Source organism: Notolepis coatsorum, assembly GCF_963971535.1.
Source record: "Notolepis coatsorum genome assembly, chromosome: 11".
Classification (NCBI taxonomy): domain Eukaryota; kingdom Metazoa; phylum Chordata; class Actinopteri; order Aulopiformes; family Paralepididae; genus Notolepis; species Notolepis coatsorum.
In genome coordinates, this window is record NC_140175.1 from 21,167,721 (window position 1) to 21,278,137 (window position 110,417).

Genomic DNA, 110,417 nt, shown 5'->3' on the forward strand with positions numbered 1-110,417 from the left:
CAAAGAAGTTAAAGGCCAACCTCCAGCTTAAACCCTACTGATCAATTATGGGTAGTTTACATCATTGGTATATCATTTCATTATTTATTTTTTTCCATTTGACACCGGAAATGCCACTCTGAAAGAGTTAAAAAGGTCCATGCAAGGGGAGCTCCAGTAGCTCACCACGTACCGCGAGTGCTATTTCAGCGCCGTGGACAACCGTGCTCGTCACGGATCTGGGGCTGAGCGAGTTCGAATCCCGGACTGCAGCCGTGCCTTTCCCAGAGTGTCTTCCCCCCCATCTGAACCCTTTCAGCCTGCTTCTGTCGGTCGAACTTGACCAAGTATAAATGCGATAAACGTATAAAAGAGCCAGGGAAATGGCCAAAGTTTAAAAAAAAAAAAGGTCCATGCACGAATAACATGCACGCGCGAATCAAAAAAGCTTATCAAACGCCGACGTCACAACAGGACACAGGTGCATATTAATGAGCTGAATCTAATGTTGCTTTTCCACTCAAATAAAGTACTCAGTTTGTCTCCGTGTGGGGAGGCGGGGCTGCTGGTGATCAGCATGAGAGCTCCAGAAATGTCACGTGAAAAACTGCAGACCACTGATTGGTCAGAAGAGAGACGCGTCACTGTCTGGAGAGTCTGAACGAAAACAGAACGCCGCCATCTTTAATGTCTCGCGTAGGATGTCTTATGTATATTTGCAGCACGAAACAAGTGCAATAAAAAAGGATAGAGTCACTGTGTATTCTGCCTAATTTATTGATGAAACAAAACCGACATCAACACAATTTGCCACCGAGCGGAGAGTTTATTCTGACAAAAAGATCGCTGATTAGTTATGCTTGTTGTTGGGGTTAGGGACGAGTGGTAACGTTAGTTAGCCTAATGCTAACGTTAGCAGATAGACACGAGAGGCTAGGTAACGTTAAAGCTTGTAGAATAGACACAATGAGGTAACGTTAGCGTTAGCATAATAGACACAACGAGAGTCTGGTTAATGTTGTTATTGATTGAATGAAAACTGTGTTTTACTCTGGCTTGCCAAGCTCATCATAGCCCCTTTCGTGACTGATGCACCGAGTGAATCCACAGTCACTTGCTCCTTAATAGGAAACCAACCTAGATTTACCATGAAGGACTGGTTCTGGCCGAACCGTTCGTTATACAAGTATCACAGAGACATTTCAAATGTACTCACAGTTGCACGAGGGTTTCGGACAGAGATACGGGATGGTTTGAAAGCTCTGCGTTGCTAATAAACATTTTAAATATTTTTTATAAACTGCTCAAAACGGCATTATTTCCGGCGTTGGCTGCCTGGTGTGATCACAGCGCATGCGCATCATGCACCCAACGCCGGAAATAATGCTCCGCCTCCTTGCTACTGCCTGTGACTCACAGAGCCCCCTGGTGACCAACACCTGTTGTGACGACATTACACACGCACGTTATGAACCATTGATTAAAATATGCATGTGCGTGGTGATTGTGTTGGGCAGACAAAATGTTTTGATAAAAACGCTAAAACTGGGTCAATTTCAATACTTTTTTTTCCAATTCTTCATGAAAGTCACTGTTGGCCTAGTCCACATTGTTTATTGAACAAAAATACAACGTGGAGGTTGACCTTTAAGTGTAAACAACACAAAGAAGTTAAGTGTAAAAAACAAATAAGTTCAGTGTAAACAACACAAAGAAGTTAGGTGTAAACAACACAAAGACGTTAAGTGTAAACAACACAAATAAGTTAGGTGTAAACAACACAAAGAAGTTAGGTGTAAACAACACAAAGACGTTAAGTGTAAACAACAGAAATAAGTTAGGTGTAAACAACACAAAGAAGTTAAGTGTAAAAAACAAATAAGTACAGTGTAAACAACACAAAGAAGTTAGGTGTAAACAACACAAAGACGTTAAGTGTAAACAACACAAATAAGTTAGGTGTAAACAACACAAAGACGTTAAGTGTAAACAACACAAATAAGTTAGGTGTAAACAACACAAATAAGTTAGGTGTAAACAACACAAAGAAGTTAGGTGTAAACAACACAAAGACGTTAAGTGTAAACAACACAAAGAAGTTAAGTGTAAATAACACAAAGAAGTTAAGTGAAAACAACACAGTGACATCTATGTTTTCACCCACATGGAAAAGGATTACAAGAAACATATAGACTAGTTCTGCCTTGAGAAAGATATCAATCTCATCTCATATATGTTTTTAATTATATGTTTGATGATAAGGTTGGTTGGTCCACTCTGGCCCTCTCAACCAACCACCAAGGCACTAAGCTGCCTCCTTATATCACAACATTGTTGGAATGGAATTGTAGAACCTATGGCTACATTCACACTGCAAGCCTTGGTGCTGCTCAATTCTGATTTGTTGCTCAGATCTGATGTTTTTGTTTGGCTGTTATTTTTTTTATTTTTTTATGTGACCAAGATCAGATTCCAGTGTGAACTGGTCACTGCTCCTGAACTGACCCACATGCGCAAATGAACAATAAAGAAGATGTAAGAAATTGTGACAAATCACAATTTCTATCCCCAGGCCATCAGGATGCTCAACGAACAATAACACTATGTAACAACCATCAAATGCACTCACAGCACACACATCCACACGCACACACTCACTTTAAACATACAACTCACTGCAGCACCCACTTTAACCACTTTAGTACACCTAAGCACACTTTATATTTATCTGTAAGGAATTTGCACTACAACCCATACCTCATTACCCCTTACTGTAAATTATATTGTACCTAAATTGTACCTCATCCCACTTCTGCTTTGCACTGTATAGTATATTGTATGGTAACTCAGTTACTTCTACTCTACATAGAGCATTGTATATATGTATATACTGAACATTTTTGTCTTCGTACTTGACTTCTATTTTTTACTTGCTATACTATCTTTGCCTAGCACTGTGCACAGTCTCTGGAGCGAAACAGAAAGAAGCATTTTGTATAAAAGTATTCTGTACTTCTGTATGACAACTAATAAAGAAACTTGAACTTGAACTTGAACTTGAGTGAACGTCACATGAAAGTCACATGACTGTTCAGACTGAGGTCGCATTGCAAAAGATCTAAAGACTGAGATTCTATATGGAATGACCTCCAAGACTCTCTAAAGACTGAGATTCTATATGGAATGACCTCCAAGACTCTCTAAAGACTGAGATTCTATATGGAATGACCTTCAAGATGCTCTAAAGACTGAGAATCTCTCCTCTGTTACAGAGTTTAGGACCTTGATCTCTAACCACGTCTATCAAGTTGTAACAGTTTTAGTTGATTTTTTTGTTTGTCCTCATTCTTACTTGACATTTCAAACCGTTATTTAAACTTGAAAGGCAACTGAGGTTTCCCTCATTTACAGTCACGCCAAGTGACTACATACTGTCACAGTCTCTGCCTGGCTCCTCCCTCCTTTCCTATCTCTCTCTCTCTCTCTCTCTCTCTCTCTCTCTCTCTCTCTCTCTCTCGTTAGTCAGGTATGGAGTTCAGGTGTGCTGCTGTCAGCGGAGCAGCTGATTGACGTCTGTGGGCCAATTACGTCAGTGATATAACCCTGCCTCAGATGTCAATGTCATGATGCTGCCAGATCGTACCTTTGTGTTTCCAAGTTAGTCGTGTTATTCTGCTCTTGTATAGTTATCTAGTCCATTGTTCTCTGACTGTTATGGTTTGTGAGCGACCCCAAATGCACCACACAAGACGGGTATCAGAGTTAGCCAAAATATGGTGTGATTTATTCAAACAAAAAAAACAAGGATCACCAACAATGTAGCGGGCACAAAGCCAAAGGGAACGCCCAGAGCGAGAGGCACTTAAAAACAGGAAGTCCAAAAAAACTCAAAGTCCTCCTTTAAGGAAAAGTCCTAACCACAACACGTCCCCTTTAACACTTTCAGCGCCAGAGGTCGCTGTGGGCCGTGTGGCAAGAATGCCAGCGCTTTAATGAATGGGGATACATGCCGGTGTTTGCAGGGCTAAAACTATATTAAATATCATAGCTATGGATATAAAACGATTGCCCATTTGACATCGTGTATCTATCGTTTAATTTGTGAAAAATAAATAATTTTTTCATCCATACATTCCCGTTTTATACCGTGGTGAATATGAGTATAGTTTTAGAGTAATTCTGTGTAATCCCAGGAAACGCCGCTATGCAGCGTTTAGTGCATTTCACTAGAAACTGTGGCATTCCTCGCCTGGATCAACAATCAATCTGAAATCAACACTATATTATCGGTATTATGTTTCATCATGCATGCTTCTATGCCACGCCGGGTTTTCTTTTTACCCCCTTGATGCCACCATCCACTCCCAATGCGTTAATATCGCCTAATCTATGTTTTAAATTATGGCTATGTGTCTAATCTGCCCGTCGCTTATCAAAGACTCATTTTCCAGTCAACATTGGCAAGGCAGATTGTATTTTTATCGCTTCATTTCCGTTTGATAGCATTTTGAAAATCACCCGTTTTCCGGGGAAAAACAACCCATTCTATGATAATCGCCTTTTACTGGAATATTCCACAACGTTGTCATTTGTCGGCCTATTTATGAATAGTTTTCAAATAAATGCTAGATGATCGATAGTATATGTGTGCGCACGCACGTTCGTGCCGCGCGCTGATAATAGCTGCTCTCATTTCCTGATCGCTTTTACAGTCAAAACAGCTATATCACATATCACATAAAAGCTTATATCTCTGTGAAAACGAGTCTGATTATCCTAACACTGATAACATAGAATCCTTACCTGAGGTCAGACGGTATCCAAATGGTTTATTCCAATTTCCGATCGCCATTCGAAAAAATCGATAAATGTATTGATCCATCGTGTGTACAGTATAACCCATATTCGCCGTGGCTCAGAGGCTCCAGAATGAACTCTGGTAGACCCCGGCTGCATCAGTGAGAAGTAAAATGTGGAGTCAGAAATCCGTTCTCCCATTCACTTTCATTGAGTCCATTCCAAAAGGGTGATTTACCATCTGGGAGACGATAGGGGGCGCTTTTTTCACATCTGATCGCCGGCGGTCCCTGGATCTCGAACGGTAGGCTTGCGTGATGCAATATGATTTCAGATCGCTAATAAAAAAAAATAAAAAAAAACACCCGAGAATAGCCGTGACGTGGCATTCAACGGTCGGGTCGTAAACCCGAGAAAAGCTGTGAGTGGCGCTCTAAGTGTTAAGGGCAAACGTAAACAAACCTGTAGGCGATAAAAACAGAGTCCAGTAAATAACGAATGTTCAGGTAGTCCAAGAACTCACCAGGCAAATTGCCAACAGGTGTGTGATAACGCCTGCTTGGCTCGTCCCCGTTGGGAAGAGCGCACAGCCGGCCCAGCCATAACACTGACCGTGCCTAACCCTTTGTTGTCCTCCTTTCCCCGCAGTCCTACCTGGCTCTTCACCCTGATCTCTGGCTCTCGATAAATGTGTTCTGACCTCCGCCTGCCTGACAACTCTCCTTGCCTTTTCCCGGAACGTATGAGGACCTGTACCCATTTTGACCCTTGCCTGGCAGACTACCCTGTAACCTGTGTATCGACCCCTGCCTGTCTGACTATCCTGTCCAGACCTCTGCCTGGAGACCTGTCTATACTATCTTATTAAATATACCCATACCGGGTTTTAACAAGACCTGTCTGCCGTTTCTCATTGTCTGCATATTGGGTTCAATACGCCTAGTCGTGACACATACAGAGTTAAGCTAAAAAAGGCATATAAAACCACACAGAATATAAAATCATAACAATAAGACAAGTAAGGATAACAATCAATTAAAACATGTACAACTTGATTGTCAAAGGTTGGAGATGAAGGTTTTAAACTCTGAAACAGAGGGGAGCATCTCAAGCTTTAACACCTCTCATTAACATGCACGCCGTGCCCCCAGGTGGAACAGACGAAAGTCATGATGGTACTTTGCGAGGGTCTAGCGGCTCGGGCTGCATTTTTCGCTGAACATATAAATGACAGAATTAAAGATCTACAGTATGTGTTGCCGTTCGAAAGCCACCTCACTCGACCAAATCCGACCAAGTCCGTCAGATGACCATCCCGGACTCCCGGCGCTCCAGAACTGCCAATCATCCGCCGATTGCGAAAATGATTGGTCAGTGTTGTAGCCAATGAGTGTAGCTTTCCAATTATGCAAATAAGGGATATACTGTAGGTGAAAGTTGACAAGCGAAAACCAGAAGTCAATTAGACTTTAAATGAATGGCCGAGGTCGTGGATGAGGAAATGGAATTCTGGAGAGCTTTTTTTTTTTTATATATATCTTTTTTTCTACTTTTTCTCCCCATTTTCTATTTTTCTCCCTTTCCCAATTTCGTATTGTCCAATTCTACCCTCCCCTGTCTCGAACGCTGTTAGGCCATGCCTCCCACAAGCCGGCTGCAATGTGGACGAAGCCTTGCATCACGTATCCCCTCCGGTACTCGAGGAGGCAGCCGTCACATCTTTTCACCTGCACAGCGTGATCTCTCATCGGCGAGGGTCTGCGTGGGAGGGACACGCCGCCCCCGTCGCTTCCTGATTCTACTGCGCAGGCGCACCAACCGACCTGTAGGAGTCGCTGTACACAACGTCCGATCCCCACCCACCAGCTTCCCACCCCCTAATACTGCCAATTGTATTAGTATGAATGACCAGCCAAGCTGGTAGCAACGCCGAGAGCTGGGCTCGAACCCAGCATCTCCTGCGTTGGTGGCGAGCGCCTTGCCCACTGCGCCACCTAGCCGCCTTACCCGGATCTCTCTCAAAGAGCCATTTCTGAACGTATTTTTATAAAAATTGGACCTGTACTACATAAGACTTCAGGCTATGGATCCGTGGTATTTTCCAGCTTATACCTATACCTACCTTTTTTATTGCAACTGCTACAGAAAAATGTGAGTACACAAGTTCAAGTTCAACTCAAGTTCAGACCTCTATTTCATTAGCACTAAAAGTGATTTTCCTTCAGAATGTTATCTTTCAAAAGAGATCAGGCTTATGCATGTGCTATAAGCATAAAGTATAAAGATAAGCTTTGCAAAAAGGTATGCAGTCCTCAAGTTCAAGTAAAGAAATTGCCCCTTATCTGGGTGCCTGTTAATTAAGAGGTTTTAAGGACTGTTGGAGTTCAATACATGAGCTGAAGGGGCATCATATGGAAATGCAGAGTTTGACATGTTGTTGTGATTTGAAATGCTGTTATTCAAGACAGTTTTTTCTCTGTATGTAACTCTGTGAATGAGGGAAACCTCAGCATCTCGAGTATAAATATAAGTTTGAATGACTGGTTGGCTGACCATATAGCAGATTCTTCAAAGTATACCTATACATCTTGTCCACGTGGGCAATACATCTCAGTCTGTCATCACATCCAGTCCCCAGATATGTGTATCTCTGGACAACCTCAACACTTTTACCATTAATAATTGTTCGAAGACTATAAATATGTTTGTTGATTAGTTGATTTAATTGTTTATTAGTTGATTTAACTAATATACTAACAAGGTTTTGGCTAACAACCAGCCCTAATGCTGTATATACCATATATATATATTTATTCTTTCTGTATATATATATATCCACATCAGTCTGTACATACCGGCACATAATCCTTTTTACATAATCTGCAGATACTATACCTATATCTGTACATATCCCTTACCTACTCTTACTAGTTACGCTGCTGACCAGTATGAGTTACTACCATAGTGTCTTTATACCCCTATCACTGTACATATTAATACTACAACTCTGTATACATCTGATTAGCACTATTATTACTCAGTAGTACTAATTTATGTATTTTGTATCCAGTTTAATCACCTGTACATTGTATATTACTATTGCACTTTACTGTTACATTTGCACTCTGGTTGGATGCCACACTTCTTTTTATTGTACTGTATTTGTGAGGTATAATGACAATATATTTGAATCCAAAGTAATCTAATATATTTGTTGATTAGTTGATTTAATTGACAAACCTTACCAGAGATGTGCTCATCGTTTTTCAGGAAATAACTCATTCAGCATGGGGGGAAAAACTCCCTAGAAAATTACTAATATGAAATGACTAATAGAAAATGACTAAATGACTAACAGCCCTAGAACCCAGTGATCATGCTTGGTGAGAATGGTCTGGGAGGGTATTGTCTCTGGAACAGCCCTCTGCTGCCACCGTGTGGGTGGTTGGAATATCAGCCTGCATATTACTGGCTGCTGGTATTATTAAAAGACAGGTCCTGAGAGCAGCTGAAAGGAAGTATAGAAAGTCACGCCTCACTGCTGACATCGACACATATCACAACCTCTTGTTAACATTCTCCAAAACCATTACTAATGCCAAAGCTTCTTTCTTTCACCATAGGATCGAGGCCTCTGCCAAGAATCTTCGCAAACTGCATGCTACCATGTCCTCCCTCCTCACTCCCCCCCCACCCCCCCCTCCATCATCTTTCTCTGCCGAAGACTTTGCGATCTTCTTTGAGGAAAAAGTGGAGAACATCCGCAGCTCCTTCTCCCAACCCCCACCCATTCCAAATGCTGAATCGAGAACCTCATCCTTCACTCTGTCATCTTTCTCTCCCATTACAGAAGCCGAGACCCTGACACTGGTAACGTCGAACCGTCCGACTACATGCCAGCTGGACCGGCTACCTTCCCCACTCCTCCAGACCATAGCACCAGACATCCTCCCATTCCTAACTGCAACCATCAACTCCTCACTCAACTCGGGGGTGGTCCCCACCTCCCTAAAACAAGCCAGAGTCACGCCCCTCATAAAAAAACCATCCCTGAACCCTACCGTCATAGGCAACTACCGTCCTGTCTCTCTTCTCTCCTTCCTTTCTAAAACACTTGAACGTGCTGTATCCAACCAACTTACTGCTTATCTCTTACAGAATGACCTCCTAGACCCTAATCAGTCAGGCTTCAGAACTGGTCACTCCACAGAGACAGCCCTCATTGCGGTCACAGAGGCACTTCACTTAGCAAAAGCGAAAGGCCTCTCATCTGTCCTGATTCTCCTAGATCTATCTGCAGCCTTCGACACAGTCAACCACCAGATCCTCCTCGCGGCCCTCGCAGGAATGGGAGTGGCTGGCTCTGCGCTGACATGGTTGTCATCATACCTCAATGACCGCTCCTACCAAGTGTCATGGAGAGGGACCCTGTCGGCCACCCGCCCCTTGCGGACGGGTGTCCCCCAGGGCTCGGTTTTAGGACCCCTTCTCTTCTCCCTCTACACTAAATCACTGGGTAACATTATCATGTCTCATGGCTTCTCCTACCACTGTTATGCCGACGATACTCAACTCTTCCTCTCCTTCCCTCCCTCAGATATCCACGTCTCTGAGCGGATCTCGGCCTGTCTGTCCGACATCTCCGCCTGGATGACGACCAACCACCTCAAACTGAACCTAAGCAAAACAGAATTGCTCCACCTGCCGGCCAAATCCTCCCCCCTGACCGACCTTTCCATCACAGTCGAGAATGCAGCTGTGACCGCGTCCCCGACCGCCAAGAACCTTGGTGTTGTCCTCGACGACCAGTTGAACTTCTCTGCTCACATCGCAGCGACAACCAGAACCTGCCGATTCCTCCTGAGCAACGTCAGAAGGATCCGCCCCTTCCTGACAAAAGAATCCACCCAACTCCTCGTCCAATCAACAGTCATCTCCCGCCTCGACTACTGCAACGCACTGCTCGCTGGCCTCCCGGCCACTGCCACTAAGCCTCTTCAACTCATTCAGAACGCAGCGGCCCGCCTGATCTCAAACCTACCGAAGTCGGCCCATGTCACCCCACTTCTTAGGGACCTGCACTGGCTCCCCATTGCTGCACGAATCCGCTTCAAGGCCCTCGACCTAGCATACCATGCGGCAAATGGAACTGCTCCCGCCTACCTCCGGTCAATGGTCTCTAACTACACACCCTCAAGACCCCTACGCTCTGCTTCTTCTGGCCGCCTCAGACCTACTCCTATCCAAGCTCCGGGAGGGTCATCAAAGAGAAGTCGCCTATTCTCAGTCCTTGCCCCACAATGGTGGAATGAACTACCCATCCCAGTTAGGACAGCCGAAACACGTCCAATCTTTCGCCGTCGACTAAAGACGCACTTCTTCAACCATTATCTGAATTAAAAAAAATTTAAAAAATTATCTAACCCTAACTAACCATACTGTCATGCACTTGTCCTAATAAACTAACCTACACTGTAGCACTCAACACTTTGACGAACATTGTTACTCAGCTGATAGAGTTGTGCCCTTCCTGATGGCTTGTCGTACAGAACTTGTAAGTCGCTTTGGATAAAAGCGTCAGCTAAATGACTAAATGTAAATGTAAATGTAAATGTGAACTGGATTGATTGATTGATTGATTGATTGATTGATTGATTGATTGATTGATTGTAAACTTTTATTAACAGATTGCAGAATGGGTACAGTACAGTACAGCTCAATACACACAATTGTTAAGGGGATGCAGACCAGAGAAAGACTTTCGTCTTGTTTACATCAGGGTCCCCCATTTTCAATTCATAATGACATTTATTTATTTTTATTTTTTATTTATTATTTATAAATATATATAATATATATATATATATAAATATTTATTTATTTTATTTATGACATACACAACATACAGATATACAGATATAAAAATCGAATCTAATCATATAATCTAATCATGACATTTATGACATACAGATATACAGTATACTGTTACATTTATGACATACAAGATATGCAAATATACAGTACTGTTACACAGAGATCCTAGTATATACATACGAGGGGGAGGGAACTGTACATTAGGAGGGGGTGGGGTGGGTGGGTGGGAGGGCCACAGTGGGCTTCTCAGCTGATAAAGGGTCAGATAAGCATTTAAAGCAGAGTGTGACATTTAGAGCTAAAAAGCATTCACTTTCTTTTGTCATAGAAAAGGATTTCAAAATTGATTTACCTGTATTTTCTTACTGGGAACGTCTGACCACTAAGGGCGGGATCCACAAAGAATGCATTGCACGGTGCTAATTGCACCCTTACTTACAATTCATTATGAATTGAAAATGGGGGACCCTGATGTAAACAAGATGAAAGTCTTTCTCTGGTCCATTCTTTGTGGATCCCGCCCTAAGTGTGTCTGACTCTTAACAACCAAAACCTGCACGGATTACAACGTATGACGTATATCATGATTCATGCCTAATTAATTCATCTCTATATATCTGTTGAACTTGGCAATGGTATTTTGGGACCATTATGGGTCACGTATAGTGTGTAGTTCGCAGCGGCCCGCCTGATCTCAAACCTACCGAAGTCGGCCCATGTCACCCCACTTCTTAGGGACCTGCACTGGCTCCCCATTGCTGCACGAATCCGCTTCAAGGCCCTCGACCTAGCATACCGTGCGGCAAAGGGAACCGCTCCCGCCTACCTCCGGTCAATGGTCTCTAACTACACACCCTCAAGACCCCTACGCTCTGCATCTTCTGGCCGCCTCAGACCTACTCCTATCCAAGCTCCGGGAGGGTCATCAAAGAGAAGTCGCCTATTCTCAGTCCTTGCCCCACAATGGTGGAATGAACTACCCACCCCAGTTAGGACAGCCGAATCACGTCCAATCTTTCGCCGTCGACTAAAGACGCACTTCTTCAACCATTATCTGAATTAAAAAAAAAAAAAAAAAAAAAAAAAATCTAACCCTAACTAACCGTACTGTCATGCACTTGTCCTAATAAACTAACCTACACTGTAGCACTCAACACTTTGATGAACATTGTTGCTCAGCTGATAGAGTTGTGCCCTTCCTGATGGCTTGTCGTACAGAACTTGTAAGTCGCTTTGGATAAAAGCGTCAGCTAAATGACTAAATGTAAATGTAAATGTAAATGTAGTTCATAGTAGGCCTACAAGTATTTGTAGGCATGTTAGACTTTTTTTCTTTCAGTAGGTTTCTTCATTGAGCGCTTATCCTTATCATTAGGGTACAAGTATCTTGTGTTGTATTATACAAATATGATGTAATATAAGCAAGGGTTGGTTTCAACATGGGGGGGCACTTTAAACTGGGGGTCTGGGGGGTCCTCCCCCAGGAAATGTTGAGCGTCAAACACTTCACTTCCTGCATTCTGGTGAACTTTTATGAGAGGCACGTCTGCAACTGCAAGGTTCAGATGGTAGGTCCTGTAGTAGGGGTGTTTGTCTGATGGTACAGTCCTGTAGGGGTGTTTGTCTGATGGTACGGTCCTGTAGGGGTGTCTGACTGATGGTACGGTCCTGTAGGGGTGTTTGTCTGATGGTACGGTCCTGTAGGGGTGTTTGTCTGATGGTACGGTCCTGTAGGGGTGTTTGTCTGATGGTACGGTCCTGTAGGGGTGTTTGTCTGATGGTACGGTCCTGTAGGGGTGTCTGACATTGTTAATACATAGTTACAGGTAAGAAGGATATATAAATGTTTTGACCCCCTTATTATATACCTGTTTTGGGGAGGGGGTTGTCTTTCATATTAGCTATATTTTTCAGGGGAACAAATGTATCTCTTCTCAATATTGAGGGTCCCCTGCAACCCCCCCCCCCCCCTAAATCTACACCTATGGATATAGGTGCTGTTGCACTGACACTGTAGACTCAGAATGTTACTATTAATACTTTTACATACAAAATTAAATACATTTATGGTAGGCTATACTAATAAAAGGTATGAACCAAAAATAAAGCCAATCTCCCTCTAAAATCACCCAAATAAATGGTAAATGGTGCATTTATATAGCACTTTTATCAAAAGCTCTTTACAATTTTGTTCCTCACATTCACCCATTCATTCACACATTCACACACCGACGGTGGAGGCGACCATGCAAGGTGCCAACCGGGAACCTTCAGATTACTCATTAGATGAGTGCTCTACCTCCTGAGCCACTGTCCCCGCGACCCAAGGTGATGTCATTGTGTCCACTTGTCTTCCAAGCATTGTCAGAATAAGTCAGCTCCATGATTTTTATGCGTAGCCTACATGTTTAAAGTGGATTTCCTCTTTAAAGGAACATTCCAACATTTGGGGAAATACACTTATTTGCCATATTCCCCAGAGTCAGACAAGAAGGTTGATATCAGTTTCATCTCTGTGAGTCCAGTAGCCCCAGAGAGAGGTCCAGGTGCATGCTAGCCTAGCTTAGCACAAGGACTGGAAGCAGTAGGGAGCAGATAGCCTAGCTTAGCACAAGGACTGGAAGCAGTAGGGAGCAGCTAGCCCAGTTTAGCACAAGGACTGGAAGCAGTAGGGAGCAGCTAGCCTAGCTCAACACAATGACTGGAATCAGTAGGGCAGCTAGCCTAGCTTAGCACAAGTACTGGAAGCAGTAGGGAGCAGCTAGCCTAGCTTAGCACAAGTACTGGAAGCAGTAGGGAGCAGCTAGCCCAGCTTAGCACAAGGACTGGAATCAGTAGGGAGCAGCTAGTCTAGCTCCATCAAAAGGGAAGAAATACAACTTCCAACAACTCCAAAATTGATGCACAGACATGTTATATGTTTATATCAATCGTCTGACTCTGGGGAAGATATTAGATACATGTATTTCCCAAAATGTTGGAGAATTTCTTTAATACCTTACATTATTCACCCACTACGGTAACTCACTCTTTATAGATATTTTCTGATTCTGTCTATAGCAAAGTTATCTTGGAAATTAAATTATTTTCAACCAGTTCAGTTCAAACAAACAAACATATTGCAATTCAACAGAAGCAAACCTAATTTGCATGACATGAATTCTCAAGGTAATCATCATGTTCTTGAAGTGTCATAGTTGAGCCGGATATCCCTTAATGATGTAATAGTCCTATACTACCATCATCTAATTCCTGTGTCTCTCTAGAAACATGACAGAAGGACATAAATATTCCACATGGAGAAACAGTAGCCTGTGGTTACAATGGCATTCTTTGTGGATGTTCCCAGAACAAAGCTGTGTCTTCTTGGGGCTTGACATGTCTGTCATGACTCACTCACTAATTGAGATGCAGACAAATTCATTCCCTGATTACTGCAATAAAAACACAACAGGAAAAACACACTGGTTTGTCGTGCAAGTGTCTCCGTTTTGCCAGGATCAAAGTGATGTTGCAAATACACATATAGCGTGGCTAACAATCATTATTAGATTAAAATGTATTGTAATCATACAGCAAGTACAGTACAATGGAAAAAAAAGTTTGGCATCCCATCAGAGTGCAAATGTAACAGTAAAGTGCAATAGTAATATACAATGTACAGGTGATTCAACTGGGTATAAGATATATAAATTAGTACTACTGAGTAATAGTGCTAATCAGATGTATGTACAGAGTTGTAGTATTAAGTACAGTGATCGGGTATAAAGACACTATGGTAGTAAGTCATACTGGCCAGCAGTGTAACTAGTAAGACTATATATGTGCTTTTGTTTGTGTTTTTATTATTTATCTTGATTTTATTCTGTTTGTATTGCTAACCCTTTTTCACACAGGATTTTAACCTGTACCTTCTGGCAGGGGGACTGCCAATGGAAATGAGCCTTTTGGCTAAAATTGGGTGCATTTACGTTTTTTAAATGTTTTATTAATGTACGCTGTCCCCCTTGAACAAATAAAGTAAACCTAATGTAAGGGATATGTACAGATATAGATATAGTATCTATCTACAGACATGCAAAAAGGAGTATATGCAGGTATGTACAGACAGATGTGGATATATATATATACAGTAAGTATAAATATATATATATATATCCACATCTGTCTGTACATACCTGCTATACTCCTTTTTACATGTCTGTAGATAGATACTATATCTATATCTAGAATGTACTATTATGACATCATACTGTGACAGCACAAATGTTCTAGAATGTTCTGCCATTCATTCCTTATGGACCAAAATGTCCTGTTTAAAGTCGATTTTGTAGCCAAACGGTGCGGTGAAACTTGCCAAAAAGTAATAGCAACTCAAGTTGGACCAAGCCGGTCGTTTTGATACCTTACACGTGTTAGCGGACGAAAATCGGCGGAATAAATAATAAATAAATAGTATAGATTACAATAGTGTGGTTCACCCACACTAATAATAATAATAATAATAATAATAATAATAATGATAATAATAATAATAATAATAATAATAATAATAATAATAATAATAATAATAATAATAATAATAATAATAATAATAATAATAATAATATATATACGGTAAGTATAAATATATATATATATATATATATATATATATATATATATATATATATATATATATATATATATATATATATATATATATATATATATATATATATATATATATATATATATATGGTATATACAGCATTATTGTACATGCTACAGAGTTATATGGGTTAAATGCAGGTGTATAAGTAGGTATATAGAAGGATTATATGCGCATGTGTATAAGTAAGTATATACTGTAGAAGGGTTATATGCACATGTATAAGTAGGTATATAGAAGGGTTATAAATTATGCATAATATATATATGCAGTAATATATAAATGTACATGCTACCATACAGAGCGTATGCGTAGACTATAGTTTGAGGTAGGTAGTTGTGATTATTATGATGAATGAATGAATAAATAAATAATAGAATATAGTTTATTATTCAAGTGTGCTGTTGACCCCCAGTAGGACTGCTGTTGTTGATTCTACTTATTCTACTCTAGTATGATGAATTGAAAATGGGGGACCCTGATGTAAACAAGACGAAAGTCTTTCTCTGGTCTGCATCCCCTTAACAATTGTGTGTATATTGAGCTGTACTGTATTGTACCCATTCTGCAATCTGTTAATAAAAATGTCAATCAATCAATCTACTAATAGTCATGGAATATTATACATGTATATATCTATTACAGCACAATCATGGGCTATATATCCTGCAGACAGCTTGAGTAGATGCACAGTGACAGAGAGAGAGCTGGGGGAAGCACAGCTGATTGGCTGGAGGATGGAGGATGCTCTGACGGGGCGTAGGGTGAGTCTCCTGCGCAGGCGCACTTCCCTTCCTCTATCCCTCTCACTGTGACTGACCTCCTCCCGGTTTGTGCAGAGCGCAACTTGGATGACTGGTTGGAGCCTTCATATCACACACACACACACATACACAGTTACACACACACACACCCACCCAACAACACACATGAGGGATGGCCGCGATCTTTGGAAGGATACTCATCGGCATTTACGTGGAGATCAAGCGGAGCGATGGTAGGTGGACAGAGGACTAGAGGTGTCTCTAGATGAGGAGGACAGACAATCATTGAGGCGCTGGCTGTTGTTGCTAGCTAGCAAAGCTATACATCATCATCTTTGTTGCTGCTGGATGCTCTGTTGGATAATCTGCTAATTCATTTCCCTATATAAAAAAACCCTCTGCTTAATACTATTATGTGCATTTTCCTCCGTGTCGGAGTGAAAACGGTTGGAACGATTGGAGGATGACGGTTGGGTTGGTTCAGGTTGCTATGTGCAAAACATGGGTTGCTATGTGTTGATGTATGAGAAATACAGTATATATCAACAAAAATGTAACACGTTGTTATCTTAAGTCGCAGTGGAACAGTAATCATATGCTTTACCGGTGTTTTACCTACTGGTATGGAGTGTATTGTAACTGCACAGGATTTAAAAAAAAAAGTGGTTACCACTTACCAGTGGTTACAGGCAGCCATGTTGGAAGAAGGAACTAGAAGGAAATGTCATCTCAGGGTAAACACAGGTGTGATTAATAATGTTACTTATGTTATGGGCCTGTTCCATTTAGGTGTGTCACAGCTGTTCCAGTGTGACTCAGACAGCCTATGATGGCAGGGCCTTTGGCTCTGCCTCTGGCACGCCTGAAGGGAATAGAACCATAATTAATGTTACGCCCGTATTTACCCTGCTATATGATCTCCAATGGGCCTATTTCTACCATGCTGTCAATCAAGTAGACAACATGACGTATAGATCCTAATTCTGTGGATCCACCTGTGTGGCTGTCAGGTGTTGCTTTATCAGTGGCCATGTCTGATGTTCCCTCAAGTCTTCAAGAGCGACACAATCTGACAGAAGCTACTAACCCTATACCTCAGGAGCGACACAATCTGACAGAAGCTACTAACTCTACTACCTTCAGGAGCGACACAATCTGACAGAAGCTACTAACCCTACTACCCTCAGGAGCGACACAATCTGACAGAATCTACTAACCCTACTACCCTCAGGAGCGACACAATCTGACAGAAGCTACTAGCCCTACTACCTTCAGGAGCTACACAATCTGACAGAATCTACTAACCCTACTACCCTCAGGAGCGACACAATCTGACAGAAGCTACTAACCCTACTACCCTCAGGAGCGACACAATCTGACAGAAGCTACTAACCCTAGTACCCTCAGGAGCTACACAATCGGACAGAATCTACGGTGGTGTAGTGGTTAACACTGTCGCCTCACAGCAAGAAGGTCCAGGGTTTGATTCCCGCTTGGGGACCAGGTTTCCATGATGCCAGTTACCCAGGTGGGGGTATCTCCCAGGCCTTTCTGTGTGGAGTTTGCATGTTCTCCCCGTGCTCGCAAGGGTTTCCCCCCCCGATAAGATAAACCCAATGGAAAAACATGCACAACAACAGATCGCTAACGCTGTGGTGTCCTTGACGAAGACGGACAGGAGCACTTGGATTGGTCCCCTGGCGCGGCTCACGTTGACGCCTGTCTGCTCCCGGCTGCCCTTGGGGGGGAAGGACGACGGGATGGGTTAATCGCAGAGACGAATCGCATCCTACAGAGACAATGCATGCGTGTGTGTTCCGGTGTGTGTGTGTGTGTGTTGAGGATAATTGCATGCCAATTAAAGACCTCTGAGCAGGTCCTGCATTATTATTATTATTATTATTACCCTCAGGAGCTACACAATCTGACAGAATCTACTAACCCTACCACCCACACTATTCAGTAGGGTCAGAAATAATAATAATAATAATTATTAATTTAATTTATATAGCGCTTCTCAATGACCCGAAGTCGCTGACGGTAGTCGGTGCAAAGTAAAAACAAAGAAACAAAAACAAAGAAACAAAAACAAAGACACAACAAAGAAACAAAAACAAAAGGAACATGAGACCATGGGGGGAACAGGGAAGACAGCATGAGATAGCACAAAAAGACAGAGCGGCAGGAGACAGACATCAATCAGGTTGGAGGGGGGGGGGGGGGGGGGGGGGGTTGAAGGCAAGGGAGAACAGGTGGGTTTTGAGGCGAGCTTTGAAGGTGGAGAGTAGGGGAGTCTCTGATGGACTGAGGGAGGGAGTTCCAGAGTCGGGGTGCAGTGCGAGAGAAGGCCCGATCACCAAAGTTTTTGAGTTTGGATGTCGGGACAGTGAGGGAGGCAGTGGAGGAGGACCGGAGGGAACGGGTGGGGCGGTAGGGAAGAAGGAGATCAGTCAGTTCCCACTGTGCAGTAGGGAAATTACCTTCTTGTCCCGCCCCCTTGCCACGTAAAATAAATCACATCACACGGTATTAGTGTCAACAGCAGCGATATGCAGCATCTTAACTTGTTTAGGCGTTACACTGTTTGTGATGAACAGACAAAAGTGAACGCCGGTTAATCTATTTACACTTGAAAGGCGCATTGTCCGCGCTGGGGTTAGAACCGACAGCTTTGATTGATTGATTCAGTCGTTGATCACCGTCAGTCAAGTCATGCCTTTTTATTGAAATTTTTTGGAAGTAAAGTATAATTATAATTCCTGAGAGTGACCGTGCTAAAACATACTCAGTAAAACCTGGAAGACAGTAGATGATGTCCGGCGAGTTTAAGATTACTGAAGGGATACCTTCATATGATTACTCAACGACAACGATCCAAAAGTTAAGTCTACTGAACCTCCGTATTGTAAAGACCAGACAGCAGGGTTTTCAGACGGGGAACGTGAGATGACACCCGATTGGTCTGTGCAGACTGTGCTGAAAGAAAATAATAAAAAATACAGATTTCATTGTATAGCCTTTGTTATCATCATCATTGTGAGTCAGTAGAGAATGTTAACACTTGTGATATACAGGTCAGAAGAAGTAAAAAGAGACTGTTCTTTCATCCTAACCCTCCCTGATTTAGATTAAGATTAAACTGGATTTGAAGTCTTTATTGCAACGTAGTCATGCAGCGAACAGACACGCGTGATGGGCGACACATAGGAACACAGACATTTCTTTCTCTTTTTTTGGGTCGCCGATGTAATTCAGTCTCTGCGGCGCTTGACCCATCCCGTCCTCCTGCCGCCCAAGGGCAGCCGGGAGCAGACATGGGTTGCGGCGTGGGCCGCGCCCGGCGGGGACCAATCCAAGTGCTCCTGTCCGTCTTCGTCAGGGACGCGACAGCGTTAGCGATCTGTTTCTGCGTGTTTTTCCATTGGGTTTATCTCTTTCTGGAGGGGAAGGAAACCCTTGCGAGCACGGGAAGAACATGCACACTCCACACAGAAAGACCAGGGAGATAGATAGATACCCCACCTGGGTACCTGGCAACCTGGTCCCCAAGCGGGAATCGAACCCAGTACCTTCTTGCTGTGAGGCGACAGTGTTGACCTCTACACCTTCTATGAAAAATCTACCCAAATCCTTTCATCATCATCATCATCATCACAGACATTCTGGATCATGCCTATTGCCCATCCCAGCATAACTCTAGACCTTTTTCAATGAAATGTTGTTGCTAAGGAACCGCTTGGGCCCAAGTTAATTTCCTGTCAGCTGGTGTGTTAGAAAACCCTGCAACAGGGAACACTCATGGTCATGGGCTCATTTAGAATGTCTAGGGCTACGTTCACACTGCAGGCAAAAATGGCCCAAATCTGACTTCATTGCTCATAGTGACTCAGATCAGATACAGTGTGAGCAGCACAAATCACATGGAATCTGATCTTTTCAATTCTGATATGGGCCACTTTCATTATGTAGTCCTAAATCACATATAAGTCAGATTTTTTTGCAATGCAACCTCAGTCTGAACAGTCATGTGACTGTCACTCTAGATTGACATTTGTCACAATTCTTTTACGTCCATCTTCTTTATTGTTAATTTACAATTACATTTACATTTAGTAATTTAGCTGACGCTTTTATCCAAAGCGACTTACAAGTTTTGTACAACAAGACAGCAGGAAGGGTACAACTCTATCAATGTAACAATGTTCATCAAAGTGTTGAGTGCTACAGTGTAGGTTAGTTTATTAGGACAAGTGCATGACAGTAAGGTTAGTTAGGGTTAGAGTTATATATTATATATATATATATATATTTTTTTTTTAAAGGGGAACTATTTTACTATTTCTTTCACTATTTGGGCACTTTTACACAATTCCTGTGAGTCTATGGAACACCTCTGTAAGGTTTTTTTTCTTCAAAAAAAGTCATTGTTTTGTATTTCTAATCAAGTACTCAAAAACAAAACATTTCTACCTCAAGATCTTAAGCCGTTTTGAGGCTTGGCTCCAACCACTGTGTGGCCTGGTGCCAACTGCCACATCAACTGCCACATTATTATGCAGCTGAGAAATCTCTGACATCACAGATATGCACATTTTCAGATGACTCAGTTCAGTGAGGGTGAATATTGTGAGGAGAATTGGAAGAATGCGCCAATATGAGAATTAGAGACATAGATCCTATTAATATAAGTCCACATAGCTAGGAAACAATGCTAAACACTGAAAAATGCCATTTATAAAATAGTTCCCCTTTAATTTCAGATAATCATTGAAGAAGTGCGTCTTTAGTCGACGGCGAAAGATTGGAGCGTGACCAGTTCACACTGGAATATGATATTGGCCACCATCTTAAAAATAATGTGAACAGCCAAACAAAATCTGAGCAATAAATCATAATTGAGCACTTTATGGCTTGCAGTGTGAACGTAGCCTTTGAGATTCAGAAGTTAGGGCCTGCGTCCACTTAGCTCACAAAAACGCTGGCAGTGCGCCGGTAGTACTGGGGGTGGAGCGCTGCAGCGCGAGCCTCTGAATATGCGCCCAGCGCATCGCTCTGTAAAGTTCAGAAAGTTACTTTAAAACGCTGTGTGGGGCCGCACAAAAAAGGTGAAATGTGCTGAAAAAAGAAGCTGACTGCAGCGCATTTCCTTATAGGCGGCCGTGCGGCCGCATACGCTCCGTCCCCATTGGAATACATTGAAAAAAGACGCTTGCGCCAAGAAATATGAGGCAGGTGGATCCGCGCCCTTAGTCACCATGTCTCATTTGATACTGACGTCAGTGTCCAGAGTCCCAGGGAGAAGCTGTCCTATTCTCACCAGAGCATGGAGACCTGTAGACCATCACCCTCTGACCCCTGTTAGCTCTCTCCTGTCACCACTGTCTCACTCCTAGATCTAGTCAGGGTTATTTGTGTAGCCCGGTGTCGACAGGCTCAACGGGTTTCACAAGTTCACATCACAGTGGAACAACCTTACCCTGCTGACTCCTCTCTGATCTCTCATCTCTCCTCTCATCTCTCCTCTCATCTCTCCTCTCATCTCTCTCCTCATCTCTCTCCTCTCATCTCATCTCTCCTCTCATCTCTCTCCTCTCCTCTCATCTCTCATCTCTCATGTCTCTCCTCTCATCTCTCTCATCTCTCATCTCTCTCCTCTCATCTCTCATCTCTCTCTCCTCATATCTCCTCTCTCCTCTCATCTCTCATGTCTCTCCTCTCATCTCTCCATCTATCTCCTCTCATCTCTCTCATCTCTATCTCTCTCTCTCATCCCTCTCATCTCTCTCCTCTCTATCTCTCTCTCATCTCTCTCCTCTCATCTCTCCTCTAATTTCTATCTCCTCATCTCTCTCTCCTCATCTCCTATCATCTCTCCTCTCATCTCATCTCTCTCCTCATCTCTCCTCTCATCTTTCTCTCCTCTCATCTCTCTCTATCTCTCTCTCCTCTCATCTCTCTCTTCTCTCTCATCTCTCTCTCCTCTCATCTCTCTCCTCTCATCTCTCTCTCCTCTCATCTCTCCTCATCTCTCCTCTCATCTTTCTCTCCTCATCTCTCTCTCCTCTCATCTCTCTCTCCTCATCTCTCTCTCCTCTCATCTCTCTCCTCTCATCTCTCTCTCCTCTCATCTCTCTCTCCTCTCATCTCTCTCTCCTCTCATCTATCTCTCTCATCTCTCTCCTCTCATCTCTCCTCTCATCTCTATATCCTCATCTCTCTCCTCATCGCTCCTCTCATCTCTCTCTCTCATCTCTCTCTCCTCTCATCTCTCTCCTCTCCCTCTCCTCTTTCTCTCTCCTCTCCTCTCCTCTCTCCTCTCCTCTCTCATCTCTTCTCTCTCATCTCTCTCCTCATCTCTCCTCATCTCCCATCACGACAGGACGAATACACCAGGCGATGGTCACGTCGCTGAATGAAGACAACGACAGCGTGACGGTGGAGTGGATCGAGAGCGGAGACACCAAAGGGAAAGAGGTATGAGACTGACGCTTTAGGGAAGCAGTCCTCTGGTAATCCGGAGGTTGGCGGTTTGATTCCCGACTCCTCCCGGGCAGCGTGTCACAGTGTCCTTGAGCAAGACCGCTCCTGATGAGCAGGTCGGCACCTTGCATGGTGGCCTCTGCCCTCGGTGAGTGAGTGGGTAAACACGTTAGGAACAAATTGTAAAGCGCTTTGGATAAAAGCTGCTATATAAATGCACCATTTAGGGCGGCTAGGTGGTGCAGTGGGCAAGGCGCTCACCACCAATGCAGGAGGCGCTGGGTTCGAGGCCAGCTCTCCACATTGCTATCAGCTTGGCCGGTCGTTCATACTAAGACAATTGGCAGTATTAGGGGGTGGGAAGCTGATGGGTGGGGATCGGACGTTGTGGACAGCGACTCCTACAGGTCGGTTGGTGCGCCTGCGCAGCAGAATCAGGAAGTGACGGGGGCGGCGTCCCTCCAAAGCGCAGACCCCCGCCGCTGAGAGATCACGCTGTGCAGGTGAAAAGATGCGACGGCTGCCTCCTCGTGTACCGGAGGGGACACGTGATGCAAGGCTCCGTCCACATTGCAGCCGGCTTGTGGGAGGCGTAGTCTAACAACGTTCGAGACAGGGGAGGGTAGAATTGGATAATACGAAATTGGGATGGGAGAAAAATAGAAAATGGGAGAAAAAAGTAGATAAAAAAAATAAAATGCACCATTTACCATTTATGCTGATTGGCTGATACTAATTGGCTGGTACAGCGCTGTCTGTCAGTACCAGCTCCGTTGCGCTTTTTTTTGTTTTGTTGCAGTTCTTAGTGTTTATATTTGAACCAATCACATTCACACCAGAACCCCGGCCGACACCCCCTGACCTGCCGTCTGGATCACTTTATACCTGCAATTTTTTTCATCTTTATAAAATGAGGCGCCGATCATCTTGAATTGGTGGTTCTCAACGAGGGGTCCGAGGGTGGAATAGCTTCACTGTTTCATTCACTAGAAGTGACTAATGAGAGAATACACTGTAACATACTTCAGTGTCACCTCCCCACCTACAGTAGAGATGGGTGTGGAATTCTGGTCAATAAACAACAACAAGTCATATCTAACAATAAATAAGTACCTCAGCTTCACTGGAGATGGGGGGGATGGGCACATAAGCCTGGGAAAGAGACGGGTTCCCATAACAAACACCTAATTGTTTACTTTGAAATGTGGAGCAGGTGTTATACGTTTAGTCTGGAAGGTGTGGTCCACGTGGGGGGATGGGCACATTAGCGGAAAGAGGTGGGAAGAGGAGACATCTAATTGTTCAGTCTGAAAGGGTGTGTGTGTGTGTGTGTGTGTGTGTGTGTGCGCGCTTGCCCCCCCCCCCCCCCACGTTAACATATGGTTTTGTTTTTACTTATTAATAATGTACATGAAATAATCCAACAAGCGAGCTAGCTGGCTGCTGTCGTTGTTAACGGATAGATATTTGCGAGTCAGTCACCTGCTGGTCCTGTACTCGTTTGATGTGTGCGTTTGATGTGTTTCACCAGATCGACCTGGAGAGCATCTTCGCTCTGAACACAGACGTGGCTCCAGAGGAGGAGATCGCCCCGAGTCCAGAGACACCCCCTCCCCCCCCCTGCTCCTCCTCCACCACCACCACCACCGCCGCCAAGGTCATCAAGGCTCCCAAGGTCTGAAGGGTGTTGACATGGCTTCCTTTTAATTCTAAAGAATACACAAGCTGACCTTTTCTTAGAGGAAAATACTTTAAACGTTCGCTTTTGTGTCTCATTTCTTTTTGGTGAAAGGGTTAACATTTACATTTTACATTTAGTCATTTAGCTGACGGCCTGACACTTTTAGCGAGAGCGACTTACAAGTTCTGTACGACGAGTCATCAGGAAGGGCACAACTCTTATCAGCTGAGTAACAATGTTCATCAAAGTGTTGAGTGCTACAGTGTAATAACTTTAATAATAATAATAACTTTATTTGTATAGCACTTTTCATACAGAAGTTGCAGTTCAAAGTGCTTCACAACAGTAAAAAAAAAAAAAAAAAAAAAAATATTTAAAAAAAAGAATAAAAAAATAAAATACAAAAAAAACAACAGTAAAAAATACAGGCATAAGTGAGCATAAAAAAGATAGAGAGGTAGCAAGGTAAGGTAAATCACAGTGTTTCACATTAGGATCTAGCATCCCAATAAGCTCTCTGTTTACAGTTTCATTCAGTAATATACAAATAATAAAAATAGTTTAAAATGATTCAGTTTAAAAATAGTTAAAAAATTATAAAATAGAACGGACATACAACAGGGTATTTAACATACAACAGAGCAGTGCATCAGTAAGAAGTAAAAAGTGTGGGGTGCTCCAGTAGCACACCATGTACCGCGCTGCGTCGCGGAATACCGTGCTGCGTCACGGACCTGGTTGACTCCGAGTTCGATTCCCGGACTCGCCGTCATTTGCCGAATGTCTTCCCCTGCTCTCTCTCCCGTTTCACCCTACATCTGTCGGTCATGCTTGACCAGAAAAAGCGATAAACGCAAAAAAAATGAAGTTTAAATAAAAAAGTTAAAAGTGTGATAAAATAGTTCTCTTAAAATTACAGTGCATACAGTAGGAGGTAGTGAGATAAAATTAGCATAGAACCGACACATGCATTTGATAGGAAGCGTATAAAAGTAGGCAGGGTAAGAATAGTGCAGGTAAGTACAATTTGTGTCAGGATGTCCCTGATGTTTCATTTAAATGCCTGAGCAAAGAAATAGGTTTTAAGCTGTCTTTTGAAGATGTCTAGTGAGTTGGCTTCCCTGATATTTTGGGGTAGTTTGTTCCATAGTTTTGGGGCATAGTTGATAAAGGCTGCATTACCGATCCTCTTTTGACTGTTTCTGGGAGCCTCTAGTAGTCCAGCAGCTGATGATCGCAGTGTTCTTGCTGGCGTGTAATTTATTAGAGTGTTGGCGATGTAGCTAGGTCCCTGTCCATTTAGAGCTTTGTATGTAAGGAGAAGGACCTTAAAGTCAATTCTAAACAGGAAGCCAGTGTAAAGCAGCTAAGACTGGACTAATGTGCTCTCTCCTTTTGGTTCTAGTTAGCAGTCGGGCTGCAGAGTTTTGGATTAGCTGAAGCCTCTCTGTGGTTTTCTTAGGGAGACCCGTGAAAAGTGCATTATAGTAGTCTAACCGGCTAGATATGAATGCATGAATTAGCTTCTCAGCATCGTTTTGATTAATAAATGGTCATACTTTTGCTATATTTCTGAGATGGAAGAACGATGTTTTCATCACTTTGTTTGTGATCCAAGGGGTTAGTGTAGGTTAGTTTATTAGGACAAGTGCATGACAGTAAGGTTAGTTAGGGTTAGATATAGATATATCTATATATATATAATTTTTTGAATGACTTCAGATAATGGTTGAAGAAGTGCGTCTTTAGTCGACGGCGAAAGATTGGACGGGTTTCGGCTGTCCTAACTGGGGTGGGCAGTTCATTCCACCATTGTGGGGCAAGGACTGAGAAAAGGCGGCTTCTCCTTGATGACCCTCCCGGAGCTCGGATAGTAGTGAAAGTGGTAGTGAAAGGGTTAACCTTCTGTAGTGTGGTAGTGAAAGGGTTCAGGTCTGTCATTCTCTCATGTCTATGAACCAGATAGACTGAGGTGGTCATGAATGACCAGGTTTCTCCTAGCTCTACTCCATTATGGACCAGGTTTCTCCTAGCGCTGCTCCATTATAGACCAGGTTTCTCCTAGCGCTGCTCCATTATGGACCAGGTTTCTCCTAGCGCTACTCCTCCATTATGGACCAGGTTTCTCCTAGCGCTCCTCCATTATGGACCAGGTTTCTCCTAGCACTCCTCCATTATGGACCAGGTTTCTCCTAGCGCTGCTCCATTATGGACCAGGTTTCTCCTAGCGCTCCTCCATTATGGACCAGGTTTCTCCTAGCGCTACTCCATTATGGACCAGGTTTCTCCTAGCGCTACTCCATTATGGACCAGGTTTCTCCTAGCGCTGCTCCATAGCGCTGCTCCATTATGGCAAAAATCGTAAACACCATTATTTTGATTGATTTTGAAATCACGATTACTACCCATTGCAGCTGTGACACACCTAAATGGAATAGGCCCATAATTAATGTTCTTAATTACAACTGTGTTTGTCAGAATGGCCACCTTGACAAGGTGCCTATAGAGGCCTTGAACAGGATGGTCGGGAAGAAAGGTAATCGATTCAAAGCAGATCAACTGAGAAGGAAGACGCAAAGACACGGAGAAGGGGGGCAGAGAGGAGACGAGAGGGGACACGGTGATCCAAGGGAGGATAAGTACAATACACACACAATACAGGTTAATGTATACATGAGAAGGACTGATGCAATGAGAAGATGGTAAAGTACATACGAGATCATTATAATTAAGTTATATATATAAAAAAAAAAAAAGGACATGAAGATTCAAGACACATTAGACTGATATACATATGATAATTATACCGAAAGTTATAAAAAAAATTAAAAAAAAGGGACATGGGGATTCGGGAGATGTATTGAGACGGACATGAAAGAACCACAGGATTACACGTGACACATAATACAATTAGACGGGAACATGAAAGTGACTAATGCAGAGCTTATGACCGGGAGCTCGGAGCAGGTCGCACACAGAACGAGTTGGACATATATAGTGCGCACTTTTTAGCCACTAGGGGGAGCCCTCTCACTAGGAGAGCCACTACTCCCCACCCACCAGCGGGGGAAAGAGGGGTACGAGTGAGACCCTCAACTGCCATGGAAGTTCCAAGTGTTAATGTTGATGTTAATGTTTATTATGGTTATATGTATGTAAATCAGACGGAGATAGCAGAGGCTACAACCACAAATATAATTTTATGTGACATGGGTAGAACGGGAAAACAATTGGAAAAGAAATATGACACAAGTTAAGGGTATAAAAATGATGTTGTTAAATGTGAATGGTATGAATAATCCGATCAAGAGGAGTAAGGTGATGACGAAACTTAAGAAAGAGGAGGCGCATGTCATCTTCTTACAAGAAACGCATCTAATATCACAAGAACACGAAAAGCTGAAGAGATTTGGGTATGAAAATCTGTTCTATAGTTCTTTTAAACAGAACCTTAGAAGAGGAGTAGCTATATTAATTAAGAACACAGTGAAGTTTGAAATGATCAGGGAAATAAGGGATAAAGAGGGGAGGTATGTAATGGTCAAGGGGAAAATGGAAGGTCAAATGGTAACACTAGTGAATGTGTATGCTCCACCAGACAGTGAGAAATATCTATTTGAAACAATCTTTGATATCATAGCGTTGGAAGGGGAAGGGGTCCTGATCTGTACAGGTGATTTCAATGTAGTACTGAACTATGACATAGACACGACAAGCACAAAGAAATGGAGGACAAACATTAGCAAATATATGAATATACAAATGGCAGAATTAGGAATCATGGACATATGGAGAGCAATGCACACACTAGATAGAGAATACACACATTATTCACATCCACACAAGGCCATAATTACTACAATTCCAAAAGAAGGGAAAGATAGAGAACTGTGTAGCAGTTTCAGACCTGTGTCCATACTTAATGTAGATTACAAGATGTATACATCAATAATATCCAAAAGATTTGAGACATTTATGACAGATATTATAGACAAAGACCAGACCGGATTCATAAAAGGAAGACAGACACAGGATAACATAAGGAAGACAGTGCAGGTGGTAGAGGAGATACAAAAGGAAGGAGGAAGTGCAGTATTAGTTAGCCTAGATGCAGAAAAAGCCTTCGACAGTGTAAGCTGGATATTTCTATATAAAGTATTGGAGAAATTTGGATTAGACAAAAACGCTATGAAAACAATTAGGGCATTATATCAAGAACCGACGGCTAGGATTAAAGGGGAACTCCAACATTTTGGGAAATTAGCTTATTTAACATCTTCCCTGGAGTTAGACAAGAAGATACATACCTTTTTTGTCTCTGTGCGTGCATTTTAGCTTTGGGAATAGACGCTCCGTTAGCATAGCTTAGCTTCATCACTGGAAGTGGGGGAGGGTTAGAGCCTTACAGTGCCTTACAGTGTATTGCAAGGTCTGACATTGACCAAACTTGATATGCATGACCTTGGTGGGCTCTAGGTCAACTCCTGAAAAGGGGGTCAATGTCAGACCTTGCAATCAAAAGTTAGGGGCGCACTGAAATTATGGCAAGGGTTATTAGCCCCCTAACTTTTGATTGCAAAGTCTGACATTGACCCCCTTTTCAGGAGTTGACCTAGAGCCCACCAAGGTCATGCATATCAAGTTTGGTCAATGTCAGACCTTGCAATACACTGTAAGGCACTGTAAGGCTCTAACCCTCCCCCACTTCCAGTGATGAAGCTAAGCTATGCTAACGGAGCGTCTATTCCCAAAGCTAAAATGCACGCACAGAGACAAAAAAGGTATGTATCTTCTTGTCTAACTCCAGGGAAGATGTTAAATAAGCTAATTTCCCAAAATGTTCGAGTTCCCCTTTAAGGTAAATGGTAGTTTGATGGATTAAACTAGAGAGAGCTACCAGACAGGGTTGTTGTCTTTCGCTGACGCTCTTCGATGTATTCATCGAACCACTGGCTCAACTAATTAGACAGACCAAAGACATCAAAGGGGTGGAGATAAGGGGAACAGAACATAAATTGGGACTGTTCGCAGACGACGTGATAGTGTATATGAGACAACCAGACACAAGCTTTCCGACACTGATGGATTTACTGACAGAATATGGATACTACTCAGGATATAGACTCAACGTGACGAAGACACAGACTTTAGCACTGAACTACACGCCAACGATAGAGATCAAAGACAAATACAAAATTAAATGGGACATGGACAGGATCAAGTACCTAGGGGTGAACATTACAAGAGGGATGGAGGGGTTATATGATGCAAACTATACACAGATCAATCAGAAAACCAAAGAGACCTAGAAAGATGGACAGTAATGCCCCTAGATTTCAGCTCAAGGATCGAAATCATTAACACTTTGAGAGCCCACCACGTGTTATCAGCCCGCCCCCTGAATGCCCACCACGACAATTAGCGTGTGATTTTTTTTATTAGCGCTCTGAATTCATATTTCATCAACGGAGTCTCCCGTTGGTAAACTAGCCCCTCAGATGTGAAAAAACCGCCCCCTATCGTCTCCCAGATGGTAATGCACCCTTTTGGAATGGACTCAATGAAAATGGATGAGAAAAGAAAAATTCGGAATCCACATTTTACTTCTCAGGCATGTACCCCGAGCCGATCGGAGTCATTGTGGACCATCAGAACAGCGTGGAATATGTGTTTACAGTATGTAGCGTTGGATCAATAAAAGCGATCGATTTTTGGAATGGCGATCAGGAATTGGAATGATCTTTTTAGATAACATCTGATCTCAGGTAAGGAATCTATTTGACCAGTCTTAGGATAATCAGACCTGTTTTCACGGAGATATAAGCTTTTCCCCTATGTGTGTGTGGCTGTGCGAGCGATCAGGATCTAAGAGAATCGATTTTCAGCTTGCATACGTACACATAATACTATCGATAATCTAGCGTTTATTTGAAAACGATTCATAAATAGGCCGAAAAATGACAACATTCTAGAATATTCCAGTACAGGGCGTTTATCACAGAATCTTTTTATTTTCCTTGAAAACGAGGGCTTTTCAAAATGCTATGAAACGGAAATGAACCGATAAAAAAACAATCCGCTTCGACAATGTTTTTTTTTATTTTTTATTATATCTTTTCCCCCCTCCTTTTTCCGATTTTTCTTCCATCCCACTGTTAGTCGTTATGCCAATTCCCAACCCCCTTCCTGGTTGTTGTGCACTTTCCCCTACTGTTGGTCCGAGAGGCCGGAGACTGTCACATGTTTTCCTCCCGACGCATGTGCAGCCAGCCGGCAGCCAGCCTGGCCGCGCAGATTCTCACTGGGAGAGTGTAACGTGTGGGAGGCCGCACTACCTCTCCAGATCCTACCCTCGCTGAGCAGGCGCCCCGACCAAACTGTAGGGGTCGCTGTCCACAACGCCCAGGACCCACCCGGCAGATTTCCCCACCCCCTAATACTGCCAATTGTATTAGTGTGAACGGCCAGCCAAGCTGGTGACATCGCCGGGAGCTGGATTCGAACACGCGAACCCAGCGTCTCCAGCATTGGTGACGAACACAATCTCCGCTACGCCACCTGACCGCCCCGCTTCGACAATGTTGACTGGATAATGAGTCATTGATAAGCGACGGGCAGATTAGACACATAGCCATAATTTAAAACATAGATTAGGCGTTATTAACACTAACATTGAAGTGGATGCTGGGCATTCAAGCACTAAATCGTGCACCCCCCCTGCTGGCGCTGAAAGTGTTAAGATGAACATATTACCAAGGTTACTATACCTATTTCAGTCTCTACCTATATTAATACCACAAAAACAATTCAGGGAATGGGACAGACAGATATCAAGATTCATTTGGGGGGGGGGGGAAGGCCAAGGATCAGATATGTGACTACAACTACCAAAGGAAAAAGGAGGAATGGCAGTACCCAGTTTAGAAAGCTATTACTATGCAGCACAGCTTAGAACAGTAGCATGCTGGTGCAATGTGAATTATGAAGCCAAATGGAAAGATACTTTTTTTCTATAGGCTTGCCGTGGTAGTCAGTGATACTGGTGTCATTCTGTGTTCAGGCATCCAGAGTAAATTAATTGCCTAGTGCCCCTTTAACAACCTATAGGCTTGCTAAGTTTCAGTTTCACTTCTAGAAAGGATTTAACTTCACGTGAAGCCGAGACTGAAGACTACTAGAGAACAATTACTAGAGAACAATTACACAACAATGGCAGAGGATTATTGGGATTTAAACACAATAGCAGTTCAACTGGAGAACAGCTCAGATGATCAGTCCGAAAAAGTATGTTTCTTTTTTTTATTTGATCAGCGTAAGTCCGGCGGGGGAGAATGTTGTTGTTGTTTGTTGGCGACGTGTGTGTGTGTGTGTGTTGGTGATGCGCGGCGTGTGTGTGTGTTGGCGATGCGCCGCGTGTGTGTGTGTTGGCGATGCGCCGCGTGTGTGTGTGTTGGCGATGCGTGGCGTGTGTGTGTGTTGGCGACGCGCGGCGTGTGTGTGTGTTGGCGATGCGTGGCGTGTGTGTGTGTTGGCGATGCAGGCTGCAGCTGTTCTTCTAATGTAAATGTGCCTTTCTCCGTGCACTTTTGCCCGCTCTGAAGTCGGACTCTGTGTGCCCGGCCACGCTCGCTGTTCTCGCACGGACCTTGCGAGTGCCTGCATGCGCGACTGGTGTGTTTGCGCTGTCACGTATTCATCGCATGGCTGCACGTACCGCACCGTGACGGCCGTACCGTAAATTCGCGGGACGAATACACGTACCGTTACACCCCTATTCTAGAACATTTGTGATGTCACAGTATGATGTCATGTGATGTCACAGATTTATGTCATAATAGAACATTCTAGAACATTTGTGTATCTATTCAACAATTCTCTCAGAAGATATTGCGCATTTTGAAACAGGACTGAAGATATCAACTGTTAAACAACATGGATTGAAACCTGCATTTCTCAAACAAGATGTCGTTTAGCCGTGGAAATGTGAGTGTCCACTAGGGCTGAGCCCAAACGTTCGAACGTTCGAACGTTCGAACCTTCATTCGTTATGTTGGCATTCGAATTCTAAATCAACATTCAAATTTTTTATAAAGATTTTTTTTTATTTAATTTTTTTCATTCTGTTTAAACCAATGGGGTTTTTCTTCACAGTTGCAGATAAAGATTAGGCTACACCAATATAGTATTAAAAGAAACGGATGAGTTATATTCATTAGAAAGTTGATTTAATTGATTTAGTTGGGCTGGGGCTTCTCCCTGGGCTGGGTCTGGGGTTGGAAAGTTGATTTAATAAAAGAAAAAATTCTCATTTAACACTTTGAGAGCCACTCACGGCTAATCTCGTGTTTACGATAGTTACGTTGAAAGCCACTCACGAGATTTCTCGGAATTATTATTATTTTTTTTTTAGCGATCTGAAATCATATTGCATCACGCAAGCCTACCCTAGCCTACCCAAGGGCCGCCGGCGATCAGATGTGAAAAAAGCGCCCCCTATCGTCTCCCAGATGGTAAATCACCCTTTTGGAATGGACTCAATGAAAATGGATGGGGGGAAAAAAATATTCCAGTCCACATTTTCCAGTCCACTGATGCAGCCGGAGTTACCAGAGTTAATTCTGGATCCTCTGAGCCCCGCGGATCATGAGTTCTACTGTATACACGTTAGATCTATACACTTATCGATTTTTTCGAATGGTGATCAGTAATTGGAATATACCATTTGGATACCATCTGATGTCAGGTAAGGAATCTATGTTATCAGTGTTAGGATAGTCAGACTCGTTTTCAAGGAGATATAAGCTTTTTTGTGATATATATGTGCTCTATCTGTTTCACTGTAAAATCCATGAGGAAATGAAATCAGCTATTATCAGCGCGCGGCTCGAACGTGCGTGCGTGCACGTATACTATTGATCATCTAGCGTTTATTTGAAAACGATTCATAAATAGGCCGACAAATATCAACGTTCTGGAATATTCCAGTAAAAGGCGATTATCACAGAATGGGCTGTTTTTCACCTGAAAACGGGTGCTTTTCAAAATGCTCTCAAACGGAAATGAAGCGATAAAAAACCAATCTGCCTTGACAACACTGACTGGAAAATGATTCTTTGATAAGCGACGGGCAGATTAGACACATAGCCATAATTTAAAACATAGATTAGGCGATATTAACGTTAACATTGGGAGTGGACCGTGGCATTCAAGGGGGTAAAAAGGAAAACACGGCGTGGTGCTCAAAGTGTTAATCAGATTAATCACTTTATTCAAATTGAGGATTTCGTTAAAAAAAGAAGAAAAAAAAACGAGTCAACTTTTTTTTAAATTAAAAATGAAGGTTCGACGTCCGTTCGAAAAACCCTGACGAAGTTCGAATCCCAAAAACAGGCTACGGGGACAGCCTTACCAAACATTATTTATATTATTCAAATGGAACTCAAACATGTTCCGTTGTGATGTCACAGTATGATGTCATAATAGAACATTCTAGAACATTTGTGATGTCACAATATGATGTCATAATCAAACATTAGAACATTTGTGATGTCACAGTATGATGTTGTCTATCTATTCAACAATTCTCTCAGAAGATATTGCGCATTTTGAAACGGGACTGAAGATATCAACTGTTAAACAACATAGATTGAAGCCTGCATTTCTCAAACAAGATGTCGTTTAGCCGTGAAAATGTGAGTGTCATTCGAATTCTAAATCAACATTAGAATTTTTTATAAAGAAAAAAACATTTTTTGGGTTTTCTTCACAGTTGCAGATAAAGATTAGGCTACACCATTATAGTAATAAAAGAAACTGATGAGTTATATTTATTAGAAAGTTGATTTAAGGGCGGCTAGGTGGTGTAGTGGGCAAGACGCTCGCCATCAACGCTGGAGACGCTGGGTTCGAATCCAGCTCTCGGAGTTGCTATCAGCTTGGCTGGTCGTTCATACTAACACAATTGGCAGTGTTAGGGGTGGGAAAGCTGATGGGTGGGTCCTGGGCCTTGTGGACAGCGACCCCTACAGTTTGGTCGGGGCGCCTGCACAGCGAGGGTAGGATCTGGAGGGAGATAGTGCGACCTTCCACACGTTACACTCTCCCAGTGAGAATCTGCGCTGCCAGGCTGGCTGCCGGCTGGCTGCACATGTGTCGGAGGAAAGCATGTGACAGTCTCCGGCCTCCCGGACCAACAGTAGGGGGGAGTGCGCAACAACCAGGAAGGGGGTTGGGAATTGGCATAACGACTAACAGTGGGATGGGAGAAAAATCGGAAAAATCATAGTATCATAGACGTTATTGTAAGACCTTTTGAGGTTGTACTAATCTTTTGTTTTTAGTTTTTTTTTATATTCAGTTATAGTCTAAACGTTAAAAGGTAGCCAGCCAGCACAGCCCGTATTAGCTAGCTACAGTTGCTAGGTAGCTAACGCTAGCCAACAGCTGCAAAAGCGAACGCCAATGATGGTATCAGCCGCTGATATTATGAGCTGTATTTTTATTTTTATTTTTTTTTCTCCCATCCCAATGTTAGTCGTTATGCCAATTCCCAATCCCCTTCCTGGTCGCTGCGCACCTACCCCCTACGGTCGGTCTGGGAGAGTGGAGGCTATCACATGCTTCCTCCGACACACGTGTAGCCAATCAACCGCTTCTTTTCACCTGGCAGCGCGGACTCTCACTGAGAGGGTGTAACGTGTGGAAGGATCACACAACCCCCCTTAAGGCCCTCCCATAGTCGAGCAGACTGTACACAGAGCAGACTCCGCGGAGGTCCGCGCGGACTCAAAGGGAGTCAAAGCAGACCCACAGCAGAGTGCAAAGTGCGAAGCTCCTATTTTCTGACGCGCGGACGTCCGCTGAGATCAAAAGCTCAAAGAGTCCGCACGGACCTCCGCGGAGTCTGCTCTGTGTACAGTCTGCTCGACTATGGGAGGGCCTTTAGATCCTTTCCTCGCTGAGCAGGCGCCCCGACCGAACTATGGGAGTCGCTGTTTACAACGACCAGGACACACCCACCAGCTTTCCCACCCCTAATACTTCCAATTGTGTTAGTATGAACGGCCAGCCAAGCTGGTAGCAATACAGAGAGCTGGGCTCGAACCCAGCATCTCCTGCACTAGTGGCGAGCGCCTTGCCCACTGCGCCACTTAGCCGCCCTATGAGCTGTATTTTATTCGTATTACTTGTTTTATCATGTCTATTTTATTATCTATTCTATTTTATTATTTGTATTTTTGCACAATCGAAGGCGGGCATGGCCACCTTCATTTCACTACATGTCTTGTAGTATGTATGTCTATATTACTACCTACTATGCTAATATGTCTGCACTCAAGACTGTAGCACTGAAGTTCAACACTGTTTGACGAACCCTTCCCTTCCTGCTGAATTGTTGTACATAACTTGTAAGTCGCTTTTGGAAAAAAGCATCAGCTAAATGACTAAATGTAAATGTAAATTGCACCACCATGGCTGCAGGGTTTGAATCTGTTTTTATTGATTTATTCATTATTATCAATTTATTTCTTGTTTTCTTTTTTCTTTTTACTTCTTTCAGGTCCGACGAACAATAACACAGCCTAACCCCATCCGGGAGAACAAAGGTGCGTTTGACCGCCCCGCTGTTCAAGCAACATTTCATGTATACACGAGGAGACATAATACCAATAATCTAGCGTTGATTTCAGGATGATTAGATAATCAGCTGAAAAATGTCAACGTGATAACTGGATTACACTAAAATGCCCTTTTCTCGTCTTCCTGGAATGACTCTGAATCACTCAAACTATACTCATATTTAAAACGGAAATGTACGGATGAAAAAACAATCTGTTTTTTGCATGTTGACCAGAAGCAATTCACTGAGAGTCGACGGCGTTATTAGATCCATAGCTATAATATAAAATATAGTTTTAGGACTCGCAAGTTTGGCATTCTAAAACTATATCCATTGAACAGCGCACTGGCGCTGAAGGCCATCAGCGCCCCCCTGCTGCTGGCGTCCAATGTGTTAATGATTGTGTTACTGCTGTTGTGTGGTTACACTGTATTCATGATTGTCTTACTGTTGTTGTGTGTTAGACAGTATTAATGATTGTGTTACTGTTGTTGTGTGTTGTGTTGTACAGCTGCAGCTGTAGGGACCACCAGGGCTCGACCCAGCCAGCAGATCCAGGCTCTGGAACCTCCCCCCCCGGCCATAACCCCCCAGCCCACACAGCAACAAACCCTGCTCCAACAGCAGAATGGTAACCACACACACACACACACCACACACCACACAAACACACACACAGGTGCTGGTCCAGCAGGATGATAATGAACATGTACACACAGTCCATCTCGCTGAATAATGCAGCCACAGCAGAGCCCTGGTCCTTCCGGTGCAGGTGAGTAAAGTATCTATACTGTGATGCACTCCTGGGGTCGTTCCCAGGATCAATAGCTCCATCAGCCGTCTTATCTGTGGCTCCTCGCTGGTGGAGGGAGGACACGCTGCTGTCTGAGCGCTGCAGACAGAGCGACTAGAGTGATGTCGTGCTCTCACACAGCTGTGTGATGGTGGATGGGGGGAGGGGGGTGAAAGGCTCTTTCATATTTTGCCCACTGGCTCGGCTTGACTTTTAGACACATCTGCTGGTCTGTTAATGAGAGAGTAATTGGGAGGTCAAACGTTCTGCTGTGTGATGTGATCAAACGGGAGCTCCGCCCACAATGATATTGAGAACGCAGTTTCGGCTCCTTCCTTTTTTCGTGCCACTTCCCTCACAAAAAGCCAAAGTCCCAGACGACACCTTCAACTGGTAAAACAAACAGCCACTCAGATTGTAGCCGACCCCTGTTCCACACAATGGCGTTTGTTGGTTGATGTTTTTTGTTGGAGAAATTACTGTCAAAATGGCGTCTGCGTTTTTCATTCAAATGGTTGCTCCCCTTAAATAGGAGCCAACAACGAGATTCTTGCATCTAAATGTTGCCCCGAGTCTCGACTACAACCCTGTGAAATCTGATTCTTCTTTTCGCATGGGACTTTTACGTTTTTTTTTAACCAAAATGAATGAATGGGTGCGCCATCACCTATTAGGAATTCAATGCGGCCAAAACGGCGGAAATGTTCTCTCTGCTATTTACAATCATCTCGTTCTCGCACTGCTATTTACAATCATCTCTTGAGGTTCAAAAGCCTGTTTTCCATGATGGATTATAATGGATTATAGCAGGTCAAGTAATTACAAGAAGTAAATTCGCCACTGAAAACTAACATTTTGATTTTTTTGATGTTGTAGAGTCTACAACATCAAAAATGTAGACCATTTCACAGAGGTGGAATATGCTATTAAAATAAATATCGGCTCTACCAGCGATTAAAAATAAATAAATAATTATATATATATATATATCAATCAAGAGGTTTATTTGTCACATACATACCAGGGCATACAGTGAAATGCGGGTGGTCTTGCACGCATTGATTGTGCAAAATACAATAATAAAATAGAATAAAATAGGCATAGAAAAAATTAAATAGATGAGACACAAGATATGCATGGTAAAAAAAAGACATGCTAGGTTCCTGAGAAACTGGTTCTTATATACACTACTATGCAATATACAATTTACAAAGTTAACTCTTACTGTATCTAAACTATACAGTACCTCCTTCTTTTAAAGTGTTTTTAAAGATTCTATTTTTTAAAGTGACATTTTGTTTAAAGTGATTTTTTTTAGCGGTTGCCGCATGAGTGGTGTGTGTGTGTGTCTGTGTGTGCTCATGTGTATTTGTGAGTGGAGAGTTCAGTGTTCAGTGTTCTGATGGCCTGGGGGAAGAAGCTGAGTCTGAGTCTCTCTGTTCTTGCAGCGTGTGATCGTAGGCGCTTGCCTGACCGCAGCAGCTTGAACAGGCTGTTGTTGGGGTGGTGGGGGTCTTTCATAATTCTGCAGGCTCTGGATTTGCACCTCCTGTTATATAAGTCCTGCAGGGGTGGTATAGTGCAATACCCGTAGTATGCTCAGCTGAGCGCATATATATATTTGACCTAATAGTGAGGCTGCATGGCTTTTCACAGCGGCTGCTGCAAAGTCCAGATGCTGTTGTCTGTAGTTCGTCATTTCAAAATGACAATAAGAAAGAAGTGATTACAGTAATATTTTTTTTCAGGCGTCCCGTTTTCACACCAGGGGGACCGCAAACGGGGCCCCGACCCTGACGTTGGGAAACCAAACCCCCGCAGGAGTCAATGTTTTGGTTGCTGTGGATGTTTGTGGAATGACACTTGAAGTGTCTCCATTCTCTCAGAATGAATGATGTCATTGTTTATTGATTAAACTCTCTGTGGTCGTGTTTCTCCGCCCCCCCCCCTCCCCTCCCCTCCCCCCCCCCCCTGCCCCTCCCCCCTGCAGCCAGGAAGAAATCCAACTGTGTGAAGGAGGTGGAGAAGCTGCAGGAGAAGCGAGAGAGGAGGCGGATCCAACAGCAGGAGCTCAGAGAGAAGAAGGCATCGGTGGGGGCGGGCATGTGTAAACGCCCACACACACACACACACACACACACACACACACACACACACACACACACACACACACACACACACACACACACACAGCTGCGACAGCAATAACAGAAAAAGCTACTACTGTCATCACCCTCCTTTAGACCTCTCTGTTAATTTATTTGTTTTATTAACCCTTTCACTGCCAGGGGGGCAGGTGGCGCACGGAGATTACGTTCGTCACCAACACCGGGAGACACTGGATTCGCCTGTTCGAATCCAGCTCCCGGCGTTGCTATCAGCTTGGCTGGCCTCTCACACTGATACAATTGGCTGTATCAGAGGGTGGGAAAGCTGAAGGGTGGGTCCTGGGCGTTGTGGACAGCGACCCCTACAGTTCGGTCGGGGCGCCTGCTCAGCAAGGGTTGGAACTAAGGAGAGATAGTGTGGCCGACCACACGCTACACTCTCCCCGGTGAGAACCTGCGCGGCCAGGTTGGCCTGCCGGCAGGCTGCACATGCGTCGGAGGAAAGCATGTGACAGTCTCCGGTCTCCCGGACCAACAGTAGGGGAAAGTATGCAACAACCAGGAAGGGTGGGATGGGAGAAAAATCGGGAAAAAGAGGGGAAGAAAGATAATAAATTAACCATTTCACTGCCACACGACAGCCGGTTAACCCTTTCACTGTGACAATACAGAAGGTTAGCCCTTTACTATCACACAACCGACGGCGATGCTCCATCATTAGCATCATTAGCTCCGCATTTGCGGAGCTAATGATGCTAATGATGGAGCATCGCCGTCGGTTGTGTGATAGTAAAGGGCTAACCTTCTGTCGTGTGGCAGTGAAAGGGTTAAGATCTACATTATCTTTTGCATAGCAGCAGCTATTCTTCCTGGGGTCCAATAACTTACATGGTGACAACACAACAATATACATTACATTCACACTCAATTTACAAGTTAGTCGTTTAAGCTGATGCTTTTATCCAAAGAGATTTACAGATTGTGAACAACAAGTCAGCAGGAGGGGCACATCTCTGGCAGCTAAGTGGTATTGTTCGTCAAATAGTGTGGACATAGTGTTACACTCTGAGTCCATAGTAGTATAGACATAATTTAGCATGATTTCTTTCTTCGGATATTGTTTGAATGAAGACTGACACTCAACACCATACATTGATAAAACACGTAAAAAAAAAAAACTATAAATAACACACGTAGACAAAACAAACACACTGCAATTAGACAAAGCAAATAGACTGAATCCACCATGATCTCTAATGAATATGTGGCCAATATCAGTTTCCAGTGTGGGCTGGTCATGCTCCTGAACTGTGCAGTGGAGGCCAAATTAAAAACAAACCAGACCTGTATCTGATTTAGGACCAGATATGAAAGTGGCCCAAATCTGAATTGAAAAAGATTAGATTCCATTGTGATTTGTGCTGTTCACACTGTTCTGATCTTCACAGTGTCCTTCACAGTAACTGTTCTGAGGTCAGTTTTTTACTCACGGTAGTGTTCTGTGTTCCAGGAGGTGGACGCCACGATACCCAACTATGAGATCATGTGTATGATCCAAGACTTCAGAGCCAGTCTGGACTACAGGCCGCTGACCACCTCTGACCTGGTACGTCTGGTTTCTACCCCGGTCTGTCCACAACCCTACATCCACCCTGAAACAGAGTTTACATCTCCCTATTTCACTGGTCCTGGACAGTTATGGCAATATCTATCACACTTACTGGAGTTGGTCCATTGACAGTGAATTAGTGGCTGACCTTGTGGGCTCATAGAATAGAATAGAATAGAAGTACTTTATTGATCCTGAGGGAACTACAGTACTACAGATCGCTCACAATAAACATTTAGGTAGAATAGAAATACAGTCAAGAATATACATTCTAAAATATGTATATACATTCTAAAATATACAGCCAAAATATACAGTAATGTACAGTAGGGGTGTAACAGTACATGTATTCGTCCCGCGAATTTACGGTACGTGGCTCACGTATATACATACCACTAGGTGAACATTTTACAAATCTATGCTCAATATCTTTACTTTACACTGGCTTACTAACAGTCTTAACACAGAAGGTCATTGATTTAACGTCGCATATCAAGCTTGGATTGCCACATTTAGATGATTAATAAAAACCTTGAAGCTTGTAAAGGCATGAACAAGCCGACGGAACAAATGAACGTGCACTCTGCACTCGGCTGTTTCTCCCCTCCTCTCCTCCCCTTACCTACAGGTGTCACTGAAAGAAAACCAACCATGAATGATACAGTATGTTTGTAACACAGCATAATATACAATAGGCTGAAAATGTTCATCGTTTTCTTGTTCACGTAATAATGTTAACCAATGGAAAGACACACACGTGCACGTGCACACACACACCAACTTTCTTCTGCGCTACTTTCCAGCTGATCCGAGAAAAAAAAAACACGCAAACGTTCTTCTGGACTGGTCCTTTGAGCTCCTCTCCAGTCGAGCTGCTACGGTGTTTAAATCCAAAATAGTGATAAATCAATCCTCTCATTGTTGTGTAACATGGCATCTCTTCTCTAGTCTTTCTCTGCGTCACGTGAAGTAAAATCTACTCTAGAAGTGAAAGTGAAACTATACAACGGTGGGGGGTGGGGGCAGTCTAGGCAATTAATTTACTCAAGTGGATTCCTGAACACAGAATGACACTGTTATCACTGACTGACTACCGCAGCAAGCCTAGGTGGAACTAAGTATAACTTAATAAAAAATAATTATATATATAATTATTATTATAATAATTATTATAAATATGTAATAATCATAAATATTGTTTTCCTGCGTACCGAAATCGTACCGAACCGTGACCCCAAAACCGAGGTACGTATGGAAAACCGTGTCTTCCGTGTACCGTTACACCCCTAATGTACAGTCAAAATGTAGATGTAAAAAGTCCAGGAAGATATGGAAGAATTTGTACTGTTACAAGTCAAGTCAAGTCAAGTCAAGAGTTTTATTTGTCACGGCATACAAGTATACAATGAAATGCGGGTGGTCTTGCCCGCAACGATGTGCAATACAGTGGTACAACATATAATAGAATCCAATAAAAACAACATTGTGCAATAAACAGGTAACAGGTAACATGGTGTGACATCTCGGTATCTGTACATAAAAAATATTTACAGAGCATATAGGACATGCTAGGTAGCTTTGGTAGTGCAATACACTGTTACTGTTGTTATACTAATTTAAAGTGGCCTTTCCTTTTGGCCATAAGTGGGTGTGTGCGGCATGAGTGTGTGCCCGCTCATGTTAAAGTGTTAAAGTGGCTGCTAGTGTGTGAGCGTGCACAGCGTGCGTGTCGTGTGTGTGCTTGTGTGTGGATAGTTCAGTGTTCTGTGGCACTCAATGTTCATTGTTCAAGGCTCTGATGGCCTGGGGGAAGAAGCTGAGCCTAAGCCTCTCTGTCCTAGTAGCTGGGGTTCGCAGGCGTCTGCCTGACCTCAGCAGCTGGAACAGGCTGTTATTGGGGTGGTGGGGGTCTTTCATTATTCTGCAGGCTTTGGATTTGCACCTCTTGTTGTATAGAACCTGCAGGGGAGGTAGTGCCATACCCGTGGTACGCTCGGCTGAGCGCACCACTCTCTGTAGGGCCTTCTTGTCCTGTGCCGTGCTGTTTCCATACCAGGCAGTGATGTTTCCGGTCAAGATGCTCTCTACAGCTCCTGAGTAGAAGGACTGGAGTATCTTCCCCGATACTCTGAACTTCCTTAACTGTCTCAGGTGGTAGAGGCGCTGCTTCGCCTTCTTTACTACTGTGTCTATGTGTGTTGTCCATGTCATATCCTCTGAGATGTGGACCCCCAGGTACTTAAAGCTGCTCACCCTGTCCACGGTAGCCCCGTTAATCATCAGTGGTGTGTGTGTCTCCTGCTGTCCTCTCCTATAATCCACGATCAGCTCCTTGGTTTTACCAATGTTCAGGAGCAGGCTGTTGTCCTGGCACCAGCGTTCCAGTACCTCAACCTCCTCCCGGTAGGCCTTCTCGTCGTTGTCCGAGATCAGCCCCACCACCACCGTGTCGTCTGCGAACTTCACTATGGAGTTGGAGCTGAACTTGGCCACACAGTCGTGTGTGTATAGTGAGTACAGCAGGGGGCTCAGAACACAGCCCTGGGGGGACCCGATGCTCAGGGTGATGGTGTTGGAGGTCTGACCCCCCACCCTGACCGCCTGGGGTCTCTCACTCAGAAAGTCCAGTACCCAGGCGCTCAGGGCGGAGCTCAGACCCAGCCCGATCAGCTTGTCCACCAGTCTGGTGGGGACTATGGTGTTGAACGCTGAGCTGTAGTCAATGAACAACAGTCTCACATAGCCCCCCTTCTGACGGTCCAGGTGAGAGAGGGTGCTGTGCAGTACTTGGGAGACCGCATCGTCAGTGGACCTGTTTGGCCTGTATGCAAATTGCATAGGGTCCATATCGCTGGGGAGGGAGGCACAAATGTGGTCCTTGACCAGCCTCTCGAAACATTTCATGGCCACAGAGGTGAGTGCCACCGGTCTGTAGTCATTGAGACCTGCTGGGGAGGGTTTCTTTGGTACCGGGATAATGGTAGACATCTTGAAGCAGGCAGGGACCACTGACTCCTTCAGGGATCGATTAAATATGGTGGTGAACACAGGGGCTAGCTGGTTAGCACAGGACTTGAGTATGCGTCCTGTTATTCCATCTGGGCCAGCCGCCCAGATGGAACTCTGTGCTCACAGTGAGGACTGAGGCGTTATATCGTCTCATGGCTGTTGGAATGAAGAACTTCCTGTGACGTTCTTGGGAGTCTGAACGTGCTGAACGTGCTAAATAGAGATTTAGTTTGAGCTATTGGATCCAGATTAATTTAGTTTATACAATGGCATGCAAATTTCTCGATTCTGATTGGCTGAAACAGTCTAGTTAGACATGGTTATTTCTTATATAACCCACGCTCGTGATCCCAGAACCCGCCCACAACCGAATTACAATCACTCCGCCAGTTCGACTTTTTCACAGGAAAAGCCAAGATGGCGGACAATAATCTTTTTACGAATGGATGTGTTGAAAGCATCATAACGACTCATTCCAAAACGATTTTGTCACGGCGAATGTGTTAGTTTCTTACACAATGTTGGATTATGTGCTGACACTGACAGCGGCCTCTTTGTGTAGCGTGCTCATCAGGATGACATTCTTGTTCTTCTTGGGCAAATATGACACAAGACGACCGTGTGTGTCGTGAAAGCAGACTTCGATGTGAGTGCCTGTCTGTCTCCCCCTGGTGGACACCAGTGTAGGGGGAAGCTGAGGCTTGTTCTTCCTCACTGACCCCACCATGGTGAGCTTTCTTTTCAGCAGCTCCTGACCAAGCCCATGTGATTGACACCTCAGGGCCTGGATTGTACACATCAGTGGTAGGCGGCGCTCCACCCGCCTGTCCCAAACGTTCCCAAGCGCCAGTTTGTCGTCTCGCCAGCGGAAAGGGTTGTGTCATTCTGTCATCAAATCTCGTGAGAGGACATGGAACTGTTGCAGGGACATAGTTGACCAGAATATAGGCCTCCCTGACTCTGCATCGCACAGATAACGGTACATTTTGTATCGGAAAGTGTGGTTCACGTGGGAGGATGGGCACATAAGCCTGGGAAAGAGACGGGTTCCCATAACAAACACCTAATTGTTTACTTTGAAATGTGGAGCTGGGCCCTGTTTCATGTACGTGGTTCAACTAAGTCGATCAACATGTCCATTATCCAGCTTCAGTTAACCCGATGTTCAAAGCCGGGATTTTCCTGTTTCACAAAGGAGGATTCAGTCTCGTTAACTCAAGCCAGACTTGAGAGTCAGGCTCAAGTCAGGCTAGATGCGCGCTCCCGTTTTAGGTGGAAAGCCAGCACGTATCGATGGCAGAGACCCTGATTCTCAACGGCATTGATTGATTAATTGATTTAAGACTTTATTGACAGATTGCAATAGGCTCAATCGCCTCGCCGACAAGTTAAATGCGTTATCTATAGGCTAATTCTAAGTCCCTCATTACCTCAATCAATCAGATTATATTTCTTTAAACTTGCCTGCTGGATTGAATAATCAAATGAGATCTTGCTAGCGAAAATAACTAGTTAACTGTTATACAGAATTACGAGACGGCTTTCTTGCCCATTGATTGATGTATAGTCAATGTTTAACTTATCTCTACTGTGGTCCAACGGGTTGTTCTTTTGACTTCCACACGGACGACCCGGGTTCAAGACCGGGGTCCTTCTTTTTGCAATATAGGAATAATTCAATTTGGTGCACGTTGAGAGCTATATAAAGAATGACATCCTCAATGCATGTAGATTTATAATATTTTAACTTAAAACCAGGCTACTTTGGCGTATAATCATTAATATTATATTCAAAAAAATCATATTGGAAACACGGGGATTTGAACCCGGATCGCTAGGTTGGGAGACATGAGCGCTACCGCTGGGCCACTGTGCCAGATGGGATAGATTCATTGTTTATACATTAATGAACGAGAGACCCGTGTTTAGAATATCCCTTATTTTGAATGAAGTTTTATTTCTTTATCCTCATTCATTCATGTGACGTCAACGGCTCATTCAATTTCTCAAATCCGTCAAACAGCGCATCTCATCAGACATCTTAATCCCAGTTACAATTAAAATAACCACATCATGTGTACGTCGCATGAGCGAGCGCCACCGTCGCCACGGTATATATAACGTGCATTATTTAGGACAAAGTGAATTTAATATCAGCATTTTGGGTCTATTTTACATTTCAAAAGCCCCCTCTGGAAGAATGGAGCACAAAAACGTAATTCAGAATGGTATAATGCAGATCGTAGACTGTGGGAATAGTTTCAGGAAACGGGCTGTCACTTCTTTGCGGGGGCGTGGCGATAGTTCAGGCTAACTTGAACTTGAACTCTGCTTTCGACCAGGCTCAAACTTTTGGATATGTTGTCATGGTGATTTGGAAAATCCAGGTACATGAAATCGGAAAGTCCGGCTAACCCAGTTATCCAGCTAAAGTTATCCGGCTAACTCAGTTATCCAGGTACAAGAAACGTTAGGTTATGACTATAACCAAGTTCTGTTAGTTAGGGGCGATGCTTGGCATCGCCTTCTGCACTATCTCGCGTACGTGCACGCGTACTGAATAAACCACAAATGTACCTCTAATACCAGTATTAGTCTGACCACACCCCTCATCAGCTTACCTTCATAAGCAGGTGTGTGGTCACCTGCTCTCCTCCTTCCCAAGCTTTCACCACAAGGTGAGGACAAGGGCTGCAGCGGCGTCCGATGCCAAGCATCGCCCCTAACTAACAGAACTTGGTTATAGTCATAACCTAACGTTCTGTATCGTTAGTGGCTTAGCTTGGCATCGCCTTCTGCACAAGGGAGGCCAAGCGGAGCCACTTGGCTGACAAATACACCCCGCTGACAGCCCCCCAACCATCAGAACAGGGAGGGCCGAGCCCCCCCGACCCCCCCTAATGGAGGGTAGCCCCCCTATTAGGGACGTCACGGGAGGGCGACGGACCCGACCGTGCGAAGAGGCACTCAAGCAACTCAACGCACAGGGTGAGCAGACCGTGGCTTGACCCACGACTACACACACGCACAACCCGCATGCCACCCGGGAACGAACGGAGGAACAACCTCGTTACTGCCCCCAGAATCACGGGGTCAAGGGCAAACCCAACCCCGTGGCAAGGCCGTAGCAGCGGAGCACGAAGGAAGACCCAGACCCACCAAAAGGACTGGACTCCCTGGAATGGGGGCCCGGAGAAGTCCATGATGCCAGCATCAAGACCCCACCAGGTGGGCACGTAGTGCCCCGCCCCCCACATCGCCAGCGTATTCGGACAAAGGCCCCTCAGTTACTGCACCTGGTATTCCCAGGCGGAACCAACCAGGCCAGTAAGCCGAGCGGGCCCCGTCCCCCCAATAGTACACCGCCTGGCACACTGACCCTGCAGAATAGGCAGTCAGCATGGCCGTAAGCACACAAAAAAGGTTAACCAACGGAAGCAGGCAGCGCACCGGGGAAAAACCAGGCAACAGGCTGTTAACCCTAGCCTGGAGACTGCGGACGAGACAGGCGCCAGAGGGGACAGCTGAACACAGCCGCCCCGGCGGAAGGAGCGTAAGCTGGCGGTGTTGCATGACCAAGCCTCCATTTAACAACCCCCACCCAGAGGGGTCGAGGCAGAGAAGGCTGACACGATTGGCAGACGTCATGAACGTGCAGGGGCACCCTCAACCGGTGAACCCGGGAGTTGACACTGCTCCAACACACCAGGGAATCAACCACCTCGGTGTTACCCAATGCGGTGGTTGTTCCTATAACCCCTCAAGAAAAAACTCCAAAACACACCTGCGGGTATACACCGGCTATACCGCAGTACAAGTGTTTCAGTTTCCAAAAAGGGTTAACCCAGGCCTACGGGTCGCAAACATCACTTCGGACCGGGCCTGGCGGTACGGGAAGCACAGGGTCACCAGAGGAGGTCAAAAAACCACCCCCACAGGCCCCTCTTCGCCATGCGTGAGAGAGGAGCGAAAAACAATGGAGAACCAGCCCCTAAGCACACCGTACCTGGTATTCCCCGGCGGTCTCCCAACCAAGTACTAACCAGGACCAACCTGTGTAGCGGCCGAGATCCGACGAGATCGAGCGCGTACAGAATGGCATGGCTGTAAGCCATGACGACAGTGCTGAGTAAAAACATACCCAACCAGGGTCTCCATAGCGCTTAACCCTGTGACACCCAGACCGACCTGGCATTTTTCCCCCTGAAAAAAGCCCAAGTCCCTCAGGGTACCAGAACAGCAGATCTGCATCCCCGGCGGACAACGGGTTCAACTGATCTGGACCAGCGTGACCAGAACCAGTCCCGTGCCCTAACCACGCCGACATGCCCCAGGAAAAGGGCAGATATGCGTGTTGATCTTAACATGAAAAGAAGGCGCCACCCAGACGTCGGGACGAACCGCGCCTGGTGGCCCACCCCAAGGGCGTGAGACCCCACTACATATGTTCAGATCCATCCCGTCATCATCCCCCAGACATGAACGAGGATCCGTCGACAACCCACCCAGGTCATGGGATGTGGTCGCCGGAAGAGGAAAAACCCCCATCTCAGTTGCTTTATAAAAACGCTGTTTCAACCACAAGCAACTAAGGCGTGCCAGTCAATCGCCTGTTTACAGCGAGCTAGCACTATACGTGCGTCGGGACACACCCCCATCAATGAACAGGCTATTTAGACCTGCCATTGAATCCCCAAGGCGCCCAGGGGAACGACAAGAGGGGTGTGACACTCCCTAACTCCAACACTTCTGGAATAGAAAGAAGGAAGCATCAACAGTATGTATCCCAGTCTACACAGCCGGGGTAAAAAATGTTCACATTTTTACATCCCACCACCCTCCCATAGGAAAGAGACGGGGATCCCCAGAGAGACTTCCCACGCGAGCTGTACAGATTGAAAAGAATATATTGCACCTTGAGCCATGTAAAAAACTGGTTTTAGGGCCTCCGGGGAAGAGGCACCGAACCCATACACACTCAATAAACGAATTGAATCGAATATACATACAATAGAAAAGGACCCTTCTAGAGGGTCCACTCACTTTGACAATCTGAGGAGGAAGGCTCTGTACTCTGATGGAGGCTTCCTCACATGGATCACATGGAAGAAGGAGTCCGAACTCACAGAAGGCCTGAGTAGGCGCTTGGTGAGGAGGAGCCCTGACCACCCCCCCTGAAAACAGATCCATCACATGGACCTGAACAGCACACGGAAGTCCTACCAACAGAGACGCGCACGGTGACGTACTCTATGGCGGGGGAATTCCTGCGGTGCACACGCCCAATATACCAGGCCGTGGGACCAGGAACTCCCCCCCCCGTAACGTGCCGAACCGCCACGTGACGGGAACCTTGAAGGACAGGGGGTGTACCCCTGACCGACAGAACAACGGGGAGAGGAAAGGTTACCAGTTCACCCCTTTACGACCCCACACCCATGATACGACGTAACGACAAAACGAGAATATGACACAGTCATAGTCAACCCTATGAAGCGTTTCACAGCTCCACACAGCGCACGAGCTAACCTGCTATCTGATTTTTACTAAGGAAAAACACAGAATAGAGAGGGCTCTAAGAACCCCGGTCCAACATACACATGTGCTTCTGTGGTCAGTACAACCCAGTTGTAGGTCACATGACACACACAACCCATCATCATCACAATGAGAGAATACATCATTCTTGATTAGTATCGACCACAGGCCTTGCTAAGCACACATGACAGCCACCAAAACCAATTTCCCTTTAGGAAATAAGTTTCTCCAGCAGATTTAGCACAACCTCAGCAATCAAGCTGAGAGTTACATCGTATCCCTACCACACAAAAGACACAATTAATGCACAACATGTCTGATAGGAGGTGATAAAGTCCCCAGGGAACCGGGGGGGGAAAAACACAATCCTCCTATTTTACCCTCAATACGGCCAGTTAAAACAGGAAAACCTGTTAATGTGTGAACTCACTGTCCATTGTCATTACAGTCTGAGAAAGAACATTCTTTTACTCACTCGTCACCAAGCATAGCTTCATAGGTTAGTTGCCTTAGTAGTGAGTACACGGTACACATAAACACCATGATGTTTCTCACACAACAACCAGATCAATACATCACGACCTGCACAGAGAAGCTACTGCCAGTGACAAAAACAGCTCACACACAACCCGCAACGTATCTCAAATGCATTGCAACAACACACGTTTTGGGAAAAAACACCGTCATTCACAATACATTTAGCAAGGTAAAACCAGAAGACGTGTTATGAGGGTCTGGCCAACCCCGTACCTGCCCGGAACGCAGATCAGCGAAGTGCAGTCATAAGCCACCGTAGAACACAGCCCTCTTTGTTGACGCAATCCCCGTCTAGGCTCAGGCAGGGTTGACGAACATCCCCTGTCAAAGATGACGTCGTGGTCAAGAGTGTAAAACATGTTAAAAATCAAAGCACGTTCAACAGAATAGCATCAAGCTAACGGCTGCTCCAACCGTTCGGGTGCTATCGCTTCCGCTCGCGAGACGCCGATCTACGACGCACGCGATCAGGAGCGAGCTCCCGGCGGCGCGCGAGAAGCCTAAGCTACCCCGCGCCAGGCCACCGACCGGCTAACCGTAAGCTATGAACATGTAAACAATGACATAACACTCACCCAGACAGGCCGCCGTTCTGAACCCTCCTCACTTTTTAAGAGAAAAGAGAAAACAAGACGTCAACACCGCTTCACAACGGTGACAATAACACGTCCGGCGGAATCAGCACAGTACCAACTGGCCTGTATAGCTGACTTTGAACATGAATCTGCCGCTATCGCACATTACATGCACATATCCCCTCGTGAAGGAATACTCTCATTTGGATATGAAAGATGGGGTCTTAACACGGTGACAGAGAGAATCCACTCGTCCAGAACACACAGGGATCACCAGTGTCAATGGTCGCGGCCCACTAGTTAAAACTATAATGGTCGCCAGACCAAGGCCTTCTGTCGCCTAGACGGCTAAACAAAGGACCCTAGCCTGGGGCCGGTTTCCATAAACTTTGTCTAGTAGCCCCCATAGCACTAACAGACAAGTGGAGCCCGCCAGCAAACACTACTCACCCAACCTGGAACGCACCGCTCCTCACAACAGCGGCATGTCCGACAGTTCAGCTGTGGCCTGACAGGTTTCACCCCAACAAACACAGCAAGGAACTGCAGTTGAGAAGCATGCAGCGGCGTGCTCCCAATACGAAAACCGGTGGAGGGTTTGTAGAATGATCATCATCTTCTAGACACTCCAGTACGAAGACAATATCGCCGTATTTTCTCGAAAATAGTGAGAGAGAAAATAAAGATATGATGTCAACGTATCCTTGTTTCCCAAGCTGTTCCTAATCCAATTTCTTCCATCATGGTGTCAAGTGTGGGGATCTACCGAGGCACCTCTTCCTTGTGGTGAAAGCGAGAAGGAGGAGAGCAGGTGACCACACACCTGCTTATGAAGGTAAGCTGATGAGGGGTGTGGTCAGACTAATACTGGTATTAGAGGTACATTTGTGGTTTATTCAGTACGCGTGCACGTACGCGAGATAGTGCAGAAGGCGATGCCAAGCTAAGCCACTAACGATACAGAACAGGGCCCAGGTGTTATACGTTTAGCCTGGAAGGTGTGGTCCACGTGGGGGGATGGGCACATTAGCGGAAAGAGGTGGGAAGAGGAGACATCTAATTGTTCAGTCTGAAAGGGGTTCGTGTGTGTGTGTGTAGGTGTAGGTGTGTGTGTGTGTGTGTGTGTGTGTGTGTGTGTGTGTGTGTGTGTGTGTGTGTGTATATTAGGTAATAATAATAAATCTTATTTGGGGGGGGGGCGCCTTTCACGACACCCAAGGTCACCTTACAGATCATAAAAACAAAGCAAGACAGTTAGGCCATGTGCAGACAGAGACGAGTTTGGGTGTATCCAAGTCAAAATTAAAAACAAAACTAACAACAGGAAGTATAAAACAGAGTGAAGTTAAAAAACAAAACAAACAAACAACAGGGGGTAAAGAACAGTGACACAGGTTACAGTGAATATGCAAGTTTAAACAGATGGGTTTTTGGTTGGGATTTAAATGCGTGTGTGTGTGTGTGTGGTGGTGGTTGTGTACTATCTGATGGATGAACACAATCTAGGGTCACTTTCCTATGGCAGTCATTTTTGACCGGGAACAGCACAGGTGTTACAAAGTTGACTAAACCACAAGTTCAATGAAAGTGGTGATCAGCAATTGTATATGTTGTTCTAATGCCTAGTGTGGAGGATATCATAAGGCCTTGAGACAATCAAATTTAAAACACAATATTTATGATTGATGAACACGACAGAAAGGTACATCCAGTCTCTACATTTGCACATCTGGCATCATGATGAATCATTTAATCTATTTATAGCACATTGTTGACCATTATAGAAATTAAAGTGAAATTCAATTTTCAATTCAGCATTTCAAATAAAATGCTCTTGTGATGGATCACGGCCTATGTGGGTTTGGTTTTAGTTTATTTCTGTGTGCTATGGATGTATTTAGGTGTTTTCTCTGGTGAGCTGTCAATCACCAGGCAGACACACCAGTTATTTTTGGTTTTCTCTTGTGAGCTGTCAATCACCAGACATCAGTTAATTCTTCTTCTTCTTCTTATTGAGGTTTAACGGCGGCCGACCACTTGTTAGGGTATGTGCCGCCATCTACTGGTATCCTTTACCTCCTACAAAACCCAATTCCCCTCACCTTCTTGGAGTGCAACTAACGCTGCTACTTCCCAATTGAGCCCCCCTCTGCGAGACACTCCTTGCCCCCTGCTGCCTGACTCTGTACACCTTGGTCACCCGCTGCCCCCTTATTCAATTCCCTAACCACCTCCTCCAATGTCAGACCTTCCATACCCAGATGTTGAACCGCTATCCTAACAATCATCTTTGTTCTATCTGTTCTACCCTCAATCTTTGCCGCAGTATTAATTACCCCTGCCACGAAGCCCACAATACTCAATTTCTCCTCCCACACCCTCTCTCTATCCTCCTGCCCTACCCTTTCTGCCAACTGCCCTTCTACAAACCCCTGCACCCTAACTTGACTTCCTTGTCCCACCCTCCTAGCCGCCTCTGCATACGACAACTTACCCTCCCTTCTAACACTCTGAACCACTACCTCCCTCTTCATCACCTCACACCCCCTAAACGCTACACTATGCTCCCCTCCACAACTACAACACCATAGCTTCACTCCCTCTCCACACTTCCCATAGTCATGCTCCCCGCCACACCTAGCACACCTCTGTCCCTTCCTACATGAAACTGCTATATGACCAAATTCCTGGCACCTGTAACATCTCAGAGGACTCTGAACAAATTCCCTAACCCTATACACCCCACTCCCTACATACACCTTACTTGGAACAACCTCACCTTCAAACTTAATCACAACCATCTCCGTCACTACCCTATCTGCCCCCCTCTTCATCCTTTCTGCACCATTAACTTTCCCATTACGCACATCTCTCCCCAACTCTTCCACCAGCTGCTCTACGCTAACCTCCACCGAAACCCCAGCTATCACCCCCTTACATCCCCCCTCCCCACCAGTTAATTGCCATGTGGCAGGGCAGGTGTGTGGGCTTGATTGGCACCTGATTGGTGTCAGGTGTGCAGTGCCTTTAAGTAGGCTTGGTTTCCTGTGTTCAGATGTTTGTTCATTTCGTGTTTGCCCTCAGTAGTAGAGGAGTGTCTCATGTACCGTACATGTTTCTAGGATTGCCTCTTTCTGTAGTGTTTTTGGTTTCCTGGTTAATTTCAACTGCTAGGCAGTGGTGGTTATTTGGGGTTTCCCCCCATTTCCATCTGTGTTTTGTGTTTTCTATAGCTTTTAGTTGTATTTATTTCAGTGTCCTTGTATTCCACCCCGCCCTATCTCATCGTTCTGTGAGTTCAGTGGTTACCCCTCTGGGGTAACTTTAAGATTCCCCTGTTTTGTGTGTGTCTGCGTGTGTTTCCTATATCCCCCCCAATCCTGACAGCTCTATGATGTTCTCATAAATTATGGTCTACTCTACATCATACTGTGGGCCCATGAACAGATGTCATTTATTAAAAAAATAAATAAAATGTTTGCCTGATTTTCTATGCTTTTCTCCCCATCCCAATTTAGTCGTTATGCCAATCCGCTACGCCACCCGACCTCCTAAATATGTCATTTTAAGGCAACATTTATTGATAATGCCATGGGTAATGCCTGCAGGATTTACCTGTACAGTATATGTGGCATTTTTCAACGCTGCAAGAATCATGCATAGTCTTCCTTTAATGTTTCAGATAGAGGAGCATAGGATATGCGTCTGTGTGCGAGCACGGCCCCTCAATAAAAAGGGTAAGTGTGACATTTATCACTCAATTCACGTTTTTTATTCGTTGCAATATCAATAAACATGGACCCGGCTTCCTGTACAGAGCCACGTAATAGCTATCGTAAGCTTTTTGAATAGAAAGGCCATATTTGTCGCTCTTCATCTCCTGTCAGAGTTGACGATGAGGGACCTGGACGTCATCACCGTCCCCAGCAAGGACGTGGTGATGGTCCACGAGCCGAAGCAGAAGGTGGACCTGACACGCTACCTGGAGAACCAGACCTTCCGCTTTGACTACACCTTCGATGAGAGCACCACCAACGATCTGGTCTACAGGTACAGTGTGTTTGAACGATAACTGTAACGATGAATATCCGGGTTTCCCCGACTTATTCATTGATATTTAAATAAGAATATCTTAAAGTAGAATGATCAGGAGACCATTTCTAACGTTCAATATGATCGTTTATTACAGTATGGATCCATACGAGATTACATGGCCCACATATAAGCCCATTACCGAATAGTCAAAGGTTGTTAGTTCTATAGAATTTAGGTCTAACGCGTAAAGGGAGAATGAGCGAGAAAATAATTGAAGTGAGCTTCACAAAGAAAAGAGCCGCAACAGTCATTACATTTAGGAATGCATGAGTCAACAAAGAGTTTAACTTTCTTTGACACTGGGCGGCTAGGTGGCGCAGTGGGCAAGGCGCTCGCCACCAACGCAGGAGATGCTGGGTTCGAGCCCAGCTCTCTGCGTTGCTACCAGCTTGGCTGTTCGTTCATACTAATACAATTGGCAGTATTAGGGGGTGGGAAGCTGGTGGGTGGGGATCGGATGTTGTGGACAGCGACTCCTACAGGTCGGTTGGTGCGCCTGCGCAGTAGAATCAGGAAGCGACGGGGGCGGCGTGTCCCTCCCAAAATGAATATTCCAATTGTCTGATCGCGATTTCCAGTATTAATGTCCATCGGGTCCCTGACATGAAATGGCACAAAATATGCATCAAGTGTTCCAAGTTGCTCGAATGAAGCATTTCACTTGCCCGGGTCCAAATTCTCCACCCGGACCATATCAAATGTAACACACAGTGTGAAATAAGGTTTCAAAGGGTAGGCGATACTGCCACCTAGCAGGATATCCCGGCATTGCACTCTCGAGTTCTCAGAATGAGTTCCAATGATAACACAAGGTCCGTGAGAGTGTATAGAATATTAAAATAAAGGGTGGCTACGTGGCGTAGTGGGCAAGGCGCTCGCCACGATTGACGGAGACGCTGGGCTTGCCTGTTCGAGCCCAGCGCTCCACATTGCTTTCAGTTTAGCTGGTCGTTCATACTAATACACATTGGCCGTATTAGGGGGTGGGAAACTGATGGGTGGGGATTGGGCGTTGTGGACAGCGACTCCTACAGGTCGGTTGGTGCGCCTGCGCAGTAGAATCAGGAAGTGTCGGGGGCAGCGTGAGCCTCCCACGCGTTACTCCTCGCCACTGAGAGATCGAGCTGCGCAGGTGAAAAGATGCGACTGCTGTTACCTCAAGTACCGGAGGGGACTTGTGCTATGTATGACTTAGTCCACATTGCAGCCGGCTTGTGGGAGGCAAGAAACAGCGTTCGTGACAGGGGAGGGTTGAATAGGATGATACGAAATTGGGATGGGAGAAAATATAGAAAATGGGAGAAAAAGTGGATAAAAAATAAATAAATATTAAAATAAAAAAAACTATGACTGATCGAAAACCCGACTTTTCTCTGGTTTTGGTGCTCAACCGCTGGCGAGATAACCCGACTTTATTCGTGATTGGCGCCGAGTTAAGATAAGAAAGCAGGATGCCAGATGGTTACCAAGATGAGAATCATTGGTGCGAAACCTCTTTACTGCCTAAGGCCTTGTCCAGACGACGACGATTTTGGGTGTATCCGCCAAAGTATTTTATCGTATGCACGTTTCGTCCAGACGGAACCGCGTTCTGGGAGCCTGAATACGCTATTTTCTGAGAACGGGTCCCAGAGTGAACAAATCTGAAGACGCAATAAATCAATCAATCAACGCCACCCTTGCGTTCCTGTCTTTACAAGCCAGTACGCGTCTTTCCTGAACCGATGACTCGCACCCACCTCTCCCTTAACCCGCATGTGCATTATTAACATAGCTACAACACACAGTAACGTTAATACAATTACATGCATCATTGTTTACAATGAACGGGTGGGGGCTAGTGACGCTAGTCGAAAGGACTGGACACAGGGACAAGTTAAACATCAATTAATTTAATACAACAGGTAGTTCGAGCTGCGCTGTCGTGCCTACGACCGCACCATATTATATATGGCTTTGACTCGCTCGCTCTCTCCTGCCGATTAAAATCAGCAGCTCTTCCTCCTCATCATTGATTGCCTGTAGCTGCATTTGCGCATGTGAGCCGCGGTGTCTCTCTCCTCTCCTTTGGAAACTAGCTCAAAAGCACAGAACCGGGCGACACAAGTTGTTCCGCTAGCGGAAACAACAAAAACACTTCCGGTCAGGGGGTTTAAAAATAAAAGAGCGACGTCTAAAACAGGAAAGGCGTTTATTTTGTGCATTTGTGGCAGCGATGCAGCGTTTTCAGTGGTTTCGCTTGGACGCACATATTTCTTGAGACGATTTCGTGTTTACGGGAAACTTTTTTTTAAATGAAAACGAAAAAGATCGGTTCCGTCTTCGTCTGGACAAGGCCTTAAATCCCCTCTCTCTCTGTCCATGGCCTGACCACTTAACCGAAACTTAACAGACCGTTGAGGGAGGGACACTATTTAACAGACAAAGCATAATGTAAAATAAAAAGGCATTACACACAATGTATAAATTATTATAGATATGATATAAAACATATACATTTACATTTAGTCATTTAGCTGACGCTTTTATCCAAAGCGACTTACAAGTTCTGTACGACAAGCCATCAGGAAGAGCACAACTCTATCAGCTGAGTAACAATGTTCATCAAAGTGTTGAGTGCTACAGTGTAGGTTAGTTTATTAGGACAAGTGCATGACAGTATGGTTAGTTAGGGTTAGATTTTTTTTATACTAATGATATTGTCAGATGTGTAGAAATAACATACTAACAATAACTCACTATAGCGCAACAAATGTCTTATCATACAGCTAATGAATGCTCGCTTGTTTCCAGGTTCACGGCTCGACCGCTGGTTGAGACTATCTTTGAGAGGGGCATGGCCACGTGCTTCGCATACGGGCAAACAGGAAGTGGAAAGACGCATGTGAGTGTTACGTGAAATGTCCCGACATAACATCAAAACTCAATCGTTTATTGACAATTGTTTTACTGTTAACCTCTAGTTACGGCAAAACATTTTGTTTTTGTTCATATCGACATCTTTTAACACACAACACACAGAGGGTAATTCATGAAATGCTGAGTTATAGCCCTACACGTCAATTCCACTAGACGTTGCCATTTCTTGCCTGTATATGCTATTATCACGAAATCAAATCTATATCATAGGTATTATGTTCCATCATGAAAGGGGGGGGGGGGTCATTTCTGATTATTTGATTGTCAGTAACGGCATTCGTATTGAACACTAAAAACGGTTATCAGCCCGATCGGTATGAAGGCATTGCAGGATCAAGCTAAAATTTACGTCAGATCGTTCTTACCTGTGATCGGGAGTATTCCAAAAATAATATGGTTTGGTTTGATCGCCATCTGGTACATCCAATGTCCATTTGGCCCACGGCATAATCCACCCAACATATGGATCAGGGATATTTGACGCTCGTCAATGGAACCGGGACAACCGTTCGCCTCGGCCGACAAGGAAAAATGAAACCCGAGACATTTGGCCGTCCCACAGGCGAAGATACAATGTTACTTAAGTCGTTTTTGTCGTTTTTGGCACTGAACGACTTAGGCCCAGAAACGACTTAAGTAGTTTTTGGCACTCAAGCAGTTAAACTATCACTGCCAATAACACACATATTATTATTATTAATATTATTAAACAGATAATTACATTGATACAGTATGTCACAACAGACAACAATGATACATAACTTTGATAAGATAATCAAACAAGCGAGTCGCAGCAGGCTAACGTTATTTCCAGCAACAAAAGCATTAATTCCAAAAGTTACATTGTTTATGCTTGAAATGTCTGAGCTTCCACATTAACGTATGGTTTGGTTTTTACTTAATAGCGAACATTACATAATCCAACAAGCGCGCTAGCTGGCTGCTGTCATTGATAGCAGCTAACGCTAGCGGACCAGGTTCGCATATTTCCGGGAACAAAAGCATTCATTCTGAACGTTACATTATTGATGCTTTAAATATGTGAACCTTTTTTCGAGAACTCATAGCTTACAATTCTAACAGACAATAAATTCAGAAATCTGGGGGAAATGTCTACTTTAGCTAGTTTTGAAGCTAAACGTCTTATTTAGGTGCAATTCCTTATATTCGCTGGCATCTCTTTTCAGACGATGGGAGGAGACTTCTCTGGGAAGAACCAGGACTGCAGTAAAGGAATCTACGCACTGGCCGGTCGGTATCTCTTTTACATTTACATTTAGCTGGCTGGTCGGTATCTTTTTTACATTTACATTTATCTGGCTGGTCGGTATCTCTTTTACATTTACATTTATCTGGCTGTATCTCTTTTACATTTACATTTATCTGGCTGGTCGGTATCTCTTTTTACATTTACATTTAGTAATTTATCTGGCTGGTCGGTATCTCTTTTACATTTACATTTAGTAATTTAGCTGGCTGGTCGGTATCTCTTTTACATTTACATTTAGTCGTTTAGCTTACGCTTTTATCCAAAGCCACTCAAGTTTCAAGTTCAAGTTTCAAGTTTGTAAGTAAAAAAAGTAAGTAAAAAGTAAGTAAAAAAATAAATAAAAAATAAGTAAAGATGAGTAAACAGTGAGGTACAATGCAGAAAATGAGGTACAAAACTTTTTCTGTACTTGTAAGTCAGCAGGAAGGGAAGGGTACAACTCTGGCAGCCAAAATAACCTGTGAGACTCAGTTAAAACATTTAGGCTATGGGATTTGACCAGTTCAACACGTTTACTGTTGTTTTACTTTAATCATCCGCTTCAGTAGCTAAAGCAGTTAAACGTACTATGTACTCGCCTCTTCACTAGTCCGTAGGATGTCACTTCCAGAGGCTACGTTATGTTGTACCCTGAGCGTTGATGCCATTAGTCTTTACTGATTATTTTCTCTTGTTCCTCTTCCTCCTGCAGCCAATGACGTGTTTCTTATGCTAAAGAAACCAAATTATAAGAAACTAGACCTCCAGGTCTTTGCCACATTCTTTGAGATTTACAGCGGGAAGGTAAGGTGTCTCCTTATAATATTGTATTGTAATATTTGTAACGTATAATATAACTGATGGGGCATAATCTGCACAGACCCGTTTGAACGACTTAAAATTAGAAAAACTAAGAACTGTATTTTCCCATTATGACACAGTGATGATATTTAAGAGGTTCAGTGTCTCGTCAGTTTGACTGCAGCCCCGGTCTCGACCCACCGCTGTGTTTGCAGGTGTTTGACCTGCTGAACCGCAAGGCCAAGCTGAGGGTCCTGGAGGACGGCAAGCAGCAGGTCCAGGTGGTGGGTCTGCAGGAGAAGGACGTCAAGTGCACAGAGGACGTCCTCAAACTTATCGAGATTGGAAACAGCTGCAGGTACACCGTGGAGGAGGAGGAGGAGGAGAAAATAGACTGTCTGGGATGTAATTATAGCTATAAGCTGGAGCGAGAGAGCTTTATGTAGGAGTCTGATGTCGAAGGGATGAAGGAGGAGTCAGTGTGGTTATGACATCACTGCTGGTGCTTGTGTTGGTCGACTGGCGTCATATTTAATATAAGTACAAACTAGATGTCTACTGATTGTCAGTTTGCAAATTTACCACCGTCTTCACAGAGTTCAAAGAGTCGCAGCCCTGCAAGCAAGTTTTCCTCCTGACGGGAACGGTTTAAAGTATTGAAATGAGGACAGGTTTGTTTACTGATCCAAGGATGAGTACTTAAGACCCGGATGGATCGGCACTGATACTAAGGTCGCTTTCACACAGGGGCTGTTTGGTCCTGACTTTCGGACCAGAATTCGATAGTCCGGTTTTTCGGGTTTGTGTGAATGCGTGTCGAACTCGGTTCGCGGACCAAACAGGCGAACTCTGGTCAGCCTGAAAACGTCAGTCTCGGTTCGGCTTCATCGAACCAAACACGAACCAAATATAGGAAGTGATTATTATTACCACTGCTCGCAGCACTCACTGCAAAACAAGCACACTGCATCTAATCTCTCTATCTATCTATATATCTATATATCTAACTGTGCATCTTGGGAAGAAGGAAGAAAAAACGCGGCTTATTATTATTACCGAGGCGCACGGCATTGGATCAATGCCACGTCAATACTATTACCTTACCACTGCTCGCAGCATTCATTCACTGCAAAACAAGCACACTGCATCTATATCTATCTATCTATCTATCTATCTATCTATCTATCTATCTATCTATCTATCTATCTATCTATCTATCTATCTATCTTGGGAAGAAGGAAGAAAAAACGCGGCTTATTATATTATTAATAAAACAGCTACTTGTGGGCACTCATAAAAACACCGTGGTCTACAAGTTGTTTAGCGAGAGGATGGTGGTAATGTGCTTCAATAGAACAATGGATCAATGCCATGTCAAAACTCGCTCCGCTGATCTGGAGGACGCGCAGTCCACACACAGACACACACATGCGCGCGCACACACGGGCTCGCAGCCACGCACACATTTCCACTGTCCAATAGACGAGCGCCCTTTTCGACCGCGTGACATTGTTCAGAAGGTTTGGTCCGCCTCACAGATTTCTATGTGAACGCAGGCGAACCAAATGAAGAATGCAACAATGTTGCAACTTCACCCCCAGAACCGCACAGAGTCCACCAAAACTATATGTGAAAGCGACCTAATACTGCAAATTCTTTGTTTAGATTATTTTTTTTTCTTTTTTTTTAATATTCTTTTTTTGGCGTTTTATCGCTTTATTACTACTGGGCAGTCCAGTAGGGAGAGACAGAGGAGAAATGGGGTGAGTGGGGGGAAGACATTCGGGAAATAACGACGGATTCGGGAATCGAACCCGGATCGCCCGTGTCGCGCCCTAGATTAGTTTATTTGACAATTATTAAAATACATGTTACAACAAGTCATGCATCCTAATATTATCAATGATGGCCACTAAAGGTCACATACTTATTTCCATTGAGGTCCTTGGTCACAGCAGCACATAGTATTTACATAAACATTATTATCATCAGCCTACAGTATATTGCTAAAAGTACAATTGAAATGTAAAATACAACATTGTTAATAGAATATGTATAAAATGTACAGATCTCATCTCATACCTCCCTCCACTCTTTGTCTCCTGAGTTACTCTGGGACATTTCATAGGAGTCATTTCCTAAAGTTCACCTTAAAACTACACAGGTTCAAGCCCTGTTTGACAGTTAAAGGCAACTCATGCCACTCTCCTGTGTGAGAGCACTGTCCCATCTTTGTTCTCCACCTTGGAGGATGCAGGTTTGCTGTGGCTGTGTGATTCTCTAACACTAGGACAACAGTTGCTAAAATATTTGGGGGCCCTGTGATTGATTATTATGTGCACCATGTTGAGCCTAAACTGGGCTACTCTGGCCTCAACTGATAGCCAGTTGAGCTCCTGAAAACGATTCAAACATGATCACCAGAGCCTGGGTCCATCACAACCCCGATCAGCTCCTCCCAACATGATCACCAGGGCCTGGGTCCATCACAACCCCGATCAGCTCCTCCCAACATGATCACCAGGGCCTGGGTCCATCACAACCCACGATCAGCTCCTCCCAACATGATCACCAGGGCCTGGGTCCATCACAACCATGATCAGCTCCTCCCAACATGATCACCAGGGCCTGGGTCCATCACAACCATGATCAGCTCCTCCCAACATGATCACCAGAGCCTGGGTCCATCACAACCCCGATCAGCTCCTCCCAACATAATGGTAAAATTTGTTAGCGCTTTTATCCAAAGCGCTTTACAATTTGTTCCTCATAGGGCGGCTACGTGGCGTAGTGGGCAAGGCACAGGCGAGCCCAGCGCTCCACATTGCTTTCAGTTTAGCTGGTCGTTCGTACTAATACACATTGGCCGTATTAGGGGGTGGGAAACTGATGGGTGGGGATCGGGCGTTGTGGACAGCGACTCCTACAGGTCGGTTGGTGCGCCTGCGCAGTAGAATCAGGAAGTGTCGGGGGCAGCGTGAGCCTCCCACGCGTTACTCCTCGCCACTGAGAGATCGAGCTGCGCAGGTGAAAAGATGCGACTGCTGTTACCTCAAGTACCGGAGGGGACTTGTGCTATGTATGACTTAGTCCACATTGCAGCCGGCTTGTGGGAGGCAAGAAACGGCGTTCGGGGCAGGGGAGGGTTGAATTGGATGATACGAAATTGGGATGGGAGAAAATATAGAAAATGGGAGAAAAAGTGGATAAAAAAAAAACAATTTGTTCCTCACATTTTACCCATTCACTCACACATTCACACACCGACGGCGGAGGCAACCATGCAAGGTGCCAACCTTCTCATCAGGAGCAATTAGGGGTTAATTAGGGGAATCGAACTGGGAACCTCTGGAATACCAGACGACTGCTCTACCTACCGTCGCCCCTCCCAAGATGATGCCTAGGTCCATCACAACCCTGATCAGCTTATTCTGTGACACCTGCAGTTTCTTCTTGAATGAAACTGACAGCCAGGCTACACCAGCATAATTCAAAGCAGAGATACTTACTACCAGTGTAGCTCTCACTACCAGTGTAGCTCTTAACACTTTCCGTGCCACGGGTCCGGTGCCCCGGAACCCCGTTGAATGCCAACGCCCACTTCAATGATAGAGCTCTCATATTTGCGAACGCATAAACTATATTTTAAATTATGGCTATGTGTATAATCTGGCCGTCGCTTATCAATGACTTGTTTGCAAACGGATTGTTTTTTAATCGGTTCATTTCCGTTTTATACCATTTTGAAAAACTCGTTTTTTTAAAGTTTCAGGAAAATATAAAGATTCTGTGATAATCGCCCGTTACTGGAATACACAAAAAACGTTGTCATTTTTCGGCCTATTTATGAATCGTTTTCAAATAAACGCTAGATTATCGATAGTATAGGTGTACTTATGCACGCTATAGAAGCGGGCTGAAAAACGATTATCCATTTCCTGATCAGCACACACACACACATAGGGCCCACGTTGCTATCTCTGTGAAAAAAGCTCTGATTATCCTAAGACTGGTCAAATAGATTCCTTACCTCAGATCAGATGTTCTCCAAAAAGATTATTCCAATTCCTGATCGCCATTCCAAATATCAATCGCGTGGGTGGTCGAAACACCGATTCCACGCTGTTCTGATGGTCCACAATGAATCCGATCGGCTCGAGTTACATGTCTGAGAAGTAAAATGTGGAAGCAGGATTTTTTTTTCATGCGTTTCATTCAATCCAATCCAAAGGGGTGCAGTACCACATGGAGAGACGATAGGGGGCGGTATTTTCCCAATGGAGCTCAGAGAGAGTTCCAGTGGTAAACGGGAGGCTAGATTGATGAAATATGAATGGAAATCGCTAATAAAAAGAAAACTATTAAAAACGAGATCTCTCGTCGGCTGGCACTGAAAGTGTTAATACCAGTGTAGCACAGACCTCTGAGAACAGCCACGCCGTGTCGCCGCTCGTTCTGTAAAGGAGTGGAAAAAGCAGAAAGGAGTGATTCGGCCGCTTGTCGTCTGACCGCTCCTCTCCCGTCCCCTGCCTCCTCCTCCCGCAGGACGTCTGGCCAGACCTCGGCCAACGCCCACTCGTCCCGCAGCCACGCCGTGTTCCAGATCATCCTGCGGCGGAGGGGGAAGATGCACGGCAAGTTCTCCCTCATCGACCTGGCGGGGAACGAGCGGGGAGCCGACACGTCCAGCGCAGACCGACAGACCCGCCTGGAGGGAGCCGAGATCAACAAGAGCCTGCTGGCGCTCAAGGTACCTCCAGGCGAGGGACCTGCCCGCTGCTGTTTAGTCTAGATTCCAATTTATTGTCTTCATAACAGCACAAGTACAGTACAGTCCAACGAAAGGTTTGGCATCCAACCAGAGTGCAAATGTAACAGTAAAGTGTAATAGTAATGTACATACAAACTGGCATCGTTTGTACCTCGGTTCCTCAAGCAAACGTTGTAATTGAATTTAATGAGAACATTAGCATTTAACAAATAGATTAATTACGCAGCGTCACCGTGAGGTATTGCAGAGGATCTTTTTCAGCTCCTTGGTTGGCTGCACATTAATTAAAGCCCCGGTTGAAACCATTACCGCATAAATGAGACTCCTAGCGAGACGGACCAACCGTTACAGGAGACGTTTAGCTAAAACCTTCCGCTGATGTTTGTTACTCTAGAAGAGGGTCAGTTTAGTTCTAGTTCGGTCCTTAACCCTTTCACTGCCACACTACCAAAGGGTTAACCCTTTCACAACCACAATACAGAAGGTTAACCCTTTCACTACCACACTACAGAAGGTTAACCCTTTCACTACCACACTACCGACGGTTAACAGTCTGTAGTGTGGTAGTGAAAGATGAACCTTCTGTAGTGTGGTAGTGAAAGGTTAACCTGTAGTGTGGTAGTGAAAGGTTAACCTTCTGTAGTGTGGTAGTCACAGTGAAAGGTTAACCTTCTGTAGTGTGGCAGTGAAAGGTTAACCTTCTGTAGTGTGGTAGTGAAAGGTTAACCTTCTGTAGTGTGGTAGTGAAAGGTTAACATTCTGTAGTGTGGTAGTGAAAGGTTAACCTTCTGTAGTGTGGTAGTGAAAGGTTAACCTTCTGTAGTGTGGTAGTGAAAGGGTTAACCTTCTGTAGTGTGGTAGTGAAAGGTTAACCTTCTGTAGTGTGGTAGTGAAAGGTTAACCCTCTATAGTGTGGTAGTGAAAGGTTAACCTTCTGTAGTGGCAGTGAAAGGGTTAAGGTGTGTCAAAAATGTTACTTTATGTTTTGTCAAAAATAAAGAGATGAGACTGAACTGACGCAAGTGATATGAGCAGCGTGTGATCTCTCATTCCCATTTCTTCATCTTTGACAAAACATAAAGTAAAATCTTTTATATGACTTGTGTCAATTCAGTGATGGAGGATCAAGAATACAGCTCTTGGTCTTCAGGTTTCACTCTCTGGACAAAGTATCGTCTCTGTTGAAACACTGATCGTTGATTAGTTGTGTTAAAAAAATAAAATGCTTCTCCTGCTCTCTTTACAGGAGTGCATTCGAGCTCTGGGCCGAAACAAGCCACACACGCCCTTCAGAGCCAGCAAGCTCACCCAGGTGCTGAGAGACTCCTTCATCGGAGAGAACTCCAGAACGTGCATGGTAAGATTACTGACAACTAGGGATGCTCGATATTGGCTTTTTTTTTACCGATATCCGATATACAGATATTGTCCAACTCTTAATTTCCGATACCGATATCAACCGATACCGATATATGCAGGGTCCCCCCCCCCCCCCAAAAAACACAACATTATGCATACTTTTCACAATAAATAAAATAAGAATTTGTTCTTACTTGCTTGCCTGGGTAAATAAAGGTTAAATAAATGTAAAATAATTTTTTTAATTTTTTATTTTTTTATACAGATATTTTCCGATATTACATTTTAATGCCAATATCGGCCGATAATATCAGACATCCCTACTGACAACAACTCCAGAACGTGCATGGTAACTACTGACAACAACTCCAGAACGTGCATTATAAGTAAGACTACTGACACAGATAATACTGACGGCAAAATCTAATTTGCAACAAGAAGCAAAGGGGTTCATGAGAAATGTTGTCTAGGCTATCAAGCAGCTATTGTTTCGGCAATGGTCTCATTTGTTTACTGTAATTATACCAAGGTATTGCAACTAATCTGATGATGATGATATGAAATTCTCCTTGTAGTGGCTTTAAAATAGATTCTTAGTTGCCTAATTAATCAGTTGATTTAAATAAATAAATCTGTCAAATCATGCAAAGTCATGCAATAATACTGAAGGAGCACTTAAAATCGAGTGCTCATGTGTCTCAGAAATGTGCTCATCAAAAGTAACGTCTTATCATCTAAACTCTAAAGTCATCAAAGAATTCATCAAAGTGATTGGCTGACGGAGAGCCGTGCTGTAACCATGTGACTCTATCCTCCCTAGATCTCCACCATCTCCCCTGGCATGGCCTCCTGTGAGAACACGCTGAACACGCTGAGATACGCCAACAGGTGAGACGCTGCAACGACCCCCCCCCCCCCCCTATCATCCTGCTCTCTGATGATTCCCCCTCAACCTGTGTTACCTACCATGCTTCTAACCTTCTTGTTGGACTACAGTGTAGTATGTAAACAACACCTTGTTTAAAGCCACAATCCGGGATTTATTTTTACATTATAAATATACAGTGTATATTCATATATTTTATTTGGAAGAGTTTGACTTGTATATGAAAAATATGCTTTTTTATGTTATTTATTTATTTAATAAGCGATTTCTTAGCCCATCAGAAATCAAAATACTAGTCTGTTTTACAAAAAGTTATGTAAATCATGTTTAGCCATCAGTGCTGTCAGTCAAAAACGCAGACAATAAATGTCTGCGTAAAAGAAAATCCAATAAATCACTAATGTTAACAAATCCACTAGTGGGCCATAATCACGGACTGGGCCTTTAGAGGAGTACACTGTGGTTCACAGTAGTGACCTCAACAAGACTCTCTCTCCTCCCTGTTAACTGCCAACATGGATGTTGAGGTGAAGTCAGTCTAACTGGTCAAAGTAACTGACCAGAGTCAGTTACACACAACTACACATTCAATATTGTTCCCAACTTTTGATCCACTCTTCTCTTGTTGCTGATTTGTGTGTTTTGTCTTCTGTATCCTGTGCGTGTCTCCCTCCCTCCTTATCTCCAGAGTGAAGGAGTTTGGGATCAGTCCCTCAGACATTCCCTTCACCCAGAGCGGTGGTGGTGGGGGCCGTTCGGAGCTCTCTCCTACCTACGAGTACGATGACTTTACCAGCTCCCCTACCAGGTCTCTCCCCCGCCCGCGCCCTGCCTGATCATCTATATCCCATCCCATACCCACCTTCCTGTTGTCTAGCACGTTACCCATCAGCCACCACCATATCCACCTTCCTGTTGTCTAGCACGTTACCCATCAGCCACTGCTGTTATGTTGTCTAGCACTACGTTACCCATCAGCCACCACCTTCCTGTTGTCTAGCACTACGTTACCCATCAGCCACCACCTTCCTGTTGTCAATTCTAGATTGACATTCATCACAATTCTGTGCTGGCAAGAGCAACTCCGTGAATACAGACATGTAAGACGGCTGTGTGATGGAGTCAGTCAGTGGAGGGACAGTGAGGTGTTTATTGTTTGAGGTGATACTTCTGTACAAGCAAAAGCATTTGCACATGCGGGTCAGTTCAGTAGCGTGACCAGTTCACACTGGAATCTGATCTTGGCCACATTTAAAAAATAATGTGAACACCCAATCTGAGCAATACATCAGAATTGAGCACTAAGGCTTGCAGTGTGAACGCAGCCAAGCTTAAATATGCAAATGAAGGCAACGTGGCTAATCATATTCTGATCATTACCATGCCTGATCCCAGGTCAGTGGAAGAAGGGATAACTTCTACCCCCCTCTTCCCTCCTTATTTTTGCTTGTATTAACCCTTTCACTGCCGCACACTACCAAACAGTTAACCCTTTCACTGCGACAATACACAAAAGGTTAACCCTTTCACTGCCACACAACAGCAGGTTAACCCTTTCACTGCCACAGTACAGAAGGTTAACCCTTTACTATCACACTACCAACGGGTAACCGTCATGACAACGTTGGTTTCCATTTTAGTGAGACGACTTCCCGCATGATCCCATGTGGCCGTCCTCCCAGGTGCTTGTTTTCCACTCAGCCTGCACGGAGCCTGGATTGCTCGCCATTGCCCGCTTGCATGATTATTGTTTTAACCTCGTATTTCTGTCCTAATACAGTCATCCCTGCTCTTTGCCTATTTCCCTCGGCACGCAGAGGCATCTCCAGGGTATCCGCGGTTTACTAAAACATATTCAATTCATAATTCTCATTCATTTAAGGCCTTAAAAGGTATTAAAAAGTCTTACTGCATCCAACTTTTTTTCGCTAGTATAGTCGTGAAATCGGTATTACATTTAGCTCCTAAGTGGTATTAGTGGAGAGAGCGGTCGTCTGGTAATAATCGGAAGGTTCCCGGTTTGACTCCCGCTCCTCCCGGTGGAGTGGTTTCAAAGTGTCCTTGAGTAAGACACTTAACCCCTAATTGCTCCCCCGGTGAGCAGGTTGGCACCTTGCACGGTTGCCTTCACTGTCGGTGTGTGAATGACTGGGTGAATGTGAGGAACAAAATTGTAAAGCGATTTGGATAAAAGCTGCTATATAAATGCACCATTTACCATTTATAAAAAATTTAAAGTCTTAAACTGAACTTGTTGAAACCTGCAGACACCCTTTAGACACCCTTTAGACACCCTTTAGATACCCTTTAGATACCCTTTAGATACCCTTTAGATACCCTGCAGACACCCTGCAGATACCCTGCAGATACCCGGCAGATACCCTGCAGACACCCTGCAGACACCCTGCAGACACCCTGCAGACACCCTGCAGACACCCTGCAGACACCCTGCAGATACCCAGCAGATACCCTGCAGACACCCCGTCCCTCGGCACGCAGAAGCATTTCGCTCCGCAGGTTGCCGTGTTTTGCATGGCGTCGCCAGCCGCTTCTCAAAAGGCTGTTGAGACGAGCCTCAGCGATGGTTATTTCACTCCCCTGGCGTGGTGTGTGTGTTTTCAGGGTGAAGGAGCTATCGACGGACCTTGGAGCGATGGCTGTTCGTCAGGCGGGACTCAATGTCACCCAGCTGGAGGTGCTGGAGGCTCAGTGGGGGGTGGGCAGCTCCCCGCAGAGAGACGACCTCAAACTACTCTGTGAACAGAACGTAAGACACACCACACATGTTCCTCTTGTCGCATTGTTTGTGTTCAACTTTACATCTAACGTTAAACATATATGACAGCATGTACAATAATGCTGTATATATATTTACTCTTGGTGTATATATATTAGGGCTGACCCCTATTAGTCGACTAATCGGTCGAAAGGAGCCATAGTCGACTGCCAACCTCCTAGTTGAATAAAAAAAAATTAAAAAAAAAAATTTATAAATTCTTTTTTTCTTTTTTTATTATTATCATTATTTCCAAAAGAAAAGAGGCCTAGAAGCGTTGCTAACGCTAATGTCACGCATACCAGAGGCTAACTGCCTATGAAAACAGGCACAGAGGCACTGAAAGAGGATTTCACCCATCTAATGAACACACAGACTAGACAAATATCAAGATGTATCCATCAGTGGACCAATTGCATGCTTTTGCAGAGGACAAGAAGCCTTCAGTCTACTCCTTCAGACATTAAGCACCCCCCACAGCCCAAATGGAATGAATTTTTTATTTTTTTTTATTAAAATATATTATACTTTTGTTTTAAATTTTTTATTTTGTATTGGTAGTCGACCAATAGTCGACTAACGGCAAATTTTGGCCTATTATAGTCGACCATCCAAATCCTTAGTCGGGGACAGCCCTAATATATATATATCCACGTCTACATACCTGAATATAATCCTTCTATATACCTACTTATAGACCTGCATAACTGTATGATGGCATGTACAATAATTCTGTATTTACCATACGTATATATATATATATTTACTCTTACCGTGTATATATCTATTCACATCTGTCTGTACATACCTGCATATAATCCTTTTTACATATCTGTAAAAAAAAAAAAAGATACTAGATCTATATCTGTACATATCCCTTACTAGTTACGCTGGCCAGTATGATTACTACCATAGTGTCTTTATACCTTTATCACTGTACATATTAATACTACAACTCTGTACATACATCTGATTAGCACTATTACTCAGTAGTACAATTTTTTTTTCTTTTTATATATTTTTTTTATTATTATTTTTTAAACATAAACATAACAACATAAAATTAGATATACAAGCATTAATTAACAGTACACCAATTTAAATCACCATTTGAATAAATGTATTATACGAGAAATATACCTAATACTTGCTATCTAATACCCAGTAGTACTAATTTATATATTGTATACCCAGTTTAATCACCTGTACATTGTATATTACATTTGCACTCTGGTTGGATGCCAAACTTCTTTTCTTTGTACTGTACTTGTGCTGTATGATGACGATACATTAGAATGGAATCTAATCTCGGCATTCAAAGACGGTGGTTCTCAAACTTTTTCATGGTCAGCAGCACCTCTGAGAACATAGATCCCAGGGGCCCGGTCTGTTAAGTTACTTTTAGACATGATTTCCCAAATTGAAGAACAGTCTGTACTGGGTGATGATAATAGAAAGAAACCTATGACCAGTCCTCATATACGTGCTCACATTGTGCTAACCTCTATTGAATGAAATAATGCTAAAATTAACTTCTCATTTCATTGCGGTCCCCTTGGAGCCTCCTTGTGGAGCTCTTTTAAAAATCTGTAGCCAGTGACTGGTGCTGCTCACCCTCTCTCTCAAATCCAAAGGTGCTTTAGTTTATTGGCATGAATGTCACATTTTAAAGCAGTAAAGCAAAGCGGTTTACAACATGTTATCATGTCAACACAAAACATACATTCATTCACAAAACATTCATAAGATAATGATGATGAAAAAGAACTCTCTCTCTCCATAGGAAGAGGAGGTGTCCCCTCAGCTCTTTACCTTCCACGAGGCCGTGTCTCAGATGGTGGAGATGGAGGAGCAGGTGTTGGAGGACCACAGGGCTGTGTTCCAGGTACTGTTGAGTTTCACTCCTCTTAACACTTTCAGCGCCAATCACGTAAAAAGTCGGGTTATCTCGCCAACGGTTGAGCGCCAAAACCAGAGAAAAGTCTGGTTTTCGATTGTTTTCATAGTTTTTTTTTTTTTTTTTCTATTTTAATATTCTATACCAGTGGTTCTCAAACTATGGGTCGCGACCCCAATTGGGGAAAAAAAAAAGCCCTAATGGCAAAAAAAATGCCACCCAGTCTTAAACAGGTGCTTGACGACACAGTCCGCATTGTTAATGCAGTGAAAACTAGCGCAACTAGTCGCATATTCAAAATGTTGTGTGATGAAATGGGCTCAGCGAATAACCAGCTGCTTTACCACACTGAAGTGAGGTGGCTATCTCGAGGCAGAGTATTACATCGCCTTTTTGAACTCAGAAGAAGCGCAGATTTTCCTTGCAGACAGAAACAACCCATTGGCAGATAAAATGTTGCCGATAGTAAATGGCTGGCACAACTGGCATATCTAGCCGACATCTTTGACCGGCTCAATACGTTGAATCTGGGACTACAAGGTCAGGACACAAACCTGTTTGGATTTACAGCTCAAATGGAAAGCTGGATTAAAAAACTCCGTTTTTGTGGCACTCCAAGATCATCAGCGGAGATTTTGGGGTGTTTACTCTGCTTGATTGCTTTTTGGAGGAACATAATGTAGCACAAAATGTTTTTAAGCCCATCATCTGTAGCCACATAGAAGGGCTCATTGATCAATTTAGGAATTATTTCCCCGAAAGAAAGAGCACGGACAATTTGAACAACTGTTCTTCAGAGTGTGTTCTTCAGAGTGTGTTCTTCAGAGTGTGTTCTTCAGAGTGTGTTCTTCAGAGTGTGTGTTCTTCAGGGTGTGTGTTCTTCAGAGTGTGTGTTCTTCAGGGTGTGTGTTCTTCAGAGTGTGTGTTCTTCAGAGTGTGTTCTTCAGTGTGTGTGTTCTTCAGTGTGTGTTCTTCAGAGTGTGTGTTCTTCAGAGTGTGTGTTCTTCAGAGTGTGTTCTTCAGAGTGTGTGTTCTTCACATTATGAGTAAAAGTAAACCGTATACACAAGGCACCCTAACTGGCATGATATACGCTGGGGTGGAAATGTATAGGGGGCACTGTTTCGCCACAAATCAGAGGTTGGGTCTTTATGTTGTAGTTTCTTTGTAACATTCACACAAACGGAGAGAGGTTTTTTAACACTTTGTTCCCCTGCAGGAGTCGATCCGCTGGATGGACGATGAGAAGGTCCTGTTGGAGATGACAGAAGAGGTGGACTACGACGTAGACTCGTACGCCACGCAGCTAGAACAGATCCTGGACCAGAAGATAGAGATTCTCACGGAGCTTCGAGGTACAGTAGGCAGAGAAACAACGACAAAGGTCAAAGGTTGGATATCGCACCCAAATGTAGTAGTAGTAGTAGTCATTTTATTTATTCAGTCATCACACACAATACAATATGCACAATCATTCAAAAAATCTTGATTTGGCAGTGACGGAAAAGGTACCAGGCTGAAGCATAATGCTTATACATGCCTGTTCTATATTCTTAACTCGGAACAGTATTCAAAAGAAAAATAACAAAAAAAAGAATTAACATTTGTAATCTTCAAAAATAGCTATACAAATTATTGTTTTTATTTTTTTTATTTTTATTTTTAAACCAAAAGCGAATTACTCATTCTTAAATGTATATCAGCATTGTTCCACAAGTTAACCCAAACAATAGAAATACATTTCATTTTAATCCATTTCTTAGCTTTTTGAACAGTACATTTACAAATGTATCTCAAATCATATTTTCTTTCATGTATTGAAAAGAACCTTTGCACACCGTCCGGGAGTAACTTTGCTTTAGCTCTGTACATTATTTGCATAATTTTATAATAAACCAAATAATTAAATTTCATAACATGAGACTTTATAAAACAGTGGATTTGTGTGTTCATAGTAACCAGCAAAAAAGGAAGGTAGTGGAGACATTGATCATCTTTAGAAAAATATTTAATAGAAAAAGAAATCACTAACGTGTCTTCTTCAGAGTCACTCTGAAGAAGACACACTCTCTACAAAAAAAAATTATAATCTTTTTTTTTGTATCATTCTTTCCAAAAGCAAAGAGGCCTAGACGCGTGGCTAACGCGAATGGCGCGCATACCATCGAGGCTAACTGCCTAAGAAAACGGGCAGAGGCACTGAAAGAGGATTTCACCCGTCTAATGAACACACTAGACAAATATCTAGATGTATCCGTCAGTGGACCAATTGCATGCTTTCGCAGAGGACAAGAAGCTTTCAGTCAACTCCTTCAGACATTAAGCACCCCCCACAGCCCAAATTCGGGGGGGTAGTCGACTACCAGTTGACTATGGGCAAATTTTGGCCAATCAAAGTCGACTATACAAATCCTTAGTCGGGGACAGGCCTACTATTTAGTGTGTACATTTACATTTAGTCATTTAGCTGACGCTTTTATCCAAAGCGACTTACAAGTTCTGTACGACAATAGCTGTCAACATTGGCAGGAGAAAAAACGTGCACATTTTAGCCCCGCCCCCTCCCACCCGGCCCCGCCCCCTCCCAATGGAGCTGCCTCGTCGCTGCCATCTGCTGGTCAAAACCTGTATTAAGGAAATTCACTGTATTATTTTACAGATTACTTTTGTTTTCCTACTTTAAGTGTAAATGCTATAAAAATACAGTAAATTACCTTTTATCAAAATATTAACCATTAAATAAAGGTTGTAATCTGTAAATGTATTTGATTTCACTGTAATTTGACAGTATTTGGAAACCATTGATGCCAGACATTTTCGTTTTCTTGCAGCTTTTTTTCTTACAGTGTACAGTCAGTGAATCCTAAATCTCCACTAGGCAACCATTTAGGCTTAAAAAAAATAATGGTTTGTTTCCGGTTGCCGACAGACCCTGCCGATTTAGGTGCGACCCAATATATTTTATGAGTTTTTAAAAATATATATATAATATATATATAAAAAAATAACAAATAAAAATAAATTGAAAAAACTTGCCAATTCCGTGAACCGTGAACAGGGCGTGAAGAAGGTTGAAATACAGTACAATCCCGGGAAAAACGGGACTGTTGACAGACAAGTCATCAGGAAGGGTACAACTCTATCAGCTGAGTAACAATGTTCATCAAAGTGTTGCGTGTTACAGTGTAGGTTAGTTTATTAGGACAGGTGCATGACAGTAAGGTTAGTTAGGGTTAGTTAGGTGTGTAAATGTGATCCTTGATGAATGAATGAATGCAGTATGGTAGGTCCTGTAGTATTAATTAAGTTAAGTTAATTAGTTAAACCAAACTTGCATGTTCTCTCCTCTTCCTGCAGACAAAGTCAAGTCCTTCCGTTCTTCACTCCAGGAAGAGGAGCAAGCCAGCAAACAGATCAACCCCAAGAGGCCACGTGCACTATAGGCACACATTTTACACACGTGACGTCACACAACACATACTAGGGATGGGAGAAACTCACACAATTGCTATTAGATAGTCACTGGGAACTATTAGAATAATCCCCCCCCCCCCCCCCCTCACATTAACTTATGATTTCGTTTTTACTTAATAGCGTGAGAACTTTAGATAATCAAACAAGCGAGCTAGCTGGCTGCTGGCATTGCTAACAGCTAGATATTTGAGAGTAACATCTCCGGTCTCTCTTTCTTCATCTTTCTTTGCTGTTCTCCCAGCTGTTAACAGACTGTTATGCTACCTGGCTAGCTAGCTACCTGTACCCAGCATGCCGTTCAGCAGTGTAACAGTTAGGGATGTCCCGATCCGATCACGTGATTTTCCGAAGATCGGGATCGACAAAAAAAATAGAAAAATTTAATTTTTCTTTTTTTATTCAACAAACATGACCATGTTCACGTCTTAAACTCATACTGAGGCCTTAGTTTTGGTTTTAAATTGCATATCATCATTCATTTATTTATTGTCACACAGAGCAGAAGAATTTTGCCAAAACAAACCAATAGTATCCAGCTGCAGAACGGCAGACCAGTCACACTCTCGGACCCAAACGCATTTCCTTTGATTTAATTATACATCAAATGATTTATGTCAAGGATTGCAATGCCTCGCTTGAATGAAGTTCAAGTTCAAATTGGGATAAAAAAATTTAAATAAAAATATTTTAAATTTTTTTTGGTCGGATCGGGAAAGATCGGTATCGGTAGATACTCAAAATCACATGATCGGGATCGGATCGGGAGCAAAAAGATTTGATCGGGACATCCCTAGTAACAGTTAATTGAGTCCCCTCTCAATAGGTGCTGGTAAAAACAAGGGAAAATATATATTTGATTTAAAAAAAAAGAAAAAAATTATTTAACAACCATTAGAATATTTGAAAATCGATGCCCATCCTTAACACACACATTTTACTGGAATGAATGAATGGATGAATGAATGACTTTTATTTATATAGCACCCTTCACAGCACGAATGCACAGGGTGCTTACACTACAGCTTAACACTTTGAATGCCATCCACGAGTTTTCTTGTGTTTACCCCCCGCGGGTTGAATGCCCACACGAGAATATTCGTTTTTTTTATTTTATTCGCGATCTGAAATCATATTCCCCTACCGTTGGAGATCCAGGCACCCCCGGCGCTCAGATGTGAAAAAAACGCCCCTATCGTCTCCCAGATGGTAAATCACCCTTTTGGATTGGACTCAATGAAAATGAATGGGGGAAAAAAACCCGCACTCCACATTTGACTTCTCACTCATGTAACCGGGGTCTACCAGAGTTCACTCTGGAGCCTCGGAGCCGCGGAGAATATGTGTTTTACTGTGATCAATCAAATGAGCGATTTTTCCGAATGGCGATCGGGAATTGGAATAAACCATTTGGATACCATCTGATCACAGGTAAGGAATCTATGTTATCAGTATTAGGATAATCAGACTCGTTTTCACAGAGATATAAGCTTTTATGTGATTATGGTGATAGGCTGTTTGACTCTGCTCGCGGTCAGGAAATAGGAGACTCGATTTTAGGCTCGCCGCAAGAGCGTGCGTGCGTACACATATACTATCGATCATCTAGCGTTTATTTGAAAACTATTCATAAATAGGCCGAAAAATGACAACGTTCTAGAATATTCCAGTAAAAGGCGATTATCATAGAATGTGTTGTTTTTTCCGTGAAATCGAGTGATTTTCAAAATGCTAGAAAAATGGAAATGAAGCGATAAAAAAACAATCTGCCATGACAATGTTGACTGGAAAATGAGTCTTTGATAAGCGACGGGCAGATTAGACACATAGCTATAATTTAAAACATAGATTAGGCGATATTAACGTTAACATTGGAGTGGATGTGGGCATTCAAGGGGGTAAAAAGGAAAACACGGCTGGCTCCCAAAGTGTTAATATAAAAAACGCAACAAAACAAAATCAGAAATAAATGACAACAACAACAACAGACAGCAGTTAAAAAACAGTGAAACCAGATATATAAAAAAAAAGTAGAATAAAAGAATTTGGATAAAATCATGAGCCACTAATTAAAAAACAAAACTATAGGAACAGTGAGGACAAGAAAGAGTGCCTATGTATGACCAAAGGCCTGTCTGAACAAATGAGTTTTAGTTGTTTTTTTAAAAGAGTTTTCAGAGGGGGCAGTTCGCAGGTCCAGGGGGAGAGCGTTCCAGAGCCTTGGTGCTGTCACCTTGAAGGCTCGATCACCCCTTGTTTTCAGCCTGGACCTGGGGACCACCAGGAGGTGCTGATGGAATACCTGGTTATCGTGCTTTCGACAGTGTGGCAGAACAAGTCACAGTGTAACATATTCCTGCTTGCGAGACCCCAGCTGTGGTTCTACTGACTGGGTGTCGTGGGTTTTTAAAGCCCAGTCTGCTGTACAGGCTCCCATCGCTTCCAGTTCTGCATCCGTCCATTTGTAAAAGAGAGAGGGGGGGGGGGGGGGGCAGATTTTCCTGGCTCCAATCATTCTGTAGACCGTATGTTTGGAGGTTAATGTATCTGTGTGATGAGATTAATCACAAGTGCTTCTCATGAAAGAAAAGAAAGAAAGAAAAGAAACAATTGTTACTTTTAAGCAAATTTTTTATAGGGGTAAAACTATGAAGTATCGTCACCCTGGCCAATTTTTTGCAGACGACGCACTTCTGTTTTAGTGCAATGTACATCGCTTCTCGTTCCGGTGATGTTCCGTTTGTGCCGCCGTTTAGTTACAGCAGATCCTAACAACCACACGCCTGAATTACCACTAGTTAAAGGTGCTGTAAGTAATATTTGTTGTGTTGAATAGCTCTACATTGAGTGTTTGGTCAGTAACATGGGTCTCCCAGTCCCTCCATTCTGCAGTAAACACAAAATTAATTTTCTGGTATCCCGTTTCCACTTTATCCAATCAGGAGAACTCTAGAACTCTAAACTTACTTCAAGAAATCTCGCCACGCCAAATTAGCTTATTGCACAGGCAGATTATTTTACTTGTTTTAAGCACATGAACTAGTTTTATTTCTTAGACATTTTTTCAGTGAGAGTTCTCTCTGATTGATTGAACATTTTATTAACAGATTGCAGAATGGGTACAATACAGTACGGCTCAATACACACAGTTAAGGGGATGCAGACCAGAGAGAGACTTTCGTCTTGTTTACATCAGGGTCCCCCATTTTCAATTCATAACATTTATGACATACAGATATACAGTAGTACTGCTACATCCAGACATTTATCACATACAAGATATACAAATACAGGATATACAAATATACTCTCCTGATTGGATAAAGTGGGAACAGGATACCAATACATGAGCAGAGGAACTCATGTATGTTACACACTCTATAATCAGTGATGGCTGTCGGGAGTGTAGAGCTATTATTTTAACAACAACAAAAAACCACTTACAGCACCTTTTAACCAACGAATCACCTTGAGCAGGTGATGCGGGTGTTTGGAGCTAGAAACTGAAGCTCTGCAGAATATTAGTGTGAAGACTATACCGTTAGGATCTGGACTCCACGGAGGTGCTGGTCAAAATGCCCCAGAAGATGTATGCATGTACAAAAACCAACTGTGATTGTATGTATTCTAATTCCCTCCTGAGCCGGCCAGAGCTCCTTAACGCCAACTGTAAATACAATTCTTGTATAGTGTTTCTCCCACCGGGTTCTTTTGACATGTTATACCGGTTGAATCATGTGTGTCGCCCCTTAATGTTGTATCTGGGCTACTTTTCCTATAGCGGACGAGATCTTGAGAAATGCGGTCTGCTTTTTACTTTTAACGGCACAAAAAGTCGGGTTAAGCGGTCTCCCCAACCCCCAAAAGAGTGTGTGATTAAAGGTGCTGTAAGTGGTATTTTTTGTGTTAAATAGCTCTACATTCCAACAGCCATCACTGATATAGAGTGTCTGGTCAGTAACATGGGTCTCTCTGTCCCTCCTGCTCTGCAGTGAACACAAGATACATGTTCTGGTATCCCGTTCCCACTTTATCCAATCAGGACAGAGATTTATTTCAAGAAATCTTGCCAAGCCAAATTAGCTTACTGCACTGGCGGATTATTTTACTTTCAAGCACATTTGCTTAAATTTTTTTTTATTTCTTATTTTTGTAAGACCATTTTTGCAGTGTGGAGTTCTCTCTCCTGATTGGATAAAGTGTAAACGGGATACCAGGAAATGGGAGACCCATGTTACTGACCAGACACTGAGTAATGGTTGTTGGAATGTAGAGCTATTATTTTAACATGTGGACCACTTATTTTAACAAATAAAATACCACTTACAGCACCATTTAAAAAGAATTATATAAACATTGACGTTTTATGTTAATTATATGAATGACTTTGAGTTCAGACAGGGAAATGGAGAGCAGGCAAAGAGAATTAGTTTGTAACGTCCTGGCAGCAACCTTGCACTTTTTGTTTTGTTTACATGTTCGTGTCCTGTTATGCTGCCATGCAAAAAAAGAAAAACAACTTCTCGTTATAACAATATACTATTTATCACATAATGTCAAAGGTTTCACATTATGTGATCAATTATTGTTGGAACATAAAACGTTTCATTTTAGAATGTGAATTTTGTTTGTATGTCGTAATAACATGAAAAAATAAAAATAAATTATAATGTGATACACTTTTTTTGTGTGGCAGCAGTACACTTCCTTACTATTGTTTACTTGCCATAATGGATATCTAATGAATCACCAACCTGCCTCCAACAAGCCCAGTCTTGTTTCTTTTTTTTTGTATTTATGTTTACAAAGTAATTTGAGGTTTCTCTCATCCCCCCCTCCCCCATGTTAAATTGTTTATAAAAAGGGACGTTAAGTGACAAATGTATAGACCAGACTAAGGTAGGCCTGAGCGGCTGCAGTGTAAGTGAAACTTGACATTACCTTAATGTATGTGCATCAGATGTAATCCTGGCATAAAGAATAAAGAACCACGATTGACTGGAAACACTTTTGGCCCTTTATTTTCTGGAAGATTAGGTACCTTTTTCCTACTTTATTTACATGTGTATTTACGAAAATGTACAATGTGTACATATTACAAATAAGTAATATATTGACAATTACTATTTACAAATACGTTTTTAATTTTTTTTTAGCTTTAAGCTCCTGCACGCATCCACGCGGGTAATCTTGCCAGAGATGACAAGACAGTCGCTACCCAGGCGTCCCCTCCTTTATCTTTTCTCGGAGGATTGAGGCGAGGAAAAATATTAACTCCCCCGGATTGCTCGCCGGCAATGCACAACTCTGTTTCACCTGCTGTCTGGTCAATCTAGACACCCTAATCTAATTGTAACATCTCGTTGCCATATTGTGATGGGAATTTATAATATAATGTGAGCAAAATAACAATTCTGAGTCCAAAGTTGAATAAAAAATGATAGATTTATTTCCTTATTTGATCATACAAGGAAATGCTCAGTTCAAAATCAGACCAGTGTAATAAATGGCTGACCACGAAGTGAGACCGAAGTCTCGCTGAATACACAGTTGATACACAGTTGATACATGCATATGACGTAAGAAGCTGGAAAATCACCAGGAGGGTTGGTTAAAATGACTTGTTATGGCTGTCTTACAAGGAAACCGGTTCCCAGCTACAAGAGTTCATAACAATATTGCTTTGGCTGGCTATCGTCTCTTAAAGAGACACACACACTAAAATGATAAAACGATAAAACAACACAGATTCATAATATATTCCACCACACCCCTAAGGGTAAAGGGCTGATTGATTGATTGATTGAAAATGTAACATAAATGTTGGTTGATGGAAAGGACGGACCAGGTTTGAAAACAAAATTATGTAAAAAGGAAGCACATGTAACTCAAGGGTGAGCCAAGGCCAAAACAACAAACAAACACCACTATTCTCCAACATAAACCAATCTAATATATGGTAAAAATAAATTACATTCCCTAAACTACCCTTACCTAACAAAAACAGGAGAAAACAATATCCAAAGAAAATGGCAGCTCACCCCATCCATGCTTCCTGAAAAGGGAGAACGGTGTACCACAGGGGTCAGTCCTTTCTCCGATGCTGTTTAATATTTACATCTACGATCTCCCAGTCACAGCATCCAGAAAGTACGGCTACGCGGACGATCTTGCCATCATGCTGAGAAGACCCACATGGAAGGCACTGGAGGACGGTCTTAACCAAGACATGGACATCCTAGTAGCCTATCTACAAAAGTGGCGCCTACAGCTCAGCACCAGCAAGACCGTTACAGCAGCATACCATCTCTGCAACAGAGACGCCAAGAGGGAACTGGAGGTATATGCTGACCACAAGCGTCTGGAGTCCCAGCAAGCCCCTAAATACCTTGGCCTACGTCTGGATCGGACACTGTCCTTTAAACAACACCTCGAAGATATCAGGGCAAAGACAACATCAAGGGTTGCGCTGATCCGACGCCTCGCCGCGGGTACAACCTGGGGAGCCACTGCCAAGACCCTTCGGATATCCACCCAAGCCCTGGTCTTCTCGGCAGCGGAGTACTGTGCCCCAGTCTGGAGCAGAAGCCCACACATTAAAAAAGTTGATGGGGCTACTAACAACGCCCTCCGGATCATCACTGGATGCCTGAAGGCTACACCCGTCTTCCTGCTGCCAGTCCTTGCAGGAATCACACCAGCTGGCCTACGATGAGAGGCTGCCACTCGCCCTAGCAAGGAAAACAGTGAAGCATGACTGGCACACCCTACACCACAACAACAACAGCACCTATGAGCAGACTCAAGTCCCGACACCCCTACAACAAGGTGGCACAAGAGATGCTCCGTTCCACCACTGAGGACCTATCCAGAAATGGATGGCTGGCGGCAGCCTGGAAGAGAGTGGGAGAGTGCTGGGCCAACCCGTATCCACCACTACATCTGGGATCCAGGAGATGGCGCCACAGGAGACGATCTTTCACGCCGGCAATGGGTTCTGCTGAACCATTTAAGATCTGGCGTCGGTCGCTTTAAAGCATCATTAAAGAAGTGGGGCCTGGCAGACAGCGCTGCATGTGAGTGTGGAGACCCTGAGCAGACTGTTGACCACATCCTGACCATCTGCCCCCTATACAAACCACCCTCGGAAGCCAGCCTCTTTGATGTGGGACCAGAGTTAAGGGCATGGCTACAAGATACGGAGTTGGACCTCTGACGTTACACGAAAGAAAAATAACGCATATTAGGGATACATACATACAAGACAGGTAAACATATTACAAAACAATATATATCTAGCTCTCTATGGCCACACACACGAAAAAAGAAAAGGCTAATTTCACAAAGTACCAACAATACCAAGTTACCAACAGGCCTAGCCACTCTCTCAGAGTGACTGATCTGAGCAGCCATGCTTCTCCTCTCCAACACCAGAGACAGAGAGTACTCAGCCTGTGGCCACTCCCCTCAGATGCAACTGTAGTTTTTCACACAGCAAGGAAAATAAGTTGGGCAATCTAACAAGAATTAATTTACAAATCGTATTAAGTTTAGCAAATAAGGAGACATACAGTATAGACAACATCTCAAAGGACAAAAAATTGCCAACATCTCCACTTTGACCTATTTCTGAATGTGCAACGTTTATGGCGATTCTGAAGAATCCCCCCTCGCGCCGTATGGCGGGTTTGGCTTCGCCGGGTCACATTTGCTTGACTACAGGGTCCTCTGTCTTGTAAGTGGGTGGCACTGACCCCCTGGCACAAGGTTGGAGAGGGCGGTAGGGGGCCTCAGGCCTAACATAAGTCTTGTAAGTGGGTGGCACTGAACCACTAGCACAGGGTTGTAGAGGGCGGTAGGGTTTGGCAACAGGTGTCCAGAAATGTGCTGCACTTTGACTTCCGTTGCAGGTGGGAGTTTAGGCGGTGGTTGTAGAAGCAGAAACCGACTTGGTCGATTTGTATTGTTTAAATTAGAGTTTATATTGTTTAGAGGTTGTATTATTTGAGTTTGAACACTAGGGGGCACACCACCTCCACTATACCACCTCCATTATAAAATACCTTACTAATCAGTGTAATGTGTGCACCTGCTAAGGAGATACGTTTTCCTACCTGTTTCACTGTTTGGAACTGATGATTTGAGCAACTGACAACTGTTCTGTTTTAACCATTTATTCACTACTATTCCTTTTGGACAATAAAACCCTGCAAACTACACCAGCCGCAGCTTGGACATTCTACTATATTTACACCACAGACTTTGTTACTGAGTAGAGAACGAATTATGCGTGGTGCATCGTGACACCTGTCAACACATTCAGGGAGTGACAAGCGTCCACTGCAGTTGTGGTTTTGTAGGTAGCATCAGATGAGACAGCGTTTGGGGTGGTCCCGTCGATGGCTGAGGAGCACCAGGCCTCCGCATAGGCACGGCTGGCCGGGTAGGCCTGGATATTCCAGCAGAGTCAGTCGTCTTTGCCATCTCCTCCACCAGGGAGTCACTCCTAGAACTTGAGGTAGCATAGATTTTGGTGGTAGATGGCTTGGCCTTTTTGCGTGTCATCTGAGACATTCCGGGCTTAAAAAACAAGTGGTTGTCGCCCTGAGCAAAATTTGCACGAGTAGAGGGTTCAGTTCTCTTGAATCCTTGCTTTTCATTTGCCTCCACGGGATTAGTCCAGTCCGAGAGTTCATTCTCTCCCTCCAGTGGCATTTGACTGCATGATATATCCATATCTACAGTGTCGTGTTGCGTGTGTTGGAAGTCCACTTCCATGTCCTCCATGTCTGTGGGTTCAGTGCATTGCACGTGTACAGGGGTGCCTGCTCCTGACGCTGTATGCTTGGCCCTGCTCTGTATGTAGAACTGATGCTGCTGTGCAGACAGAAACCTTTTTTGTGACAAGCTCATTTGCTTCTTGCTCCTCCTGGGTGACTTATTTTTCGGCTCAACGTGGACCCCTTGGCCGTAGCGCCTCAGCTCATCAAGAGAGTCCAACGACCTCTGGGAATAATCGAAGGCCTTACGCCGTTTCTTCTTCAGGCCCAGCTTCTCTGCCGTGGACAGTAGCTCCACTACCTTATGGACCTTTTTAGGGGGGACTACGGCCGGAGTACGAGTACCGGGGGAACTTAACCAAGAGGTCGAAGTGGAGGGCTTGGCATCATTTTTCGATCTGTTCGGTTGGGGTTTTGAATCTACTTTGAGAGGTGGAATTGTTGACTCTGGAGCTTGAATTGGCACTTGTTTCATTTGCCTCTCCTTTGTGAGAGCTTTCTTTCCTTGAGGCTTGGTTGGCAACGGCTTGGGTTCAACTAAGAGATTTCGTCTTTTGACAACAGGAGCTCGTCTGAGGCCTTGGGGAAGTGCTTTCTGCACCCCGCACTCTTCATCTATCTGCTGACAAGCCTCCTTGATGTCAGCATTGGTTATGGGCTGCGTGGCAAGGCAGGACTCATCGACAGCTCGTCTCTCTTTTCTGGCCGTTTCAGCAGGTTCATTTTCCAGGCGTCCGTTATCCCAGGCAGATACCACAACTTGCTGTGCCTCGACCTCGAACACCTGGTATTCACCTATGCTTCCATCATAATCATCAGCGTCATCAATTTCCAAAGGTTTGTTTGCTGTCTTAACCCTTTTCAGGAGCAACTCCAGGAGCAACTCCCATTTATCTTCTTTTTCAGATTCATCCTCAAGCTCTGTCTCCTCATCCTCATCGTCAGTATCTGATATCACTATTACATCTGCCCTGGCTCTCTCTTCAAACACAGGCACTGGAGAGTGCCGTTCAGGTTCCATCAGTCTAGTTTTCAAAACTGAAGGGGGCAAATCATCAGCACATTCAGATTCTGTTTCAGACCTTGATGCCTGTGTCTTCCTCTCGTCAGAGGAGGGCCTTTGCATTTTTGACTCAACCTTTCCTGAAGACTGTTTAAGACTTTTTTTGTTTGATTTGTTTTGAGCCATAAGTTGAACAAGTCCCGATTTCAGACGGGCAGCATTAAATTTAAATTTCCCTGGATTGGAACTGCAAGAAGCAAGCTCAGCAGTTACTCTAGAATCACCCCTCACGTCAGTGTCATCTTCCAGAGTGGAATGCATCTTTTTCTGGATGGGCTCATCAGTCTGAGCAAAGCCACTTTGCTCCTCGTGAGAAAGTGGCTTCTGTTTTACAGAATACTGTGCTTCAGGCTGATCAATACGTAATGCTTCAGGCTGATCAATATGTAATGCTTCAGGCTGATCAATACGTAATGCTTCAGGCTGATCAACACGTAATGCTTCAGGCTGATCAATATGTAATGCTTCAGGCTGATCAACACGTAATGCTTCAGGCTGATCAATACGTAATGCTTCAGGCTGATCAATAAGTAATGCTTCAAGATGATCAACACGTAATGCTTCAGGCTGATCAATACATAATGATTCAGGCTGATCAACACGTAATGCTTCAGGCTGATCAATACGTAATGCTTCAGGCTGATCAACACGTAATGCTTCAGGCTGATCAATACGTAATGCTTCAGGCTGATCAATACATAATGATTCGGGCTGATAAATACATAATGCTTCAGGCCTGGAGGTGGTGCTGCATGTTTGTGGTGGAGATATCGGGCGTGTGTTGCAGGGGTCAGGGCACAGCGTCACTGTCATTTCAGGGCTGCTTGCCATCTGGTCGAGATATTTTATCAGACACATGCGCAATTCTTTTCTTTCCGACATGGTAAGGCTCCATTCCTTCTGTGTGCGTTCCCTGAGATGCTTGTTTATGAGGTTCAGGAATCGGGAACACCTGGGGGACGGACTCAGTTGGCTCACCACTTTTAGCAGTTTGTGGATGAGTTGCATGCACGCCTGTGGAACATCTCCGCTCGTAGCAAACCTGAAGGAAGAGGTGGAGGAGACCAAGGCGCTCATGCCTTGGGAGGCTTGCCTAGGTAAGGTAGCGCTCGTCACCACTATCTCCAGCCACTTTCCGTTGCAGTAATAAAGCGAGTCCATCTGGCCCTTGCCAAGATGCTGCTCAACGACGTGGACTAAAATAAGTGTTAAAAACTCGGTGACCTTGTCGCAGGTTCTGGAAAGACTGTAGTGCAGGTCCCCGTTTATCTCTTCGCAAAGATAGTCGATGATGACGTAGATATAGTCGCTGATCTTCATGCGAGAGTAGAGTCCCATGATGGACTTCACAAAGGGTATGAACCACAGAAATATGCTGTTGTGCATACGCATCGCCTGACCCAGATCCGACTTCATGAGGGACATCACAATGTTGTCCACACTGTGTGAGGGTCTGGTGTTCTTTTCCTATATTAAAAGAAGAAAGATAAACATGGAACATTAGCTTTTGTATTTAACAAGTAGACGGTCACAGAAATCAAACAGTAACACATTGTTGTGCTTAAGACATTATAACCTTCCGAAATGCGGTGGGAATGATATCAAGAGGGCATGATGAGGTTTTCATGTGTGTGACAATTTCCAGAAGTGCTGGTATTGTGATTGAGTTGAAAGAGGTGAGTTGGGAGGGTGGCACCGGACAATCATCAGGAACTGTCGGTAAGGCAGACAACTGCTGTCTAATTCCCTCTATCTTACCAACAAAGTGCTGCAGGAACTCCTCACACTTATCTGGAGGCTTCTTGGGGCTGACTGGGTGGTGGGTTTATTACTGATTGAATAGCTTGAAACATTATCCTGGAGTTATTGAAGAAGCCAGTGTATTACTATGTAAGAGGGTTATCTAGCTAGCTAGGTCTAAGACATTGCATCGGCCTGAGAAGAATCGAGCATTGGAAATACACAACGACTGCTATATTCCCTTGTGGATGGTTAAACCTTTATTTTCTGGCTGTACTGCCCGTCTGAAGCTGTCTGGCTTGCTCAGAACACGGCCAGAACTTCGACCATGGGTCTCGGTAATTAAGCGAATGGCTATCCATCGATTACACTACTGGTAAGTATTTCATACTGCTTAATGTAAAAAAAAATCCGATATTAGATCAGATCATGTACTTTTTATGGATACACTGGAAGCCTGTGTAAGTGAGTAACACACTTACTTACACCTTGACACATTGTAAGAACTCCATGTAATATCAAGGATCAACAATGACAAGGAAACCACATGGACACCACATGTCAAAAACTGTGGTTATCCTTTCAGGCAAGAATAGTCCATAAATTATGTTTAAAGAATTCTATCTTGATTCAGGCAAAAATAATATTATAATTTTTTCTTTATGGTAGGCTAATCGTTACTCCGACAGGTAGTGATATAAATGCAGGCAGTAAGTATATGAATATTAATTTATTTTTATAAAAAAAATTATTAACCAAAGGATCTTTTTCAAGACATCATTCTAAAAGCGTTCCTCATCATAATTGCGATTTGATCATTTGGCACTTATGGGCATGGGCAGACATTTGTGGAAATGAGTTTGTGGACGAGGTAGGGTGAAATTAGCCAGTTAATCAGACCGAATTGCATCGAAAAGTCATTTTAAAGTAGGCAGGAATAGCGATTAGCAATTCAAGATTTGGATCCAGGCCAGGAACAAATCTAATCCTGTGAATAAACCTGCTATTTGCAGGTTTGAGGTGAAGGAGTTGTTGCTCCGGTAACAGGTTAGGCTCAAATTCAAGCTTGCTTCAAGGAACTGAAAATCCCAGGCTTATGGCAGACAAACTGTCAACAATCTTATCCAGCTAACTCAGTTATCTGTGTATGAGGAATGGGGCCTAGGTTGTCAAAATGTTTACATTACATTTACATTTGGCTCTGTACGACAAGTCAGCAGGAAGGGTACAAATCTTTCAACTGAGTAACAATGTTCATCAAACAGAAACAGTGCTGAAACGTGGGTGCTGCCGTGTTGAGTGCATAGTACTGTAGTAGAGACATATTAGTATAGCAGGTAGTAATAAGGACAAGGAAGATGAATTAGTGGAAGAGTGCATGATAGTAAAAGAGAGTAAGAAGGTTAGTAGTTTTTTGTTGCATGCAAAGGTGCCTAATGGACATAAGGGTACATTATTACCTTGTTTGTTTTTTTGCAGTCGTACACCATTTGACTGCAAGTGACCATCTCGGCATCATCGGCATCATCAACAACAACAGGTTCTGATTTCACAGAGCTACAATAACGAAACAAAAAAAGAACAATGATAATAACCACGCAGCAATGTGTAGCATGCCTCAAAGAAGAAAACTAAAAAAATAAGATATGCAAGGGACATACGATTCACTCCTAAGATTCTGGATTTCTGCATTGTAGCAGGGGCTCTCTGTAACTGCACGGAAGACTATGCGAGGGTCAATCTGGCTCCAAATCCTGGAACCCATGCACTCCAATATCACCATGAAACACTGCAAAGCTGGCCAGAAGGAATCTTGGTTCCTCTTCATCACTTCATCTGGATGGTGGACAAAGAAATGGTTAAATTCTGCATTAAAAAAAAAACTGGCGGCCCGCAGGCCACATCCGGCCCGTCAAAGCTTCCCATCTGTCCCACAGAATATAATTTGAAAAATGTGAGGATTTGAAATTTGAGGAAAATTTGTCAGGTATTTAGGATGGCCACCGGGGCTTAATTACAATTTCCCCCCTCTGTTTAAACCTTGTGTATCTGTAAGAGAATGGCAAAAACAACAAAGCGATTGGCAGAGATGCATGTGCTGTTGTTTCAGTGCCATGGACAGTGCTGTTTGCTGTGTGTCGGCCTGGGGTGCGTGCCTAGGATAGGGGAAGCTTAAACAAATTCCAGTATTTTATGAATGGAATGCAGTATCCCATGCAAGAATGACCACAATGTCAACCTTCCGCTTTTAGGCTATTTGAGAGTAACATAAAAAAAAGCCTTTCCCCCCCACCAATCAGGACAATGCGTAATAGTCAAAACCATATATATATATAGAACACTAGATAGCTTAAGGCGGAGTCACCAGCGTCGCTGAACCGCCGCCATCTTGCCCCAGTCAGCCTTGAGTGAGGGTGAGTGATCTGCACAGACAAAAATACTCATAACTCGCTGAAATATTGACGGATTTACAAACGGTTTGGTTTATTACAAGCATTAACGTGGCTATGATTCAAGCGGTTTGTAAAAAAAAAAACATATTTAAAAAAAGAATTATAAGTATGCAGTATCATAACTACATCTTTGATGTTTATAGCAAACCAACCCGTTTGAAAATCGGTAAAGAATTGAGCAATCTATGGTTATTTAAATAGTACATGCACCATAGACATTAATGTTATCAGTAACTGAGCTGCCTGGGGCAAGATGGCCGCCCTACGACGACGTCGCTCTCCATTGGCCGGCAGCGCGGGTAAGCTATCTAGTGTTCTATATATATCTATGGTCAAAACCATTAACATGACAGCTCCCCAAAAATGAAGGCAAAATATATATCGCCTCCTGATGGCTGGCTGCAGTATAGGCGTTCACACTGATATAGGCTAATACAAAAAATAAAGTAAAAACATTTTAATATTAAAGCAAACAAATAATGTTGTTGTTTCTTTTATTATTTGAAAGTCCGGCCCCAACAGTGTCTGCTTAGAAAAGGTCTGGCCCTCAGAGAAATGTAATCGATGACCCCAGGCCTAGGCATTACTAATAACGGCTATTATAAACAATTATATCTTACCATCAGGTTTCTTCTTTAAGGTGTTGATGATGCACTGAAGTATGTTTACGTTTTTATCCGAGTCGTGGAATAATGAGTCCATGGCCTGGGCGTCCAGCTGATTCAGCAGCATGCAGATACCCAGCCAGTAGACTTTGGGGGTGTTGGGATCATACAGGTGCGTCGGCAGTGCGCTCCACGGGGCTGTAGGGTTATCACAGTCCCAGAATATCTCGGAGATTCCTCGCTCGATAACTAAAAACATCAGGGACAAAATGTCCTGGAGGTCATAAAAATCATCTCTGTCCACGGTCCCCAAAGATTTGGCGGCTTGAATAGCCCACCGTCTCACCTGGAAGAGCAAGAGGGAAAATGACGTGTCACACGTGACGATGAGCTTGAAAGATTTGACACTGCCTTTCCCTTTTCATCTGTCAAACTACTCGGAGACGACAGAAACGGAAACGTCTGCATTTAAATGTTTTCACAGATGCATTTGTTGCAGCAAACTGTCATGGAGTTGCATCTCATTCACAGAGCTGAAAGTGGATAAAGGGAGAGAAAGGTGGAACTGAGTCTAAGGTGCTCACGCGCAGTGTGTAGTTGGATATCTCTATGTAAACTTTCAATTCATGAAGATTGCCAGAATTTCAGATAGGTTAGGCTTATCAGTTAGGTTTTACAGTTATGTTATAGCAATTCTAGAATTCTACCAGAAATGTAGTATATGCTACATTACTTTAGCAAAAATAAAGTAAAGTTTCGCTGTAAACAAAGATTTCAAGGGCTGTTTTTCTGCTGTTTTTGTCTCTTGCTCGTCTTTTCCACATGCTTGTTTTGATTCTAATGTGACTTGTTAAGCTTGTGTGTGTGTGTAATTCCTCAATTTTATGTTTATGCTCCTCCTTTGCACATCTTTGTACACAAACAAACAAACAGTTTTCTAGTGTCCCTGATTTATCTGCCTACGTTGGAATTGCAATGATGATCGAATCTCACCAGGTGGCAGTATCGCCTACCTTTTGAACTCTGATTGTCTGAACTAGACTGTCTGTTACATCCCTTTCTCTCCTGACTCGCTCTGAGGGGGAGGAGCTCTTGCAGAGCAATCGCTAGATCTCCACGCCTCAAAACCTATAGTTTCCCGTATACACAAGTACTTGCATAATAAACAAGTAATCGCGATCGCAGATGGGATCATTGGAATTATTCTATTTGGAGTACCTTCTGGCTAAGGTAAGGTATATTCTATGTCTATTTTACTGAACCTGAAACATGTTTCTGTAACAATCACAATGTCGTATCTTACCGGACCTTTTTTTTCGTGAAGGCACATATGTACATGGTATATACCTTTGATTTGGGAGTATTTGGGGCTTCAGGCGATCAACCAGAACGATTTGGGCTTATTGCATATAACGTGTCATATATATGGAAAAAGACTGGATTATTTTGGAAATGGGGCAGTGTTTAGCGTGTAACAAACTACAGTGTGTAGAAATGAACTGATTAGTCAGTAATGGACTATGAACAATGTCCGTAAAATGAGCCAGACTATTGTCTCCATAGCTATAATACAGAACACACGATGGGTCTGCAAACATTGCTCAAATGGTCAATAACGCTGGCACAAGCCAGTACAGATGGGGAAAGTCGGTGACAGTGAAAGAGTTAACAGCAAAATCATAGCATCTTTTAGTGCTACTCAAAAATAAATACATTAGCCTGTATACATTAGTAATTACCTTAATATAGGTTACACATCAATACAAGACAATATTTTGCATACATGTAATGAAGATGGATAATGTAAACCTTTACACAATTGAGGACAATTGAATATTACCGTCTCATTGGGGTGGACTAGGAGGAGATACGTTCCTGGACGTTTGCCATAAACTCGGAAGGAATCTTTGCTCTCCTCCAGTTTGCAGAGGGCATCAACACACATTTCACCTGAAGGGAGTGGAGATCGTGAGGGTTACCTTCAGCAATAGTGTAAATTTACTTTGTTTTCAAAAAGCAAATTTGTATAGCTATTTTTGATGGTTACAAATGGGAATAATTCTTATTATTTACTTACTACTACTACTACATCTGCAAGTGAAGCTTCCAAATTGGCTTGAGAAGTGGTGGTCTTGGGGCTAGGGATTTACTTACTTAATGTTGGATCTCCCAACAGATAGCGATACTTCAGGATCTCCGTCAGAGGGATACGCACTCTGTGTGCATACTCCGCATGAGGCACTTTGTGCTGCTGGCCATCCACGTCCACAAAATAGAGGTCGTCGTCATCGGCATACTGCTGCCGCTCCCTGGATACCGAAGAGAAGAGGCTTAGGAGCCGGTGCTTCTCCAACTTCCATAGCCTCTGGGGATGTGTGGAAAGGAGAGGGAAGGGGCAGACGTGGAGAAGTTCATGGGAAGTTGCTAAGTGAAGCACACAAAGAGTGGCTGGGAGGTATAGGCTACTTAATTTAAAAGGTGTACCGTCACGAGTCATGAGTTTTTCATATAAAAAGACACGTAATTTATACTTGAACAAAATATATAAAACAGTCAACATTAACAAACAGTTATACTGTCAGAATTAAGGAGGATATTGCATGATAAATAAAGCTTCTAAAAAGATATTTTCTAACTGGACATAATGCACATTTTGAGAACTCTGTATACATCTGATTAGCACTACACTCAGTAGTACTAAAGTAATTTGTATATTGTGTGCCCAGTTTAACCTGTTAAACCCTAGCCATATTTTCAGAGAATTTGCCTAAAAGTACATACCCAAGTAAATTAAGAATTTCTCCTACAACTACAAGGCCATTTGCATGTTCTTGGTATCTAGGGACATATATGGACCTCAGGGAATGTATTCCCAGTGTCAGATATATTGTGTACGTTACTATGTTTGAGTAAATTGTAATGAGTCATCTTTGACAGTGAATAAACCATGCTGACAATGACCAAAAACTAAAAGATGCAACTGAGCTCATCAGCCACTTCTTGAGATCAAGTAGGCCTATAGTAAAAAGCTAAGCAAATGAATGAGGGCAGATCATTTACAGGTTTTTTTGTAGATACAGTACTGAATTATACCATCCAGACACATGCAATATAGAATATAAAATGCCACGCATATAAATGGCTTTATATATGGTCAAGTGATACATCATTTGAAATGCCAGAATCTCCTCTTATCTATTCGAACACCTAACTTACTACTAGATGTAGTACCACAGGTGCCCGGTAGAGCGCAGCAAAGACCGTGAATGAAATCTACAGATTTCTGTTTCAATACCTTTCAGTTCACAGAAAGGTAAAGAAACAATATATGTTTTCCGGTGCAATGTGCAGATTTTTTTACATGCTCATATTTAGCTAATAACACTGTAAGGGCCAAATGGATGGAATGTGTGATGGATTTATGTGACCATGGGGTGGCGCTGATGTGTATATAAGCATCAGGTACACTGGGTGAAATTAGGAGTTTGACCCGGAAAGGGCAATGGTTTTTGACCACAGGTCGTAGGTCACAGGTCGCAGGTTACCACTGTATGAACATGCCGCAGGATGAAATGTTTATTTTTTATTTTTACTTTATTGCCAACAGCAATACAATGACAGTACAGTCAGGGGTGCAGTCGTAATATGTGCGAAGGCCAAACGCCCGCGCACGCGCATACATGTTCCCTCGGTTGCGCACAGAACAGATGATACACCTTGTCTCATCCTTCCAGTCGGTAGATCAAGCAACCCCCTACCTACAGGGCTTGTATTTGGTTGTCGGTATCCTATTATTATGCAAAGTCTAGGTGATAAGTGCCGCGACGAGTCATTTTTGTGTCGTCGCGCCGGCACTTATCACCTAGACTTTGCATAATAATAGGATGCGCGCACTTCGGCCTCAGTGACGAAGCCCAAACGTCGTTTGACCGCGTATGCCCAGCACTGCACCCCTGAGTACAGTACAGTAAAAATTACAATACAGACGGGGAAAAAAGGGGGGAAATAAATAAAATAAAGTAAACATTTACAAATAACTAACCTTGATTGGGTCCCTCCTCCAAAACATTCCTGCCTACACAAATATACCTACACATTTCCCTCTCTGTATATACATACCCATAATACACACTTGTACATTTCCCTCCATCCTGTCTCAAAGCAGTGTGTCCCAAGCCTACCCAAGATAGCTAGTAATTGACCTCCATCTCTTCTCAAAGAGAGGCATCTTCAGCTGTAGTTGAGCTGTCATGTGTTCCCATCATATGTACATGTTTAACTTTCTGTTTCCATTGAGCAGTCGTAGGGGGCTCAGGTTTCATCCAGTTAATAGTAATAATTTTTTTGCAATCATCAATAAGATGTGTAATATATAGTACTGATCCGTGTCCAACCCTCGTTCACTCTGTATTTCTAACAGAAACAACATTGGGTACATGGGGATGTCCGTTTCCAATATTTTCTCTATTTCTTCTTTTATATCCTTCCAAAACGTCTGTATTTTTGGACAGTCCCAGAATATGTCTGTATGATCCCCAACCATACCACATTCCCTCCAGCATTTGTTGGTAGAGTCCTTTTTGAAGACACATGCTGTCAATGGAGTTCTGAAGAATCTCATTTTGACCTTCCAATCAAATTATTTCCATAACTGGCTTCCAATCCCCCTGTGAGAACACATGGCCTCCCAATCTTCATCCTCCACTATTGTATTCATCTCTAGTTCCCATTTTTCTTTAATATGTAGAGTGTCATCAGACATGCCTTAGATTTTGGTACATAAGGGATATTTGTTTTCTTGTCAATATCGGGCGTTCACAGCAGTCGTATAAAATGGAATTCTATATTAGTTGGTTCTTTCTTAATAGTATCCCAATCTGTGTGTTTAGTGACATAATTTCTAATTTGTAGATATCTGTATAAGTCACTTGATGGTAGAGAAAATCTGTTTTGTAATTGTGAGAAGGATTTAAATGTATTCCCATCGAATAGTCGGTCAATTGTAATTAATCCCTTATCAGCTCACTTTTTGTATGTGTTATCCCACATGGATGGGAGAAACTCTATGTTTCCTACTATGGGCATAGCCCTTGACAAAGCTACGGTACCTTTTATGTGTTTTTGAACTGTGTTCCAGATTTTCAGTGTATGTTTGATCCATATATTAGTTATTCAAATTTTTTCCTGCACTTTTTTACTCATAAATGGGAGGGTGGATATTGATATTCCTGGTATGGAGTTTTGCTCAATAGAGACCCAACCGTGAAGGGTGAAATGTTTGTATGCAAATTTGTTATTGTAACAATTATTATTGATCAGTTTATGTAGCCCAAGTTCAAGATATCCCGTTTGCACGGTGAAGCTAAATAAATATCACTTTCCAAGAAGAGCTGCCTGCATTTTATCATTGGAACACTGACAGTTTGGTATCAGATCAAACAATATAACGGCGCATCAGCCAAGTCCATCTACGGGATCAAATTTATCAGTAGCTCCGTATCAGACGGGAGCTCCTTTAATAAACACTTTGTTAAACTGTACTTGTGTTGTATAATGACAATCTAATCTAATTAATTTATCCCGCCTGGCTGGTGGTCAAATCACTGCACTTGTGTGTTTTTTGTGTGTGGTGTAGCTGATTGATTGATTGATTGAAAATTGTATTAACAGATTGCAGAATGGGTACAATACACTGCAGTGCGGCTCAATACACACAATTGTTAAGGGGATGCAGACCAGAGAAAGACCTTCGTCTTGTTTACATCACGGTCCCCCATTTTCAATTCATCATAACATATATGACATACATGACATACAGATAGACAGTACTGTTACATCTAGACATTTATGACATATGAGATCTACAAATATACAGCTATTGAGGGCCATTATCACGGCCAACCAATATTGGGTTGCACGATAATCTCATCACATCACCCAAGCCTAGTCAGGAAGGTATGAAAGAAATAGATAGCGTGCTTAACTCTTCCTTTACCTTGTGGAGCTGAGGAGATTCCTTGCGGACTCTGTGGTACTCATCCACACACTCCAGGCACATGCCGAGGTCTTCCTCCACGGCCTGATCGTCGTCCCTAGAGAGAGATCCGTCACAGTACTTCTGGAGCAGCTCTGCAGGCCTGTAGCCCAGAGGCGTACACCAGTGACACACCCTCATCTGTTGGAGGTTGGAGGAGGTTGGGTTAGTGGGGTGGAGGGGGGGGTGGGTCATTTCTAGGTGGTTGCTAGGGTGTTATAGGTGGTTTCTAGGGTGTTACTAGGTGGTTGCTAGGGTGTTACTAGGTGGTTGCTAGGGTGTTATAGGTGGTTGCTAGGGTGTTTCTAGCTGGTTGCTAGGGTGTTTCTAGGTGGTTGCTAGGGTGTTATAGGTGGTTGCTAGGGTGTTTCTAGGTGGTTGCTAGGGTATTTCTAGGTGGTTGCTAGGGTGTTCTATGTGGTTGCTAGGGTGTTTCTAGGTGGTTGCTAGGGTGTTATAGGTGGTTGCTAGGGTGTTTCTAGGTGGTTGCTAGGGTGTTATAGGTGGTTGCTAGGTTGTTATAGGTGGTTGCTAGGGTGTTTCTAGGTTGTTGCTAGGGTGTTATATGTGGTTGCTATGGTGTTTCTAGGCGGTTGCTAGGGTGTTATAAGTGGTTGCTAGGGTGTTATAGCTGGTTGCTAGGGTGTTTCTAGGTTGTTGCTAGGGTGTTATATGTGGTTGCTATGGTGTTTCTAGGCGGTTGCTAGGGTGTTATAAGTGGTTGCTAGGGTGTTATAGCTGGTTGCTAGGGTGTTTCTAGGTGGTTGCTAGGGTGTTATAGGTGGTTGCTAGGGTGTTTCTAGGTGGTTGCTAGGGTGTTCTAGGTGGTTGCTAGGGTATTTCTAGGTGGTTGCTAGGGTGTTATAGGTGGTTGCTAGGGTGTTTCTAGGTGGTTGCTAGGGTGTTATAGCTGGTTGCTAGGGTGTTTCTAGGTTGTTGCTAGGGTGTTATATGTGGTTGCTAGGGTGTTTCTAGGCGGTTGCTAGGGTGTTATAAGTGGTTGCTAGGGTGTTATAGCTGGTTGCTAGGGTGTTTCTAGCTGGTTGCTAGGGTGTTTCTAGGTGGTTGCTAGGGTGTTATAGGTGGTTGCTAGGGTATTTCTAGGTGGTTGCTAGGGTGTTTCTATGTGGTTGCTAGGGTGTTTCTAGGTGGTTGCTAGGGTGTTATAGGTGGTTGCTAGGGTGTTTCTAGGTAGTTGCTAGGGTGTTATAGCTGGTTGCTAGGGTGTTTCTAGGTGGTTGCTAGGGTGTTTCTATGTGGTTGCTAGGGTGTTTCTAGGTGGTTGCTAGGGTGTTATAGGTGGTTGCTAGGGTGTTTCTAGGTAGTTGCTAGGGTGTTATAGGTGGTTGCTAGGGTGTTATAGGTGGTTGCTAGGGTGTTTCTAGGTAGTTGCTAGGGTGTTATAGCTGGTTGCTAGGGTGTTATATGTGGTTGCTAGGGTGTTTCTAGGCGGTTGCTAGGGTGTTATAGGTGGTTCTAGGTGGTTGCTAGGGTGTTACTAGGTGGTTGCTAGGGTGTTATAGGTGGTTGCTAGGGTGTTTCTAGCTGGTTGCTAGGGTGTTTCTAGGTGGTTGCTAGGGTGTTATAGGTGGTTGCTAGGGTGTTTCTAGGTGGTTGCTAGGGTATTTCTAGGTGGTTGCTAGGGTGTTCTATGTGGTTGCTAGGGTGTTTCTAGGTGGTTGCTAGGGTGTTATAGGTGGTTGCTAGGGTGTTTCTAGGTGGTTGCTAGGGTGTTATAGGTGGTTGCTAGGGTGTTTCTAGGTAGTTGCTAGGGTGTTATAGGTGGTTGCTAGGGTGTTATATGTGGTTGCTAGGGTGTTATAGGTGGTTGCTAGGGTGTTTCTAGGTGGTTGCTAGGGTGTTTCTAGCTGGTTGCTAGGGTGTTTCTAGGTGGTTGCTAGGGTGTTTCTAGGTGGTTGCTAGGGTGTTATAGGTGGTTGCTAGGGTGTTTCTAGGTGGTTGCTAGGGTATTTCTAGGTGGTTGCTAGGGTGTTCTATGTGGTTGCTAGGGTGTTTCTAGCTGGTTGCTAGGGTGTTTCTAGGTGGTTGCTAGGGTGTTATAGGTGGTTGCTAGGGTGTTTCTAGGTGGTTGCTAGGGTATTTCTAGGTGGTTGCTAGGGTGTTCTATGTGGTTGCTAGGGTGTTTCTAGGTGGTTGCTAGGGTGTTATAGGTGGTTGCTAGGGTGTTTCTAGGTGGTTGCTAGGGTGTTATAGGTGGTTGCTAGGGTGTTTCTAGGTAGTTGCTAGGGTGTTATAGGTGGTTGCTAGGTTGTTATAGGTGGTTGCTAGGGTGTTATAGCTGGTTGCTAGGGTGTTTCTAGGTGGTTGCTAGGGTGTTATATGTGGTTGCTAGGGTGTTTCTAGGCGGTTGCTAGGGTGTTATAGGTGGTTGCTAGGGTGTTATAGCTGGTTGCTAGGGTGTTTCTAGGTGGTTGCTAGGGTGTTTCTAGGTGGTTGCTAGGGTATCTCTAGGTGGTTGCTAGGGTGTTCTAGGTGGGTGCTATGGTATTTCTAGGTGGTTGCTAGGGTGTTATAGGTGGTTGCTAGGGTGTTATAGCTGGTTGCTAGGGTGTTTCTAGGTGGTTGCTAGGGTGTTATAGGTGGTTGCTAGGGTGTTTCTAGGCAGTTGCTAGGGTGTTATAGGTGGTTGCTAGGGTGTTATAGCTGGTTGCTAGGGTGTTTCTAGGTGGTTCAAAAGACGGTTAAAAAAAAAGGTTTTGAACCGTCTAGGTGTGGCCTATCAAGATGCATGCTTTTGCAGAGGACAAGAAGCCTTCAGTCGACTACTTCAGACATTAAGCACCCCCACAGCCCAAATGGAATGATAAAAAAAAATATTATATATAATATATATATTTTTTTTTAGTCGACTAATAGTCGACTAACGGCAAATTTTGGCCAATCATAGTCGACTATCCAAATCCTTAGTCGGGGACAGCCCTAACCCACTGTATAGAGGTCATGGCTAACATCCACCAATGAATGTAGAAGTCAGTACTGAGTTGATTGACACCTCCCTTAAGTGTCATGCACATGCAGGTGTCAATCAACTCAGTACACCTGCAAGCCTTAATTGATTCAAATCCTGTGGTCAACATAGACCAATGAAAGAGGATATCCCTACTGAGTACAATGGCACAACCCGCAAGTCTCTACGACAAACGGTTCAAAAGATACACAAAAGGGGAGGAGCCGAACAATGGGGGCGTGGTCAACATAGACCGATGAAAGAGGATATCCCTACTGAGTACAATGGCACAACCTGCAAGTCTCTATGACAAGCGGTTCAAAAGATACAAAAATGGGGCGTGGCCTAAGGATCAAGATTAATCCCCTGAAGGGGGAGGAGCCGAACCATGGGGGCGTGGTCAACATAGACCAATGAAAGAGGATAGAATATTACTAGGGATTACTGATTATGATGTCATAATAGAACATTCTACAACATTTGTGTATCTATTCAACAATTCTCTCAGACAATCTCATTGTGCATCTTGAAACAGGACTGATCAGTCCTGTTCGTGTCTATGCTTTTACCAACGTGTTCGTGTTTCCGGGTTCCCGTTTTGCGCTCTGATTGGCCACTCACTGACCTACGCTAGTACGCCCCCCTTGCTATGACCGTAGCAGGACGCTGAAATGCAAATGCTTATCACAGTACTGCCTCCAGGAACAGCTGTTTCCGGTGACTATGTGCGCTAAAGTTCTGGTAAGTTTAAAGTGCTTAGAAATGCCGGTAAATGCCGGTTCATTCATGCTTTGAGGCACGCTACCTGACAGGATTTTATAATATTGTATTTTATAATAACAATTCATGACAGCTTGTATAGCTCAACTGGTTAGTCCCCTGCCTGTGGACCATATGGTCCCCGGTTCGAATCTCTTGGATACTTCTTTTTTTTCTGTAATGTTAATCAATTTATCCACTCTGGTTGATAAGATAAGATATTCCTTTATTGATCCCCTTGGGGTAATTCAGGCATCATAGCAGCATGGGGGGGGGGGTACACAGGTAGTGAAAACAACACAAGCAGTGTAAACAAATAAGTCAATAGAATTGACTATCTAACCAACTGAAATATACAGTATTCACAGTATCACAGTATTCACATAAAGTGCAGTATGCATAAGGTGGTGTTATTGTCCTTTTTGGGACACCAGAGTGGATAGATTATTTAACGTTACGAAAAGAAAGAAAAAGTAGGCAAGAGATTCGACCCGGGGACCATATGGTCCACAGGCAGGGCACTAACCAGTTGAGCTATACAAGCTGTCATGAATGGTTACTGACTAATCCATCATTTACACTTTTCAAGTGCCAATTGCGGTCGTCGTCCATTATTTGGCATTAATAAATCAGATATCATGCGTGTGTGCTTTTGTGTGTGCGCTCTCGCGCTGACTCGTTAAGCCTTTCCTTAAGCATATTCATTTCTGGAGCATTTCTTTATCCACTCTGGTGTGATGGTGTATTGTACTCGCAAATCGCTTCCTGTTGAATGAATCGGTTGAGTGCAGCACCGACTCTCTACTTACAAGGGGGGCGTACTAGCGTAGGTCAGTGGCCAATCAGAGCGCAAAACGGGAACCCGGAAACACGAACGCATTGGTAAAAGCATAGACGCGTCCTGTTCAGACAGATACTCATCATCCACAAAAGGGAAAGGAAAGGTGAGTGTCCACAACGGCTAGCTAGCTGTTCTACTTGAATACTGAATGTTAATATTGAACCAGACACTATTGAATACTGAATGTTAATATTGAATCAGACAATATTGAATACTGAATGAAAAAAGACTCATTTAATCAGATGAATCACTTTATTTGAGGATATTAAAAATATAAATATATATTTTTTTAATTTTACTTTTTTAATTAAAAACGAAGGTTCGAACGTCCGTTTAATCAGATTAATCACTTTATTCAAATTGAGGACTTAGTTTGAGGATATTAAAAAAAAAAAAAAATGTATATATATATTTTTTTTTTTATAAATATTTTTTTATTAAAAACAAAGGTTCGAACGTCCATTCGAAAAACCCTGACGAAGTTTGAATCCCAAAAACAGGCTTCGGGGACATATTATTTATATTATTCAAATGGGACTCAAACATGTTCCGTTGTGATGTCACAGTATGATCTCATAATAGAACATTCTAGAACATTTGTGATGTCACAGTATGTTATAATAGAACATTCTAGAACATTTGTGTATCTATTCAACAATTCTCTCAGAAGATCTCATTGTGCATCTTGAAACAGTCCTGTTCAGACAGATAGACTAAACACATAGACTGAAGCCTGCATTTCTCAAACAAGATGCCTTGGTTTAGCTGTGGAAAGGTGAGTGTCCACAACGGCTAGCTAGCTGTTCTACTTGAATCAGACAATAAAAGTGGTCAACATAGACCAATGAAAGAGGATATCCCTGAGTACAATGACACAACCCGCAAGTCTCTACGACAAACGGTTCAAAAGATACACAAAGGGGGCGTGGCCTAAGGGTCAGGGGAGTGGTCAACATAGACCAATGAAAGAGTATATCCCTACTGAGTACAATGGCACAACCTGCAAGTCTACGACAAAGGTTCAAAAGATACACAAATGGGTGTGGCCTAAGGAGGTGTGGCCTAAGGATCGGGGGAGTGGTCAACATAGACCAATGAAAGAGGATATCCCTACTGAGTACAATGGCACAAGCCGCAAGTCTCTACGACAAACGGTTCAAAAGATACACAAAGGGGGTGTGGCCTAATGATCGGGGGAGTGGTCAACATAGACCAATGAAAGAGGATATCCCTACTGAGTACAATGCCACAACCCGCAAGTCTCTACGACAAACGGTTCAAAAGATACAAAAAGGGGGCATCAAGGGCTAACTCCCTGAGAGGTCATTGCTAGGTCAGCAGCACTGAGTTGATTAAAAGCTCCCTCTGAGTCATGCCACCTGCTACCCCTAATTGATTCGAATCCTAACTGACGCAATGACTATGCACTATGGACCCAATGTATTTCAATGAGGGCTGAGGCGTCCTTCACTCTCACGATGATTAACGCAAAACGATAAGAGATGAAGCTTAGGCCCTGTCCACACGAGCGTTTGGAATTGGATTTAATATGACCGAAGTAGAAAAAAATAAAACTCTGTCCACACAGGTGAACACAGGTGAACAACCGTGTATAACTGCGTACCCACGGCACCAGCAACCGTTACATGTAGTACAATGCCAAAACAATAGGCGGCGATGTTGTTCAACCAATCAGAAAAGGCTGAACGCTCACTAAACTTCCTGTTACTTTAGAAACACAGCTGGACCCTATTGATCATTTTGCCAACGGAACATATATTTTCAGCAAAGAAAGAAACTGCAATAAACAAACGGATACATTCACTGTGTGTTCTGCCTCTCATTTTGTTGATGAAACAAAACCATCAGCAACACAATTTACCACCAAGAGCGGATAGTTTAGTCTCACAAAAGACCGCCGGTGTTGTTAGCTACATGCTAATGTGAATGGCTATATCCATGTATAGTATATAGCTTAAATGCTAACGTAATGTGGTAACGTTACCGATATGAAATGGATGTAAACGTTATTTAACAGATTGCAGAATGGGTACAATACAATACGGCTCAATACAAACAATTGTTAAGGGGATGCAGTCTGGACTGGGTTCCTTATAACAAGCGTCAGGTCAGGAATGCGACAAGACATCAGTCGATCACAACACTCTTCAACACAGACGATACGTTTTGAACAAAAGTTTGTTACAATCATTTTCATATAATGCTACTTGGGGACAGCTCTGCTGTAAACACTGGTGTAGCTGGCTCTGCTATAATCTCTCTACCCCGCGGTCTGCCGTGAACATGGGAAATAATTGCGACAGCTCTGCTGTAAACACTGGGAATAACCTCGGTTGCTATGCCCACACGCAACTGCAAAACCGCAAAACTTCACCCTGGCCACCGGTTTTAAAGACCGTGGTTGCAGTGTAGCAAATCCCCGGTTGTGTGTGGCCGAACAGTGCAACTGCGCACATACAATCATGGTTATATTAAAACCAGCGCTCGTGTGGATGGGGCCTTAGTCGACTTAATATGAGCACTTGAAGGGTTATGTGAAGGGTTATGTGCAATGTTGTGTAATTCCGTTGACAATTGTGGCCTGGGTGGCGATCGGCAAACAAGGGAAGGAACGGTAAAAAATCGGATTTTAGCTAGAGTGGAGAACCCATTCGTGTCTATGTGGAGCATGACTTTCAAAGAAATTGTCATAAGAATTCAATTTATTTTTCATTTGTGAGCGAGGGCACAGTCGTGTCATCGTTTTGATGTGTTGTTTTTATATCTACGTCCAAAATTGAGATCACTGTAGCAATTTACAAAAGGTGAAGGTAAAACAAAAAAATGCAGCTTCTACACTCTAGTTAATTACATTCCGCCATTCATTCCCTATGGACCGAAATTTCCCGTTTAAAGTCGATTTGTAGCCAAACGGTGCAGTGAAACTTTCCAAAAAGTAATAGCAACTCGAGTTGGACCAAGCCCGTATTTTTCCAGTTTTTTTTTATTTATACAAAATGGCTGCAATTCCCCTCCGTGACGACAGGTGGCAGCAGTGTAGATTAGACCGTTAGCAAAGGAAGTGAGACCGGAAGACGGTTGCCAAAAAAACTGTCTGGCAAGTGGGGTTGTTCCCGGAGAGCTCACTCTCAGCCGTGGTTTCTCAGTGTATAATGTATGGTGCTCTCCCTCAACATGCGAGTATGGTGAGACAACACCATTCTTTAGTCCAAATAATACCCTACTTTATACTATATTATTGTCATTCGTTTAATGTAAAGTCGGTCTTACATTGGCACTGCTTTAACGTTGAATTTACCCATAATCCATTGCTGTATTAGACCCATGTGCCAGTATAACTTTTGTAAAGTAATGAGGGAACGGTAAAAAATCTGATTTTAGCTAGAGTGGAGAACCCATTCCGTCTATGTGGAGCATGACTTTGAAAGAAATTGTCATAAGTTGAGATAGAAATGTCCAATTCCATTTATTTTTCTTTTGTGAGCGAGGGCACAGTCGTGTCATCTTCTTCTTCTTCTTATTTGAATTTCCGGCAGTGTAGACGCATCGTGGCGTATTACTGCCCTCCGCAATTCTTTTGATGGGCTCTTCTTCTTCTTCTTCTTTTCCCGCAGTCTACTGGAACCCGTCATCCCCTACATTGTCCATTGGAGTGCAGCTAATGCTGCTACTTCCTGTCTGAGCCCCCCTCCGCGGGACCCTCCTTGCCCCCTGCGATCTTATTCTGGGCTGCTTGGTCCCTCTCAGCCCCCTCACCCAATTCCCTAACCACCTCCTCCCATTTCAGACCTTCCATTCCCAAATGTTGAACCGCTATCCTAACAATCATCTTCACCATCTCTGTTCTACCCTTAGCCTCTGCCATACCAGTAACTACCCCTGCCACGAAGGCCACAATACCTAATTTCTCCTCCCTTACCCTCTCTCTATCCTCCTGCTCTACCCTCTCTGCCAAATGCCCTTCTCCAACCCCCTGCTCCCTTTCTTGGCTGCCCTGTCCTACCCTGCTAACCGCCTCAGCATACGACAACTTACCCTCCCTTCTCACTCTCCGAACCGCGACCTCCTTATTCATCACCTCGACCTCCTTCCTCATCACCTCACACCCCCTGAACGCTACACTATGCTCCCCACCACAACTACGGCACATCGGCTTCGCTCCCTCTCCACACTTCCCATAGTCATGTTCCCCGCCACACCTAGCGCACCTCTGCCCCTTCCTACACGTGGCAGCTATATGGCCAAACTCCTGGCACCTATAACACCTAAGAGGATTCTGAACAAATTCCCTAACCCTATACACCATTTTCCCTGCAACCACCTCCCTAGGAACATCCCCACCCTCAAACTCAATCACTATACCGTCTCCGTCTGTCCTGTTTTTATATCTACGTCCAAAATTGAGATCACTGTAGCAATTTACAAAAGGTGAAGGTAAAACAAAAAAAATGCAGCTTCTACACTCTAGTTAATTACATTCCGCCATTCATTCCCTATGGACCGAAATTTCCTGTTTAAAGTCGATTTGTAGTCAAACGGTGCGGTGAAACTTTCCAAAAAGTAATAGCAACTTGAGTTGGACCAAGCCCGTATTTTTCCCATTTCTTTTTTAATACAAAATGGCTGCAATTCCCCTCTGTGACGACAGGTGGCAGCAGTGTAGATTAGACTGTTAGCAAAGGAAGTGAGACCAGAAGACGGTTGCCAAAAAAACTGTCTGGCAAGTGGGGTTGTGTATAATGTATGGTGCTCTCCCTCAACATGCGAGTATGGTGAGACAACACCATTCTTTAGTCCAAATAATACCCTACTTTATACTATATTATTGTCATTCGTTTAATGTAAAGTCGGTCTTACATTGGCACTGCTTTAACGTTGAATTTACCCATAATCCATTGCTGTATTAGACCCATGTGCCAGTATAACTTTTGTAAAGTAATGAGGGAACGGTAAAAAATCTGATTTTAGCTAGAGTGGAGAACCCATTCGCGTCTATGTGGAGCATGACTTTGAAAGAAATTGTCATAAGTTGAGATAGAAATGTCCAATTCCATTTATTTTTCTTTTGTGAGCGAGGGCAGTCGTGTCATCGTTTTCATGTGTTGTTTTTATATCTACGTCCAAAATTTAGATCATTGTAGCAATTTACAAAAGGTGAAGGTAAAACAAAAAAATGCAGCTTCTACACTCTAGTTAATTACATTCCGCCATTCATTCCCTATGGACCGAAATTTCCTGTTTAAAGTCGATTCGTAGTCAAAAGGTGCGGTGAAACTTTCCAAAAAGTAATAGCAACTCGAGTTGGACCAAGCCGGTCGTTTTGATACCATACACATGTGTGTGTGGTGCGCAAGCTCTGGGAGGAGTTAGCGGACAAAAATCGGCGGAATAAATAATAATAGTATAGATTACAATAGTGTGGGTGGTCACCCACACTAATTATGTTTTGCCTCAATATACAGTATATATATATTGATGCAAAACAGAATTATTCAGCAGTGTGTGTGTGTGTGTGGGAACGTGAACGTATATCTGCCTGTGTTCGACTTATTGACTCCTCCCCCGGCTGCAATACATACCTGTCAACCCTCCCGTTTTTCCCGGGATTCTCCCGTATTTCAACCTTCTCTCCCGCCGTCCTCCTGTTAAAATATTTTCCCGTATTTTTCCCGTATTTTTTTTATTTATAGTAAATGGCTGCAATTCCCCTCCGTGACGACAGGTGGCAGGTGTAGATTAGACCGGTAGCAAAGGAAGTGAGACCAAAAGACAGTTGCTGAAAAAAGTCTGGCAAAGTGGGGTTGTTCCCGGAGAGCTCACTCTCGGCCGTGGTTTCTCAGTGTATAATGTATGGTGCTCTCCCTCAACATGCGAGTAGGGTGAGACAACACCATTCTTTAGTCCAAATAAGACCCTACTTTATACTATATTATTGTCATTCGTTTAATGTAAAGTCGGTCTTACATTGGCACTGCTTTAACGTTGAATTGACCCATAATCCATTGCTGTATTAGACACATGTGCCAGTATAACTTTTGTAAAGTAATGAGGGAACGGTAAAAAATCTGATTTTAGCTAGAGTGGAGAACCCATTCGCGTCTATGTGGAGCATGACTTTGAAAGAAATTGTCATAAGTTGAGATAGAAATGTCCAATTCCATTTATCTTTCTTTTGTGAGCGAGGGCACAGTCATGTCATCGTTTTGATGTGTTGTTTTTATATCTACGTCCAAGATTTTGATCACTGTAGCAATTTACAAAAGGTGAAGGTAAAACAAAAAAATGCAGCTTCTACACTCGTTAATTACATTCCGCCATTCATTCCCTATGGACCGAAATTTCCCGTTTAAAGTCGATTTGTAGCCAAACGGTGCGGTGAAACTTTCCAAAAAGTAATAGCAACTCGAGTTGGACCAAGCCGGTCGTTTTGATACCATACACATGTGTGTGTGGTGCGAAAGCTCTGGGAGGAGTTAGCGGACAAAAATCGGCGGAATAAATAATAATAAATAGTATAGATTACAATAGTGTGGGTGGTCACCCACACTAATTATGTTTTGCCTCAATATACAGTATATATATATTGATGCAAAACAGAATTATTCAGCTGTGTGTGTGTGTGTGTGTGTGTGTGTGTGTGTGTGTGTGTGTGTGTGTGTGTGGGAACGTGAACGTGATATCTGCCTGTGTTCGACTTTCTGACTCCTCCCCCGGCTGCAATACATACCTGTCAACCCTCCCGTTTTTCCCGGGATTCTCCCGTATTTCAACCTTCTCTCCCGCCGTCCTCCCGTTAAAATATTTTCCTGTATTTTTCCCGTCTTTTTTTTATTTATAGAAAATGGCTGCAATTCCCCTCCGTGACGACAGGTGGCAGCAGTGTAGATTAGACCGTTAGCAAAGGAAGTGAGACCGAAAGACAGTTGCTGAAAAACCAGTCTGGCAAAGTGGGGTTGTTCCCGGAGAGCTCACTCTCGGCCGTGGTTTCTCAGTGTATAATGTATGGTGCTCTCCCTCAACATGCGAGTAGGGTGAGACAACACCATTCTTTAGTCCAAATAATACCCTAATTTATACTATATTATTGTCATTCGTTTAATGTAAAGTCGGTCTTACATTGGCACTGCTTTAACGTTGCATTTACCCATAATCCATTGCTGCATTAGACCCATGTGCCAGTATAACTTTTGTAAAGTAATGAAGCGCAAATGTAAAGTTAATCAATACACAATGAAACAATATCTTTATCTATATCACATGTCAAAACTACTTTAATAAAACAAGATTTCCGTTTTTCATTTCTACTCATTCATCCAAAACAAGACAGCAATTCTACTTCTGCATGCACCGGGAGAATTGAGCTCATATAAGATTTGGAGTTGATAGAATGGACATTGCTGTTCTTAGGAAATGTTGCACACGGTGGAAATAATGGAAATTAACATTTCTAACATTAACATTTAGTGTATGTTTAAAGTTGATACATTGAGGCATGGTAGACTTTCACTTTATATTACAGCAGTATCCGTTAACATTACAATTAGTGTCTGACACTATAGACACATGTTAAAAGTCAAAGTCAACTTTGTCATTTTCCAATTTGTGCAAGACATACAGAAAAATTCGATTACGTGCCCCCCTTCCCACGGTGTATATAGAAAGAGACAATAAACACAAAAGTAACATAGGACACAATATACAACACACAGGACTATGTACAATATAAACAGTACCTACAATTAAATTAATGAATGAATTAAATAAGAGGTAAAAGAGAACTTAGTGTAAATATTCCTTAATTTGTGTCAACGTTATAAAAATCCTATTGTATTCAACAAATTAATTATGATACACCACAATGTGCCCTTTCTATCTATTCTAAATATATGGCCTTGCGATTCCACGGCTGCGCAGTGCCGACAAGAGCAGGCGTTCCATCTCCTCTACAGAAACACTGACACTTCCATTCATTTAATGCAGGGATGTACACAGCATTTCACTTTCAACCAGGTATCTGATTAATTTAATGTAGCAATTAGTAGTTCACCCAGTCCTTGGGTACATACAGGTTTTGACCAGCAGATGGCAGCGACGAGGCAGCTCAGCAGAGAGCAGCTGTCAACAAACATCGTAACAGAAAATTATATACATACGAGGGGGAGGAGACTACATTGGGAGGGGGTGGGGGAGGGGGGCGGGGGCGAAATCTCCAGTTTTTTTAAATCCCAATGTTGACAGCTATAGACCACTACACTTCCGCGTTAGCGTTACATTGAAATCAGGGAGGAGATTGCGGGGGGGGGGGTCAAATGAATGGATGTGGACGAGAGCCGTGATGGAAGTGGTTGCCGATACGGCTGTGGGGATGCTAGAGACATGATCGAATAGACGTGTATGCGCCTCGCTCTCCTGAACACGGCGTGACCCATAACTAATCGATCAGAACTAAATCGGCAGAGAAAAAGCCCATTTTAAAGCACCTATTCCGCATGGACATGCGCAGAGTGCCCATGGAGTCTGGACGACGCGAGATGACGCTCGAATGAATGTGGACTGTTCTATCAGAGGGGGGAGCTTCGGTGGCCAATGTCCTTTCAGCCGAACAGGATAATGAAGAAATGATCCCACTAAATGGCCAGACGCGTCTTATGGCGACATCTACAATTACCTCATTGAGTCTCCAGGTAGACTAATGTTTATATTTAAGTGCAGCGGTCTGTAGCCACTTACATGACCATCGAAGCTCCCCCCTCTGATGGAACAGTCCACATTCATTCGAGCGTCATCTCGCGTCGTCCAGACTCCATGGGCACTCTGCGCATGTCCATGCGGAATAGGTGCTTTAAAATTGGCTTTTTCTCTGCCGATTTAGTTCTGATCGATTAGTTATGGGTCACGCCGTGTTCAGGAGAGCGAGGCGCATAAACGTCTATTTGATCATGCGTGTACCGGTTCCGCAACAGTAAGTGACTTCCGGGTAGGCCTGATTGGCCCCGACAGGCACGTGACGCGGCAAACTCAGGACGCGCAACGAGGCTGCTGAGAGCTGTCGCGCGGAAATAGGCTGTCTATTGCCATTCTCTAACACAAACTCTAACCTTAACCAGCTCCTTAACAGCGCCTAAACTTAACCGTTCTAACCTTAACCAACTCCGAAACAATGCCTAACCTTAACCTTAACCTTAACCATGCCTAACCTTAACCATAGAAAGAATATTGCCATTCTCTAACACAAACTCTAACCTTAACCAGCTCCTTAACAGCGCCTAAACTTAACCGTTCTAACCTTAACCAACTCCGAAACAATGCCTAACCTTAACCTTAACCATGCCTAACCTTAACCGGCGAAAGAATACACGTTAAAAAAAAAATCACGTTAAAAAAAAAAAATTCGATGGGATTCGAACTCGTCAACAACGGACCGCAGGATCGCAGGACCGCTGCTCTGCGAGGTGAGCTAAAGCGCTGAATGAAAGTCATAGCGGATTTGGACGGTTACATCATTCCGCAAGCTCTGCCGCGCGGCAGAGAAAGTTGCGCGTCACGTGCCTGTCGGGGCCAATCAGGCCTACCCCGGAAGTCACTTACTGTTGCGGAACAGTTACACGCATCCCGCGTGTGTTACGGTGGTCTCAATGAATGAATGAATGAATGAAAACTTTATTTAACAGATTGCAGAATGGGTACAATACAGTATGGCTCAATACACACAATTGTTATGGGGATGCAGACCAGAGAAAGACGTTTGTCTTGTTTACATCAGGGTCCCCCATTTTCAATTCATAGTGACATTCAGGGGCGTCGTTTTGGTATGATACCTTGGCAAATTAATATTAAAAAAAATATTTTTATTAAAAATAAAATAATTGAATGTTGATTTAGAATTCGAATGTCAACATTATGAATGAAGCTTCGAACTATTTGGTACAGCCCTATCATGTTTAGATATAGTCAATTATCTCACTTTTACTAGATGACTTTTACTATAGCATAGGTGACTAACTCAAATATGCTGCCAGGGAAAAAAAGGAAAAAAAACATACAAACGTTTTTTAGTCAAAGGGCAGCAGAGACAAGTGATACAGGGACACAGCCAGGTAAGGTCTTACAATGGCTTATAACAGTGCAGTTCAGCATTCAGTAACCCATACTTTTTGTGAATGTGTATTTGATACTACATTCTGTTGAACACACACCTCAAAACCGTACCTAAGGAAAATTGGCTCAATTGCAAGAAAAATAATAGACAGTTATGATATTACATTCTGCTCAGCATAATTTGTATGCTAAATATTGTGGTTCTCTGCTTTAGTCTGTTGACATATTTCTATACTAAATGCTTTTGTAGTCCTGTGTCATACCTAAATGTCATATAAGTGAATTGTAGTATAGAAACAACTCACCAAAAGTGACTATATTGCACAACTGATTTGACACAAAAAAATCCACCAAGGGGGGGACCCCTTCAACCCCCCCACCCTCCCTCCTTGCCATACCTGGGCTTTTACTGAAATGACGCCCACTGGTGACATTTATGACATACACAACATGACATCATGACATTTATGGCATAGAGACATACATGACATATCTATACAGTATTGTTACATTTGTGACATATACGATATGCAAATATAATACAGTACTGTTACCCATAGATCCTAACAGAGAATATATACATATGATGGGGAGGAGACTGTACATTAGGAGTGGGTGGGAGTCGGGAGAGTAAAAATACATACAGTGGGGAGAAAATATATGTACGGTGGGGAGGAGACTGTAACAAGCCTCTTATAATATAACGTTACCATGCTTACAGACTTTCAAAACCACTCTCAAAGAACACCTACGGGAGACTGCAATTCGAAACTGGCCCCTGTAAATGTCCTAACCCAACCCCCTCCAATGTACAGT

General features: G+C 43.5%; 1 protein-coding gene across 1 annotated transcript; it reads left to right on the forward strand.

Moving 5' to 3' along the window:
• Positions 1–16,205: 16,205 nt before the first annotated feature.
• On the forward strand, positions 16,206–74,385 carry LOC311236396 (kinesin-like protein KIF2A). The gene is made up of 21 exons (XM_084324068.1): positions 16,206–16,298; positions 22,445–22,539; positions 24,077–24,220; positions 35,787–35,832; positions 36,358–36,477; positions 38,630–38,730; positions 40,258–40,353; positions 53,698–53,752; positions 53,903–54,065; positions 56,904–56,994; positions 58,217–58,280; positions 58,991–59,082; positions 59,295–59,437; positions 63,625–63,829; positions 65,097–65,207; positions 66,030–66,097; positions 66,784–66,903; positions 68,718–68,862; positions 70,655–70,756; positions 71,988–72,123; positions 74,126–74,385. Exons 1-21 carry the CDS (start codon positions 16,238–16,240, stop codon positions 74,209–74,211), a joined length of 2,244 nt encoding a protein of 747 aa, XP_084180194.1. The 5' UTR covers positions 16,206–16,237; the 3' UTR covers positions 74,212–74,385.
• The last annotated feature ends 36,032 nt before the right edge of the window (positions 74,386–110,417 follow it).

What these genes read in the sequence shown, in the direction of transcription:
- LOC311236396 (XM_084324068.1), top strand. Translation starts at nt 16,238, where the DNA reads ATGGCCGCGATCTTTGGAAGGATACTCATCGGCATTTACGTGGAGATC. An exon ending in GAGACACCAAAGGGAAAGAG is followed by an intron (nt 22,540 to 24,076) that starts GTATGAGACTGA and finishes GTGTTTCACCAG; the next exon opens with ATCGACCTGGAGAGCATCTT. An exon ending in AGAGCCTGCTGGCGCTCAAG is followed by an intron (nt 63,830 to 65,096) that starts GTACCTCCAGGC and finishes CTCTCTTTACAG; the next exon opens with GAGTGCATTCGAGCTCTGGG.